Source organism: Centropristis striata, chromosome 8 (genome assembly GCF_030273125.1).
Source record: "Centropristis striata isolate RG_2023a ecotype Rhode Island chromosome 8, C.striata_1.0, whole genome shotgun sequence".
NCBI classification, from domain to species: Eukaryota; Metazoa; Chordata; class Actinopteri; order Perciformes; family Serranidae; genus Centropristis; species Centropristis striata.
Genome location: NC_081524.1, coordinates 20501211 through 20645389, shown reverse-complemented (window position 1 = coordinate 20645389; position 144179 = coordinate 20501211). Strand labels below are relative to the sequence as shown.

General features: G+C 37.7%; 5 protein-coding genes across 7 annotated transcripts; 1 reads left to right on the top strand and 4 right to left on the bottom strand.

Moving 5' to 3' along the window:
* Positions 1-57504: 57504 nt before the first annotated feature.
* Positions 57505-61114, bottom strand: arl4aa (ADP-ribosylation factor-like 4aa). Of its 3 annotated transcripts, none has more exons than XM_059338806.1 (2): positions 60978-61114; positions 57505-58963 (listed from the first exon to the last, which is right to left on the bottom strand). In XM_059338806.1, exon 2 carries the CDS (start codon positions 58859-58861, stop codon positions 58259-58261), a length of 603 nt encoding a protein of 200 aa, XP_059194789.1. In that variant the 5' UTR covers positions 58862-58963; positions 60978-61114; the 3' UTR covers positions 57505-58258. The 3 variants fall into 3 exon arrangements, with proteins under 3 accessions (XP_059194789.1, XP_059194790.1, XP_059194788.1); XM_059338807.1 differs by lacking the exon at positions 60978-61114 and adding an exon at positions 60249-60352; XM_059338805.1 differs by lacking the exon at positions 60978-61114 and adding an exon at positions 60152-60340.
* Positions 61115-63227: 2113 nt separating this feature from the next.
* Positions 63228-64761, bottom strand: si:dkey-30e9.6 (uncharacterized protein LOC564083 homolog). Its single transcript, XM_059338808.1, has 4 exons — positions 64553-64761; positions 64250-64334; positions 63837-63979; positions 63228-63547 (listed from the first exon to the last, which is right to left on the bottom strand). The coding sequence occupies exons 1-4, from the start codon at positions 64619-64621 to the stop codon at positions 63464-63466; spliced, it is 381 nt and encodes a 126-aa protein (XP_059194791.1). The 5' UTR covers positions 64622-64761; the 3' UTR covers positions 63228-63463.
* A 7790-nt stretch (positions 64762-72551) lies between these two features.
* On the top strand, positions 72552-106266 carry vwde (von Willebrand factor D and EGF domains). The gene is made up of 32 exons (XM_059339881.1): positions 72552-72567; positions 73058-73123; positions 77656-77846; positions 79704-79935; positions 81972-82046; positions 82881-83110; positions 83677-83766; positions 84000-84147; positions 84317-84531; positions 85509-85582; positions 85696-85969; positions 86675-86871; positions 87885-88702; positions 89633-89769; positions 90670-90834; positions 91736-91840; positions 93493-93607; positions 95084-95334; positions 96667-96886; positions 97323-97460; positions 97790-98002; positions 99211-99651; positions 100436-100531; positions 100753-100848; positions 100960-101055; positions 101503-101598; positions 101701-101796; positions 102813-102908; positions 103011-103106; positions 103728-103823; positions 103928-104025; positions 105555-106266. Exons 1-32 carry the CDS (start codon positions 72552-72554, stop codon positions 105567-105569), a joined length of 5292 nt encoding a protein of 1763 aa, XP_059195864.1. The 3' UTR covers positions 105570-106266.
* A 94-nt stretch (positions 106267-106360) lies between these two features.
* seraf (Schwann cell-specific EGF-like repeat autocrine factor) lies at positions 106361-112741 on the bottom strand. Its single transcript, XM_059338804.1, has 5 exons — positions 112115-112741; positions 111567-111662; positions 109347-109451; positions 107663-107758; positions 106361-107266 (listed from the first exon to the last, which is right to left on the bottom strand). The coding sequence occupies exons 1-5, from the start codon at positions 112323-112325 to the stop codon at positions 107154-107156; spliced, it is 621 nt and encodes a 206-aa protein (XP_059194787.1). The 5' UTR covers positions 112326-112741; the 3' UTR covers positions 106361-107153.
* A 5129-nt stretch (positions 112742-117870) lies between these two features.
* On the bottom strand, positions 117871-128147 carry tmem106ba (transmembrane protein 106Ba). The gene is made up of 8 exons (XM_059338270.1): positions 128054-128147; positions 125194-125398; positions 122878-122941; positions 122575-122734; positions 121922-122062; positions 121361-121410; positions 121225-121278; positions 117871-119631 (listed from the first exon to the last, which is right to left on the bottom strand). The coding sequence occupies exons 2-8, from the start codon at positions 125384-125386 to the stop codon at positions 119511-119513; spliced, it is 783 nt and encodes a 260-aa protein (XP_059194253.1). The 5' UTR covers positions 125387-125398; positions 128054-128147; the 3' UTR covers positions 117871-119510.
* Between the last annotated feature and the right edge of the window lie 16032 nt (positions 128148-144179).

Below are 144179 nucleotides of genomic sequence, written 5' to 3'. Positions count from 1 at the left end.
GTTCCCTCTTAAATGGTAGCTTTTTTTTTTTCAATTCAGTGGGAATGTAACTAAGTACATTTACTCAGGTACTGTACTTAAGTACAATGTTCAGGTACTTGTACTTTACGTGAGTATTTACATTTTATGTAACTTTATACTTCTACTCCACAACATTTTGAGTTAAATATTGTACTTTTTACTACATTTAACTGACAACTTTAGTTACTTTTAGGGCAAGATTTTATATGAAAAACATGATCAATTTAAATTAATGAGACATTTTTATTAATTAAACCCCATAACAGTATATTAAGTAGTTAAAATGAGCTCTACCTTTACAAAATTAAAACACTTCTTACATAAATAAATCAATATAAATAATAATCCAATAATATATTTGGAATATATAAAACAATCTGAGTGGGTCCATTCTGCATAATGAGTACTTTTACTTTTGATACTTTAAGTACATTTTGATGCTGATACAGTGTGGTATTAGTACTTTTACTGAAGTAAAGAATCTGAATACTTCTCCCACCACTGGTCCCATTAAACAAGCTCAATGAAGGTGAAGAGGTTACTGCCAAAACTCTTAAAGGTATACTATGCAATTGCAATGCGATTTTCCGGAGAGAAAAAAAAAGGATATGCTAATTTTAAAGTATTATTTATAAAATTATTTTCTTCTTTTTTAAAAAAAAGAAAATTTTATTGGCATTTTTACAAACAGTCTGGAGAATGTTTTACATCAACATATCTGTGGTTTGCAGATATACCAATATTATTAATATTATTAATAATTACATTTTTATTCTGTAAACTGGGCTGGCCCGGCTTGAACTTCTAGGAAATGCCAGACAGTCCAAAAGCACCAAAAGAAAACCCTGTCTTGGTGTTGATGGTTTTATTTTCGAGCAGTTTTTGTGTAAAAATGAAACTATAAGATGTTACCAGTTTAATCAGTAGCAAGAAATATTTCTTAATATTTCTCAATAGTTATAGTCAAGGCTCAAACTCATTTGAACACAGAATTTGTGATGCATTGATGCAAACAGTGCAGAAAATCACAGTTTTCTGGCTGTATATATATATATATATATATATATATATATATATATACACACACACACACTCCCACAGAACTTCAATGCACTTCAATGGTTCTTACAAAAATATACCGACTTGTATACACATAATAATCATAAACATGTAGCTACATACACATCCTCTCTACCAACTACAACTACTGAAGGACTAATCTATGGACAACCAAAGAGGAAATGAGTAAATATATCGTATCGATTTTTTGTCTGTTTTCTTGAGAAAGTCGTGTGCTGGTTTATCAAGATCACAAAATGTTCTTTATCTTAACATCAAAAGCTCAAATAGAAACGTTCTGAATTATTTTGTCAACTCTGATAATGTCAGAAAGTTTTGTCAGTACAGTGTAATCATCAACACTCAAGTTTCTCCTGAGTACTGCTCTGTTATTTTATTGTTATTAACATAATTCTTGTTTTATGTTCTAACTGAAGTTGTCCAGCCTTATAGTGTTAACAAAATGACTCTAAAAACTATATGACTTTCACTCTGATCGCTCTGATACACACGAAACAACAGACGAGCAGTTCCCAATATTTGACACAATCTTGAAAGGCGACTCTCTGCTGCTAAACATAACCTGTATGATCAGTGTCAACTTCGCTTTACTCTTCAGCCTCCAGCTAATCACATCCTATCAGCAGTACGCGTCTTAAGGAAAACAGACAAGCAATTAGGGACACGGATTATTTGTCATAAACACCATTCACTGCCATGCAAATGCAACATAATTGCCCAGCAGACCTTGAGTGACAAGTCATTAGATGATTGTTCACAACGGTTGATTACGATGTGACAGGCGTGTCTCGCTGGATACATAAAGTAAAGTGTTGACATCATTTCAGAAAGGCCTCTGCTCATCACATCCAAACCCCGCGCTGATAAACAGCAACTGTTGCTATAGCGTAAATATTTTTTGTTTGTTTTATTATTTGTGCAACATTTGATTGTGGATTCACAGTTGAGCTTGTAAGGATGTGTACAGTACAAATTTCAGATTTTTAGGCTTCATTTCGTTATTTACATCAGTGTTGGTGGATTTTAAGCCTTTCAATTGATAAACAGTTGCTAAATTTCAGTGCAATACTTAAAACATACAGACAAGGCACCCCAGAGGCTTTTATAGCTTAATAACTGGCATAAAGTACGAAGAAGTCAGTCACATGACCTCAATGCAACCAAACAATTAGCCTTAAGACTAGCCTAAAGGCAAAAATATATACCAAATATTGCAACTGACCTCATGCATTTGACGGGAAGATATCAAAAGTCTGCAGGATCACAGAAGCCACCGTCAAAACTTGACACCAGATTTAAAATATCTCAGCTTCAATTAACTCGTAGAGTTACTTATTGCGCCTTAAAATGTGTGCACGCTCTATAAAAAGCTTTACATTCACACCATTACCTGTAAACGTCCCAGTTAGCTGGGACAGACAGCGTCTGCATGCACGACACCAGGAACCAGAAACTGAAGCAGCTAAATGGTACTCAGCCATCATTTGTTTTGTAATTTACACCTGTGTTTTTCCTGCTGTGACAAGTGAAAGGCCTCGGTGCTTACTTCAGATTCATTGCTCACATCTTTTTGTGAACTGTTCGAGGTCCTGAACTGATCCGCTGGTGCAAAGAAACAACAACAAAGACGTCACACGCAGACAAGACGTACGTACACATGGAGGATGTTGAGGTCAGCGTTTCAGTCAAAGGTTGAGGTGCAGAGGAGGCCAGAAAATTAGTGAGAAGATATTGAGGATGGGGAGAAAGAGAGACACATTTTCAGTTCTGGGTTTTTGTGGAGCAATATGCTGCTGCTTCTGTAGGGGGATGTGCAGGGATAATGACAGAAATGGCTTCACTGAAACAGATTTCACTTAAAATTTCAGGATTTTGAGCTCAGAATTGTGACAAATGTCGATCTAGAGTGACATAAAAGTTGCATGGATTCCAATCTGAATTGCATTGCAAGAAATCTTGTTTAGAAAGACCTTTGAAAGTTGAAAAGAGTTTCTAGAGTGAAAACTTTTCCCTGCAACCTGAACATAACCAGAGTGTCGTCCATGAAAGAAGAAAGAACAATCCGTCACTGAAAGTAAGTTTAACTATAAATCCAGTGTCCTGAAGCACCTCACCCCAAATATATGCAGTATATATATATATATATATATGTATATATATATAGATGAGATATTAGTGCAATCATCAAGAAGATGTAGAGAGAGTTTTTTTACACCTACGAACCTTTATCAAAATTAAAATCTTAAAATAAATTCATAGAAATAAAATAAAATAATATAAAGTTTTAAAAAGTGTAAATCTAGCCAATGAAAAAGAAGATCTATCAAGTAAAGCAAAATAAAGCAAAGATGAATGCTTAAAAATAATACTGTGTAAACTTAATATATGCCGTAAAGATTTCTTATTCACATCAATCCATTTTGTGCACGTGACTTGATGCTGATTTAAAAAAACAGATGTTTTTGTTGATATTTTTCATTGATTATTTGAGGGATATCTGCTGTCAGTCAACACAGTTTGGTAATAAGTGTTTTCTGAAGGATTCCTCGGGGTCACCGTACACATCATCACATAATAAATCCCGCATTCTCCCTAAATCCGGCTGTGACCCCTGTGTCTGCATCTGTGGATAGGTGTGTGTTTATGTGCCTGCAGTTACGCGCCTGTTAGCATGTGTGTGTGTGTGTGTGTGTGTGTGTTTGTGTGTATGAGCACGTGCACTGCTGCCCTTCATAATCAGGGGTCTGAAAGAGCCCCCACTCTGCCAGTGAATTGCTCACAGCTGTGGGCCCCTTGTCGCGCTGGCAGCCTCGGCCCTGTCATCGTGCGTCCGCCTATCTGACCTGCTAATTTGGAGCATATGTAAGTGCTCTTAAAGTGGCGGGCCTTTTGACATGCCACAAACAGCAGCTGTGGCAGCTGCCCCGAAGGAAAGCTTTATTTAATTCAATTACATCTTTTGGAGATATGTAAACGAGGAGCTGAGGGGCTGGGAGGAGGAGGAGACGGAGGAGGGGAAAGGTGGGTGACGAGGGGAGGAGAGTGGAGGACAGGAGGGTGGTCGGTCCTCCCTACCTATCCTCATCACACCCCGTTCCCTTCTCTTGTCCCTGAAAGACCCTTCACCCGCCCCCTCGCCATCACCTCCTTTCCAACTTGAAACCCAAAAGTGTCGAGGCCCAGGTGGCTCGATAGGCAAATGATTGGGTGAGTAACTGTTGCAAAACCCCTCCTCTCCCTTCTCAGACCCCCTTCCCCCCCTTTACTGCTCACTGTCTCTCCAGCGGGGGGAGTCTAAGGGGGGATAATCAGGGTCAGGATCCTCTGCCACACTGATCAGTACGTCTCAACCCCCGGGCAGCCCTGCAATTAATGCGCCGTTGAAAGGGAGCGAAAATATTCACCATCTGGCAATTAGAGCTCATAGGCTCCCTCTTTCTGTCTCTCCTCCTCTTCTTTCCCTCTCTGGGCTTTAAATGTAATTGTGATCTTATTCTTGTTCCAGCTCCAGCGCCTCGCACTGGCCCAAGGCCCATTTGCCGCTCCGAGGGTCTATATAGGAATGAACGAAGGCAGGATCGCAATCCAGGGTAATTCAGAAACCCCTCTCAGTCCCAAAATGGAGACGTAATAACGACCCTTCTTGTCATTTTTCTCCCCCTCCTCGCTCCGCGGAGGATTCATCCCATCTCTTGCTCTTCCAGCCCCAGCTGCTGCTGGCCTGAAAAGGGGCTTGAAAGAGACTGGTGTCATCATGATCAAATTAACTCTTTCTCTCTGGATGGGAGCAAAGGTTGTCAATGGTACTGTCGTCTGTAGTTGGTTTTTTTAACACATCAATGATGTTATGATTAGTCATTTTGCTGCCGACAATGGCCGCCAAATGCGCGTGAATGCCCTTTCCCGTCAAAGAGGAGCGGAGGGCTGTTGAAAGACATTGATTTTGAGAGAAGTCAGACATCTTTCCCAGTTTTTTTTCTCTCTCCCTCCTCCTCTTCTCCACACACTCATTGTGAAATTCAAATCTGAGAATGACAAATAGAGTGATTACGCTCACCATTGATCTGGCTAGTTTTGAGTTGCAAATGTGCAACCTCGACATTTGGCTAGAGCGAATCAAGGTCTCAGGGACAATGGAGAAGCAAATTTGAGGAAGTAGTAGGTCGCGTATACCACACAGACAGACAGACAGACAGCAGAGAGAGAAGCTGCACAGAAAAGCTGCGTATCACAGCCAAGGCCAAGAGGGTTTCCCATTAATGGAGAAATGTAGTTATTTGAGACGTTAGGGTGTTCCAAATGTTCCATCAAAAGAGGAGAAAAATATTGCTTTTCATGTTCCTCATGTAAGGTCAGCGTTTGTCGACTTTCCCTTGATCCGCTGACCTCAATCTCTCTTGTTTTTAATTGCTGCAGCGCCATCCCTACAGCGAGCCGCCGCCACCACCGTGCTTTCCTGTAAAGCGATAATTACACATATTGAATTATTAACAGTCATTATCAAAGCTTGTGCTTAACTTGTTTTGTTGTAGCGTGAGGTTCCTGTGATCTCGGGCAGTCATTACTTATTAACAGACTGGATACTTTTCCCCCAGTTGCGGCGTGTCGACGCATGGCGTTAATGACGCGCTCATCCTGTTTGCCCCCACTCCGGCTCCAGCTAAACGGCAGAAATAATATTGGGGTTACGCTGAGGAAAAAAAGCATTGCAAAAATGACTATTTATTGGCTCAGATGGAATCATTATCATAAAGGGAGATTAATTAAACCAGTACTTTGAATCAACTGTTTACATAGCGGAGGACAGGTTTTTTAAATGGCAGTGTTTCTTCAGGGAGAAGCACGATTAACATTTGAACCCGGGCTGAGACCAACCGCTGCATTAACCTACATTATACCTACATGACGCCTTGTTCCTCCATGATGACATGTTTGAGACAGATTTACTTGTTCCTGAGTTAATACGGATCATTTTGGAAGACTTTTTTGTTGTTGTATAAATCAGTGAGCAGAAGTCATTAGATAAAATAGAAAATTAGGATTTGACTAGTGATATATATCCACATACTAAGTCTGCTGTAATATCTCAAATGTCACAGGTTGTAGCCAAGAGCATGAAAAGTAGGCAGAAAGTGAACAAAAAGGTTCGTTTAAAGGTCCCCTTTTGTGAAAAATGTGTTTTTTTCTGGCCTAAACATATGTTTCTTACTTATCCTTCAGCCAACCAGACCTGTGCATGTGGAAAGCTGAAGCCCCTGTTTTTTTACCCCTCCTTTTCGGTCTGCTGGCCCTCCTAATGGATAAATGGTTAAAATAGTTTGATAAAGGAGTAATATAGCTGGTTATAGGGGTGAAATAGTTAGATAAAGGTGATAGATAGATAGATAGATTGATTGATTTATTGATCCTAAATTGAGAAATTACTGTTATAGCAGCAACAAAAATAAAATACCAAGCACACCATACAAAATATTGAAAAGTATATAAGAATTCAAAACAACTATACAACAAACAGATGTACATACTAACATGCTATAAATTAATAAGTATGAATAATCTGTGCAGTTGTATGAGAGTCCAGTGTCACCTGTCAGACAGAGGTGACCTGTTATACTGACTTAAGGTGTAAAATATTTACTTAAGTATTGACAAAATGGCTAAAATAATTAGCCACAGTAAAAGTAATGGACAAAAGAAAAGAAAAAGCTGAAAGTAATGGATATGTAGTGGCGTGGTGTGGAAGCTCTGTTTCCTGTCGTTGCTACAGCTGCACTTGACCTCGACGGCAGTGTCGAGGTAGACAATAACCTTATAGTTTAAGGTTCCTTAAATGTACCCAAATCCAGGAATATGGAGAATAGTAAAGACATTCTTGTAATCTCGTTATTATCTGGTTGACGCCGGCGAGTCTGGTCAGTTAGATTCTAGCTCAGACCTGGCCCAAAGGTGGCCTGCTGGCTCTAGAAATCAATACAACCGCAGTGCTTTTATTTTGAAGGTGAATTACGTATGTGCATGCATTCCACAAAAATTACTGAGTTACCTTGTTATCTTGTCAACACTTTTTTTTTAATAAAGTTAATAAATTGCTGATTTGCTGCATAACATACTTTATAGTTTTTGTGGTTTTAATCTATGTTGTGTTTAAGATAAATGGAAAAGTGAAATAATGATTGGAGTTTTTACTGCTATATTTGACTTACTCCACATTAACATAGTCTCATCATGACATGTATTCTTACCAGTAGCAGCTCAAAACCATAACATTTACTGGATTTCATAAAGCGATTAAGTTAATTTTGAGCAGAATTTAGTTCAGAGTATCGTTCCGGCCTTCGACAACCTTTGCAGTATCTCATGTGGCCCCTTGGGGGAATTATTTGCCCACCCCTGGCCTATAGCTGGTTTCTGCAGTGTTGCAGGTTGCCAGAAATAGACATTATTAAAACTACAAAGAAAAGACTTAGCAGCCACTTGTATAAAGGACAATGTGAACTTTCAAAAGTTTTGTTTTTAATTACTAAGTAATATAAAAAATATGTTTCTGCATAGTGTCAGTAGTCTGTAAACTACCTAACACATAACAAACTCTCCATACAAACAACCAGTCACACTGTCCTTTGTATTATGTATCTGCAAAGTAATTACAGTTGTCAAATAAATGTAAGAAGCACATTGTTTCCCTCTGAACTGTTGTGAAGTAGAAGTATAAAGTAGTTTTCTCCACAGCAGTATGAATATTTGGAAAGTTTTCAGAGTGCAAATCTTATCATTTTTTCCTCCCACAAACGTTGATTTCTTTAATCCTGTTATGTTTCCTCTTTCCTCTTTCACTCTCTTTTCATTCACTCCATCATTTTCTAAATCTCTGGCCATTTTCATTGTCTGTCCTCAGATCACTTGTATAAAGGATAAAGTGATCTTTCAAGAAAATATATTTAGGTCCAGTGTTTTTAATTACTAAGTAGTATAAAAAATATGTTTTTGCATAGTGTCTGTAGTCTGTAAACTACCTAGCATGTAACAAACTCTCCATACAAACAACCAGTCACACTGTCCTTTAATTGGACATGAACACGTCTGCAGAATGTCACAATAACTCGCAGTGTGTCCTCGACCGTAATCATTTTAAAGGAAAACAAGACACAAAACAGACTTTCTCTCTGCTCTTATTTTGTCACATTTGACCGTCCCGAGGTTGAAAACAGACTTGTAAAAGGTTGCCGGGTAAAAATACATCTTCATAAACAGCTGCTTTAATTTGATTACACATAAACCAACTGAATGATTCATGTCGAGTTTGCGGCGTAGGCGAAAACAGGCGGCCGCAGAGCAGCTCTTAAAGCCTCGCCTAATTTAGGCTCTCAGGTGAGCGTTTGTGGACAGGTACTCCTGAAATGACCTTCAAAAACCAACCACCTGCCTCTAAATTCAGCCCCATCCAAATGGAATGAGAGTATGGAAATAGAAAGACAAACATTGAGGGCAGAAACCGTGACAGACAACTGTGCAGGGAGGGGTTAGAAAGTGGCACGCAGGTCGCAGAGATATCTCCTGGAAATAACCCAGGAGGCTGGAAAAAGCAGGTATTACATGTCAAAACAAGGTCTGAGAGGACAGAGTGTGGGACGAGGAGCTTTCATAAGCACTTAAACAAATCGCAGGCGGGTCGACCACACACACTGAAGGTGGGGAGGGACGCCGCAGCAGTCTGACACAGGGCTTTTTTGCACATGCAAATGTGGAGCTGGTGTCAAGCTGCAGAGAGCCAGAGGCAGGCTGAACCCTCACCTGCAGGACCTCCACCCAGACAAACCACATCCACTTCTTTTATTCTCCTTTCCGCTCTTTTGTTGCTCTGTGTTTGGTGAAATTAACGCCCTTCATCTGAAGCTGTAAACCAAACATCAGTGCAAAGGGAGAAATATTCACATCCTGTTTGTCAGCAAAGGAAACACAACACAGTATAAAATACTGAGTCATCAATTTAATTATAAACGTATACACACTACCGCTCAAAAGTTTGGGGTCCCTTAGAAATGTCCTTATTTTTGAAAGAAAAGCCCAATTTTATAAAAGGAAAATAACAGACATACAGTGTAGACTTGGTAATGTGGTAAATGACTATTAAAGCTGGAAACGGCTGATTTTCTTATGAAATACCTATTATATATTGTCTCCTGTGTTCCAGTGGCACATTGTGTTAATCCACGTTTATAGTGTTGAAAGGCTCATTGATCATTAACTCCCTGGAGTCCACGATAGCACTGGACTTCTTCAAGATGTCACAATATAAAAACAAAGCAGCATAGAACCCTGCTGCCAGCCTAACTATACAGTACTGACTTGAAACTCCATGCCAGTTTTTGTTTGATGATGATAGGCCAAGTAAAACTGGAGATAAGGTCAAACATATTCAGTAAAAAAAATATTGAACTAGATGTGTCCTTCATTTGACCTCTGTTATCTTTGAAACCTATGTGCACATTTAAAAATCTTCATTGACCACGATTTTGTTTTGAAAGTAAAAAAAAAAAAAAACTAATTTTCAAAATCTGATTTTGAATGTTGAATGTTGATCCAGTAAGTCAAAGTGAAAAAATAATTAATAGCTCATATAGGTGAGGTTGTGCTTGAAAAATGATTCAAGCGTGACATGGTAAACTATTTTTTAAAGTGGTATATAAAGGTGGAATGAAAAACAAAACAAACAAAAAAGACAAAATAGCCTGAAACACCAAAGTGTTAAATACCTTGTTCAAAGAAACATTAAAAAAAGGTCTAAAACCTTTCAAAAATGAATGAAAAATATAAAATAAAATACCTAAATATCTTACATAAATTAATTTATTGTCCTAAATGTCCTTAAAATATCTTATTATCTTTCTAATGTGAAAATAGATTCAAGTAACGTAAGTAAAGTAAGTAAAGACTTAAGTATCTAAACTTCTAAACTGTAAAAGTTATTAAAAGACCTCAAAACTTTAAAACACCTGAGCATTATGTTAGCACAGCTGAAAAGTGTTTTGTGCTGATAGAAGCAATAAAATGATCCTTCCTCAGGCTGGTGGAGTATCTAGAGGTAAAGTTGGAGATTTGTACAAGTTAAAATTATTATTTCTACCCTTGTCAATGTCTTTACTATGTTTTCGATTCTTTCTGTAACTCATTTCATGAATAAAACAGTTTGTTTTCATGGCCATTTTCTGGGTGACCCCAAACTTTTGAGTGCTAGTGTATGTATGTCTGTACATTTTACTGAGTTAATGTGGAAACTGCATTTTAATGTTATAGTGGAACATGGTAAGAATAAGAATTGTTTTAACTACTTTATCAGTTAAATTATTGTATATTCCTTTAGGCAGTTAATCTATAAAAAAAGAAGATAGTATAAAATAGCAGCAAAGTAAATTACACTACAAGTAAAAGTCCTGCAATCAAAATTTCAATTTGTAAAAAATATACAGATAAATGTCAGACACGTGTAAAAAGTAAATGTACTCATTATGCAGAATGTACTGCTGCGTAACTATTGTGTATGTATTGAAATGCATAAAACATTTTAATGTTGTAGTGGGATTAGATGACTGTCAAGTATTTAATCTGTAAAAATCCAGACTATTTTTTAGGATTATATTAAATATATATATATATATATATGTAACATACCATATGCTAAATAAATATATGTAGTGAAGTAAAAAGGACGATGTTACAAGTGAGAAGCCTATATTCTAAATTTCTATCAAGTGAAAGTATGTTAGTAATGTCAAAAAAGGTGTATTAATGTAAATATATTTTGCAGAATGTCTATACATTGTATGACTATTACTGTGTTCATGCAGTATTTTGTTGACAGTATAGGTGTAAATAAGTTTAACTACTTAATGCATCATCATCTTTTTTTAAGCTGCTGTTGTGATTTGTATGTAAAATGTATCTGCAAAAAAGCAATAAAAGAACATAATAAAGTATGTTGTTTTCTTTTGCAAGAACTGTATGGAAATCTAACTTCAATCAAAGTAACTAAAGTAAATTTACTTGTGATAGATTTTTCTTATTATGCAGAATGTGTACTTTCAGAGGGATGGATTTTTATATATAATAACTTTTTACTAATGCATTTCTGATGCATTATTGTAGGTGCGGCATCTCAACATAATGCTAAAATTTGGGTTTATAGACTGTTAAATAGTTCATCTACAGTGTGAAAATCCATAATATTGTTCAGCTGTTTGTTTTGTTTGTTTCTACTCCTTAAAGAATTGTCACTAGCACTTATTGATGCACTAATAGCTCTTTCTGCACTATATCTTGATTGTTTGCTTTTTTTTCTTCCTGTAAGTTGCTTTGGATAAAAGCGTCTGGTAAATGTAAATGTAAATGTATTATAATAATAATTAATAATATCTGCAAATTAATTACAGTTGTCAAATAAATGTAAGAAGCACATTGTTTCCCTCTGAACTGTTGTGAAGTAGAAGTATAAAGTAGTTTACTCCACAGCAGTATAAATTTTTCAAAGTTCAAAGAAACTTTCAAAGAAAGTTTTCAGAGTGCAAATCTTATCATTTTTTCTTCCCACTTTGGTTTCTTTAATCCTGTTTTGTTTCCTTCTCCTCTTTAATAACTCTCTCTCTTTTCATTCACTCCATCATTTTTTTTTAAATCTCTGGCTCTTTTCATTGTCTGTCCTCAGATCTCTCCTCCTCTTTTCTTTCCTCTGACCTTTGGTGCTCCTGATCTTTCCTCTCTTCCTCTGGACCTTCCCACTCTGTGATACGTGATCTTCTCTCCCTCCTCTCTCCCCTCCTCTCTCTCTCTCTCTCTCCCTGTCTGTCTTCCCTCTCTGCACTCTCCTTTCCCTACGTTGAACAAATGGGTAATAAGCGCCACTTTGTACCTCTCTCCTCTTTCAGATCCAGAGTGAAGAGTCTGATTAAATAATCATTGGAGTAGCGGTGTGCGTGCGGCTTTCCCCCTGCTCCTCACCTTGGGGACATATTGTCCCCTGTCACTGAAACCTCAGGGACAGAAGGCTCCGCCGTGGGGAGGCTCAGCAGGGGAGCAAGGGGCTGATGAAACGAAGATCGGGTAATGAAGGCATGGCCCATGGCTTCCGTGGCTCTGCCATATGTTTCACCAAATGCAAATTGCCCCCAATTCAAACAACTTTTTCATCTTGATATATGCAAATGTGTTTATAAATACTGGCTTATAAATATAGCATTACAGTTTTTAAAGGAGGGAGCTTTGAGTCATTTTCTCCCCTTGCTTTGCTGTTGTTATGTGCGGCGGCGGTGGCGGCGACGCAGCGTGACAGGCTTTAACGAACAGGCTCGGACCTGGCAGCGCCTAATGGCGTCCTGGGGGACAGGAAGTAAGGGGGTCAGAGGGAGGGGAGCGCCGGCTGGCCTCTGAACCAATGAGAGCGCTGCCCGTGAATGCCTCGCCCAATTAAAATTAACCCAGTTATCACACGAGCCAATAACAAATCAAAGAGGGCACGCTGACAAACGAGTGCAAGAGGTGAGGCGGCCACACGTTTGAACTTTTGACATTTTTGATTCATTTCACTTCAGAATTTTAGACGACACATGGAAAAGCATCCTTCTCCTGATTTAAGGAGACACACTACAGGTGGATAAGGTCATGTTTTTCACTTAAAGATATCACCATGAAACTTCACCAATTTGTTATTTATATTAAGAAAATGAAAAATTGCATTACAAGTTTTATGTTTAGATATGTGAATGAGGCAGGGACTCGTCAAATATGTGCTAATTAGCATATATTTACAGGACATAAATTTAGGTAATTATTTTATTTTGTTAATACCTTCAAAGATTCTTACGTTTTTTACAGATGGTAATTGGAAAACCTCCTTTTAACATTTCAAAAATCAGAAAATGCTGTCAAAAGCCATAATTAATCATATTTTTGTCATGTTTTTAGGAGCTAAAAGTTGTTTAGTTAAATCAGGTTAAAAATTATATATAGACACACCTCTTTGTAAAAACCTTCAGATTATAGTTAGAAATAATACTGGTGAGTTTGGTGTCTGTAAGTGGAGCTGAAGTTGATTTTTATGAGAAAAAAATAATTTTGAGAAAACGGACTTTAAAGGTTTTTATACATTCTTAATGGAAATTACTATTTGAAGACAAAATATTGAATCTAATTCACAGCAACAAAAATATAGAACATGAAAAACATAATATTGTGCAGCAGAATGGGAGCTTTCTAACGAAGGTTTAGACGACATTTACGGTACTACACGTTGCAATAGAAAGATAACTTTGAGTGAATTGAGGAGAAATCTACAAAATGTAGTAAAATATACACCTAAATGTTAGTTTTGGATGTTTTCTTTCCACTATTCTGAAAGAAGACATGTTAACGTCAAATTGACCAGTGCATGGAAAAATGATGTTTTTGCCTCCAGTGTCTCGCCTTCAAAGTTTCAAAGATTTCTGTCTTGCCAGAAAAAATACTCATCATGCAAAATGTCTTGTTGGAATTGAGTTTATCTACTTTTCTATAAAATAAGGTAGTTTATCAATAGAAATCCAAAGCATTTTTCAAGGTGATAATGTATTTTGTGTGTAATACATCCTATTTGCAAAATAAATAAAACCAAAATGGAATAAAAAGTTTCCCTCAGTTACAAATAAAAGTCTTGATTTTGCGTGTGCAAATGTTAAATAACCTATAAAAATAAGTGGATTATCAAATAAAAAGTTTATTGTGTTTACACATGGCACAGGTCCTGTGGGGCAACATCACCTAAACACCAAGAGCTGAGACGGAGTGTGTGTTTAAGTGTGTGTGTGTGTGCGTATGTGTGTATGTGTGTGTGTGTGTGTGTGTGTGTGTGTGTGTGTGTGTTGTGCTCAGAGCTATGAACCCAAAACATCAACATCAAAGAGGCAAAATGTTAAATAATGATAAAGCCTTGATTGCAGTCTAATTAACTTGATTGAGCTACCCGAGAGCTAAACTGCTTATATATTTCTATCCTGACCTGGAAAAACTTTGTGACGCAACAAACACGTTCAATCATGGAACAAAAATCTTTTTTTGTTTAATTTTGTAAAATATCGATTATTCATCTATATTGTTTCCCATCGTGTCGGGCCGGGTCACGCGCCTCCTGCACCTCGGCGAGGACAGCTGACGCCGTTAGCCGCTCCTGTCGGGGGTGCAGTCAGGTGTCAGTCGCCGCCGTGATGATCAGATTGTCACGGTCCCGCTGGTTCCCTTGGAGGCGGCACCTGAGTCGGAGCTCGTGCCAACATCTTCATCATCACCCGCGGCAACAGCAGCTGGCGGCTCTGGAACCGGACCGCGTGGCCAAGTGGGTCAGACCTCACTGAGGGCGTGGAGGCAGTCGACCGGAAGGCCTGTGTCACAACCCTGATGCATTATGGGAGAAAAAGCGTCCAATTAATGTCGAAAACCTTCACCTATTTAACATATCTAAACACCTGCATCCAACAATGTCACTGTCATTAATTAATCTAACATCAAGAACAAGTATTAGTCGCAGGAATTATCATATCTGAATTATTATAAGTGATCATTTGGGTTACAGTTTGTGATTTTGTGGATGTTTTTGCCACCTTTGCTCTCACACCTCACTTCAGGATGTCGGCTTACTAATAATTTCCACGTGTCATATTCCATAATTTTGCAAAGCAGAAAAATGAGGTGAAGTGTTTCCTCTAATTGGCAGGTTTTGTTTACCACACAAACTGAAGACTTGTTTTTTGCGCTATAAACAAAACTGTGACGAAACTTTCCCCAATATAATTTTAAATGCAGTCACTTTGAGACAAAACGGTCTCAGTGCAAGGTTAATTTAAAAGCTACTCTGAAGCTTTTGAATATATTACTAAATCCTCATATGGTTGATGTTGTATAAGATGTTGTAGAACTTTGTTTTTCTGTTTCCAATACCAATAATAAACTGTGAATCGCCGCAGTCATGATCATATTTGGACATTAATGCTTTTAATTGAGAACATGGAAGAAGATAAGTGTGCCTTAAGTTTTCCACAGACAGCTACTGTAAAAATGGCATCAATAAAACAGTCGAAATACAGACAGTTAAAGTCACACTATGCAGGAATTCTATCTTACTGTTTGTAAATATGACATACAAACCTGACTTCACTCCCCGGTTCAGAAAAAGTGAGAGCAAACCCCAGATTTATTGTCGTTTTGGAAAACAACTTCTCTGTCCCCCTTTGTGTGTTTCGCCCCACACTATAGCTATATTTTTCCAATGCTGTGTCGGCAATTTTCGCAGCTTTGTGCCCAAAGGGTGACGCACAGAAAAATCCCAAAGACGGCACAATGAAAAGAAAAGAGAGATTCCAGGCAGAGGGCAGCATATCTGCAGATTCAGACACCATCACACACTTCCTGTTGGTCATAAGCGACAACTGAGAAGGATTCCAATTGTATATGCATTGTTTATTTGGAAAATCTTGCATAGTATACCTTTAAATATTTGAATAACATCCCTGGGGCCTAGAAAATCTCTTTTAATATACATGAAATCATTGTTTAATTGATTATTAAACTACTTTTTAAACTGCCAGGCAGTGGTGAAAGAAGTTTTGGGAACCTTCACTTAAGTAAAAGTACTAATAGCACATTGTAAAAAAATACTCAAAGTAAGTATAAACAGAAACATGCAATTAAAGTGTTAAAAGTAGAAGTACATGAAATGTTTCCATGCAAGAATTGTATTTCTAAAGTAACTAGTAACTGAAGGTGTCAGGGAAAAATGTAGTGGATTACAATATTTCCCTGTGAAATGTAGTAGAAGATAGAGACAAGAAGAGAACAGTTAAATTTTGAGGTACTTTACTTCAGTAGGCTAATTTGCTTCCAAAATAAAGGAAGAATAAAGACGCAGAAAAAGTACTGGAAAATTGTACTTAAGGGCAGCATTTGAGTATATATTCTTAGTTACTTTGCACCAGGGTGAACAGGTAGTTCAGTCAGTAGTTGCTGACATCACTTCCTCTCTCTCACACACACTGTCCAGCTGATCTGAGGCCTGTGTGAGTCCTGTGTGACGGATGAGTTGTGCTGGTTACTGTAACCTCCAGGTTCACAGTCAGCTCATTAGCCCGAGTGCTCTGCTGCTAATTCAGGGGTGGTTACGAACTGGATGCTAATTAATCACAGACAGAGACGACCTGGCATGCAACCGCAGACAAAAGCAGTGGCGAACGCTGCTGCCATGTTGTAGGCGTTATAACACTTGAGTGTTGTTTGTGGGTGAACACGATGTGTACGCTGAGCAAAAACTGATAAGAAGTAAACAAAGACGGCAGCGGAGCGACTGTGTGATCACAGAGGAGACACTAGTTAATAAGGGTGTGATTGGAGCCTTTTGAATTAGGTTTGATGAGAAAGTAAAGTTGTGAAATAGATCCACAAATAAAGAGATATACACATATTGTCAGGTTCTCAGCTGCAACTTTGACTTATTTTAAAGACCCTGAAAACTTCCACTGACATGTAAAGTAATTAAAAAGTGCCATGAAGCGGCTGTGGAGGGTCAAATATGCATGCAGGTGAAAGTTATATGACACTTTATTTAAACACCTGCTCAGCTAAATGCACCAAGCTCCACATGTTTTATTATTCTTGATTAAATACACAAATAATATATGCAGAATAGGGATGTTTGTGTTGTGTTTTTTGTTTTAAAGAGCATATAGTTTTCCCTGTTGTTGAATGGTTACATTTCAACAAAACAGGGCTGGGCAATAATTTGATATGATAATTTATTGTCTTCTAATAATATTGAAATATCACGATACACATCTACACATCTAAATGCCATCTAACTCAATTTTTTTCTCCAGAAAATCTGATGTAAACTTTTCAGATTGCAGTTTTGTTTTAACATCACACTTTACATTATCATTCAGTTGAATTAAAACAATTTACAAACAAGCCAACCTCTAAGCTCCATTACCCAGAATGCAACAGTGCATACAGCTAAGGAGAGGCGTCTCTCTGCTCTGTTCTCAACTATTTAATTCTAAAAGCATTATATAAAAATAGTCTATATGAGATAACCACATTAAAGTAAAGTCTATTTATTTATTTATGAAATTACCAGAAAATATGATGTGGTATATATCGTTTTAGAGATATGGAATGAGCTATATGGGGATTAAATTATTGATCATATCGCCCAGCCGTACCACAGAACAAACTGCTTCCACTTAAACTGCATTGACTTACTTTTACTTCTATAGTATCTTTTGGGTTGTTTTTTTTAACAAAGCGTTTACCATAAAGCATTGACTCATTTTTTTCTTCTTTCAGTGCAGTGAAGTCCAATATTCACTCTTATATATATATATAGGTCTGCTTTTGTCTCCCGACAACAGCTACCTGCTGTAGTCTGGCCCATGCTACTTTAATCTATATGTAAGTACATATGACAGATATAACAACGTTCTAGTGAACTATTTTAAATGGTTAAATAGAAGTTGAGGATGTGACAGACAATGGGGAGCTGTGTGTGTTCATCAGAGTTGCAATGGCTCCCTCTGCAGGCTTTACTGTGAAGGAAGAAGCCTGTCTACTTCATCTTTACAGTAGATTACTGTTTATTTGTTACAACACCTACAGCAATTTTCTTTGTCATAAGCCAACACCTCTTTATGATATACTTCTAAATACCTCATCTAGTGGTGGAATGTCACTAAGTACATTTACTCAAGTACTGCACTTAAGTACAATTTTGAGGGACTTGTACTTTACTTGAGTAATTCTATTTATGTAACTAAATTCTTCTTCTTCACTACATTTTGAGACAAATGTTTAACTTTTTACCCTGCTACATTTAGCTGACAGCTTTAGTTACTTTTCAGGTCGAGATTTTACGTTAAAAAAAACATGATCAATTAAAAGTTATTATACATTTTTAACCTCGTAACAGTATATTGAGTAGTTCAAATGAGTCCTGTCTTTATAAAATTAAAATGCTGCTTGGATAAATGCAGCAATAATAATAATCTAATAATATATTTGGAATATATACATAACTATCTAATGTGGGGCCATTCTGCATAACAACTACTTTAACGTTTGATACTTTAAGTACATTTTGATGCTGATACTTTGGTACTTTTACTTTAGTAACTTGTGAATGCAGGCTTTTACTTGTAGTGGAGTAATTTCACAGTGTGGTATTAGTACTTTTACTGAAGTAAGAGATCTGAATACTTCTTCCACCACTATTGTATAGTTGTAATATCCATATGTAGGAATGTCTATGTACTTCTGGTTGAAAGCAAAACTGCATATCGTTATCTCAATATTTATTCTGACAATAAAGTTGGATCTAATCTAATCTTAAATCATTTCAAATCTGACTTGCAGGTTTGGTATGCATTTACTGAGCCTTTAATGCACTCCAAAATCATGCATTTAAACCTTAATTAAGTATTAAGTGTTAAGTGTCAGTATTTCACTGTTTGTATATGATGCTTTTGGATTCATATTGCTGCTGCATTAATGTGTATGTTGTATTTTACTGCTGTGGATGTTTAAGCTCATTTTAACTCGCTGAGTAGTGTAATCTACAACAATGCATCATATTCTTGAATTTGTACTATAACCTTTAGAGTTTTTATTCTGTGGCATGCTGTGATTTTATGTCTAACACTTTCTTGAAAATGTAGTTTGTTTTGTGTTTCTGCATGTCCAATGTACACGTTGGATTGAATCAGTGTCTTTTTCTTGAGTGTAGTTGAATATTTAGACAACTGAAGTAGTTTTGCTCTTTATTTTACAAAAATAACAAATGTGTTGATGGGAATGCCACTATACTCGTAATATTAACAGGAAATAGATAGTAGTTTAAATATGGTATTATATTCTATAGATAAAAGTAGATGATGGTACTGTATGTGGAGAGTTTGTATAGGTGTGTGTGTGTGTGTGTGTGTGTGTGTGTGTGTGTATTACTGTCCCCTGGGCCCTCATTAACACCACAGTATGTTGACTGAAATGAAGCACCAGCCAGCTGCATTGTTGAACACATGACACTAAGATGGATGTGTGGGGGAGGCAGGCAGGGCTGTGTGTATGTGTGTGTATGTGTGTGTGTGTGTGTGTGTGTGTGTGTGTGTGTGTGTGTGGGTGTGTGGGTGGGTGTGTATGTGTGTGTATGTGTGAGTGTGTGTGTGTGTGTGTGTGGGTGGGTGTGTATGTGTGTGTGTGTGTGTGTGTGTGTGTACGTGTGTGTGAGTGCATGTGTAATAAAATAACTTTAGAATGAAAATTGTGTGGCAATAAGCAAATATTTGTGACAGACTGATTAATCTGTTTTGTAAAATATTGTTTATACAGTATTCTGCTTCCAGAAGCTGCAGCAGAGATCAAGTTGACTCGGTCATCACACTTGTACACCAGAGGGCAGCAAATACCTGCATGTCAGTTTGAGTCAGTACTGCTACTGTAAAATCTTCTGTAACATGTCACTTTGCACACTATGCCACTTCTTCTACTGCTACTACTGCCAATAGTTCAACTCATGCAAGTGCAACTACTGTTATTACTGCTGCAGCTTTAATATGCAGTTGTGTTCCTCTTATTTGCTTTTGCTATATACTGCAGTGCAAAAAGAATAATCACAGCAATAATACTGATATTTTCCATCCTAGTTATTAATGTTGTTGCTAACTGTTCCTCCATCGGGTCATGCAAGAACCAAATGTTGCATGTCAGTGTTATGGTTATATTCGGCTGATTAGGACCATGAGAATCCTTAACTATTTGTTAGATTTATTTACCAGAAATGTGTTGTCTCTGAGCTTAAATTGACAGTCTAAAGTATTTCCAATGGGTCAGATACTCCAGATGACTGTGATTAGCGTGAAGAAATACAAACATGCCTGGAGCTGGAGAAAAGTCTGGGTGCAAACATTTTTGTTCTGCTATGACACATCTCTGTGGAGACACAATTCATTAATCTGTCATGTTACTAAAAAAACATCATTTACACTATTTATATTCAACATACAGTAATGGAAAAAATTATTAGACCACCCTTTTTCTTCAATTTCTTGCTCATTTTAATGCCTGGTACAACTAAAGGTACATTCGTTTAGACAAATATAATGATAACAACAAAAATAAATATCAGTATTATATATATATAATTTACCAAAATTATTATCAATTATCAATTGCCCTGGAAAATGGCAAGATATCAGCTCTTAAATCAAACTCTTATGAGCTATTTTTGTTATCATTTGTCAAAAAAAAAAATCATGACTGTAGTACAACATATTTCATTAGAAATAATGTCTACAAATATTACAGAATGTAATATTATGATGTTTTTTCAGCATTTCTCAGCAAATACCCTCCTAATTTTTAAGAACTTACACTGAAGCTCACACTGATCAGCACCTTACTTTATATGCATTCTCAAAATAAGAAAAAAAAATAGTCCATCTGCATAACTGACAAGGGTAACTGACTGACAGACTTCAGAAAGAGAAACTAAATGTGAGCTTTCTTTTCTTCTTTGCTCATATGGTGATCGACATAAACACCTCCTGTACACCATGGTCAGCTTTACGAACAAAAATCACAGACAGAAACAGAGGCAACAGAACGATTGCTTACATCACTTGTGATGCAGAAGTATATCGTGCAAAGGGAAACTCGCTTGGCCCACTTTTACAGGAAGGTCAGAGGTCGGGGGCGCTGGTGTAGGTGGTTTAAGATTCATTGTTTCGCTCAAGGACGTTTCAGAAAGACATAAACAAACCAATCAGTCAGTCCAGCTACAGTACAGACACGACTCTCACACCCTTCTGAAGGTGACACATGCAGTAAAGACTAATTCACAATCTGTCAAGAGAATAGCACACGTCTGCGTAAGTACAGCAGGAATGATTCAGTTTTTGGTGTCAAGCTTTAAATTGACAGTTCAGCCTTAAATCAAAAATGAATATTTTGGTAGAAATATTCAGATGTTTTATTTAATAAAAGTACAAATGCAACAATGTGATATTTCTGTGTTTCAGGTAAAGGTCATGCATTCATTGTCCTATATAAAAGTAAAATGCACCTAAAGTAAAAAATTACTTGCTCTGCAGAAAAATGTCTCCAGGGACTGATATATTATTCTATAGCACAATGTCGTTAATACTGATGCAACGATGTGTAAGCAGCATATTACTGCTGCGGCTGGTTGAGTCGAAGGCTGTGAGGTGATTAAAGTGGCTGGGAAGAAGGAAAAACAACACGTTTATTTTCATGTTTTTTGACTTTTCTTAAATCTTTGAATTATTTTTCACCTTCTGAACAGTTTTTCAAATATAACCATGTTTGAAGTTTAGAGGGGAAATCATCCTTTCTTTGTCGTTTCTTTATTTGTCTCAACTCGTCTGTAACATGTGGCGAGGGTTCAACAGGAGTTCTGAATAACTTGTTTATTCTACTTTTTAATGATGCATTGTGTTTTATAAGCTTATTATGATTATTTTTAAGTACAATCCTGGTCTTGCAGCTGCTAGCAGTGGTGGGAGAAGTACTCACTTATTTTACAAATTAAAAAGGAATATTAAAATCCCAATATATTTGTGACATGTTCAATAATATATCAGATCAGAGATCAGATTTTCCTTTATTGTCATTGCACAGAGTAACAAGTACTAGGATAACAAAATAAGCCATCAACCCGTCCAAAACGTATTCTTTAAACACACATGCAATATGACAGAGGTGGACAGGACAGGGAGACAGAGATGTAAGAAAAGAAATACAGCACAATGTGAGGAGAGGAAAGGAAGAAAAAACAATGAAAAAAAAATACATATATGTATATATATATATATGTATATATATTATATAATATATCTAATAGAACAATTGCTTCTCCTTCACAAAGCCATGAAACCAGAGAGGTTTAAGGTTAAAGGTATAAAGTTTAGAGCATCATTCACACAAAAAGAAGTGCCTCCATTAATTTAGGAAAGTCCTGGCATCCTGCAGTGTTAATGTGCCAACTTGAGGCGTGAATTTTCAACAGCAACTCATTTTTTTTTTTTTAATTATTCTGACAAAAGACGAAAATGCAGCACAAATTCCCAATCATTCCCAATCATTCCCAATCTCATATTGTTTACAAAAGTGAAACAAATATTACGTGTATCCTCCCCATGATTAGGATCTACTCCAAACATTAATGTCTTCTTTTTTTAAATACACAAACAAGCTTTATTTTCATTCATTGCTCTCACTTCTTAAACAGAAAATGTACTCATATTCTCAGTGTCACTTATATTCCCAATTTATACCTGATGACACGTGCAGAGGGGGCAGCTGCACCAGAGGCCCTTCATGACCAAAATGCCACTATGGAGTCTTGGGCTATTTTGTCCATTTTTGAATCCTTTTCATGTCTTTTTATGTCTTTGTAAGTTGTGTCTTCTGTGTTTTTTGTTTTTTTTGGTCATTCTGTCTTCTCATTTGTCTTTTTTTGGTCATTTTGTGTCTTTTTTGTCATTTTGTGCCTTTTTTGGTCATTTTGTTTCTTTTTTTTAGTCATTTTGTATCTTTTTTTGGTCATTTTGTGTCTTTTTTTTAGTCATTTTGTGTCTTTTTTGGTCATTTTGTGTCTTTTGTGTCTTTTTTAGTCCTTTAGTGCAACATAAATTGTGATTTTGAATATTTTTTTTTACTTTCAAAACACTATCATGCTCAATAAAGAATTTGAAATCTTGCAAATGTGAACAAATGTTGCAAATATAACATATAAGAGGGTTACATCCAGTTCTATCATTTTATACAAAATATATTTGAGCTTGTCTCCAGTTTTACTTGGTATATCATCATCAAACTGAAACTGGCCTCATGGAGTTTACAGCCAGAACTTTAGAGGTAAATTTACAGTAGGGCTCCACGCTGCTTTGTTTTCTAGTCTGGATGTGTTGAAGAAGTCATGCTTTTTGGCGATTTTGGAGACTCCAGAGGGTTAAGGTGCATTTTTTTCATTTATCTATTAAAATTTGATTTAATGTAATTAAATGCTTTGTATGTGCCCTTGGCCCTTATCAAGAAAAACATTTATTTTTACATTTTAATTTTAATTTAGCCTTTATGTTTACGTCACATGATGATTTGCGGCAGGTGAAAGGTCATCATGTGACGTTATCTTTGTCATGCTGACGTGCAGCTGTGATGCTGCAGACAAACAGCGGGACGTAATTGCGTTCCTGAGTGACTGTGACGCTGACCTGCAGGTAACTCGTCGCTGTGCTGGGGTTGATGTTATGGAGGTCACGTTATGTGCTCTGCTTGGTTCTTTTTACACTGAAGCTGTTGCAGTGGTGTTACAGTGAGCAGGGACAGAGTCTGCACAACTCTGAATCATCTCGTGGTTGTTCAGTCAGCTGTTGATCTGTGAGCTGAATGAGTCTGTGCAGGTTCTGCTGGCAGCTTCGAGCACTCTAGTCATCCTTGTTTTTGGTGAAGCTGTGCTGTGTAATGAGTGTTTAACTGTAATAAGACAATGTGTTTTCATACATGCATTGAAACTTTTTGATGTAACTTCTAAATCTGCTTTTTGTGTTGAATCTTTATAGAAACTACTTTTAATTAACTAAGTATTATGAGCAAAATGTACTTAAATAAAGTAAAAGTATTCCTTCCTTAAACAGAATGGCTCCTTTCCAACTATTTTGTTATCATAAAATATGACTCTGATTTTATCACCAAGCAACACATGTGAGAACATTTTTGGTTGTGGTTTAAGTAGAGTACTTGAGTAACTGTAATAAGTTACTTTCCACTTGAGTCATGATACAATATTATTGTGGTTTTAAGCATTTTGTGATATGGTGAGTATTGTGATAAAATATATTGTGATTTAACTGTTTAACTGCATTTTGTGTCCACAAAATTAAATTCAGTCAAGAATGAATTTGTCCAATGAAAGAAAATTCTCAGTCTATTCATCTCACTTCAGTCTTTTTATTTCTCTACAATGAGAGTCAAACCCACAGACTGACCAACAAAGTATTCAGAACTGCAGCATTTTATCAATGCAAGTTGCAACTGTTCAAAATTAATTGTGCAAACCCCTTCAGCAACTAGGAAAATGTGAAATTAAGTTACTTCAAATTTAAAATAAATGTGAAGACTTACTTATTCTAAGTTCCATAGACCTCCATGGACCTGCAGAGTTGGGAGTTAATTCTCTCTGGGTTTTATCACTATGACTGACACTTCTTACATGACATGTATTAAGTGAAAACCCCAATTTTTTTCCAGACAAATATGTTCTTTATTTGATAGTTTGATAATCCTCACAGGTACCAGCAGTTTACACTCAGTCCCACAGGCTTTATTCTACATAAATTATCCAGTCAGCGTCTCCCTACACACACACACACACACACACACACACACACACACACACATACATATACACACACACACAGAGAGTGTGCTCTGAGGACAGGAGCACTGAGACTCAGTGAAGCGTTGCAGGGAAGCAGCTTTTTGCTTTGGCACTCACCAAAACAAATGTCTTGACTATCAACATCCCCCCAGTGCACGATGCTGTTAACCCCCCGTGGATCAGGAGGCTTAGCTACTACTATCCATTTAACTCCACACACACACACACACACACACACACACACACACACATAGGGCAACGTTCAGTTTCTCTTCTTCTAACACATTATGAAGAATTCCCTCCAGACACTCATGTATTAAACAACTAGGGAGTTGAATGTATGCATGGGCTGTAATTGGCAGATTATAAATTCCTACACACTGTGGCACTGTTGACTTTGCCATCTTTGATCCCTGAGTGTATTCATTTCAAAGGCCTCTATTTGTAGCCTTTTGGTGAAAAACCACAGTTTAATGTGAGTCCTGCAGCCCCAATGTGGTGAAACACACACACATTATAATTGGGTCCTTTTACACAGTGATAAATTATGCATGAACTTAATGGTCGGGGTTTGTGGCCCCTGCTGATATGGAAACTGCAAGGGTTTGAAAAACTCTGTGGGGAATCAGCAGAAGAAATATAAAATATATATAGTTTAAGTCTGCATATGTGTTCATTAAAATCATCTGTGGTTTCTTTAATGCGTCCTCGTGATCGGGAGATTAAAAATAAGCAATGTGACATTTTCCTTCCTCACTTTTAGGTGTCGGCGTTAAATGTTGTTTCTGCACATGTGATTAGTTTTTACACATTAACTGCACTTAGCAAATGAAATCCTGCTGTTTTTTGATTAGAGCCGACAGAGTTTAAGTCGAATTCATTAAGATAAGAATAAGACTGTAGCTTCATCCAGTCAGACAGCAGTTACAGAACTGAAGTAAACAAGAAGTTGGTGTTTAAACCATTAAAGGAATCTTAATTGTCAGTAAGATTTGGAACAATCTTCCTCCCTGACATGCAGACGCATGCACACATTTTAAATGTGTCAGTAGCACAGGCAGGGTGGAGAAACAGCCAATATTTAATTGCTATTACTTGTGGTTGACAGGTTTTTCTACTTTACCAGCCATACTGGCAGGAAACCAATAATTATTTGGCCATCCCAGTTGTTAAAAACTATATTAGCTCATTAAAAAAAGCGAAGCTGCGTTTTGAAGTCCTAGTTAAGACTGCAGAGGGAAAAAGCTGCTGCCCTGCTGATCACAGGTCAAGTTAAAGGGTCTAAATGATGTTTCTTTTGGAAAAATATCTGAAAAAACCTACTTATAAGGACATTTGCAACACTAAGTGAGCTTACATTTTAAGTGTGTAAGTATGGGCGGCACCTGGAGTATGCAGCTTGTGGTAAGTGCAGAATAAACTGGGCCAAGTCCTGACGTGAATACAGTGCTGGGAAAGTTCCATGTTTGCTACAACTGGTTCACACAGTAGCTGTGGTAACCTGTTGTAAAAACATTTTGTTACTTTAAGACACATTGTGCTAGAGTTGGTATTTCCATCTGAGGGTGTTATCACACTGTTGAATAGTTGTTTAACAGCCATTATCAGCCCATAAGTTTGGGCAAGTAGCAGCCTACTCTACTTGTTATCAGCCAATGGTTCAATGGCTCATGGCTGCTCTGTGTTTTGTTACATTTCACTTTCAGTTTAGTCTGGGTTATGCACAGAAAAAGGACCACACTTTGGTTAGATTTAGGACCAAAAACTTCTTCTCTAAGGTCTTTTTTTGTCATTTATCTTTTATTTATTTTCTTGAGGAATCACTGAGGGCAACCCCTCATTTACAATGATGTCGAGAGTACAGAGAAAACACAAAACAGAATACAGAGAAAACACAAAACAGCACAGGCAAAACACATGAATAACATTAAAACAGTTGCAGTGAAATGCAGAGTTATTGGTTATCATAGTTTTAAACTGGCCCATAGTTATAATTGTGTCGAGTTTGACTGAATGTTGTCAGATGTTCCAGGTAGATGCAGCAGAAAAACTGAAAGCAGTTATTCAAATTCAGTATTTGGATAATTACTATGTGACCAGTTTAATAAAGTGCTGAGGTATGGTGGCATGTCACCTATCAATACTTTATAAATGAAGAGGAACCAGTGTATGTCTCGTCTCACAGATAAAGGTGCCATCACACCTTGTTGTATAGGAGTCAATGATGGGTGGAGTAACTTTCACCAGTGATGAATCGGAGAGCAGAGTGATAAACAGAGTCCAGTGAGGTGAGAGTGGAGGCAGAAGCATGTCTATAGATAACATCAGCATAATCCAGAACTGATAAAAAGACAGCCTGGGGGCGTCCCGGTGGCTCACACTGGTAGAGCGCTTACCATTAAGGCTTAGTCCTTGCTGCGGCGGAGTTGGGTTCGAATCCGGCCTGAGCTCCCTTTGCCGCATGTCTTCCCCTCTATCACCCCCTTTCAATCTATCACTTTCAATAAAGCAAAAAAAATGCCAAAAAAAAATAATAATAATAATCTTTGAAAAGAAAGCCTGAATGATCCGTTTCCTACAGAACAGAGGGAAGTTTGAGGTGAGTGCAACAAAGTTACTGGTCAGGAGCTATAAAAGATAGTTTAAATGCCAAAAGTAAAGTTGATATGAGGATGATGTAACTAATGGAAGTGGTTGGTTGGTTGGTCAGTTGGTCGGTTGGTTGGTCGGTTGGTCGGTTGCATAAAAACACTGAATTTATGATGTTACTTCAAATAACATGATTGCTGGTCTCCTGGGTAAAAGTCCTGGGCTTGTTTGACCCGTCCACACCCCTCCCACCTGGCCTTAGAGCCACTTTTCATGATTTATGCTACGTTCCCTCACTTCCCCCTTTTGCTTTCACACTCAGTAACATTGTTTAAACATAACTGACCGCCCAGACTTCCCGCTGGAACTTTCTTCTGCTGTAACTACACAGGTTAGAAAACAGTCATACTGGCTGTATTCTAATTGCTAAATCTCCGTCTGCATCTGTTGTACTTTCACCAAACTATTCTCAGTGGCTGAGAATGAAGCAGAGAAACAGAGGGCTGCAAGCTTGCTCGCCTAATTTCTGATCTCATAAACACAGAGAGACAGAGTGGGACAAGTAATATTTTAAATAGTAAAAAATAGAGAGAGAAAATCAATATGTGGCATCCAAAATTGACATTGTGGAGTGCTCTCAAAAATATATGGAGGGATGTATATTCTGCTGTTGTGTTTCTGTGAGAGTCATCATTGCAGCTTACATCAGGACAGTATAAACACTTTAAATCTCTGAGTTAGTTTGGTCAATTCCAAAGTCAATCCATGCATTATTAACGGGTGTGTGAGGTTTGGATTTTCCCTTCTGCCATGATATCCATAGTGAGAGTACCAAGCTGGCATCGTGGTGTTTGACAGAGTCTTGCATTGCCAGATCTCTCCCCATGGAGCTGTTCTCCTGCAAAATACATAGCAGAGTTTTGTTTTATTTAATGTAAAAGTCAAATAAATGCAGAGGAGTAAAAAAAACAACAACAATATTTCCCTCTAGAACTAAGTAGAAGTTTAACATAGAAATAAGTAAAGTGAAAGTATGTCAAGCAAGGAGGAACAAAAGCTTTATTGCAGTTATAATTCCTCCTCCAGTAGTAAATTTATAGACCTTTTATAGTAAGTCCCACCTGACTGTCCGGCTGCACCGTGCCAGACACATCGTGTTACCATACACACTCCCCACCTTTCTCTCTCTCTCTCTCGCTCTCTCTCCGTCTCTCTCTCTTTCTTTCATTCAGATAATGTGGCTGGATGTCGTTACAGATGAGCTTGTCACTGTTTCGGATTTACTGTTAAACCAATTACTCATGAGGTCATGGGAAGTCCTCACGTTTGACCGATCACTTGATAAGTTTATCAGGATCTTCTCAGCCAAGAACTCTGAGTCACTGTCAGAGATAATAAAGTTGCAGTTTACAGGAAAGTAAAATGAAAAGGGACAAAACCTGCAGCTTAGGATTGTTTGCTTGCATGATGAAATAAAAAAAATCTTCTAAAGGCTTATAAGTTCTATTTACCAACATGGAATATATTGAAAATGACTACAGAGCATTATAAAAGAGGGATGTATCAACAAAGTACTTAAAAAATAGATTACAGGCTGACATTGTTATTCACAGATAAATATTTTTTTGTTTTGTGCCGACACAGCTTTAACATCAGTCACCTTCAGCTTTAAGTTTTATGCACATAGTACATTCAGGATTGGCTGAATTTAGAGCGGTCGTGTTAGGATTGTGAGTTAGAAAAGGAGCTGTGCTGTGAAGTGTGACGCTCACATGATTTGGATTGACCACACACATACATTCACACACCAGTTTAAATTATCTTCACAGAAGTCTTTGACTGGAAACTTCAGTGGCCCCTCCATTTTTCTTACATCCGTGAAACAAGTGAAATTCACATCATCAACTGTACTTTGTTTTTAATGCAAATTTTGCAATAATGAATGAATAATATTCCCTACACATAAGCATGTTAACATTGTTATTGAAGGATTATGACTTTGACTCAGTTATTTAATGCCGATGTGGTCGGTAGTTCAGAATCAGAAACAGTTTATTGATCCGGAGGGAATTTATTTTTTTAATGTATTATTATTATTAATTTTAATTTCTTTTTTTTTTTTTTTTTTTACAGTTTCTCACTTAGTACAGTGCTGAAATATATATATGTATATATATATATATATATATATATATATATAATAGATATAGTGAAATTATAAGAATAATATGAAATAAAGATGTAAGAATGAAAATATATTCTAATAATATATTTCATAATATAAAAAACAACAAGTATATACAACAACAATATACGAATGATGTTACAAACACAAAATGGCCGAAAAACGATGCAAAATTCCCCAAAAAGACACAAAAATACCAAAATAATACACAAAAATATGTAAAATTACAACAGCAACAAAAAGACAACAAAAATGACCAAAAATTTGTGAGAATTATGTAATGTGTGTGTGTGTGTGTGTGTGTGTGTGTGTGTGTGTGTGTGTGTGTATATATATATATATATACATATATATATAAGTAAATAAATAAAAAAGAGCAAAAATATTGTCATTTGCTCTGTTTGTCGCAAAATATCTGTTACTTGTGTTCATATAGGTAATATTTGTATCAACATAAAATGTTCATATCCATAATTTCAATACTAAGAAAATATAAAATATATTATCCCAGCTTTCCCATCAACTTCCTGTTTATTAGCATCCACGGCAGATACAATAACATTAATTTATAATAGATTAATTTGTATTTTGACATGCACATTTTCTCAATTAATCACCAGCTAATGAAGGATTTATAGCTCTCAGTCATGGATTATGTGATTGTACCAACAAGTAGCACATTTAACTTCTAATGCAAACAATGAAATGTGTTTGAGTTTTATTTTATATATTTCTAAATTATTGTTGAACACAAAATACATATCCAATATGGTAACATTGTTCTGAGCCCAGACATTGCTGCTATCTTCTCACCACCCAGGCAGAAAAATACTTGCAGTTTTGGGTCAGATATTTTTATAAACCCCCCGGAAGACTTAACATCTTTATTTATTTTTATTTTCGGTATGAATTTGCAAATAGGCTTGTTTAGTAAGGTAAAAAGAAACAGAGAGAAAATAGCAACTGAACTAGTTTTCAAACTGACCCACAGCAGAACTACTGTTTGTATAAAAACACAGACCTTGCAGTCATTATGCTGCTGCAGGATTATGTGTAATGATGCACAATGACTGTTTTGGCAAGTGAGACAATAGCAGTGTTTAAACCGTATATTTAGAGGTGATGCTGGTTTCCTGATCCTTGATGTGTATTTGTGGGACACTGCTGAAACAACACAGCACCATTTAAAAAAAAAAAAAAAAAAAAACTTTGAGTGAACGCTGATCGCTGATCACAGAGGAACATATTTCTTCTTGCTTGCAGCTCAGTGTGTTGTGATAGGAAGTTTTTTTCTCAGGAAACTGTTATTTATGTAGGGGAAGGTTTGCTGACCATGCTCTTTCTTTTTCACCAACTCCAGAGGCATCATTAACACTGGGGAACAGTTGGCCACAACCTCAGGCTGCTTTATTTTGGTCACAAAGTCATTTCTAAAATCAGGTGCACTGGAGCTCAATTTAACACAGAAAAACAGGTCATTTTGTACACTTAAATAACTTTAACTTTCAATTTTATTTGTCCCTGAAGGGAAATTGTGCAGCAGAGTCCAACATCAATTTGTGATCCGCAGTCTAATGTCACCTAGCTTGTTGATGTGATAGCATTGTGAGAAAAACGCTGGGTACAGCAGGTTCACTTGACTCCTCTCTGCCGGCTGTTGTTCTCTGTGTGCTTCAATGAGCAAAATAATCTCTGCTGATATAAAAACTAAACAGTCCAGGGACTTCACCATTGCAACAAATACATTCTCAGTTTGTGTGTGTGTCTTAATTTTAGTTTTAGATGTAAACTAAAGCTGATAACCGTGTAGCTGCATCTCCTTTTTCATCATCTCTGCTTGCATAGTGGACGATAGTGACTCACTATCACCTCTCAAGGTAAAAGTGGTATTACAAGACAAGGGCCAGGGCGAGCTGGTTAGTATTTTTTGTAGATATCTCTGCAACACAATACATAGAGGTCTTTGAAATATGGTCAACACTTTCACTTCTTCACATTCTGCTGATTATGGTCATTTTCAGAATGTTTTAAATCAACAATCTGGACATATATTACAAATTGCACCTTTAACCATAACACTAACCATAATACTTGAACTAGTACTTTTTGTGCCTGTTCCCAACCAAACCTTAACCACTGTGATGCCATATCAGGACACGGTGAATCTGAACATGTTTTTTTAATGATTTGCCTTTCTATATGTAAAGGTTTTGGAGGGCAATGACAAAGTATACCAGAAAACACTCAAATGTGTTATACTGGAATAAATCATACAAACAGTGTATTTAGTTTTGTTTAAACATGTAGGATGAAGAGTTTTGTAATGGTTTATTTATGTCTTGAATGATGCAAGACAAATAAACTTGCCTTGCCACAAAGACTTAACATACTAGGAAAAGTTATAAACTTGATACTATTCTGCAAATACAAAGAAATGTTCCACCCTCTTATTTATTTGTCTAGGTCAGACCATGAATTGTTGGTCACATCTGTTTATTTACATTGATTCAAACAAAATCCATCATCATGAAATGAAAATAAAATGGCAATGTTGTCTCATTATGAGGCTTTTGAATTATACTACAAGGAGAAATGTCATCATGAGACAATTGTTAGGTTAAACAGACAAATCAAAAAAGAGAAATTTGATAACAGTCTTAACAGATATATATCCATTTATTCTCTGTTTACATCCATTGTTTCAGTGCCCTAAATTGCACTCCTGTCTATCCACTTGTGGTTGCGACGCTGAGGTCAAAAACAATGCACATACATAATGCATTTTCCTCTTTTAAATGAACTCTTTACTCGTGACAGGCCAGCAGACAAACTGAGCTCTAATGCTTGTTGTTGCTTGGCTTCTCAGCCTGTAATTCTGGGTTTTGAGTTACACTTTTAGACCCCGCAGAGTGAGCTCACTGCACCTGCTCCGCAGACCATCAACATGCTGTGGCGCAGGAAGTGCTTCAGAATGAGCCGGCTGGCTTTTGTTACTGTGTTTGCTCAGTGACATCATGGTCGGTTATCAAGTGAGTAATGGAGGTTTGTTTGCTGAGAGGGTGTACTGAGCACGTCAGCAGAAAGAAACAAGGTTTGGCTTTTATGAATTGTAGCTTTGTTGCTCTCACTTGGATCTATGGATGGCTGGTTGGTTGTCAACCACTTTAGTCCACACTGAAATATCTCAAAAACTGCTGGATATATTGCAGTAAAATACTGTACAGACATTTATGGTACCTGAAGGATAAAGATTATATCCATTTTTCCCCTCAGGATTAATTTAACTTCACCTTCACCCAGTTCGAATAGTGAATTTCTAAGAAATGGTGAATGTGAGACCTAAAATGGTGTATATGAGAGCTGAAAAAAGGTGTGTGAGAGTAAAAAAAAATAGTGAATGTGAGAGCTAAAAAATAGTGAATGTGAGAGCTAAAAAAAATAGTGAATGTGAGACTAAAAAAATATTGTATGTGAGAGCTAAAAAATTGGGAATGTGAGAGCTAAAATAGTAAATATGAGAGCTAAAAAAATAGTGAATGTGAGAGCTAAAAAATAGTGAATGTGAGAGTTAAATAGTAAATATGAGAGCTAAAAAAATTGTGAATTTGAGAGCTAAAAAATAGTGAATGTGAGAGCTAAAATAGTAAATATGAGAGCTAAAAAAATAGTGTATGTGAGAGCTAAAAAAATATTGAATATGAGAGCTAAAAACCAGTGAACGTGAGAGCTAAAAAATTGTGTAAGAGCTAAAAAACAGTGAACATGAGAGCTAAAAAATTGTGTAAGAGCTAAAAAAAATGGTGTACGTGAGAGCTAAAAAGAAGTGAATGTGAGAGCTAAAAAAATTGTGAATGTGAGAGCTAAAAAAATAGTAAATATGAGAGCTAAAAAACAGTGAACGTGAGAGCTAAAAAATTGTGTAAGAGCTAAAAAATAGTGTACATGAGAGGTGTGTTTTGTGTATGTGTAAAGTCAAATGTGAGAGGTAATGTGAATGTGCGAGTGACAGGAGTGGCGCCCACACCCACTTAGGAGACAGGAAGTGTATACCATTTCATAGCCTTAGTGAAGCCTGTAATGCACCATCTTCCTTTCACTAGTATCTTTGATTGAACATCAGCATGTTAGCATTGTCACTGTGAGCTGGTTATTATACTGACATTAGCTTTAAGCAACAGAGTGTCTAAGTACAGTCTCACAGAGCCTCTAGCACGACTGTAGAACTGGAAATATATAAAGATCAAATTATTCGAAGACTAATGTCGCCCTCTTCTTTTAAAGATAGCGCTCTATTCTTAGTGGGATACTTCACGCAGATAGTTTCTCATTACTCTTAACTGATATATTCAGTGGTTCCTAAATACCCATCAAATTGTCTGATTGAACAGGAAATGAATACAGTCCGAGCTGCCATATTGTGCTTGAATAATTCAGGCTTTCATTTGGGGAGACCACTAGCAATCAATCAGCAGGAGGGAAGGGACATCCCTATTAGGAAATGCAAATTCGGTGTGTCTCTGCATGTGTATGTTTCACGTATGGCATGTTTGCTAACAGGCCTCCTGAGAGGACCAACCCACAAAAACAGGGTAGCCTTAATTAAAATGTCTTCACATCCTTATCACAACGAGGAGAGCATTATATAATTGTGTGACCCACTGTGTTTCCTGGTCAGCGAGCATACCGAGGGAGAGGGAGATTTCCCCTCCACTCCCGCCTCATTAGGATGCAAGTGGGGCTGAGGTCTCCGATGGATGTGAGGGCCTTTTGTTTGTGTCTGAGTTGGAGTAGGAGCCATTTGTCCCGCTGTCTCAACAGGGACACGGGAGTTTAATAGCTGGAGGTTGACCTAGTTGCTTCGTCTCGCCTGCGTTTGTCTCCGAGAGCGACTGACAGTGGAAAGTGGGGGTAGAGGAGAGAAAAGAAGGGAGGAATTGGGGTATGCCCCCTCCCCTGCTGAGTGATGGGACAGCTGAGGGCAACTGTGTGGCAGCAAAACAAACCCACATTTTCTCACAGCTCCGGCTGCAGAAATAGAACGGCAGCATCCATGAAGGCATGCAGCAACTGATGCTAACAGGCGGGATGCTGCTGCAATCCTGCTCACTTCACAAGCAATTTAAAATAGTCCTACAAGAAGATGTGAACGTCATCATCATACTCGATAGTGGCATAAATAACAAAAAAAATACTTTCATTGGCAGCAAAGGCACCTAAACAATTTGCTAAAAACGTCATTAATCGCTGTGTCTGATCAAATCAGAACTTTGCAGCCATACTGAGCTTTTTAGTCATTCTTAGCTTGTTGTTTGAGTGTCACAGCACATTCCCTGCTCAGTACCAAATAGCAGAACAATTACTACTGGTGAACAAAGTGGAATAATACAGACTCCCTGACATCCAGTTTTAGATTTTGCAGAAAAAGGGGGAAAAAACATAATTCCTTGGGACTTCAGTGTTTCTGAAGGAAACCTTTGGAGAAAAAAGTTTATTTCATGTTAATTTCATGAATAACTTAACACTCAAACTTTGAGTGTGTGTGTGTGTGTGTGTGTGTGTGTGTGTGTGTGTGTGTGTGTGTGCAAGAATTCATGTTTTTCAGGACTTTATCTTACACAGACCAGACCAAGTTATAAGTCCAGTGAATATTGGTGCATTCATCATGTGGCCAGAAACATGAATACTACAAATTTTTCTGCTGTATGTTACCCATAACAGCTTCTTAAGTCTGTCATGTATGGCAGTTGTGTATCTGTCAGGCTGTGTTGGTTTCTGTGCCCTTGTAGCCATAAATTGATCAATGGAGCTTTAAGTAGAAGTAATATTCACGGCTCTCGGCCTCTGATACCAACGCACAAGCCACCCTGTGTCAGTTTCTGCTAGTCACATACAAAGTGACTTTTCAAAATAAACTTTCTTGTTCACAGGAAACTGTTTACTTAAGACAATAAAACAACTTGACTACAGTAGGGGTGAAAGATTAGGGTCAGACTTTAAAACAACTACTGGACACAGTTACACAGATTGACTACAAATAACAACACTGACTCTTGGCTTCACATGAGACACCAACACCAGTCTCCTGGGACAAAGTTGGGGGTCTGTTGGATCCATCCACCACCACTTGCGCCCCATCTTGGACGGAACTTTGCACTCTTTGTAATTTGTCTTTGTAATTACTCTATCACCGCATTGCGTGAGCATCGCGTATTTGGTCCGTCTTCCACACAACATCAACACCCGCCGGGAGTGTTTAAAAAGCGGCGCATCTTGCATGCGCCACAGTGTTTACCTTTCATACGATGGTGTTTACCTTTTGTCCAACAGTGACAGTGTTTACTTGCTGAATTGATTGTTTTCGTCAATATCTTCTACCATGGGTAAGTAGGCTTCGTAGTTAAATGTCTTTTGTGTTTTTAACTTGTGATTTAACTTGTTTTTTTAACATATTCTAATAATACCAAAAAAAAAAATACTAAACAGGTGTATGTTTTTTATTTCAAAATATAAACTTGCCACAAAAAATCCAAAGGACATGACCTTACTACCCTCCATTGTAGCTTTGGTTTTGCACAAGACTTTTTCTGAAAAACTGATATTTTGGATGGTTTTTTACAATAATCGTGACTTCACTCGTGTTGAATGTAGAAACGCAAACTAAATTTTATACAGGCCTGGTGGACAACAAAGTAGAAACTCCCAAAATGGAAATACTTACTTTGAAAGCGTCCTTTAGTACATGTACTTTAATTCCCAGCACTGATGAGATCTTTAAATGAGAAGATGTAAAAATCTAAAATACAGCATTTTGTTATTTATCTTTGTAGTGCCATCAGGAAGTGTTATGTTTATTACCCGGAGACATTTACAGCCTTCTCTACCTTTAAACTCTGTGTTTTACAACCTATTCCTCTCTTCTGTGCTTCTAGTAATGACTGAACTTCCTCCAGGGCTTCTATAAAGTTCATCTTATCATATTTCAGGTTATCATGTCAGTCCACAAGTTGTCCTCAGGGTGTTTTAGTAAAACGTGCTGTCAGCTCTTAAATTCAGATGTCAAATAAAGCTTCACTCTGAATTTAAAATAGCCTTATCAGCCCCAGCACTCATAGAAACACCAACACGCTACGAGACAAAGGGATTCAAAATAGAGGAGATATTTTGTCAGCATTCCCAGATTGGGTTTTAAAGACCAGGAATACAGAGAAAGCCCTAAAAATGTCACATTCTGTGTCATGCCACAACATGTTGCATGAAATTATCTTGGCAGTATTATTGAGTTAAGGTTTGGGGGGAAAAAAAATGCTGAAATGCAGATGTTGACAATAGCTGATGAAGGATTGTTCGCTGCAAGGTTTGCCTTCCCAGAACTGCTCCAGCCCACGTGTTTGTCCGTCAGAGAGTGTGCACGGCCTGCAGCAAAGACTTCCTGCAGGACCAGGATACACCTGCTCTACTGAACAGGTCCTCACCGAGCCAAACACGTGCGTCACAGCCGTTCCCTGTGGGGGGAGCCTATTGTGCTAAAAGCTGCTGAACTTGTAGAACACTATCCAGTTGTCAAGAAACAGTGTCATGGGCTGTTCTGTTATGTTGCAATGTTTGTTTTTCCTTCTTTGTGTGCATGAGGTACACACACTTGATACATGGATACTGAACTTATGTTTACCTTTCTTAATACACACACAAAATCTTTATTCTTATATTATATTATATATATAATATATTATATCCATTATATTATATAATATATTTTGCACAAACAAAAGTCTTTTTTCTTCGTTTTTTTGCATTTTCTTTCTTGCACTGATTTTATGCAAATCCCCTCTACATATGTGTGTGAACATGTATGAATATGGTGGTGACTGAATCCAAGCATTTGGCGTTGAAACAGCCCACGCAGCTTTACAGTGAATATTATTTTTAACAACATACATTTATGATGGCTGGCAGGCTTACTATAGAGAAAAATTAGACCCAATCTAAAGACATTGGCAGCCTCTGTAGGTGTGTCACTGGGTCAGATTTAGATGCAAAACTGGACGAGGGCCCTGATTTCAGTATTTCTCTACTGAAATAGATTTAACTGCCCTTTGGTTAACAGTCAGCCCAACATTATCTTCAAGTTAGTCAGGAGGTTGTTTTGCTTTGTTTTGCCCTAACCAGTCAGTATCAGATGATATATATATACATACATACAATCTTCAGTCAAAACAGAAGTTGCTGCAGTGAATGCTAGGAGCTAAAAAAAAATTTGGGACCATTTGCAGAATCTGTGACATCTTGTATACACTGAATTGTGTTTTCTTTTTACTTTGCACATGTGATTGGATTCATGGTGTATTTTGACTTTCGTAGAGCCGAGGAGGAGAGGCCAAGTGTTAATAATTCCTGCATAGAGTGCCTTTAAATTGCATTTAATTTTATTTCCCATGATATATATAATGACATTATTAATGGAATAGTTGTAATCTTATTATATTGGGGGGTATTTTATTACCAAATTTTAATGGTCTGATTCTAGTTGATTTATTGTGGAAAAAAAAGACAGTGTGCACACTGGTGTTGGAGAGGTGCTGACCAAGATAAAAGTGTGAAAAAAAATATTGCACATTTGTAACCACGATGCAAAAAAAACATTTTTAAAAAAATCATTAACCAATGTTTCAGCATGTAATCCTGGTTCGAACATGTAAAACACTTTATTTTAAAATAAAACCTTTCTTGCAATGTAAGAAGATGTCTTAATACTTATTACAAAACACTCTGATTAGTTCCTTCAGCAGGAGGAAACAGCTTTGGGCACAACAACAAACCTTTATTTTGAAACAACAGTACAGTAAATTAGCAATCGTACTGCAAAAACATATCTGTAATCTATCGCTGAAGAGGCAGGCTTCTTTCTTTCCTCTTTTAGTTCTAACTTCCTATTTCTGCGTCATTCACTTTCCTTCCATTCAGGTTTTTCCAATGTCAATATGCATGACATGTGCTGAAACACACAGCTGGAAGAAAGAAAAACGTCCCCTGAATTCCCCAGACTGAAGTTCCTGTAGCATGTTTGACAGGCGGGTGAAAAAGCTTTAGGACTGAAGCCAGTCATTACGTTAAAAAAAATAGATTTCAGAACAGTTCATATGATGGCTTCAGATGCTCAGGGTGATCAGCGCTGTGATTTTGGGGCGCGACTGAAACGCTCTGACTGCTCCTCTGGATGAACAAGGCATCATCTGTCTCCTCTGTGGCTTCAGAGGCAGGTGAAGGTGGACACTGGCTACTTTTGAAGTCTCTGCTTTCAGTCCTCGCTGTGTCTCTGAGCTCAGGGGCCCCGCTGCAGCATATCAAACGCAGCTCAAAGACAAAGCTACTTTGTGTTTTTTTTTCCTCATGGCTGCAAAGATAGATTGCTAATGAGGCTCCAGTCTCTCAGCTCAGATCTGGCTTTGGGACTCTTGTCTCGGGTTTCAGCTCACATTGCAAAAAAAAAAAAGAGAGAGACTTTATCAGTCTGCTCTCGTTTCTGCAACTCAAGTACGGCTCAAAGGGATTTTTAAACCTCTTTTTAGGTGGTTTATGGCTTCTCAGAATATATTTAAAGAGACGCTGCGTCAGTGCTGAATTTGATCTTTGATTTTTTTTTTCTGATTCGGCTGCTCAATATTAAAACCAAACATGTCTTTTACACATTTTAAGCTCAATGTTAACATTTTTTAACATTAATGTTGAAGGAATTTTAATGTATTTGTTAAAAGTCAAATTTGGGAGCCAAATTTTGATGAGCTGGCTTTAATTATCTATGGTGTTAGTGAAGGTGGCTGCTGGTGTTTTATTTTGTATTTTATTTCAGAAAACAAATGCATTGCTTTCAATTCGGATTACCATAAACTGTCATTATGATTGATCTAAATGTGGATTTGCAGATGTACATTTAAATGTTTGCTGGATGAATTTAAATGTGCAAACAAAAACAGGAAATCACCAGCGTAACCTGTTCACCTGCAAAGAAGGAAATGGTTTGAGTTAATCTTCGAGGAAATGTGTCTATAAACGCAGACAGAGGTGACAAACTGGTTTGTAGAGTTGTTTGAAGGTGAATTGTTTTAACAGTGAGGGAATGTTCCATGAGCTGAACATAATGATGTGAACACCTGAGCAGTAAAACATAATCAATATGACACCGCTGCAGTAATTCATTGTTCATTAATGTCTGTGGAAACAATCTGAACTAAAGTGAAACACAATAAGATATTCAAAGGTTCAAATGTCAAACTGGAAAACACAGAATGATGCTGAAATAAAAATCATGACTCCCAACAAATCTCCAGTTCCTATAAATGTAGCCTTGTCTCCTAAAAGTTGCTTTCCCAAATAATAAAACTGCATTCTCACGTACATTTTGTAAATAAAATATTTTCTCCTGGATTAAGTTTTTTTTTGATGTATCACAAATACGTTTCTGATAGAAGCTAGTGTAGAGAGGAAACCAAAAGTCAGTCTTATTTTAACTCAACTTGCATAATGTACTTCACATCGAACAAGTCCAAATCTTATAGGTTGTTTGTTCTTACCCTCAATTACAAACCAAAAGGGGGTTTCAAAAATGAGTGCCCTTACTGGTTGCAGTAGATCAACACCTCCTCATATGTATAGAACATATCAGTCACTGTTTTAAACATGTTAATGAAGTGAAGCATTTGCAGATATAGGCGACAAATCTATTTCCCTAAGATAAGTGCAAAAAAACAACATTGTTAAGTTTAGAAAATAAAGGCATGTTACTGCAGAAAGTGAGGTACTTATATATGTACCATAAAACGTGATGCATGGATGTGAAGTTGTGTTGCTTTAAATAACATTGTGTAGTTGTTGTTTTTACACAGAAGGTCCTGTTTGCCTTCATACCCTGAAACGTCACTTCCACCTTGCCCTCATTCATAACAACTGTGACCACTAGGGGGCATCGCTAACTACAAACAGATATAGGGGTTGTAATAAAGCTCAGGAAAAACAGCAAATGCGGTCGTATTTTGGAACAGTCTCCTCACATCACGTCTGAACTTAGTAGTTGCAATAATCACGATTTGGGTGAAAGGTTGTGTTTTCTGATATGTAACTTAAGTTATGTATGTTATCTATCTGTTAAAAAAAACAACGCAAAGAGACTAAGTGGGCTCTTTACTGTGACACGTTCCAAATAATACTTCCAGAGAATCCATTCATGCATCCATGGAGTCCAGATGGGTTTATTACATTCATACAAACAAAAAATGAATTGACAAGCAGTTGTTATATGAGAAAAATTAAAACAAACGTAACAGAAAATTTGAGGCAAACTTGATCAAAAACGAAACGTTCAAAAGTGCCATCATCAACAGAAAAATATCGGGGCCTCACTCACCCTCCTTGTTCTACCTCCCGTCATACAACTGAGCAGGTATGTAAGGTGAAACCACACCCCTGTCCCGTCACGGTGAGGGACATAAACCATAAATAGAAGTGTGCAGCCTAACAAAATAAAAAAATAAAAAATTTTTGGCTCCTACAGTGATCTTTTCCTAAACCTAACCAAGTAGTTCTGTTGCCCAAACCCGAAACGTTAACCAATAACAAGTTATAAACTAGGATCATAATAAATAGAAGATAAAGTTGATAAATAAGTCTGGACAAGTACAGGTTCTTGATACCTTAACCCTTAAAGCTGTAAACCTCAACCTCAAGTAATTTCCTCCCGTGTTTCATGAGTGGGTTACTAAAAGCAACTTTGAAAATGACTGGAAGTGGTGGCGTGACTGTGTGGGTCACTCAGATGTATGAAGGACAGAGCTAATTACATGAGATTACTCTGCTTTAAGTGGACTGTCAGTCTTTTCTAAGGAGATCAGTTGAATCTAAGAGGAAGACCCTTCAGCTAAGCCCCAGACTCACTGAGTGCTCACAGTTTCATGCTTAAGGGTCAGTGTGAAAGCAGGAATTTGAACGCTTTACGACAGTATTCTGGCAAAAAAAAGAAAAACTCCAATCGTATCCGAGTCATATTAATTTATGATATTAAATGAGAGGAAAGGAGCCATGTCATGCAGTATTTATCATGCTTTGTATACAGTACTCCTAAATGTTCATAGGTATTCTACATGTTCTCATTGTATTCACTTCAAGCAGGGAAATAAATCCAAAAAATTGGACATGCAAGGTTTAACTGAGAGTAACAGGAACAAAAGAGCACTGTGGGAGAGAAAGTGATAAGAGGCTTAACGTTGGCTCGGTGCAGGAGGGTGTACAGGGAACTTACTGCCATGTGAGAAAGAGCAGAAAAAAAAAAGGGGAGGAGGAGGTGGTGCAAGGAGTTCCTTCTGTACTCTAACCTGATAACAATCAGTTGTTCTAAATTGTTCCACAGAAAGCTTTCTAAATGTACAACTGCTATAGGTACTTGGTGTTTCATGCAGTGATAACTGAAAACATTGCTTGCATTAGCTTTAGTTGTACCTTTTTTTGCACCAGAGAGCTTTCTGCCTGGTTTTCTGTATGTCTACTTTATGTCATATGTTTAACGTAGGTAACTTGTTGGTGCTCGTTTTTAGATATTTGAGCTCAACATTTCTGTACGTGATAGTCCAGCCTTCCCTCCGTTTCACCCAGGCGGCGACCTCCAGGTCTGAGCAGTGAGGCAAACCAGGAAGTGCCTTAAACAGGGGGTGCTGATGAAGGTTGCAGAAGCATTTCGGTCCATTCAACTCAATACAAATGAGTAAACTTCTCGCTTAAATGATTACCTCAGACAAAAATTTTTTGGATAAAAAAAATCTCCTTCTAGACAATTTGATGTTAATAGTTCTAATAATGGCCCCATTTAGAAAAAAAATTGAAGATAAAGAATTGTATGATTTGGGGTGTGGCTACCTTTGACTGACAGGTCACTAACAAGGCGAGCCATCATCAGTAGAGAAGAAAAGCAATGCGTATCCACGGCAAAGTAACTTGACAGTTTATATGACACTTAATGACAGTTTATTTGAACGTTTTGTTCAGTAAAAATGTCTTGTCCAGCGTTTGGTTGGACTAACAGACACTCCAAGGAGTCGCTGTTCAGTTTTCTGAGGTAAGTTAACGTACATTTTGTTTTTGTTTTTTGCTAGCCAAAACTAACATCCCAGTTAATGCTCAGAGGCAGAGACATTTTTGGGCCAAAAACGGATGCAGCCATAGCTTGTGTTCTTCTAAAATGCTAACATTTATCCATGCAGTTCATCCCTGTGTCCAATACTATCAACCAACAAGGAGGCCCTCCGGAAGTGACATCATAGTTACAAATCAGTGCGTCCACCGCCAAAGTTATGTTTGATCACGCTAGTTTCTGTCAGATCCCATTCATCTCCCCTGGAATCACAGCTCGGACTCTATTTGTATTAGTGTGTAGTCTTGTCTTGAATCATCTGGCGTGTACGCTCTTTACATTAAAATATTAAAAACTGGTTAAATCTCTCATTGCATCTGTGTTTTCCCATATTCTCAAAATCAGTTGAGATTTGGAAATCCTCCGGTGTGAACCAAAGCTGGTTCTAAAAAGTCCTGTTCCTGAAGGCACCATATGTGCTGGGGGAGCCTGACTTTAATTTATTTTGATTTATGGCTCTGAGGGCAAAGAGACGTAACCCAGCCCACCCTGCACCCCCCTCCCCCTCCCCCTCCCCATCCCCCGGAGGTTTTACACCATGTCGGAGTTGGGAGTCTGGTTCTCATAGAAAACCTGCAACCTGATTGTTCCTCTGCACACACAGCCCTTGATACAACAGCAGGAGCAGTTGATAAGATTTCCAATGGACTCAATTGTTGACTTTTTGGTTTTCTTTTAAAGATAATCTGAGCCGCAGATTGTGACACCCTGCAGCTGACGAGACAAAGTGCCGCTTCTCCACCTTCAGAGGTTAGACAGGTTCCCCGAGGCATCCCAGAGTCTGTGATGCAGATAAGATGCATGCCTGCACGCAGACGGCAGTGAAGCCAGACTCCGTAAAATCCCAATCAATGCTCTCTTATCTGTAACTTCTGCTCTGCTGTCGGGCAGATGGTCCACAAGCGCACCACCCTTCAAAATATCTCCAATCAGAGTAGCCGGGCGGAAACCTTCAGCCTTATGAAGCTGCAGGCTCCTGCGGTGAAGGACCAGCTCTGATTGCCATGGAAATCAAGGCAGATTGGGAAGCTCTGACCGGCAAGTCGGGGGTGTTAATCGTTGAGGAACATCAATATAAACCCCCCGCCCCTTCCCATCCCTGCTAAAAAGGGCCCCAGTTTATTATCCAGCCTCGCTTTTCTTTGCAGTTAATGAACTCCTAGTTGAGACTCCTCATGTTGTGGCTGTTTAAATACCTCCGTCAGTGTTATTGCCAATATCAGGGGAGTCGTGCTGTTTATACCAAGAGGAGGTCAGCAGCGTCGAGCTTCATTACACGAGGAAAAGAGGAAAACAACTCACCAGTTGAGACACCAACGCCTCTCATTTAGAGTTGGAATAAAACAGTGCTATTTCAGTTTCACTGCAGATTAGATTACGCCGCAGTGTGATTCCAATCAGGACAATTAGATTTTGACGCAATGTGAAGTGAGTCATTGAGAGCAACTATATTTGGTGTTTGGAGAGAAATCTTATCAACTCAACAGTTAATTCCTGGAACTGCTTGTGAAGTTTTACACATCACTCAATTAAAACCGGTCGCATGACAGAAATTAGTTTATATTAATCATTTACACTCTCAAATTGGCAGGTGCAGCTGTTGTTTAGCTGACAAAATTACGTAATTTTGCCAATATATGACCATTTAGACGTGGATCAATACACGCCTGACACTTGCTGCTGTTTAATTCATGCATTTTTTCAACGTTATCAGCTCATTAAATGGCTGTTATCAGCCTCACATGTGTTAGAAGATGCCTGCTCCATTGACTACTTGTATATGTGCAGAAGGTTGTTATCGGCCCATTAGGTTGCAGTGTAGTTTCTGCGCCAAAACTACATGGTTAGATTCACCAAAAAACATTGAATGTAGCAGCAGAATAAATAACTTTGTACGTTTTTAAGTGTTACCAAATTTAGGTTCATTTTACTTTTGATAAAATAACATATAACCTCAAATTTCAGAACAAACTACGCAAATAATTTTAGATTAAAGGCCCAATTTCTCTGCAAATATTTCTCCACAAAAGCATTTAATATAAGCAAATTTACAAATGTTAGGAGTTGTGTGCCACCTTAAACTTTTACTCTTACTCTTTGGAAGTTTTGCACCAGATTTTGATAAGTGGAGTGCATTTTTTGTAAATTTTTAATTGTTTTTAAATCAACAATGAGAACTGAGTAGATCTTAAAAATACCACAATATACTTAAAACTAAATTTCATGCTAAGGAATTGAGACAAAGGAACCAAATTACACCGATAACGGTTCACTTAGATATTTCCAGCTCTTTCCTAACTGTATGAATCAACTAATGCAACATGCTTATACTTTCCCACATGTGGATATACAAACAAAACAAAGTGTTACACTTAAAGTTAAGTTAGGTTGTAGCTTGTGATGCTTTAACTAGCTGGGACATTTTTGTTTTATTTTAATAATGCAACCAGATTTTGTCAATCACCAGTTTTAAATTAGTTATTAAAGAGTATTCATTGACTCAGGCTTTTGTTATCTGCTTGCATAATGTTTGAATCCCACATATGACCTTGGCTGCATTTAATTTCTCTCCCCCTCCTATTTGTACACTATCTCATGAGGCGGACATGCAATTAAAATATCTAAAGAGGGAAGACATGTGTACGACCTCCGTGTGAACCCTTGCTTCTTTCTTTGGTTTGGGAATTCATTTCAGGGCTGACACTGCTAAGAGGCGTTTAGGTGAATCACAGACAGTATCTGATTTGAATTTCAATTATCACGCAGAGGGCAGAGCGTCTAGACAAACGACTGTCCTGTGTCTTTATTTGTTAAAAGACTTCTGACAAGTCTATCAACCTGCAGCAGATGCATTGAATAATTTAGGAGGCACAGACTATAGTGATTTAAACTTAAAATCTTGCACTGCTGTTTATTGAAGTATGTGAATACATGCAGACACATCTCCCCTTTAAATTCAACACAGATGCTCACACACTATTGCACGATAGATCTGATGAGGACCATATTTGTGGCTGTAAGAAAGGCTGCACTAACTTTTGAGCTTGCTGCAACTTTTCCGGAATATCGTTTGCTAAACAACCAATCAAATCATCCAACTCTCAATTCATCTGATTGGATAAAATAGAAAAAATCACTGCTAAGACTGAGCAGTTTTCTCCTCTGAGTATTTTTCAACTCAATAAAACATTTTTAAAAGAAAGAAGAGAATAAAGAGAGGCAGGAGGTGTTCTGCAGTGCAAAAAAATAGAAAAAAAAGCTTCACTCTATAAAACTATGATTAAAAGCCACCCCAAACTGGGGCACTAAGTGGTGCTCTGTATGATCGGGGCAGTTATTTATTGCTTTAAAGTACAAATTTTAGGTACAGGTACTACAGGTATCTACACTACCGCTCAAAAGTTTGGGGTCACTTAGAAATGTCCTTATTTTTTTAAAGAAATTTTTTTTCAAAATTAAAATAACAGACATACAGTCTCGACATTGTATATTTGTCCAAACAAATGTCCCTATAGTTGTAGCAGGCATTAAAATAAACAAGAAATTTCAGAAAGAAAGGGTGGTCTAATCATTTTTTCCATGACTGTATATTGTCAGCAACCATCACTCCTCCATTGGCACATTGTGTTAATCCACATGTATAGTGTTGAAAGGCTCATTGATCATTTAAACATTATGTTAGCACAGCTGAAAACTGTTTTATGCTGATTTGAGAAGCAATAAAATGATCCTTTCCTTTGAGTATCTAGAGGTAAAGTTGGAGATTTGTACAGGTTGAAATGATTATTTCTGCCATTGTCAATGTCTTTACTATATTTTTGAATCATTTTGTAACTCATTTCATGAATAAAACAGTTGGTTTTCATGGAAAACAAAACAGACATTTTCTGGGTGACTCCAAAGCACATTGTATGTTTTATGTACTTTAGACTTTCTTTTCCATTCCTTCTACCTTTGTATACTTTTATATTTTCTTCATAACACATGACAATCTTTTAAACATCTTTTTTCTCATCATGGCATTGCACCGTTTATTTACTAAAATGTTTGTCTGCTAATAGTACTTTATGCTTGTCTTTTCTGCAAATTGTGTAACTGTTTTGTGTAGTTTTTAATGTCAAGTTCAGGAAACCACATGATATAACTTGCTGGTTGCCCGAAGCTCTGAATCCAGACTCCTAAATCTTTAAACTATTTTGGGGCCTCTCATCTGTTGAATGATGAAACTCCACTGAGCCCACATGCCCGCCATGAATTTCCCCATCAGTCAGTGTGCGAACATAAAGCTTTGGAGACCGCAGCCTAAACCCGCCGTAATCCCTCATGCCCAAACAAGACCAAAGACAGATTTCACAGGCTTGTGCCTCACAATACCCAGTCTGGAGGGGACACGGCTCATTGTGGACCCGATTTGTGTCTGGACATGGGTGCGCTGTGGATGTTGAGTGGGTGTAACTGCGTGGCCCAAGGTTTAAGGTCAAAATGGTAGAGAGAATGAAAAAGTCATTTGCCCATCTTCTCGTGCACACACCCACGTGCACACAGATTTTTCCCGTTCTCATTCCAGCTGCCGGCAGTCACGCTCTCACAGACGCAGAGTGAGAGGTGAAAGAGCAATCATCACCTCATCAATGAGGCCTTCACACAGGCTGAGCCAAGGAATGTCCCTGCATGCACACTGTCACCCGTCCACAGCCAAAAAAACACTGTTGCAGCTTACAAATCTCACTTAATAGTTTTGTTTTAATAAAACATTTAGCTGTGCAGGTTGTCAAAGCAACAGTTCTGTTTTGGTTTTGCTGAAGGCCAGAGGTATCAGATTTTGGTACAGTGTGGCTAAAATGTGTACTCTTCTCATCACAATGGCCCTACAGACATTTTTTCACACATTTCAAGGAGATTATATTTTGTATAATGACGCCGCTTCGTCCTGTCTTTGATACATTCTGAGTGTTTGACAAATGTTAGAAGTTGTTTGCCACCTTAAACTATTATCTTTGGAAGTTTTGCACCAGATTTTGATAAATGGAGTACATTTTTTATACATTTTTAATTGTTTTTAAATCAATAATGAGAACTGGGTAGATCTTACAATATACTTAAAACTAAATTTCATGCTAATGAATTGACACAAAGGGACCAAATTACACCGATTAGGGTTCACTTAGATATTTCCAGCTCTTTCCTAACTGTATGAATCAACTAATGCAACATGCTTATACTTTCCCACTTGCAAATATACAAAGAAAACAAAGTGTTACACTTAAAGTTAAGTTAGGTTGCACTTGTGATGTTTGAAGTTGTTTAACTAGCTGAGACATTTTTGTTTTATTTTAATAATGCAAGCAAAAAAACACAATGCAGCATACAAGTCACACTTAATAGTTTTGTTTTAATAAAACATTTAGCTGTGCAGGTTGTCGAAGCAACAGCCCTGTTATGGTTTTGCTGAAGGCCAGAGGTATCAGATTTTGGTACAGTGTGGCTACAATGTGTACTCTTCTCATCACAATGGCCCTACAGACAGTGTTGCACATTTCAAGCAGATTATATTTTGTATAATGACGCCGCCTCGCCTTGTCTTTGATACATTTGCGTGTTTGACAAATGTTAGGAGTTGTTTGCCACCTTAAACTATTATCTTTAGAAGTTTTGCACCAGATTTTGATAAGTGGAGTGCATTTTTTGTATATTTTAATTGCTTTTAAATCAATAATGAGAACTGGGTAGATCTTAAAATACCACAATATACTTAAAACTAAATTTCATGCTAATGAATTGACACAAAGGGACCAAATTACACCAACTTGGGTTCACTTAGATATTTCCAGCTAACTGTATGAATCAACTAAAGCAACATGCTTATACTTTCCCACATGCGGATATACAAACAAAACAAAGTGTTACACTTAAAGTTAAGTTAGGTTGCAGCTTGTGATGCTTGAAGTTGTTAAACTAGCTGGGACATTTTTGTTTTATTTCAATAATGCAACCAAAAAACCACTGTTGCAGCATATGAGTCACACTTATTAGCAACAGCCCTGTTATGGTTTTGCTGAAGGCCAGAGGTATCAGTTTTTGGAACAGTGTGGCTACAATTTGTACTCTTCTCATCACAATGGCCCTACAGACAGTGTTGCACATTTCAAGCAGATTATATTTTGTATAATGACGCCAACTCGCCCTGTCTTTGATACAAACTTGCGTGTTTGGCATTGAACGTGTATCAGTGTGCTAGTGCCACACTATCTTTGAAGTTTAAAGTTTTAGTGCTGACTTTTGCCTCTCAAGTTCCAAAACTTGTGAACGTAAACAGGAACTAGGCATTCCAGATACAATATGAAGCATGGAAGAGCAACTGTATGACCTTTACAACCCAACAGTCTTTATAGATTTGATTTGATTTGATTTGTGATGACCCATTATATTCCCTTTTCATGGAAATCCTGGCCAAGACAGCAGCGTGAACTTTTTATATAAAGGAACAAGAAACATATTTAAAACAATACAGCACTTTCGGATGTTATCACCACATTAAATGGTTTGAGTGCCAAAATTACGTGTTTAAGTTTAGGGGAAATAAACTACATGGTTAGGTTTAGTAAATAAAGGATAACTGTTTGGATTAAATACAAGTACTTTTAGTACTTCTTACATTCTTCCAGTCAGCTGTAGGTTAATGTTTGAGCAGAGGAAATCACCTGTTAATATTTTGTCCTTAATTTAAAGACTAATAGAGCTGACCTGCAATTAGTCCTCTCTAGGCTATATCTATTTTGAGCCTGACATAAACAATTTTTGTGGATGACTTAGCGAGGATAGTAAACGTATGCAGATGAACGGTAATGCTTTATTTAAACCTCTTTCTCCAAAATGAATGCTGACTTGAAACAAGAGACAGAATACATCAGATACGGATACGGGTTACTATGACACTTAACAACACATGGGATGCAGGAGGTGAACGTCTGTCTCTGGTGTCAAAGATCTGTGCTTTGTACGCCCCACCACCATAACCACCAAACCACTCCAACCTCCTCCCTGTGACTTTTCTGCAGCATAAGGATATCATATTTCCTACCATGAATAAGTGGGAGTTTCAGAAGCTCTTTGACAATCTGACAAGCGCTTCATGTGAAGCATCCTGAAGGTGGTGGAAGAAGTACTCTGATGCAAGTAAAAGTAGAAATTTCAAAGTCTAAAAATATTCCATTACAAGTAAAAGTCCTGAATTTAAAATAATAAGTAAAAGTACAGAAGTGGTATAAGCAAAACACACTTTAAATTCCAATGTTAAAGTAGCTCATTATCAGTGGTGAAAGAAGTATGTTAATCCCTTTTTTAAGTAAAAGTATTAACCCCACACTGTGAAATTACTCCACTACAAGTAAAAGTCCTGCATTCAATACTCACTTAAGTAAAAGTACAAAAGTATCAGCATCAAATAGTACTTAAAGTATCAAAAGTAAAAGTACTCATTGTGCAGAATGCACCCGCTCAGATTGTTTCATATGTTCAAAATGTATTATTGTATTGTTATTTTTGATGCATTTATCTTAGCAGTGTTTTACTCTTGTCCAGGAAGGGTTCATTTAGATTATTAATAGACTGTTATGTGGTTTAATTTAAAAACATGCATAATTATTTTAAATTTATCAAGTTTTTATGTTAAATCTTGACCTTAAAAAACCCCAAAGCTAAATGTAGTGGAGTTAAAATTACAATATTTGCCTCTAAAATGTAGCGGAGTAGATGTATAAGGTTACATAAAATGGAAATACTCAATTAAAGTAGAAGTACCTCAAAATTGTACTTTTAGTAAGTACAGTTCTTGAGTAAATGTACTTAGTTACATTCCACCACGGCTCATAATGCAAAAAAAGCTAATTTAGTAGTAATTTTCCTGAGCATTTTAATGTCATGAGATGCCAATTTTAGACACTATAATCCAGAGTAGTTTAGCATTCGTAGTTATACATCATATCACATATTGTTTTTTTATATGAAACTAACTATACTTAACAGTGGTAGAGCTCCCTCTGAAATATAGTAGATTAAAAGGTGACACTTTTAATCCAAGAGGAAATTATGTTGCCTGCAAAACACAACCAAAGCAGATTAGTTAGTAGTATAAAAATTTATTTTGGAGGGAGACAGGGTTGTTTATTAAAATATAAAGTCTAATATTTATTCATTTTCTTTCAGGCCGGAATATGAAATGAGCCACACTAATAGAAAAGTGTCTTACAGGAGTCACAGCACTAGCAGCTGAGGGTGGATCAGTATGCAGGTGAGATAAAAACGTCTGTCTGTTTTGCCTGCGTTCGTGTTGCCACAGCTCACTCTCTGTCTCCATGGATCCTGAGGATTAATGAAACCAGCTTCTCTTCTCTGCACCAAAGAAAACAGGAGTGCACTTCTCTCGCTCCTCAAACAGCGTCTCCCTCCCCCTCCTCCCCCCTCTCCCCTTGCAGGTGGCCCCGTTCGCTACTTTGAGCGAGGCTGCAGGGCTACGGGAGGAATTCACATGTAAATAGGCCACTCGCTCTCAATAGACTGGGGGGAAGAAAAATGAATCCCGTCATGATAACCTTGCATAATAAGCAGGCTAGGAGGAGTATGCATATATTGCTATGTCCCCCTTTTTAAGTACACAATGGGATAAATCTCCAAACTCAGCAGAATAACAACCCTGGGGGAGGATTTATGGGAAAGTGAAGTTGTGCAGTTTGATTTAAACATTACGGTGTCATGGCCATGTAGAAAAATAGCTTCATGGTATGCATTTCTATAATTGATCTACTTTTTTTCCAACAGTATTACACAAAACATGCCTATAGGTTATGTACTTGTTTTCACATGCAAATGATACGTCAGATTTCAAGGAATTGTCTGTTTGTGTCTGAGCACACATGTGCAGGGTTCAAGGACAAAAAAGGTTTCTTCTATTTTAATAAATTTGCAATAATTTCTACATTTCTGTTTTTTCTGTCAAGATGGGGAGCTGAGTATACATTAATGAGATTGATGAGATTAATGAACTTAAATGATTTTAGCAAATGGTTGCAATGAAACGAAGAGTGAAAAATTTAAAGAGGTCTGAATACTTTCTGTACCCACTGTATATGTGCACTGCAAAAAAGGTGTGTCTAAAAACAAGATAAAAACACTAAATCTGAGGGAAATTATCTTGCTGCATGGACAGATTTAACTTGACAAGATTTATTGAATTAAGATTATTACATCTAATAAGCATGTTGAACACTTAAAATAAGAAATTAACTCTTAAAACAAGATAAATTATCTAACACTTCTAAATCTAAAGGGTTTTTTATCTTGAAGAAACAAATAATTTGCAGTGCACTCTGCTCAGGCCAGTTCATCACTCTAATTGATCTTGTTTTAAGAGTTAGTTTCTTATTTTAAGCGTTCAACTTGCTTATTTCTAGATTTAACAATCTTAATTCAATAAATCTTGTCAAGTTAAATTATCTGTCCATGCAGCAAGATAATCTAAGTCTTCCCTTTTATATTCATATGTATTTTAAACTTAACCCCAGCAAAAATGATGTAAATGTCACTTTAATGCATCAGATAGAGAGACACCATTTCTCCAAGATTAGCTTCTTGCTCTAAATGCTCGATTTTGTTTTTCATTGTGACCTTTTCTTAAAAGAAAAACATTTTTTTATGAACAACTCCTAGCTTTGACAAATTTGCAGCTAGGACTCATGGGATATGTTGTTGATTTGTTAAATTAATATCTATTGAGCTACTGTCCCTACAGACGAACACTAAACACCCAGAGCTTTAGAAAAAAACACCTTTTTATCTTTAAAGGAGAGCTAATTTGACCTATTAGCATACCTTATATACATGGTGACATTTCAACTGAAAAAAGTGTATGTGCATATATTGAAAACTTTTAGTCTTAGAGTAGTGAAGCACCTGTAGTTTACTTGGGTATCCAGGGTTCACAAAGTCAAATTCACATTAGTTTTTTCTTCATAGACATTATTATGTAATCGGCAGTTGGAGCACTTCAGAGGCTTGTATCAACATGAAACTCTCCTGCTTGAGTCACCAAAACATGTCAGAGAAATATGTGTCTTCTTTCATTAAACGTCAAAGGTACTGTTTAAGGTCTTGCCCTTAAAAACAACAACAGGACAGAAGTCAACTAAGGCTCCCAATAGACAGACAGAAACATCTCATCGAACTTAAAGTTCTCTGGCTGGCATTGTTATCTACATGTGGAAACTGAAGCTTACAGATTCAGGCCCAATATTAGTTGAGTTCTGTGACTGTAGAATCTAACTTTCAGGTAGAAAGGTCCTGCATCACCCAATTTAACAGCACTGAGCAAATGGCTATAGGAAAGTATGTAAGTAAGTAAAGTGTGGACATCTCAGTCATCGAAAATACGTTTGATTCTTTGACATTTCTGGCAAGTTTTGGTGACTCAAGCACAGGAATTTCATGTTGATACAAGCCTCCAACTGCCAATTACACAATACTGTCAATGCAAAAACAATTAATGGGACTTTGTGAACCATGCTTCGCCATTCTATAGACTTTTTAAATACATGCACATACACATTTTTTTCAGCCAAAATGACAGCATGTAGTATAAAGTATGTAAATAGCTCTCATTTAAAGGCAAAAACTAATACAAATTTAACAATACAACAACATATCCCATGAGCCCTTGCTACAACTGTGTGAAAGCTTGAGCTGCAGTTGTTGCTAAAAATGTCTTTTCATTAGTTTTCTTTAAGGAAAGGGTCATAATTAGAAATTATATTCAGCAATGAAAGCTAGAAGCTAATCTGGCAGAAATGGAGTATCTCTATAAAATGCATCCAAGCGACATTTATATAATCTTTGCTGGGATTAAAATACATGAGATGAAAGGGAATACTGAACATGAGTGCTCAAATGTGTGAGATGATGTGTAAATACTTTGTTTTGACCCTGGACCCTTGGTCCTAGCTACAAATAAAGACTTTAGAAAAGCTTGAGTTTTCCCCAAAAAAGTGGTGAGATGTTGCTGTTGGGTAGATTTGGTTTATCAAAGCAAAGCAGCACCGTACATAAAACAGCAGAAACATCAGATACTGCACCACCGTGTTTAACTATATAGGTCTAAATGTTACAGTTACAGCAGCAGAAACAAACTAGTCTGCTTATTTCACATATCGCTGTAATTCAAGTCAACCACCACACTGCAAAAAAGGTGTGTCTTAAAACAAGATAAAAACACTAAATCTGAGGGAAATGATCTTGCTGCATGGACAGATAATTTCACCTGACAAGATTTGTGAAATTAAGATTGTTAAATCTAGAAATAAACATGTTGAACACTTAAAATAAGAAATAAAGACCTCTGTAAAATAAATAAAGATAAATTAAAGCTGCAAGCAGCGATGAACTGGCCCGAGCAGAATGCATTGACAATTATTTGTTTCTTACCAAGACTAAAAAAACTTTAGATTTAGAAGTGTTAGATAACTTATCTTGTTTTAAGAGTTAATTTCTTATTTTAAAGGAACACTCCACCGTTTTTTCATATTAAAACATGTTATTCGGTCAAGTAAGACGAGTTGATACAAACCTCTTGCGTCTCAATGCGTGCACTCAATCGCCCTGGCGTGCGGCGTCACTTGGCTAGCACTTAGCTTAGCCCAGTTCATTCATTAGGATCCAAACAGATGGACAGTTAGAAGCGACCAAACTCCTCCACGTTTTCCCTATTTAAATACAGCTACACGAGTAGTTAAACGACCAAGTATGGCGACACAAAATAAAACGTGGCGCTTTTCTAAGCGGATAAAAAGGATAACTATAATGTATGGCGGAATAGCACTTGGGAGCACTTCGACTCGGCGCAGTAATATCATCACTCCTGAGGGGAGAAGATTTTTCAGGAGTGATAATATTACTGCGCCGAGTCGAGGTGCTCCCAACGTGGAGTTTGGTCGCTTCTAACTGTCCATCTGTTTGGATCCTAATGAATGAACGGGGCTAAGCTAAGTGCTAGCCAAGTGGCGCCGCACGCCAGGGCGATTGAGTGCACGCATTGAGACGCAAGAGGTCTGTATCAACTCGTCTCGACCGAATAACATGTTTTAATATGAAAAAACGGTGGAGTGCTCCTTTAAGCATTCAACATGCTTATTTCTAGATTTAACAATCTTAATTTAAGAAATGTTGTCAAGTTAAATTATCTGTCCATGCAGCAAGATCATTTCCCTCAGATTTAGTGTTTTTATCTTGTTTTTAGACACACCTTTTTTGCAGTGCAGTTATGTACGCGGAAGTGAATGTTGTTGTTGGCGCTAAGTGGCTGTGATTCGCTCATTTGTGTGTTGTTTTAAAACATTCAGAATTTTCTACAGATTTTAAACTGGCTTCCATGACACCAGAGGCTGAGGCTCATGGGTATTGTAGTATTTACAGCCATTTACAACATACTCAAACTGTCTGCCCAGGCCATGCCTTGTCTCACAATGTCAGAAACAAAAGTGAAAAATTATTACTGTATCTTCTTCTTAATTTGGGTTGCTCCAAGATTTCATGGGTTTTTCCTTGATCCATGCTCCACCCTTTCATGTTTCGCTTAAAAACAGGCCAGTATTTCTCTGTAATTCTGCTGAGAAACAGACAAACACAACAGAAAACATATAACTTCCTTGTTGGAGATAATTATCCCTGAGGCTCCTTCATAGCTTGTTTCTATACTGAGTGTTTAAAGGGTGTGTCTATGTCGAACTCTGAGGATATAATTAAAAAGAAAACTTTAACATGCAAATTTACAGTGCGGAGAGAATCCTTGTGGAGCCAGCAGCTCCTCCCAGCTCTATCATATGTTGTGGAAGTCATTGCTTCACGTGTTTTTATCAAACACGCTGTAGAACATTTTGTTCAGCATTCAGCTGTGTGCCGCCCAACCTGGATAATAACTGCCAAACTTGATCTTGCCTTAGGCGTATCTCCGGTACAGTAATAAAGTAATAATGGGAGGGAATTACTGCGTGGATGAGCTGCTCCAAACAAGACATGCTCAAGAGGAGACTGCAGTCTGCTTTTACTTCATGTTGGTTAGAGCGTTTCCGTGCCAAGCACACCATGTGAGGTTAATGGGTTAATGCATGGCCCCTGGACAAGAGATTTATTCACTGTAATCCACCTTTCACTTTACATGAACAAGGATAAAGGGATGGGACAGAGGGAGCTCTTTCTACATGCAAGAACAGTGGCTACATGACCCAGGAAAGTGATTTTGGCTGTTTTACTCTCTCCATATGGTGTTAAACATATTAAAGTGAGTCAGCAGGAGACAGGTAATAAGCTTTTTTGGATTACAGAGCCAATAATCAACAGTAATCCCCCTGGTGAGTGCTTCACCACATCAGAAGAAATGGCCTAGTGTAAACACAAGGCAGAGCAGGGCAGGAGATGTTAATTGACGCACTGAAAGCTGACGTGGCTTTCCGAGGAAAAAAAAAGGAAGTAGAATCAGGAAAAGTGTGAATATGCCTTTTGCCCTTTGGGTTTCCTTCCTTGGCAAACAAGTTGGAAAGAGGCACCTGGGCTTCCCAACACAAAAACATGATTCATCAACTTTTGACAAAAACGGGGCATTCTGGGAATCAACAATCTGGGTTCAATCCCAGCCAGAACCCTTGTGTCATTCCTCCTTTACTCCCTAGCCAAATTCATCATCCCCTCTGCTTTTAACTCTCTGATTTAGTCATAAAAGCCACAAAAACAGATTAAAACCCATTAGACAGTATTCCATTGGTTTCAGTTACATTCTGTTGTAGCTCTAAAGTCACGCAAATGTGTGAAAATGAGTGCTTAAGACATGTATTTTCTATTATTAAATCCAATAGACCTCCTGAGATACAGCACTGAAACCCCACATCAAGGTCACAATTATCACATTTAACTGGAACAGATATTTATATGGTGGGAGCGTTTGGCGATTCAGCCTGCGAGCTGTGCAAATCTACATCACAGAGTTATTTTAGAAAAGCCAGCTGCTGCACTGGCCTGTCAGGGTTTACAGTCATTAATTGTTTCAGAGGAATGAGGGAGCAAATGGCGTTAATGCACTGGGCTTCATATCCGCCCCGCTCGGTCCAAAAATACTCGGTAATGCCCCTGGCTTCAGCCTCCTGCCCCAGCCTGTTGTACTGGGTACGGCCTCCAGACTGCCCCGACAACATTTTCGAGTCCTGATGACGGCCTGTCAGTGCTGCATCAGTGAACATCTCAACCCTTTACACTGCAGCAGCCGATGGTGGGAAAGATTTTTAAGCTTTTTATTTACTGCTGAGGGCTTTGGATTGTTTTTTTTTCTTCTGGATAATATTAATATTAGGCTTCCCTGATGGGCACCAGCTTTGCCTTTCATGTGATACTGCACCAACAGATTGACTGTGTTTGTATGTCGTTAGCTCATTATGACATGCAAATACTGCAACTAAGTTAATGAGAAATGAAAGATATGATATAAGGCATGTCAGAGTTTACAGCAGTCCACGCCTGCACACAATCATTAAAATGGAACGTCAGGTTTTGGGTGTGTTCCTGTGTCAACACAATCATTACACAAGTTAAAATTAGATAAAACCGAGTACTTTTTCAAAGTGATAATTAGATTAGATAATTGAGTATGTTTTTTGTTTTTTTTCTAGAAACACTGTGCATCATTTCCACAAGTGACAGAACAACAAGCTCTCTACTGTCGGCTATACAGCAGCTCCACTGGAGGAACTGGTGCTTAAGAGTCTAGTTAAAAGGCACATTGACAGATGTTTTCACATATTGCTTGTTTTGTCCCTCTACAGACTCTGACAGGCTTCTCAAACCAGCTATCACCCAAAGGAATTGAAGGTTACAATCCTGAACATCTTTGAGTACCTGCTTTTTAAATACAAACCCTTAAATAACAAAGTGGACATAATAACACCCTCCATACTGCCGCCAACATTGCTCTAAATATGTTTTTATTAAGCAAAACATTATGCATAACCTGTCTAATGACAATGTGGCCAATGTGGACCAACTACAGTAGCATCTGTTGTATTTTGCCCAAACTTTCTGTAAAATCCAACACAATATGCTCTATTTAAAAAACTGTAAACTTCATATGAAGTAATACTCTAAAGTGCTTTAAAAAAAAGAAAATATATAAGACAGCAAGCAAATCGATAATAATGCAATAATGCATGATAATACTTTTCTTTCACATTGAAAGTCCAGTGTAAAAAAAAGAACAAGTTATATAAACATAAAACAGTAAAATAAAACTGATGTATATTTCATTGCCCCTCTGGTGTAACAATGTTCAATCATTTACCAAATAACCCTTCAACAAGTCAAAGCCTTTTCTTAAATTATTTTTGGTAAAATTGTTTGGAACAGCCATTCATGAAACATACAGCATCCTTAACTTCTAATCACCCTTCCAGACCCCAAACCCTCAGTGCTTTTTAATCCATATATACTTCTTATAACATATCCACACATGTCTGAAACTTTCTCATCTTCATACTGTATTCCTTTGAGTGTCACTTCCTCATCAACAGCATCATCACAAGACCAAGACGGGGACTCCTTAGTCTCAATTTTGGACTGATAAAACTCAGCATTTTGAATCTGGACCTGCAGTGGATGCCTGTGTCCACCCAGGACACGATCATTTGTTTCCTTCATATAACAGCAGGCAAGTCTCATTAAGAGTTTATCTCTTTTTCCTCTGCTGCCGCAAGACCTTTCTCCTTTTAAGGATCATGTCATGGAGTCTCTCCAGGCCCTCCCTGAGTCCATCGCCAATGATGGCGCAGGTTGGCTGCAGGTGCCAGGGAGTTGCAGGGCCCAGTTCTTTCAGTGCCAGCAACTTCTCAATCTCAGCAAGTCCCAAAGAGTGCCTCAAGTCCTGTTTGTTGGCTACCACCAGCAGGGGCACCCCCTGGTTCTCAGAGGTCTTGGCGATTTTATGGAGCTCCGTTTTGGCCTCCTCCATGCGCTCCGCATCCACAGAGTCCACCACGAATATGATGCCGTCCGTGCATCGTGTATACGACTTCCACAGGGGGCGTAGCTTCTCCTGGCCACCAACATCCCAGAAGTGGAACGTCACAGTCCTGTGGCCGCCAAGAGACACTTTCACCTTCTCAGCATTGAAACCTTTGGTGGGAACAGTGTTCACAAACTCATTGAACTGCAGTCTGTAGAGAACGGTGGTCTTCCCAGCGGAGTCAAGCCCAAGGATGGCGATGTGAAACGACTGGAAAAACGGCACATTTGAGAGGAAGCTAGGTTGTTCTGATAATCCATTCCCCATCTTTCCTCATGAGGAAGGATTGGTGATTTGGGAGATTTTATCCAGTTGTCCTGTAATAATCCTCAGAACTGGTGATATTCCAAAAAACACTGCAGCAGTTACCTGAAAACATACCGCAAATGTTAATGTGGGTGCAACACAGGCTTACAGAAGCAGAAGCACTTATTAAAACTAGACTATGTGACTTTGAATGAAGAGCCACAAGTGGCAATTACAGGATAATGCTACATTAAATTTCCCGTCATGCTCTTGAGTCTGTTGCTTTACAGACATTGTATGATTTGCGTGAGCAGAAACACAAGTAGAAAAGAGTCATAAACTCAACAAACTGTATTATGTAAGTTACATAACAACATCCATAGAAACTTTGCTAAGATAAGCCACCATAAGCTTCTGGATATACCAGACCAGTAAGTAAGGCTGAGGCTGCAAAAGTCTATTGTATTAAGCAAGGATGCATTGTTTTGCATCCAAATTATTATTTGTAAGAAGAAGATGTTATTATGTTATTCTTTAAAGGGTCCATAGTGTCTCTTCAAAGTGCCAATTGGCATTATTTCTTATAATTATAATGAATCAAGTCACTATGTGTAATTTGATAAGTCTATCACATGATCTGCAATGCCAAGTGAGATTACATCAGCATGCAAAAAAATAAATGTCATACTATTTTTGAATAAATATGCTGAAATAGAAAATTGTGGCATCTTTTACGACTGTTTTCTGCTATCAGAGGATTTTCACATGCAACAGTTATTGATGTGGATTATGACCAAAACACATGGGTGTATTCATTTTCTTATCACTCAGTCAAAGTCCACAGTAGTGCGTCACTTACTATAAAACATCCTTTATGACCAGGAAAAGACTTTTGAGCAATAAACGACATCTAGTCTGATATCTCAATGTCATTATTGACACATTCCCCAGCTGTAACTGAACAAAAGCATTATACAATGCAACATGATTTATCAGAACACATACAATGAGGAGCTTACAGCCACCTTAAGTCTAAAAATAATGTCTTTATAGCATCCACATTGTTAATGAATTAATTCCATACACTATGGTTTCACTGTAACATTCATACAAGGGCCTGTTTGCTAGTTTTGCTATGTTGTACTGTCAATTTAGTGTTAAATTACAGTTATCAAAAATAGAGTTTTGTTTCAAATTGCTCTTTGCATTATCTAGATACGAGACTGTAGTAAATTTACAGAGGACTGCCAAGTATTTACACGGCAGGTGAGCATATGCATTTTTATGTCTAGTCCAAAATTGGCTACCTACCAGTCTGAGCCATCTGTAGGGAAAACCTTAAACATATTCCTGTCTGAAGAGAAACGCGGTCCTCTCCAGCGTCTAAACAGCCTGAAATTTAACTCACGGTATATTTTGAGCTGGTATGCCGGCAACGACGACCGAAAAAATGCTCCCTCAGAAACGGAGACACCCTCCCTGTCTGTCCTCAGTGTCCCAGTGTGGAGCTACCGCTGATGACACTGCTGTCAGTCTGGATCAACGCCCACACCAACACAGCGGGTGCACCCGATTGGCGCATGGACTACGTTCTCTGTAAGATGATTGGCTAAGACTGCTGTCAATCACGCGTCTTGCCCGGGAACCAGGATCACCTGTTGCTCCGTGTGTCCGTCACACCATTTTTACTTTTGGCATAAATAACTCATCGTTATTGAGCCGCAAACAGGTTTCAGGTCAGCCGATATGTTTGAAGTGAGTTTTCTTTATAAAAACCACCGGAGAGGCACCATAGTTACATTTAATTTAAAAGTTGTGCATGTGTGCTTTAAATGGCCAGAAAATGCACCCTTTACGTTTTGTTGATTCTGATTAGACGTTGAAGTTGTTCTACGATATTATAGTTACCGTAGTTTTGACAGAAATTGTGACCCAAGAGCCCAAAATGCACTTCTCAATGCAAGCTAATCTACAAGCTGGGCTCCATTATCATTCACGGTATGTTATAGCTCGTATTAAACCATAAAAAGACATTTTGATAGCGTAAAACACCGCAGAATGCTAGTGGCTAAGCTAGTGTAGCAGCCACACCAAAATATGAACGTTAGTAGCCGTTAAAGGTGAAATTTGAACGTACCGTTGGTGCAGCTCGATAGTCGGTGTGTTTTCCCTTTTCTGCCCGTGTGTGTGTGTGTGTGTGTGGCATGGTGTAGAGAGAGAGAAAGGGTGTGTGTGTCTGCAGAAACAGCGCCGCCCCATTCATCCGAGTGTTTTTGTTTAAAATGATTGGTCAGAGAGGCAGGAAAAGACCACGCTCACTGCAGCCCATCACACGGAGGACAACAAACACTAACTGGCCCCCTAGCCAGTGGCTTACATGGGTCACTATGCTGCCCTACAAAGCCTCACTGCAGTAACTACATTTTTGGTTATAACTAAAAATGAACTCCTTGATGTCTGTTTTATTTCGTGACAAAGTTTAAGATTTCAATTTTGCTTTATTTCAGATTAATAATTATATAAAAACCACAAAACCCAACTCAAAACCAAGCAGTAATTGCACTTACCACAGTCTACTTAGGGTATATAGTAATTTAAACATAAAAATAATAGAAACTACAAGTTTATTTGAAAAGGAAAGTATTATCTACATAGTGATTAAGTGGGAAAAAGTGACATAAAATAATATTAAGACTAAAATATAACATTTCTTCATAATATTAAGTCTCAAATACGCACATCTTTGATTAGAGTTGTTAAACACTTTTAAATACATTTATAAAATCAAATTGAAAATGTTTATTCACTGAAAACAAAATATAAAAGCTGAAAGAAGACAATAACATTGTAGTAACTGCACTCTGTTTATGCATTACTATTAGAACCTTCTACAGCAAAACCAGAGTGCAGTAACTACATTTTTGGGTCAAAGGTCAAATAATTGTCATGTTTTTTTAGCATAAAAATGACATCAATACATGTAGAAATAAGTGTCATATCACTTACCTACCTATAACCCATTTGGCTGGCCGGTTAAAACACATTCAAAAACTTTAAAGCAGTTTTTCCCAGTTTCGTAGCGTAGTTCCTGCAGTTAGGCTTTGTAGGGCAGAATAGTTTATTTGATTGTGTTTATTTTCACATAGAGGCAGGGAATAGAACAAAAAAAAAAAAAACACAAGTCAGTGGTAGAAGAGGTACTCAATTCCTTTACTTAAGTAATAGCAGTAATTCCATAGAAATACTGTGTTAAAATTAAATATATTTATTCAAAATCTGACTTAAAAGTACAAAAGTATAAGGATCAAACTCATATTTAAAGTACAAAATGCTGAATGGCCCCAGAATAATGTATATTCTGATGTATAATCTCATCTTTATCCATAATAATACTTTTAATAATAATCATTTCTTTGTTGATTAGATTTTGTACTGGTGTAAATCACAAGTTTCATCATAATATAGGCTATATGAGATGATATCATATGTCCATTTAACACAGTTACATTTATATCAACTCACAAAAAGCAACTAAAGTATAATTTGACAATGTATTACTAGACAATTAAATAAAGATAATTCATTTTTAATTAAACAATAAATATAAAGTTGTGATTTACAAATGAGAAGGTGTATCTTAAAGGTAGTAGCAACAACGGTACTATCACTTTGTTTTTATGATACTGGACCTTTGATCATTGAATTGATCCATCAAACCAGATCAATCGAAGAGCATGTTTGATTTGTGTTTAAGTTGTTTTTCATAATTGGTCTTTTGACTTGTGTTTTCTCCTTTAGGCTTTCCCAACTGCCATCTAACTTTTGCAAAGTCCTGTGAATAACAACAAAACCAGTAAGTGTATCTTTAAGAGCCAGTGTGAGACAGACGAGGTTCAGTATTGCAAAAAATACCAGGGGATTAGAATTAGAAAAACATGTGGCAGTCAGAGGGTCATGTGGTTTAATGCAGTGACTGATATTCTTTTCACTTTAAATTTAGTCTGCAAGTTATGCACAGAGTCACAGATGACTCGTTGAACGCATATGTGCAGCTATTTCAGATATGCTTCCAACATGTGCATGCTCCGCGTGTCTATAATTTTTGGGGTATTAAATGAGCAGCTGTTAGTGGACCAGTGGGCTTCATAATGTGGCGTGATGACCTTCATGACACCACAGTAACTGCATGCCTTCTGCCATAGGCTTAAAGCTACAAGAATCTCTGAATGTGACAGTGCTATTCAGTCCTTTTTAGATTCACTTTTCTGCTCTTATCTTTGTTACAACTCAACATTAACAGTGGTGAAGATGTTCATATGTGTTGCATTTAAACCTATTTAAACCTTGTAGCCACCTGAAAATGGAAAAAAAAAACATAAATAAACTGTGACTTTTAATATTACATACATCCCAATTGTAGTAAATGGACTAAAAGATGCATTATTTCTGACATGAGTGCTTATAAAAGTCTTATAATCTATAATAAGTATCAAAACGAATCAAGTTTATTTTGCTTTACATCCCATTGTGTATAAGTATACTCCGTTCTTTCAAATTCTATGCTTTTGCACTAATAATAGAAAGTCAATTATGCATGTGTAAAAATGTATATACCAGTCATTATTATGTATTTTCCCATGATCTTGAGAGTTTTTCCTCCACACGATCCAAGAATGCACTGTAAGCTCCTCTTCTTCGTCGGTGTCTCTGTGAAAAATTAAGTGTCAGTATCAAAACAGGTGAAACTCCCAACTGTCTAAACTGTTGTAAATTATAAGTAAGTAATACATAATGTAAAATACAACAGGTAGCTTCAGTCTAGTACCTCTAAATTGTACTGAATTACACTCCTAGTGTAAATGTGAAAATACAGCACTGGATCTGCATGATTATAATTACATGATTTCAGTTATGAGTTTGGGCCCTGTAATGGGCTCGACATCATTTAACATGGAAGTGGTTATTTTTGGAACTATGATACCAAAACCCCACTGACAGTATAAGAAGCAGATTTTGGTGGCCAGGGCAGCTGAGGGAGTATGAGCTTCGCATCCCATCTGGGCTCTGCAGGTTTATACGTGTCCATTCTTTTCCTGGTCTCCCTTGAGCTAAAGTTGGACTCGGATCCAGTGGTTTGAACTGAAAAAAAAATAAAATAAAAATAAATATATATATATATATATATATATTTGTTTATTTGTTTATATTTGTTTATTTATTTAGTAATCTGTGCCTACTTGCACAGTGAGATTATTTTAAATATAAAAGATATTTGACTAAAAAAAAAATGTTCCACTCTAATACAAAACGCTTTTGCTATGTAGGGGAGCAAATACAAATCAAATTCTATGACAGTTTAAACCAAAATGAACTCAGAAAATGAACAAAAGACAAAGTTAATCCACTTACCAATGTCCAAGTTCTTTAATTTTAAATTCAGGTTACCAGGATCTCTGTCATATGTAGTAACTATGTCTGGAAGGTCCTCATTGAGCTGAAATCAGTGAGAAAATGCAAGAAATTAAACATTATTATTTTTGAATGTAATTTGTTTTGTATCGCCATCTGGTGGTAAAATCAAGCACTACAAACTACTGAGAAGTAGTTGTCCACCAACATTTATTAAGTATGGTCAGGCTTGCCTCTCTAACACACAACACACAAATGTATAGAATGAGGCTTAAAGTATATTTTATGTTTGTGGACACTTACCGGTCTGAAGTTATGTGATTTGGGGTTCTTGTACGGCCCAGAAAGGTACTTCCCAGTCTTGACAAACATCAGCTCGGATTCCAGAGCATCAGGAGGCTTGTACGATGTGATAAACTTTGGAGTGTCTTTCCTCTGGTACCTCTCTTGTAAAACATTTGGTAGAAATATTCCAACCCTCTTTGTTTCACTAAGCTGAGGTTCAGGTGGATTTGAATGTGTCTTTCTGTCTTTTTTCTGTGGCTCTGACAGAGATCTGTACAGTTTCAGAGAGAAATCTGGTGGCTTGATGCTCCACAAGTCGCTGTGGCTCTCCGGCTCCGGGAGTGTCAACCATTTGCTTCTTGCAAAAGAGAGATTCTGACTTGCAGAGAACTTAATTTTTTCTTCAAAGCAGACTGAGGACAGTGGATGCAACAAACTGTATGGAGCCATTTCGATTTGTTGAATTAGTTGTCTGCTTACCTTGAATGCCCTGGAGATATTTCCTGATCTGTGTAAGTTTAAATCCACGTAGTTTTAGGTTGTTGTACTGTTTGTTCGTATGTCAGAAACACAGTGTAGCCGCTGGAGAAAGTAGAGGTTGTTTACAGACATGACACATAAAGAGTGCTGCTTGGTAACAAGAGCCTTTAGTCTTCTGAACAATAAGAATTAAGTTAAGTGGGCTGAGCTCAGTAGGACATTTAACAAAATCAGGAACTTAGCAACAGTACAAACAAAGTGCCCTCTGACTAGAAGAAATGTTGGCATCTTAGCCACAGTAGAGGAGAGTCATCTTCAATTTTGGTATACCACCTTTCAACAAGGCAATTCATAGTGCTGTAGTCCTGGAACAATTATTAGACCACTGTTTTCTTCTATGTCTTGTTCATTTTAATGCCTGGTACAACTAAAGTTACATTTGTTTGGACAAATATAATGGTAACAACAAAAGAGTTTAATTTAAGAGCTGATATCTAGCCATTGTCCATGGTTTTCTTGATAATAACCAAAATCATTATCAAGAAAACCATAGAAAATGGCTAGATATCAGCTCTTAAATTAAACTCTTTAAAGTTAAGCTATTTTTGTTGTTATCATTATATTTGTCCAAATGTACCTTTAGTTGTACCAGGCATTAAAATGAGAGAAAACAAGGTTGGTCTAATATTTTTTCCATTACTGTACATAAACCATACAAGGCACAAAGAAAATATCTGAAAGAAGCATAGAACAATATAGAAACACACGTAAATGGGTTTTCAAAAGATTATAATTGAATAGGAGATCAAAAAACAAGAAAAGAAGCACATGTGCTGTATCAATGCATTGTGTTTTATTGTGCCATTATGCCAAAATTAAATCAGAGTAACTAATAACTTAACTCTCAAATGTACGTCTCTTTGGATAAAAGCATCTGCTAAATGACATTGTAAAATTGTAGAACTAATAACTATTGCTGAATAATTGCTATGAAGTATAAAGTACAATATAATATATAATATATAGTATAACGTAGCATAAAACGGACATGCTTAAGTACAGTACAAGTGCCTTAAAATTGTACTCAAAAAGTACAGTACTTGAATATATTTGGGTAGTTATTTTCCACCCCTCTGTAACAGAAACAACTATGTATATAATTTGTAATGTCAGGATAATTCCACAAGATGGCAGCACATCATTCTTAGCAGTCAGGAGAAAAGCTCATTCATTGATGATATAAAGTTCTACTTTATATTTCTAACAGAAGCAGGCTATTCAGTTGATGGTGAGAGCAGCCTGTCATGACTTTAAATTCATTTTAAAGAAATGTCTCAGATAAACTGTCCCTTACTCGTTGTACTGTAGTCTCTACTTGAGTCTCCAGCAGCACGCCAGGACTTGGCACGCAGAGATGATGCTTCTTCCAGATTCATAGAACAGAACGCTGTTTAATGTCTTTAATCGCTACATGTTGTAAGAAAGTTTTACTGACTAAACCTCCAAGAAAAGACAGTGAAACAGTCTGGAAAGCACATACATACATTACCATAACCTCCTCCAAATCCAAAAGACATATTTTTTTTCTCTTAACTGCAGTGCTATTTATCAGTCTAGATCTTTTTGGTGTGAGTCTGCCTTCTCTCGAATATATTGGATATAGGGTTGTCACGATACTAAGATTTTCAACTTGATACCGATACTCAGGAAAATATTCGATACTCGATACCATTTTCGATATCACAAGGATAAAAACAAAGACCCCAAAATTTAACAGAAACATTTTTATTAACAAGAAAAATGCAACATGTAAAAATTAACAGAACCACAGGTTAAATATTTATAATAAAAAACAGTTCTGCAAAAAGAAACTGCAACTATTATAACAAGCTTCAGGTCTGAGGTAGTGCAAAAAATAAATAAATAAAATAAACAATAACAATTAGAACAATATTTTTAGGTTGTATGCACAATATTAGGCAAGCTTGATAAAATTTTTTTAAATAACTTAACTTAAGTGTTCCTTCATTGGCTATGCTTTACACACAACAATAAACTATCGATACTTTTGAATATAAATATTGTATCCAGATACAACGTTTTAGTATCGATACTTTTTTGAGTATCAATACTTTTGACAACCCTAATTGGATATATATGACATTTTGTTTGTGGAGCTCAGAAAAACATTTGAAAATGCAACAGCAACGTCTCTCTTAGAAACATGAGCCGATTACTCATGATAATCAATAAATCTTGTTGTGAGCAGTTTAATGTAAGAACTAGCCTATAACCTACTAGAAAGATTTTTTGTTTTGGGGCTGAACTGTCCATACGAGAAATGACTGTAAAATTTCTCTGAGTTACTGTGTTCTGAGAGGTCAATATGTAGAAAAGCAGTTACATCATAGGTCATAGCTGTGATTTACAAGAGCCAGACAGTGAGCAGTGAGCTCCCCTTGTGTAAACACTGATCTGTAGGCAGCAGAGCTTTTCCAGACAGTTGTTGCAGCAGTCACTTTGTTTGTACCGACTCGGGCAGCTGACACAGGGGGCCAGAGGCAACAGGAAACCCGAGCTGAGACCAAACAGTGCCTGTGAAGGAGCTGACCTCGCCGCCCCTGTTAAACTAGGAGCTGCCGCCTTCAGAGGCTCCTCTCGACCTCTGGCCCCTCAGCTCTGTGTCTGAAACCACCTACTATTGTATCCAGTGACATTTACAGCCACTGTGCAGTCGGGCTCGGCTGAAACAATTACAAGAGGCTTTTGTCAGACGTGACAGTCCGAGATGCTGCTGTTGCCGCTGCCTTTCAGTAGCCTCAGAGACGTCTTTATGTCACTCTGACAACTTGATGGAGCCTAATTGCATTGTTGTTTGAACACTAAAAGAAAAAGTACCACAGATAAATCATGCTGTAACACACAGAGGGCTGTAAAAGTATGTCTGCGTAACTGCTGAAGGATATAGAAACAAGCTGAGGAAACTACACGTCTTCTTCCTTTGTCAGGACCTCCATCTGTTTTTACTGTTGATTGTCACTGATGCAAGAGCGGATCTTTGGTTCATGGCATTCCTGCCCGTCCCATCAGATCAAACGCTCTTCCTTCCCTTTTCTTCTTTGCTTCCATTCCGGCCCAGACAGAGCAGAAGGTACTGTAAATCAATGAAATGTGATAAATCATGAAACATCATAACTGTAGAACTGGTATATATCATCACTGTTTTACTTTCTGTGATGTTTAAGACTCAGATTAGATGGTAAATTCACCCATAACTTCCTTTATGACTGATAAAGTAAACAGTTGTGTTGATAGGGTTTGGGGATTTGGTTTGTTACTGGATCAAAGACTGTACAGACAGTGTCTGGGTGGGGTATGTGTTAGGAGGTTGGATGTCGGGGGTGATGCAGGAATAGCTCTGGTCACGACCCAGCTGCTCTGAGGTCACGTTTGTCCTCTACAGTAACAAAGCAGTTCCTTCTGCAGCATGGTGCAGTTACAAAGCAAACCCACACTCAGCAGTTGGAAAGGTACAATTACAACTGCAGGTGGAAAAGTACAATTAAGTACATTTATCAGTACAAACATGCTGCACAATTAGAGGTATTGTTGCTTTACTTTCATTTATCCATCACTAGATTGCAGAGCTGAGCAAGTAACTTTCTCTTATCCTTTCCATCGTTGCTTTATTTAATTTTCTATCCATTCTTTCCCTCTTTGCTTTGAGTCATTCTTCATTTTTTTCTTCTTCTCCTTCTTTTTTCTTCTTCTCCTTCTTTCAAAACATATTTCCTTGTATTTCCTCCATCAGCTGATCTGAAAGCTAAGATGTAAAATCAAGCCAAACTGGAGATTCAAGGTTTTACCCAAACAATAAAACATACTATATTCTTCTTCACAATGAGATGATTTACTTCTGATACTCAACTAAAAGTGGCAATTCCGCACCTAAGTCTGGGAGTTACATACTTATGTGGGAAAGTTGAACCCAAATCAGAGTGGTATTGGTTCAACTTTCTCCACATACCACCTGAATAATTTGCAGTAATCTTTACTGGCACTTCCAGCACCTTTTTCCACCACTGTTGGTGCCAAAATATTGTGCATGTGTTCGCCAAGACACAAGCTAAGGAATCATACAGGTTGTCGTCCAAATCCTCTCCACAGGGGCCCAACAAGGGCAGTAAGAAAGCCAATCACCCTAAAGAGCTTAGGACCTTAAAAACACTTTCCTCCTTTACTGAATAAACTCAGGTGCGCTGTAAATCATTCGGCTGATTTAGACTTGTGTGGAATAATTTATTTGAACTGATTTTTTTTTGTTTTTTTACATGCAGATGATGGAGCGAGGAACAACAGGGAGGAAAGCAGAAAGGTAAAACTGGGAAATAGTGTTCAACTTTTAGAACGTGGTTTTGGACCGGGGGTTTAGAGCTGATTTATCTGTGCTTGAATCATTTTCCTGTGCTTTTCTGCTCCTTATGTGCACTAAAAGTCTTTTAAGTTGTACAATCAGTTTTCCTGTCAGTGGTGGAGGTTAAAGTAATTATATACAGTTTGCATTTCCTACATCATTCAGCTGATATCACATTTCACAGGGGACACTGCAGTGCTGCCATTTCTCTCATGTCTGCATAACTGATTATAATGAAAGAAAATTGCACAAAATGAGCTCATGTGTGTAGATTAATGGATCAAACGAGGCAATTATCCTCATTTATTTACCACTTTTTATGGATTTAACTGGAAGGGAACAAACTCATGTACTGTTTATATGGTCACTTGACATAGTTGTTTTCCATCCGGGAGGCCGATTGAGATTTAATTAGAGGTTGTGTAAGAGGAGGCATGAGCAGACGGGAAGAAAGTGGGTTCGTACCTGATGGTTATTCCAGGCTCTGAGCAGGTTGATGGTCCAGGAGATTTATGAGGTAGGGGTTATATCCCTGCTCCGCCGTAGAGACCAACAGACGAGTGTCTCACCAAGACAGTCAGGCACCTCCATGTTGCACTGGGACAAGACAGTCTACGACCTGCACAGCTGTCAGCTTCCCATTGGTTCTCTGCAGACCTGCTGAAACAACTGTCCAAAGATTTTATCCCTCGTTAATCACAGAATATTGTCTTACTGACTTTATTGAAACTTTGCAGTTTACTTAAACAGTCCACTTTATTAAAAAAAAAAAAAACAGTCCTCCTGCTGATACTACTTCTAAAGTCTTCTGTCACCACAGCAGAGTCCATAATACAGTTAATTTCCCCATTCGAACAAGCAAATTCAGCTCAAACAGCTCTTAGATAGGACAGTTGTTGTAGAGCTGAAACAATAGTCAATCAAGAGAAAACTATTGTCAAGTATCTTAATACATTATTAATCATTTGAAGCAAATACCAAACATTTCCTTCTAAAATGTGAGTATTTCCTGCTTTTGTACACTGTATATATTGGGGTTTAGGACAAAAGTAGTTATTTGAAGACTTCATCTTGGGTTCTGGGTAACTTTAACAGCTATGTTTCATTATTTTCTTACACATGGACAAAAATTAATTCATGATTAAGAAAATATGCATTGCATTTTCTGCACCTGCAATCTGCTTTCTAATCAGCAGTAAGGTCATTTTAGGTGATAATTGCAAACCGTTTGAAATAAAATGTGGATTCCTGTTTAATAATTGACTGTATACTTAATTGACTGTATATTTGTAATAATTAGACTGCATGGAAGATGTGCGGCATCTTTTCTTGGTTTCTTAGTTTCTTATAACTGACCAAAGCAACACATTTTATTCCCTGCTGTTTCTACTCTTCATTTTACGTCCCTAAATGAACCAGCTGGTTCTGCAAAAAAAGAAAAGCTTTATGTCCACAATTTACATTCTTTTTAGCATAGAAATGAAGCCATCACTTCCTCCGTTTCTGATTTCTTCTCTAAAGAGATCAGTTTCAAGTCTCTGACAGAACAGTCAGCCTCAGCTCCTCAGCTCCTGCCAGTGAAACTCTATATCTGAGTAGCGCTGCTGCTGTTAAAGCGTGAGAATGGAAACGAGCAATTTGGAAAGGACCCGTCTGCGATATCTGGCTTATCCAAAATCCCACTCTTTGGCTGAGGCCATTTCCCTGAAAAATGTAGCATGTGGGCCATCTGTTTTAGTGGTTTGGAGTGTCGACTTATAAAATGTAAGTGGCTGGCCAGTAGTGAACTGCCTTGATTAGACCATTAGTCTGCTTTTTCCCCTTTAGAAATGGAGAAAACACTGTAACGACATGCAGATAGTTTTTACAGGCCTCAGTTAGTTCAGATAATTGATTTTTATGTGCAGGGAATATCAGAACTCACACAATTAATTCAGTTTTTTCATGAATTAAAAATTATGATGCATACTGAAGGGATAGGAGTTAATTAGTTACTTAGTTTGTTATACTGTAGATGTATTTTGACCTTTCACCTTTCCTATGATGATCCTCTTGATAGTCAAAATTGTTTAACTTAATCTGTCAAAATATGACCAGGACAGTTGGTATGCCAAAACAAGACATTTTAAATGCCTTTGGGAAAGTGAAATGGGTGTTTTTCACTAATTTTATAGACCATTTTATTAGTGTGTAAAGAATTGGCAGATTCATTAAAATCATCAGTTGTAGCCATGTTGTTTAAAGCAAAGTCTAATTACTGTTTGTTTTCCTATTACATAAACACATGTGAAAGCAATTAAATTCACTATTTTCCATTATATTCGTCTTGTCACTACATAGGTAGTTCACCAGAGGGATCAAATTAAGACTCAGTTGAAACAATTACTGTTACTTTGATAATCATTTATGTCCTTTTAATAGTCCATTTTATTATCCTAACCTGTAAAACCATTTGAATGTTATAATTATTCAACGTGATGGAAATTTTAAAATTTTGGGTAGATTAGTAGTAAAGTAGTGCATCATAGCAGCATAAAAAGGTATTAGTAATAAATAAGTGTACAAAATACCATATTTTCCTCAGAAATGTAATGGAGTCGAAAGTCGCATACCATAAAACTACTTAATTAAAGTACAAGTCTGTAGAAATTGAACTAACATTCCACCCTGTTCTGGTCAAATGGTTTGACCTTTAAGAATAAGCTGAATGAAGTGAATCTTCTGTGGTGCTGATCCTGGTGCAGCTCAGTGGCAGATGTGTGTGCAGGTTTTGGGTCATGGGAAGGTGTACCGCTGATGCCCCTCCTAACACACTGTGATGCTGCAGCCTGAAGCAGTCTATGGTCAGCCGCTGCAGTCCGGCGTCTCGGATCAGCCGACAGCCTCTCCACTCAGTCCGACCAGGAACGGCTCCAGCAGACCTCCTGAGGTCCTCCTGCTTCTCTTGTCTTGGGTCGGATAACGGAACCGACGGCTGCGCTGCTGTTGCTCCGAGCAGACGGAGAGGACTTTCGGTGAAAACGGAGCTAGTGCTCGCTGAGCCGCGCTGGACGCTGCAGGACAATGAGACTTGAAACAGTTTTTAAACTTCTCCCGTGCGTGGTGTTTTTACTTCCTAACGCAATGCACGCTCAAACAGGTAAGCCTGAGTTTGACTGTTTAAATGCGGTAAAGGAGTTGCGCACGCATTATTTAAAAAAACAAACAAACAAAAACAGCCAATGCTCAAACAAATTGTTAAGCTATCATCCTCCGAAAAATAACATTTTACAAACCAAAAATGTAAAATCAAATGTAACCGCTGTATATCAAAGAGCTCCAAGTCCTCAGATTCCTCTGGCAGTTTTTTGTCCTTCTGCCAAAAAGAAGCTGACACCTTCACATCCATCATGTAGCTGTCATCCAAGGCCACATATGTCCACGTCTCATGGTCACAGAGTAATGTATTGTGCTGTCATGATGGAAAACAGAGACGAAGCCGTCTTTTCACCCACATGGGTCGTTGGCTCTGACAGGCAGACAGGATGTAGACTCAAGAGTTCCTGTCCAGCTGATCAGGACTAAAGCCACCAGGTGCTGAGGATGAAGGATCTATTGGCAGCTTTGACAGCTCCTGTCGTCTCCTTCAGCGGCTCGTCTGCTGTCACCTTTGTGGCGGACTCAGTCAGCCTATCATCTTTCACTTGACCTCTCAGGTCAGGGGTTGAAAACTTCTCTCTCTCTTTCTCTCAACTTTTGTGGTCATATCCTTTATAGTCATGTTTTGGTTTCAGCTGTCACACACTATAAACCTTAAGCCTCTCTCTCGCCTTTGACCTCTACCTCTGTTCACTTCCTGATCTTGACTTTAAAATATCATCCTTGCCTAATTTGCCACCCCTTGTATCCATTAGCTGTGCCACGAGCATCATAGACTGAATTCTCTTTTCAAAGATCCAACGGGCTAGTGTGCTACTTTCTACAATTACCAACACTCAAAAAGCCTCTGTCTTTACTTCTTAAACCAGCAGATCAGACACAAATTGGCATTAAAGCACAATGTGTCAACTGTTAAAAGATGTGTGTTGAGAGGCTCAGTGATGCTGATGATGAGTCAAAGAGCCAATAAGAGTGCAAGACACCGTTTGAAAAGAAAACTTCAGACAAGGGTTTCCTGTAACAAGAGGAACTTTACTGAATGTGTTTGCAATAAAGACCAAATTGATTGTTGCACCTCGAGGGGACGGGCTAATTTGTGAATTTGTGCCAATGGCAACATCAACAAGCATAACTATGACACATTCTCTCGTCATTGTTTTATTGCTGGAGATCATAGGACAAGACTGATTCTTGTAGCTGCGTTTATTCTGCGTTTCACACGTGGAAAAGGCACATGTGGTCACAAGAAAACAGCACAGTGTCATGTTCAGAGGTTGCCTTGACATCTTCCTTGGCAGAAGTTTGGAAGAAGTTTTATTTTATTGGCTGCACTCAAACTGTGTGCTTAAGTCCTCCTTTAACCTTTAACCTGCTGACCTTTCCTTCCTCTGTGGCAGTTTTAGGACTTTCTTCCACTCCAGCAAAGTTTTAAAAACGATATCTTTCATTTAGATTCTTTTTTTGGGTGTAAATTACACTGAATTTTTCATTAAATTGATTCAAAGAATAGTTTATCATGCTTTAAAGACACATTCGATCTCAAACTGACAAATACATATTTTCTTAACATGCTTATCATAAGCAAAAGGAATGATGTTTCCAACAGTTCTTTACCACAAGCGGATGAATACCAAGTACTTCCTTTATGTTACAGCTCATGTGTAACCATATCTTAAACATCAGCAGTCACATCCTGCTGGGAAAACCCTTTAAAAGTAATGCTGTTAGTTTTGGCTGCAGCTCAGCTCAACTGCATTATTAGAGAGGTTTTTTTTTTTAGACTGATTTCCTCGTGCTGGTGTTTGAAGGATCTTGTCATCATGATCATTGTGAGATGACATAGCTGTCTATGACTTCTATTACCAAGTTCATAACTAACTAGGACTGCGCGCAGTACTGAACGGGCCCTCGCAGTACACGCGTGTTGGGGCATGCTGCCGTCGGGGTGTGTGCGTTACAGGGACCAGTCTATACCACCCCTATGAATTTCATTGCCTTAAGTCTTATGGTCTGGGCACAGTGGCACTTATTAAAATAAACTGCCGCCAGAGCGCCACCTAGGGGCCGATCAATAACACCTTCAAGGGTTATCCTCAGGAGGGCATTGACAATAAGTATACCAAGTTTGGTGTTAATCCGACCAACCGATGTAGAGATATAAAATACTTCAATTTAAAGAGCGCCACCTAGTGGTAATCGGCCAAAATTTTGCAGAGAGCCTCAGTGGCTCATGGGGAAGTAGTAACCCGAGTTTCATGTCATTCAGACACACCAATGTGGAGATATGCAACACTTTGTGTTTTGTGTTGATAATAGCGCCACCTGCAGGAAGTTGTTATTTAATAACTTGAATATTCTTTGGTAATCAAAATTCTTTTAATAACTTTTTGTTATGAGGGTCCATAGATGCTGTGTGCAAAGTTTGGTGCAAAACGATGAAATTGACTAGGAGGAGTTCGAAAAAGTAGGTTTACGACATTTCGCAAATTTGCGGAAAAAAAACTCTAGGCGAAAATGGGCGTGGCTTATATCACGAGATTCAGCACAACTCAGTAAACGCGTGGATATAAGTTTTTTGAATGTGCGATAAAGTATGTGGGAGTTATTAGCTTAAACGCGCTTTCCTTTATTATAGCGCCGCCTAGTGGTGGAAATTCAGGATGACAATAGATTATAAAATTTTTCGCCAGGTGTGACTTATATTTAAAGTTTCATGAGTTTTGAGGTATGTTCAGGCATTGAAAAATGCCATCATTTGGGAAGAATAATAAAAAAAAAAAAAAGAATAATCATTCGAAATACAATAGGGACCTCGCAGGTCGTTGCCTGCTCGGGCCCTAATTAATTACTTAACCCCAATAAGTAGATCTGGACTGAAGTGACGAGGTGTTGAGGATGAAGGATCTATTGGCAGCTTTGACAGCTCCTGTCGTCTCCTTTAGCGGCTCGTCTGCCTCTCACCTCTGTGGCAGACTCGGTCAGCCTATCACCTTTCTCTTGAGCTGTCAGGTCAGAGCCTGAAAACTTTGCTGCAGTGCACAGAAGCTGGCCGGTACTTCTTAGTTACAGCTTGGATCTTTTTCCTTCTCTCTGCTCTCACTTTGGTGGCCATATGCTTTTACGGTCATGTTCTTACTTACTTACTGTCTTCACTTCATGTCAAGTCAAGTCAAAGTTTATTTATAGAGCACATTTAAAAACAACCTCAGTTGACCAAAGTGCTGTACAGTTATTAAAATACAATACAAGTCATACACAAATATAGTAATAAATGAAGTCAATGAAAACAATAAAATAATACTAAAACAGTAAAATAGTAATAAAAACTCAATTTATAAACAGAGTTAGAGTTAAAAAGGAAATAAAATAATAAAATGTAAAAAGCCAAGGATTCTTGCCTAGCTGGGACTGAACGCCAAGGAGAATAAATAGGATTTTAATAATGTTTTAAAGTGCTCAACAGACTGTGCAGCTCTGACCTGGAGAGGTAGGCTGTTCCACAGAGAAGACTCTGTCGCTGCGAGTACAGAGTCTGGACCGCGGTAGGACCAGGAGCAGCTGGTTAGACCACCTAAGTGCTCTGGAAGTACTGTGGGGTTTTAAAAGCTCTGATAAATAAGACTGTGCCAGACCATTTAGGCACTTAAAATCAATTAATAAAACCTTAAACTGGATCCTAAAATTTACAGGTAGCCACTGCAAAGTTGCAAGTATGGGGGTCATGAGCTCGCGGCGCACTGCTGATTGGTCAAGACCAACAAACAAAGAATTACAATAGTCTAGGCGTAATGTTATGAACATATGGATGACTCACTCAAAAAAATTTGTGGGGAGATAAGCCTTTAATGTAGACAATGGTCGTTGCTGGAAGAAGCTAGTTTTGACTGTCGAGCTTATCTGTTTATTAAATTTGAAGTCAGGGTGAAACAGAGATTTAAGGCTACTAATGGAGCTGTCATAGCCATCTAAAAGATTTTGTTGCCCAAATAAAATAATCTCAGTTTTGTTTTTATTCATTGAGAGAAAGTTTGCATCCATCCATGACCGGGTATCTTTGAGGCAGTCTAATAAGACCTTCCTGATCTCCCTTTCCTAATGTCCCAATCCTGGCACAATAAGGTGTGCCATGAGCTTCATTTTTTCTTATAAAAGAACAGTTATGACTCTTGTTGTCCCTGTAAAAGAAGCCTACCTGTTGTCATCTATCCTCAGTAAAAGGACCCAGACTGACCTTTCCTGGGCTGCTCCAGGCTTTCTAACATATCAAACTTTGTGGAGATTTAGTGCTTTCTTTAAAACATTTACCTTCTATATGCATCTTTGAAGGGGAAGTTGTGCCAGAAATCCACACTCTGGCAAAGTTGCACAATATGATTTTTCTTTTAGGAATCAAGCAGACAAATTACCTGCTTCTCATAGCCAATACTGATGCGATTTCCAATTATTTCTAATTTTTGTGATTTAATAAGAAGTTCATAACCTGTAGTTTGTTCACACCTGAGGGTAAGGAAGGCTAAGATGTAGTGAGCAAAGATGAATGATTTAATATTCTATTAAGTCTAATATTCTATCTTCTACCAATACAAATGTAATTGACATCTATTTTTTGGTCTTATCAATGATTCTTCGTTGCTGTTATTATGAGGCATTTTCTTATAACTGTGAAATTACTTATACATTATAATATTTTCATGTCTACTGAATATTTGCTAGAGTTGTAATTGGTGGCTGTGTTATATTTCTGTTCACATCATATTTTTCTTTCCTGCACAACAAGTATTTTTTATCTGTGCAAACTTATTTAAGAGCCATTCAGTAAATATATCTGTCACCTAAATGATAAAATCATGCACTCTGTCATGTCAGTGCATTTCATGGTCTGTGAGCAAACCTCAACACTCAGCAGAATCTTTTTTCCCAGCTTTGAAATTCAATTTGAAATGTTTATCTTGTATCCAGACCAGCTGGACAGGGGATGTCCACAACTCAATATTTGTCCTACAGAAAGCCCTCCATATGTTTGATCATTGGTATTGACAGTCTTGGTGTTGATCCAGTGCTTATGTTGTCTCTCTGGCTTGACTTGCAGTGCTCCCTCCAGAGTGTGCACCAGGCGGCCACTCCATCCTCCAGGACCCCTACCGCAGCACCACCTTCAGCTCCAGCTGGCTGCAGCAGTCGGCCCTGCAGGACTTCATCTGTGACCACTCCCTCACTCCGGGCTGGTACCAGTTTCAGATCTATGACAAGCCGGCCAGCATGCCCACCCAGTGTGTGGAGGTAAATGACTACATGTGCTGTGCATCTCTGTCATAAAGTATATGAACTACCAGAAATATTCAGTAATAACTACATACAGGTGCATCTCAATAAAATAGAATATCATAGAAAAGTTTATTGATGTCAGTAATTCAATTCAAAAAGTGGAAATAGCACATTATATAGATCCATTACACACAGAATAAAACATTTAATGTCTTAATTTATTTAATTTCTTCTAATTATAATGAGTATGGCTTACATTTAATGAAGAACTAAAATTCAGTGTCTCAGAAAAATTTGAATATTACGAAAGACCAATTTTAAAAAGTATGTTTAATATGGAAATGTCTCTGAAAAATATGTAATCTATATGACTCAATACTTGGTTAGGGCTATTTGACTTCAACTACTGGAGATGGACTTTTCCATCATATTCTAATTTATTGAGATGCACCTGTAGTTGTGTGTGATTTATTGAATTTATTTATTTATTTATTTCTTATTGTGAAATAATACAATACAGTGACGTAGACAGACAGGGAGTGAATATTAAACAACGACAATAACGTTGTGTGTGTGTGTGTTTCAGTTATAGATCTAGCAGTTGAGTATTAACATATGTTAATAAAAATTATGTATCATTATTAGGCAGAGAAAGCGGTACTAGTAAAATGTAAATAGAATTTAAAAAAAAAAAGATATATATATTGAATATAGTTGATGTATTGCAGTTTGTTCTATATGAGATGAAGGGACAATATCGGGAACATTGAGTATACATTTTCCCTTTTTTTGGCCACCAGCCTAATGCTATGAGTTCCCCTGTCTATCCAGACCACTTCTAGGTGAGTGTGTGTGACTTATGAGGCGTGTGTTTTGTATCTGAAGAGAAGCACGGAACAGATAAAGAGACATGTCGCAGTGTCAGATCTGTGCAGGACACCGGAATTATGATTATAACGTTCACACAAGAGTCACTCTACAGAGAATATCTGAATTCATGGCACAATATCTGCCATTAGAAGCCTCAGTTACAAAATGTTCCCATTAGTCACCAAAGATTCCAAGTCAGTCAAGTCCGACTTGAGAATTCTTAACTGACTTTGACCTTAGTTGAAGGTCCTAAAATTCTCATGACCCCTGCATTAAGGGAGCTTTTATTATATCATGTCAATCACTTCTGTATTCTCTATTTTCAGGAGCATGTTGTGAGGAAGCGCTGACATATTCTAAATGTTAGATTTAGCTTTTTTAATTACAAACATCAATACATCAGTCTTTGAAATCTCTGGAGACTCCATCTGTGAGCCCATGTGGAGAAAATCTGAGGTGGTCTCTCTCCTCACCTGAGTCTTTGTGTCAGAAAATAAGAAGTGCATTTGTGCAAGCATAAATACTTATGCACTTGTGGACACACACAGTTATCAGTGTGTATGTGTGTGTGTTTGTGAGTACATATTTATGAAGGAGAGTGCAAGGAGAGCTGGAATGTGTCTCATTTCCTGCGGGCGTCCTGCTGTGAGGAGCCTGCAGGATCCATCTGAAGTGTCAGCCTCCCTCTGCCTTCCCATGGCACCGCTGCTCTCCCTGGGTGATAGATATCCACAGGAGTGGGCGGAGGGAGGAAGAGAGGATCGCTGTGAACATGTGTTACATAATAAGCCGATGTCTTTATGATGATAGCGGATAAATGGCTAGATTTATTAGGCCAAGGATTTCTTTAAAAGGGGGAATAAACTAAACTAAAACTTATTCCAAATAATTTTTATCAGGTGCAGAATAACAAATGTAAAAGCTTAATATGTCACGTTTCCCTTTATTACAGCAGAGTATCTATATATATATCCTCCCCTTTATGTCTTTCTAAACATCCAGGTGAACCACTGTGGGACTCAGGCTCCTGTGTGGCTGTCCCTGGGTGACGGTGAGTCCCTGCCGGGGCCCGGCGAGGTGAGGCAGCTGACGGCCTGCGCTGCCTGGCAGCTCTTCCAGGGCGTCAGCAAAGAATGCTGCATGTTCCGCATCCCGGTCACCGTCCGCAACTGTGGAGACTTCTATGTTTACCTGCTCCAGCCTACGCAGGGATGCATGGGCTACTGCGCTCAGGGTACGTCCGAAGTGAAAAATACATGTCAAACAAATCTAGAAATATGAGAAGCAGTTCAAATGTGCTTGTGTTTGAAACATTTTTTTAATCAACTTGTACAGTGTAGGGCACAACACGGTGGTGTAGTGGTTAGCACTCTTGCCTCACAGCCGGTTCGACTCTGGTTTGACTCTGGCCTGCTGCTCTTCTGTGTAGAGGTTAAAAAACAGGACAGGTCCAAAAACATGCACTTAGGTTTAATTGGTGACTCTAAATTGCCCATAGGTGTGAATGAGAGCGTGATTGTCTGTCTCTATGTGTCAGCCCTGCGGTGAAAAACATGTACTTAAATATGCGGTGAAGGATAATGAATGAAAAATGAATGCATACAGTGTATAAATCACTGTTTTTCCATTAGTTATTTAGTGCATTTATCTTGTGTGGACTTAACCTAGCTCCTAGTCTCTGGTAATGTATTTTTGCTTTAAGATTGTTAATTGTTTTGCTTAAAGGTTGCTTAGTGTTTTTCTGCTTAAGGTTGCTTAGTGTTTCTGCCTAAGTTTGTTTCTCTGCTTGCTGGGCTTTCTGCTTTATTTGCTTGGTTTAAGTTTAAAGTTAAGGTCAGTTTTCAGAGCCCCACTGCCTAGCTACTTTATCTGTTGATTGGCTATTTAGTGGCTTTTGTTTACAAGTATCTGGGAGTGGCCAGCCCCTTTAAAAACTGTGAAATTTAGCTGGAATCTTTAGTGCATTTATCTTGTGTGGACTTAACCTAGCTCCTAGTCTCTGGTAATGTATTTTTGCTTTAAGATTGTGAGAAAAACTTTCAAACCAGCAGCACCAGCTTGGCCCCTTGCACCATCTTTGTACCTCCTGCCCTGACCATGACAACGTACTCAATCCCAGTTCGAGTTTCAACTAGAAGATTCTTCAGACCTCGCACAACCTGTCGCACTTATCACAACCTTGTGCACCCCGCTCGCTCCAAGCACACTCAGTGCCTCGTCAAAAAAAAAAAAAAAAAAGTTCTTATTCTTTTCTCTTCTTTTCTTCTTTAACATATAGCACTCCTTAGCAATGACAGTTAGCTCTTAAAGTTATGTACTTACTGGATTTCCTATGGTCTATGTCTAGTACCATCAGGTTGAATGCACTTATTGTAAGTCGCTTTGGACAAAAGCGTCTGCTAAATGACATGTAATGTAATGTAATGTAATTTTTAAAAAAAGGTGTATGCCTAAAGATGGCTAAAAAAAGGGGGCGTCCTGGTGGGTCATCGGTAGAGCACATACCATAAAGGCTTAGTCCTTGAAGCAGCGGGCCTTGGTTCAAATCCAGCTCACAGCCCTTTCCTGCATGTCTGCGCCTCTTTCTTTCCCTTTCACTCTGTATCTCTAACACTATCAATTAAAGCGGCAAAAGGCCCAAAATACAAAAAGATGGCAGAAAAGTGACAGGGAACGAGAAGTAACATGTGGAACTATTTCTCCAAAGAAGGAAGGAAGTGCAGTTACAATGTAATACATTGTATGTACACTGTATAATAATGTTTCATTTTGTTAAATATCCCTGAAGAAAAGTTACTTGTTTAAGAAAGCAGCCTTCTGAGTACATTTGCATAGTCACATCAGTATAAAATTGGTGCACAATCAACATAGAAAAGGTTATTTTCAAATTATTTCAGCTGCCATATCGGTAATCTGCGAATTTTCCCTCCAAAATCGGTATCAGTATTGGCCTCACAGCTCCCATATTTGTCTGGACCTAATAGAGCGTGTGATTGTTGCTTGCAAACAACTTTGACAAGCTCACATGCGAATAAGAGGATGTATGACTATCATGTCAATATACCAAAATATTGATCTTGACGGCAACAGAGTAATACATGTGAGCCTTTTCCTTTCTGGAAAACACATGATACCAACACCTTTAAGCATCACTTACAAACTAAACTACTCTCTTGATAAAATCTTAGAACCCACAGAGCTCGTATAAGTTGTATATGTATGTTAATGTATAATAGAGTGACGTTATTTTTCTCCTATCTATCCTAACAGAGATGTCAGACACTTCACCCACAGCGTCGTGGAGCTGCGGCCCTGACGAGGTGAACGTCGATGGAACATGTAAAAGTGAGAATCCTGCTGCTGTGTTTATGGCTTACGCTTGTCTCCTCATGTTAGGTCAAACACCAAAACAATCAGGAGGTCAGGGAGTTGCCATGCGGTCAGGAATGCACCGTCTGCCCCCTCACCGCTCCTCTTAATGAGCTGAGCATGTGTCCCGGCGTCCGCTGGGCCCCGTCTCCATGGCGACGGCCCTCAGCCAGGTCGTGAATTACGCCGAGGCAGGTTTTAGGAAGCTGGCAGAGGTGTAAAGAAGGAGGGAGGAATAATTAGAGATAGATGAAATATCACTGAACATGTTCATTAACAAGCTCTCTTTTCTTCTTTTGAATTCAGAACAGGTCTTCCTGAATATTTGCTGGCCATGTACTTCTATACATGAAATATTCGTGCTTCTCCACTTAAACTACCTTTCTCTTCATAACCATTTTCTGCATTTATCAGTCAGGACAAAGTTATTTTAGAAGTCACGGTTGTATTACTTTCCCAGATTGGGGCTTGCTTTGTCATTAAATCCACCTGGAATGGAAACAAACACCAGTCTCCAGCTAAATATTGAGATATAGATGATGTGTTTATGGTTGTTTTTATAATAGTAGCACTAAACAAAAAAAGTCTAGTGATACGACATTCTGAATGCATAATAAAGAAATGTTCCTGTTAGCACACTGTAGAAAGCGTACAGTATATCAGGTAGGTAAGGGCCTTAACCTTTATTGGAAGCTATGACCCAAGCCTAAATCATGAGAAAAGAAGTGGAGTCAGCTTTTTGAGAGGGCTCAGAACACGTTAGACTCTTCTAATCTGATCCACCCACTCGTTCTGCTTCTCTCCTGTCAGCAAAGCAGCCTCCCACTCCATCTGTGCCGCTGATCGTCTCAGAGGTGACAGGAAAGTCCGTCTACCTGAAGTGCAGCTTCGGGAGCAGCTCGAACAGCTCCCTGGGTTACGTGGTGGCCTGGTCCCGCCTCTCACCTGAGGGCAGGAAGGAGGAGCTCAAACAGGAGACCACCATCCAGACCTCCGCCTTCATCGAGCTAGACGGCTTCAACCTCCGTCTGGGGGACAAGGTCAGTATCCAGATCAGTTTAAAAAATACTTCTGCATGTAGTTAAAAATGAGACTAAATTGGGGTTTCCACAGACAAAGTCAAGTCCATTTTCTCTTTGAAAAGACTCTCTTTTACCCCAATTATTACTGGAATGGGAATAATTAATTCCCATTCCAGTAATAATTGGAATATAAAACAGATGAACCACTAGGAAACATTCAGACATTTGTGGGAGGAAATGCTCCAAAAACTGCTCCTGAAGGCTAGCGCATGGTATAAATGTTTAGACAGAAAAGGGGACAAACAGATCAGAAGAGTTTAAGTCAATCAATCAATCAAAGTTTTTGTGACTGATGGGGCTGTTATTGAAACCTGTCAACATGTCATTTTGTTTTACTGTGTGTGTGACCTGGCCTTAACTATTAAACCTTTTTTATATCCAGGATTTTTCCCTTTTATTTGCTGCATGGTTCCTTCTGCTTCTGCTCTCCATCTCTCTCTGTGTCTTTCTCTCTTTTTAAAGTCGGCAAAATCATTTAAATTGAACAAACAAAACAAATCTCTCTCTCTCTCTTTCTCTTCCAGATTTACTGCTCCAGCTCCAGTTTCTTCTTGGACTCACCCGACATCCGCGGAGCTTCAGTGGAAAGTCAAGAGTTCTTTGCTGGGATTATGGTATATCACAGTAATCTGAAGTTTTATAACTACGTATGTGTGTGAGCAGTTTGTCTTCATGAACACTATGTGTGCCGTGTAACTATGGCTGTAAATTAGGATCAGAGATAGATCATTTATTAAACACTGAGAAGAGAAGATTCTTATCAATTTTATATCTGTGCGTATGGACATCTCTTTCTGTTAAACCTCTCCCTCTGAATGTCATGTGATGGTTTTATCTCTATGTGCAGCTGAGACCAGAGGTGAGCAGTGTGTCTGAGGACGGGAGGCTGTACGAGCTGGTGGTTGAGAGCACAGTTCCTGTCCCGTGTCTGGAAGAGTCCTCTTCCTCTACAGAGCAGTGCACTTTGTCTCTGCAGCTCAGCACAAGCAGTAAAGGTGAGGACGTACAGCAAGAGATTGATAATCACCTTAAAAAAAGGAGGAGGGCTGCGGATGGGATGTCACATTTAAAGTCAACTGGTGGTGTTAATCTTACTCCACATTTAAATTTACTGTCGTATCATCAATGCAAATAAACAACACCTCATTCCTCGTTGTGTTACAGATGACAGTTTATTGGGTGCAGATCTGTCTCTGTCCTCCTGTGCGGTGGATCTGTCCCGGGGCCCCTGTAGGGACGGGGTTTGTAGCCGAGCTCTGATCCACTTCAGCCCGGTCACTGACTTTGTCAAAGATGGCAACAGGACAACTCAGATCTCCGTTAAATCCATCGTCACAGAGAATTTTCTCTGGAACGGATACTCACCAGAACCAGTTGAGGTAAACAGATGAAATCATTACCCAGGGGAATTTTTCTTTTTATTTGTTTATATTTATTATTCATATTTAACCCTCTTTCTAATACTTTGTTTCTAGGGATTTTTGCTTGTTTCAAATTGCTTTAATGATTTGACCCTGTTGTTGTTGGGTTATTTTTATAGACTTTATTTATTGAGTTTTAACAGTTTACAAAATTACATTTTAATACATTTGACAAAGCATCTAACAGTCAAACTATAAAGGAATTCATCCCACCCCCATCCCCAAGGAAACATAAATAGTTAAAGAAAAGAAAAGACAGAACTAATAACAAACCAAAACGAAAAAACTGGGCAACGACATTTCATAATCATACACAACTAACCACCACATGGTTAAGATATTAACAATTAGGGACATATCACCTTCAGGTTTCCAGAGTTTCTTCAACTTCACAGTTCTCCAAGAATGCAGAAGAAAGGGATTCCAAATCTCTTTGATTTTGGCAGACTTCTTTTTCAATGTGTATTTTAACTTTTCAAGGACAAGACATGCTGATAGTTCTTTCAGCCAGCGACCAACAGAAGGGCTCTTGACATCTTTCAAACAAAGAGAAATCAACCGTCTAGCCTGTATTAAACATAAGTCAGTTAATTTCCTCTCTTTGATTTTTAACGTACAATCCTTTGGATACAAATTAAGAATACAAAGTATGGGACAGTCAGGTACTGGATTCAAGGTCATCTGAGAAATGTATTTTATAACTTCATTCCAGAACTTCCGTATCGCAGGACAATCCCACAGACAATGAAATAAGGTGCCCTTTTCGACAATGCATTTAAAACGGCTGTCAGGAATTTTTGGATTCATCTTATTCAGTATTTTTGGAGTAACAAGTTCTCATAATCCGATTATATTGAATCAGACCTTGTTGTTTTTCTTAAATATGCATACGAAAACACACTGTCATAAGGAGTTAAATTGTTCTGTCATTTCAGATAACAGTGAGCGATGTCCCCTCAGCCTACTGCTACTCCTTCACTGATCCCCACATTATCACATTTGATGGCAGGTACTTCAGTCTCTTATTCAGTTCATCAGGAAACATACTGTACATTGATGGTTAACTGTAATTAATTGCAATTTAACAGATTTAAATTATCGTATCTATTTCTTCATTTACAGGCACTATGAAAACTACCAAGTCGGCACTTTCATTCTCTATAAGAGCGTTTTGAGGCCGTTTGAGGTCCATGTTCGTCAGTGGGAGTGCGGCAGCGTGGTGCACGCCGCCTCATGTGTGTGCGGCTTCGTGGTGAGGGACGGCGGCGATGTCATCGCTTTTGACATGTGCAACGGAGAGATGGGTGAAACCAAACCTCATCTGTCTGTGAAGAACAGAGACTTGAGCAAGAGTGGCATTCGCATCACCGAGTCCTACCAAGGACGCAAAGTCACAGTGAGTGAGGACGAGTCATGCTCCACAAATCTGTCTGCAGAATACTGAAACAATATACCGTACAGCTGAATTCATTAAGTTGTAGTCTAAATGATATACACTCTGTATATATAGATTCTAGTTCATAAATCGCATCATTTAGAACAACAAACATGAATATATCATTCAATCAGTAGATTTGTTAAATTTGATGGGATTTTATTTCACATGGATATTTTTTTATATTATCACTTGACAATCAAATATCTTGAATTTTAGGGGCAGAATCTACAGTCATGGAAAAAATTATTAGATCATTGTTTTCTTCAATTTCTTGTTATTTTTACCTGAATTTAATGCCTGGTACAACTAAAGGTACATTTGTTTGGACAAATATATAGATTACAACAACAATAGCTCATAAGAGTTTAATTTAAGAGCTGATATCTAATGGTCTAATCATTTTTCTATGACTGTATTATCTTTAGATTAAATATAAATTAATAATGAATTTTTATCTTACATCAAGCACTGATATCCACTTAAAGCCCCACCAACTTACAGAGCACTTACAAAAATAGTTTTCAAACAGTTAGGAAACAGTAAAATTGCAAAAGGCCTCCAAGACAACCTTGGTAATAATTTGTGTCGAACCCATGTAAGTGTATTATGTAAAGCATGCTCTCTGTCTTCATGTGGTAGTTTGAAATCTTTGACTGTTCACAGATGACCTTCTCGTCAGGAGCGTTTGTTCGTGCAGACGTGTCTGACTGGGGAATGAGTCTGACGCTGAGAGCCCCCAGTTCAGACCGGAGCCTCACTGAGGGCCTGTGTGGGACCTACGACGGACAGTCAGACAATGACTTCCACACAGCAGGGGGCGCCACACTAGAGCATGTGCACGCGTTTATCTCTGAATGGAGGTCAGTGTTTTTTTCAGTGACATACAAATGTCAAAGGAGCAGTTCATATTGTTACATTGATCACACATATTCCTTGCAAATTTTTTTTTGCTAATTTTGCACTGCTAATCACAGTGTCAACAACAGGAGCCCAGATCTACGGTGGCCCTGAGAGCTTATCGCACTGCAACTTAAGAAAACACATGCAAATACACAAAACAAAAGCAAATTGAGAAAACATCTTCATTACTTGACAACACAAGCGCAACATTTAGAAAACACGCTGGAAAGACCACAACACAACAGAAGTGTTTTCAGAGGACACTTAAAAATGATGCACACTTCTGGACATGCTTGTGATATTATCAAGTTATTTCAAGATAATGATAATTTCAAGTTATAACTTTATAACATTATAACTTGAAATTCTCATTATCTTGAAATAACTTGATTTCACGTAATAACGTGAAATTATCATGTTATTTCATGATAATGATATTTTCATGTTATAACGTGACTATAGCATTAGCCCGCTAGCGTTATCCCACTAGCCCGTAACAATCACATTGCAGTTAAACAAATCAAATAAATGAATGATACATGTCTTAGTTGGTCTCTCTCAACGGCACCGAGTTGGTCTTGGTCTTGCTATCGGTCACCCACCACGCTAGCACCCTATGATCGGCCGCTAACGTTAGCATGCTATGATCGTTTATAACGTGAAATTATTATTATCTTGAAATAACGTGATAATATCACAAGCGTGTCCAGACATGTGCATCACTGTTAAGTGTCCTCTGGAAACGCTTCTGTTGTGTTTTGGTCTTTGCAGCGTGTTTCTTAAATGCTGCGCTTGTGTTGTCAAATTGATGAAGATATTTTCGCAATTTGCTTGTGTTTTGTATATTTGCATGTGTTTTCTTAAGTTGCAACGCTGTGAGCTCTCAGGGCCACCGTACAGATCAGGCCAAGCAAAGACCCTTCTGTTGAGCTCAGTTTCCTCTTCACTGACATCTCTTCCTTTCCTCTGTCAGGCTCCCTCCAGGCAACAGCCTGTTTGACACCGTGCCATCCCACCTGAGCACACTGAGCCTTCACAAGTACTGTAACTGTCAGGCAGAGCCCCGCCTCACATCTCCCAGAGCCCGATCTCAGCCAGTCACCTCCTCTGACACCACCTGCTCTCATCATGGCAACGTGCACCTCCCCAGTGTCATCCCTACTCTGGACGTCACAGCTGAGTACATCAGCTCGGTGGAACTACTCAGAAGTGAAGGAAACGACAGGCAGCCGGTGCCTCCAGGCCACTCCAGGGATGGAGCTTCAACCTCAGCCCACCAGCAGCGACGCAGAAGCAGGCGGCAGACCCACCGTTACATTTCTAACTCTCCACACCAAAGCCTCAGCCAGTCTGATCTGGAGAGCTTCACCTACTTTTTCCCAGAGGACCACGAAGCAGCCGTTCAGCCTGACTTGTCCTTAACGTGGCCCACACCTTCTGGCATGACCAAGCAGCAGGCCAGGACTCAGTGCCAGCAGGCCGTGGCAGACTCAAGCATAGCGTTAGGCTGCAGCCGCCTGTTAGAAGAGTCAATAATTAGCCGTGCTGTGGCTATGTGTGTTACCGACCTGCAGCTGAAGGATGAGCAGTCATGGCTGAATGCAACTCTACCGCTGCTGGAAAATGAGTGTGAGAGGAGGCTGATTGAGCAGAGGAGGAGAGAAGAAGAGTACCAGGATGTTCTGGCTGTCCTCAAGTGTCCCAGTCTGTGCAACGGGAACGGCCAGTGCTCAGAGTGGGGATGTGTCTGCTTCCCAGGATTTGGGTCATATGACTGCAGTGTGCTGTCTGGTAACATACTAAACATACACTGACACACATGCACTAGTTCTAGAGAGGTCTTTGATAAAGCCGATATATTGGCCAATATAAGCTTATACAAAATATTTGGATTTTGCATTTTAGATTATGATTTAATTCAATAGTTTGTCCACAGGTCAGCACTGACAAATTATTTTTATAACTGTAAAATGTCCCGAATTCTAAAAACAACAATAACAAAACATAAAAAAGCTACAGGTCATAGTAGGGCTGGGCGATATGGACCAAAAGTCAGATCCTAATATATTTAGGCTGCATATCGACAAACGATATATATCCCGATAATTTTATTTTAATTTTAAAGTGAGAGCAAATGTTCAGTCAAAGTCAAAGCCAAATATGACATGTCACAAGTAGTTTTATTGAAACCGTTTATTTAAGTGAACATAAATACTGTACAACAGGAGTACCTTTTTTTTAATCAAAGCTCCATAAAGTGCACATTTAAATAAAAAAATCTTAAATAAATAAATAGCCTATGAAATAAAATAGTCCAATCTTTTTCTGAAATAAATATATTTACATTATAAAAGAATAACAAACATTACAAAAGAACTAAATATGTCAAACCCTAGTAAGGGCAGCATTTATACATAAGGAAAGAAAAAATATTGAACTATATCGATATATGCGATATGATCTAATTCCATATTACATTTAAAAATATATCGATATACTTTTTATATGGGTATATCGCCCAGCCCTAGGTCATAGTGCATTAAAGCAAGAGCAAGTCAGAAGTACTTATAGTTATTAAATTGACCTAGCCTAATTGTCATACATTCAGCAGTTATATCTGTCTTTCTGACTTTTTGGAGATTGCAAGAAATATAGTTTGTGATTTTGGATAAATTCTCAGGTCTAACCGTCTGTGCACTTTTTGTTGTTGATGTTGTGAAGACCAGATCCCGGAGATCACTGAGCTGGAGAAAGAAGGTCTGTGTGACGTCCGACAGGGAGACTGCTCCACCATCCAGGTGTACGGTCAGGGCTTCAAGGACTCCTACGAGCTCAAGTGTGAGTTTGTTAAAGAAAAGGTACTTCTGCTTCTTTTTCTTTTTCCCTTGTTTACACAATGACTTTGCTGTGCATGCATCATTTTTCATGAAAATAAGTATTTTCATTGCTTGCTTTAGCAGGCTGAAGAAAATAAAAAGAAACAATCATGTCCTTTTCAATAACTCTTATCTAGCAAAGACAGGAAATTGCCTCCAGTTTCCTATAATGTAATGATGAGGCGAAATAGAAGTTACTTGGATGTAAATCCACTCTCATAGCTCACCGCAATTCTGTATCACAACGTAAATAATTAATAATAATGCTAACTTAAGTCTTATTCTTATTTGGTCATTTATCCACTGTACAAAACACAATACCATACATTCCTCTATATTTATTTATCTATATCCATCCTCCATACAGTTCTCTACATTTATTTATCTGATCTTTTTTCACTTATTTACTTTAATAGTGTATTGTTTTGTTTACTGTCGATTGTTTATTTTAAATGCATTTGTATTTGTATGCTACTGGAACTTCAGTTTCCTTGAGGGAGTCATCCCAAAGGTATCAATAAAGTCTAGTCTAAGTCTCTCTATGCAACCAATATAGATAAAGCACAGTACAGACTGATAAAAAAAATACATGCAATTATTGTTGTGGTAGTGATACAAAAAGGTGAAATCCAACCCTGAACTATAAGTCTAAATTTATTTACAGTGGGTTAACCTTTCTTATCTTTACAGCTGACAGTGATGTAAAGCTGTCAGGTTGTGATCGAGACAGGTAGATGCATGATTTTTACTCCTAAACCCAGCAGTTTTCATCTCTTTTTTTTACCTTCATTTATCCCTTTTCTCTATCCTTCCATGTTCCCTCTCTCTCTCTCTTTGGCGCTTCCCACCACTCATGGCTTCCTCCCTCTGTGTCTCATCAAGTTTGAGGATGGGGAGTGGCTTCTGGACGAGCCCCAGTTTGTCCTGGCCACTTTCTTAGATGTGACGGCTCTGGAGTGCCAGCTCCCCCTGGAGGACAGCCGGGCTCCTGCAGGCCTGGACCCGGAGACGGTGACAAACAGACCACTGGCTCGCTGGCAGATCAAAGTTAGTCACATCTCCGACCATTTCTGAAATGCACACTGCTGAAAGTGCTGTAAAAAGATAAATCCTGTCCAGTTGATACCCGTCTTCTTCTTTTAGGTTTCTTTCTTAGGCTTTTATTTATTTTTTCCATTGCCCTTAAGTTCTCATTTAAACTAGGGATTAGGGAGAATCTTATATTATTACTTTGCAATATTTTGTTAGTCTTAAAATCTCCCAATATAGGATTATACAGTCATGGAAAAAATATTAGACCACCCTTGTTTTCTTCAGTTTATTATTCATTTTAATGCCTAGTACAACTAATAGGACATTTGTTTGGACAAATATAATGATAACAACAAAAATAGCTCATAAGAGTTTAATTTAAGAGCTGATATCTAGACTTTTTTCATGGCTTGATTATAACCAAATCATTATCAAGAAAACCATGGACAATGGCTAAAAATCAGCTGTTATACCAGGCATTAAAATGAACAATAAACTGAAAAAAAATGGTGGTCTAATAATTTTTTCCATGACTGTACATTAAGTCAGCCTTGAAGTAATGAAAAGCAGACAGATATGAAGGAATGTTTGTTTTTATTTGCTGGCTGCAGTTGTGGAAAGGGTCCACAGGGAACAGCTGGAGGTTTTCTCCAACTTTGACGTAGTTCAGGAGGAAAGTGAACACAGCAGTGTGACATTGTGAACATTGATTGGTTCACTCAACTGCAAAGTGCATGAAACAAAGTGTGGGAATTCCTTTTACTGTACACATACTGTAGTACCTGCAGTTTATAGTGTTTCCATAGTCTCCCTCAAGACATTATACTTAGATTGTAATCATTTTTGCGACTACAGTTCAGTTTGTTTAATGCCTTTTCCCAGTGATCCACAGTAATCAAGCTTCTGCTGATGGCAGGTATCCAACGATGGCTACAGCTACAGTAACGCCAAGATACTGACTCTGTATGACGGAGCCTGTCAGATCTGCAGCCTCAACACTGAAGTCCTCTGCACCCTGAGGGTAAGGCAGATAAGTCCTGATAGTGATATTGCTTTGGCAATATATACATTGTTACGTCATGCCAATAAAGCCAATTGAATTGAATTGATATTAATGTGTTTCGCAGATCAAAAAGTAGAAGTATCTCCAAATCTAAATTTTTCTCTCAGCTTGTTTTCCTTTGTCCTTTACCTGTCACATATTTCCCTCTCAGCCTACAAAATTCAGAAAACTAGCGCCAGAAAACAGACTTGTGCCCAATGCATAACTTTTTTTTTTAAATTAGAGACTGTGGATGAAACATGTCTGCTGTTGCATAATCACTACACTGACCTTTATTTAATCAGCTGAAAATAAAAGGCTTTATATATTATATTATACAGCAGTTGTGATGTTGATAAGAATCAGCCACTCATCTAACCCTTAACCCTTTATTGGGCGATTAACTATATTCGGTAACTGCAGTGGATATCAAAATGGGTCACCATGTCTCTCTGTGAAGCCGTAGAACCACATGGATTTCTTCCAGCTAATCAGCAAAGATCAGGGGGGCAAGTAATATTTTGAGAAAAAAGTTGCAAATTTACTAGAATAAAGTGGAAAATCTACAAGAAAAAAAGTCACAAATTTAAGAGATTCAAAGTGGCAAATCTGCACTAAAAAAGTCACAGATATACGGGAAAAAAGTGGGGGAAAAGGAACTTTTTTCTTGCAGATTCACCACTTTAAATCTCATAAATCTGCACATTTTTTTCTCGTAGATTTGCCACTTTAATCACTTTTTTCTCAAAATATTACCCCCCTCCCCCGGGTCCGTATTTTTTTTTACACATTCGCAGTCCACATTCTGGTTTTGTGTAATATCCTCCAATATTGTCTTGGAACTTTGAAATTTGCAAGTATTTCAATGAGTGCCCTATTAAGGGTTAAAGGCATTAAGATATACATGATTTTACTAGAATGAGCTGAAGCTTCTTTTTTTGCATCGACGTTACTTCATTTATTTTTTTTCCTGTTTATTTTTTGCTCAGATTTTCATTTATTTGGCAAAACGTTTCAGCTCTGTGTCAAAGTGAAAGAGGCTAAACCAACATAACTGGCAGGTTTTTCTACATTTTGGAGAGTGTACGTCTCTGCCAACAATCTTACAAATTAACTGAACAGGCAAAAAATACAAATCAAAACATTCTACTTTGACTGCATTTGCCTCTGAAATCTTACACCTATTACTGCATTTTCCCCTTAAACTGTTTATTTATAACATGGTAAGTGTTCGTGTAGATTTTTATATATTTTGGTTATTTTGTATTACAAATTGTTTTTTTTAAATAATTTCTTTTAACAAAAGTTGTTATTAATTCCAGCCAAGTTTACTGTGAACACTTATCACGCAGTTGAAAATTATAGCAATACAACCACTGATCTGCTTTCAATTTAGTGTTGCTAAATGTGTGAGGTATCCTTAAGGAAACAATTTGATTCGAACAAGTTTATTGTATTTGTGTGTTTCAACAAAACTGTGCTTGTTCTCCTGCTGTCATGTCATGCTTTACATAAACTTTCAGCTCTGTGACGAAGGTCATAGTTGAGCAGCGTGTTTTAAATTCTAAAAGTTTGTTTCAAGAAGAAATAAACACAGAACGTAATTGCTATTTATTGTCTTTGCTTCCCAGGAGAAAACCTGCAACATTGACGGGCTCTGTTACAGTGAAGGGGAGTCTAATCCCAGCAGCCCCTGCCTGACATGTCGCCCCGACTCGTCCAAGCACTCATGGTCCATTGCACAGAGTGTGTACACATTAGAACAACATTTGTTTCTCATCTGGTTTGTCTCACAACTCCAGAAGTCTAGGCGATACTGTGCACGATATAAGATTGAAAAAGTTTTTAATGTGTCACGTCTGCAGTGGAGCTGAGGTTGGATAGCTATCACTGAGTTTTGTAGCCGGTAGTTGCTCAGGGCTGTTTTGATAATTTGTCAGCAGCTCTGTGCAGATTGGAGCCATTGAAGTTGCTTCAGTCCCCCGGCGCTGATATGAGGACAGCTCACCTCATTGTTACACTTTCTGACCAACTTTGCTTCTTCAACTTAAAGTAGGTCAAACGGTGCTCTGCTCCGTTCAGAAGAACCCACACAATAAGTAGCATTGACTTTACTGAAGTTAATAAATCACTGATCTGAATAATAACCATAGCAGGTTCAACCAAGATGGGCACTTAAGTGTGGAAATCCACAGATGAAAGATTAACGTAAAAAAACCATAACATTAACAGCCAGTTATAAATACTTAAGATCACTCAATATTAAATTTGTATCAGCAACCAGCGTGTTGTGCATGCCTGTCACTGTCACTCAGATACATTGCATGTACAGGTACATCTCAAAAAATAAGAATATTGTGAAAAAGTTCAATATTTTTTGTTAATTATTTCAGAAAGTTAAACTTTTATATTATATAGATACATTACACATAGAGTAAAATATTTCAAGCCTGTATTTCTTGTAATTTTGATGATTATGGCTTAGAGATAATGAAAACACAAAACTCAGTGTCTCAGAAAATAAGAATATTACATAAGATCAACAAAAAAAGGATATTTTAAACACAAATGTCAGGCTTCTGAAAAGTATGTTCATTTCTATACACCGTTCATGTCTCTCACCTTCCTCTTGACAACAGCCCATAGACTCCTATGGGGTTGAGGTCAGCCCAGTTATCTGGCCAGTCCAGCCCAATAACACCATGGTCACTGAACCAGCTTTTGGTACCTTTGGGCAGGTACCAAGTCCTGCTGGAAAATGAAAGCAGCATCTCCAAAGAGCTTGTGGAAGCATGAAAAGCTCTAAAATGTCCTGCTAGATGGCTGCTATGTTGACTTCAGAAAACACAGTGGACCAACACCAGCAGAGGACTGTGGACTCACATATTCAACTTTTTCACAATATTCTAATTTTCTGAGACACTGAGTTTTGTGTTTTCATTATCTCTAAGCCAGAATCATCAAAATTACAAGATAAATAGGCTTGAAATATTCACTCTATGCGTAATGAATCTACATCATATATTAGTTAAACTTTCTGAAATTACAAAAAATATTGAACTTTTTCATGACAATCTATTTTTTTGAGATGTATCTGTATTTGCACTTAAAGACTTCTCTAGTATCCACCTCTTAATGCTGTCTGTCACTCACAACATCATGACTCTTCTAGATGTTTTCTCTCACTCTCTAACTTATTCCCTCCTTTGTGTTTTCCATCAGAGAACGAGCCCCCGGTGCTCCAGTCGATGCCGTTTCGTCTCCGGTCCTTCCAGGGGGAGAATTTCATCTACCAGCTACAAGCTCGGGACCCCGAGGGCTCAGCGGTGCTCTTCACCCTGGAATCAGGTCCTGAAGGAGCCTCTCTGTCTCCTGCCGGCCTGCTGATGTGGAAGACTGAAAGTACAGACACACACACTTTCCAATTTACTGTGATGGACGACTGTAACGCTGAGACCAGAGCCTCCATACAGGTAATGCTGGATTTGTTTCTTTTGTATGGCATTTTGTGACATGAACAGTCCTTACTTGTTACACCATCTACAATGTATGTGTGGTAGTAGGCTATACCGTTATGGTTAGTTTGCAGTGGCTGGATAAGTTCAAGTGGCTTAGATAAATGGATCATGAATGAAGTATTTTTAATATATCATTCTATAAATGTTTTTGTAACTGAAGACCAGTTCATTTGGTACAGTCAAGACTAACCAGAATCTTCTGAGCAGCTTGACTGTAGCAGCAGGTGTTAATTACATTGGATATTTAGGGACAGGTGAGTGGCAGGAAAGTCAATTCTTGGTCCGTCCAAAAGAGGAACATGTGGTCAAGAGCCCACCACAGACTTTGGCTCTTCAAAAGATAATTCTTTGTTGCTTTCTTCCCACTAGAGGGCGCTAATGATAAGCCATTCTCTGCTCATAGCCACTCTGTGTCACACCTCCTTATTATACAATCAGTCCAAGCAGGATTTGTTTATGTGTGTTTGCAAACATAAAAACGTGACAAAAGTAAGAAAATCCAAACATGTCAGAATGCTTTCTAAATGTGCATTGATTTAATTAGGTTTTTTTTTTTTGGTTTGTGGATAGTTTTGTCCCACAATGCAATGCACACAAGGATAAGAGAGCTGCTCACAGCTGCAGAACATTCAGCTTCAGATGTAATTACAGATGGCGGTGTGACTTCTTAGAAAACACAAATTAAAGATTTAATGTCAGAGACTGTCTGCGTCTTCTTTTCTTTGCCAAATTAAATTGGCAGTTCTAAAATTGTAGTTTGATTGACATGCATTAATGTGCATTTACTGTTAGTAGTAACTCTTTAGCAGATTTGATCTTCTCTGTTCTGAAAATAGTAAATGATAAATGGGAGGTAAGATAACTTGATTTTTACATCTTGCTTGCTATTATTCTTTTTTTATTATTATTATTTGTACCTTGCTTAGCTCTGTGCACAAAACTAATCTGTGTGTGTGTATTTTCCACAATCTGTTTTATCAAAGAAGAAATATGTATGACTTTGTTCCAAGACCATGAACTTTTTGTCTGACAGGAAGACAGGAATTTAAAGTATCTTTTTAATCATTTTTTATATTTTTCTTCAGTATCATATTCTTCCAGAGTTTGAATTCAGTCACTGGGCAGCATGTGTCGCTGTCCACTCACTTTCTTTCTGTTTCTTACATGTGTAACTGTGTCAGTGAGAGGTCACAGTGGAAGAAAGAAAGTCTAAAGAACATTTAAAGACAGACAAATTAAATACATCATCTGCCAAAACATACAAACCTGTTTTCCCCTTTCCTTCAGGTGTCTGTGCGCTCCTGTGAATGTCTGAATGGAGCTTCCTGTGTGACCAACATCAACCTCCCCGCCGGCAGCGGGGAATACCGGTGTGTGTGTCGCGATGGATTTAAAGGTGAAAGGTGTGAGGTGGATATCGACGACTGTAAACCCAACCCCTGCAGACTGGGCCGCTGTATTGACGGCCCTAACTCCTTCTCCTGTATCTGCCCGCCTGGAATGACGGGTAGGGATCCACCTGCAGGAATGTTTCTTTCAAACCCCGACAGACTACAGAGTATATAGAGCAAAAGGCTTGGCAGTGTTTTGATTTAGTGGTGGATTTCCTATCTGCAGCGCTGCACTTTGAAGGGCTCATTAAGCAATCTATGATCCTTATTGACCTGATATCAATAAGAAACACACCATAGAAGGACATTTAAATACAACCAAAAACAGTCAATAATAGAAACAACCTAGAATAGAATAAGAGAAGTATAAAATACGCGAATAAATTTGACAGTGCAGTGTAAGAAAGGAATAATTATTTGGTTTAATAAAAGGCAGTGGCAAACAGAAATGTCTTTGGTCTTGATTTGAGAGTTGCAGCAGATCTGCAGTTTTGAGAAAAATGAAATGTAATGTTTCAACATTATATATCCTGGTGTTTGTTGTGCTTTCAGGCCGCACATGTAGAGAAGATTTAGATGAGTGCGTGTCTCAGCCGTGTTTCCCCGGAGTTGGCTGTAACAACACGCTGGGCTCCTTCATCTGCGGAGTCTGCCCACAAGGATTCAGTGGAGACGGGAAAATCTGCACACGTAAGTCTTCTAGGTCAGATTTAAGGTTGCAATATTTTCTGTTTTTGTCATTATTAACAAATCCAATAAAAAGACCAAAATCAACAATAGGTTAGTTCATCCATAAATCACTTCCTTACTCTGTCTGTTGCGCTCAGCCCCCAGGCCCATTAGTCCCTACTGATGCTTCCATCCTAAATATATATATATATATATATATATATAAATATATATATATATATATATATATATATATATAAATATATATATATATATATATATATATATATATATATATATATATATATAGTTTAAATTTGAAAGTAATTTTCATCCTTTTTGTCTACAAGGAAACCAAGACTCGCCGGTCAAAGCAGGGACCACACCAGCAAGAGTACCGCAGGTATCGTTGAGGCCCAAACCCTCGGGCCCGTCCCTGTGCTCCAGACGTCCCTGTCACCCGGGGGTTCAGTGTTTCGAGAGCACCCACGTCTCAGCGGGCTTCGTCTGTGGACCCTGTCCTCCCGGTCTCCAAGGAAATGGACGAACATGCTCAGTAACGGGTAAGAAGCTAATTTGTTCAATTCAAAACTGGTGAATGGACAATGGTGAGGACATTGTGGGCTTTCTAGTTGTTACTGTATATCCCCAATCACATGCACAATTTGAATATTTGTTTTGCATCATAAGGCGCGTTTCCATTAGTTACTTTTCCCTCTAGTGAGCCACTATGGGTGTGGCTTAGGAGAGGGGATCCACCCAAGATCCGCCCAACTTCACCGGTTAGCAGCTCAGGTAGCGCCGCTACTGAGCCGCTTCTAACTAGTCGACGTTGATTGGATACGGTTGAGGCAGATGCATGATTCATTTGCAGACTGGTGCAAACTGGACGCTGAGGGGTAACAGCTCCTGCTCTGCTGACTGCAGCTGGGAGAGACTGCTGCTGGAGGACTGGGCCGCTTGTGAGTGTTTTGGGATGGCGCCAGCTACTTGTTAAGAAGAGTTGGAACGAGTATCCAAAAGTCTCCAATAACATCAAAAAAAGTTGCTAGATTTGTCGCTAGTTGCTTTTTTGAAAAAGAGTCCCTAGAGGGCTCTGAATAGTCGCTAAATATAGCAACAAAGTTGCTAAGTTAGGTACACTGCTTGCCGCGTCGGTCTGTCACATTAGAACTCTGTTGGTTAGCTGCTACAAAAGTAGCTGTATGGGAACAGAGGCCAAGGGGAACTAATTAGTGACACTCAGCTGCTTTCCAAAAAGTACTCAGAAAGTACTTAGTGGAAACACACCTATATATATTTTTTCATCATTATATTTACCATGATTATATGATAATAGTTATTTCAAACAAAAACACCTAGTTTTACAATCAAAGTGACATTTTATTGAAGAATATGTCATTAACATAATTGCTTATAACATGAGAAATTACAAATTCCACATACTCCTACAAACATATAGTTTGATTAAAGACATTTAATTCTAATGAGCATAAACAATGGGACAATGGGACCAATAAGCAAAAACATACTAACAATAAAAATAGATTGACACTCGTACTGTGATGAAAGTTAAATGTATTTTCTTTGCCTTTCGAAGTAGTTTCATTATGTGTAAGTAAGATAAATGTTAACTAAAGTAAAGCTTTCATTTACTACTGTTGTTTTGTTTTGATTTTATTACGTTTCGTGAATAAGAGTTGCATGTTTTAATGTTGACAAACCAAGTTAGTTTTTTAAGTCATATCCTCTAACTTCCAGTATTTTACAGGTCAGGGGACAGTCGCCAGCGGAGCCGATGGTCACATTCATGTCATCAAATCAAATTCCAGCAAAGAAACGACTCCCACCTCCTCCTCTTCTTCCTCCTCTTCGTCGTCTCCCTCCTCACCCAGACGACCTCCTGACAGGAGGACGAGACCAGAAGCCACCATCTCCAGAGTTTCTTCTACTGACAGAAAGACGACAGCAACGCCGCAGAATCAAACTGCCACCAGAGTGTTGGCCCCCACCATCCACAGAGGTCAGCCCAGCTCAGTGGAGCCTAACCAAGACCTTCACACCGGGGTCAAATGGGGGTCAACACCTCACCTCGTGACCTGTGCCGACTCTCCCTGCTTCCCCGGGGTTCCCTGTGAGCCCTCCGTCACCGGCTCCTTCAGGTGTGGACGCTGCCCGTACGGCTACACCGGAGACGGAGTCACATGTAAAGGTAGTTAATGTCAATGTAGTCTTAAAACAGCTCCCTGTTTAGGAAGCGTATAGAGATATTGATTGACATTTGACACCAGGCAAACCACAGGTAATTTACTAATCGTAATGTGTTATTTTCTGTGAGCATGTTCATGTTTTTAAGGGAAATGAATTCCTACCGTTTGGCAAAAAGTCTCCAAATCCAACTGTTCATATCATTCCTTCTTTGTATTAAATTGCTCTTAAGATACCTGTTAGTGCGAGACAAAGTGTAAATGTGTCTGTAATGCAGTCACTTAAAAAATTATATGCAGATCCCTTGAGTTTTGTCTACAAAACATGATATGTAGATGAGGCTGGTTTAGTCAAGTTTTTCTTCCCAATTCACTGAATTTTAATGCCTGGTACAACTAAAGGTACATTTGTTTGGACAAATATGACGATAACAACAAAAATAGCTCATAAGAGTTTAATTTAAGAGCTGATATCTAGACATTTCCATGGTTTTCTTGAGAATTATTTTGGTTATTATGAAGAAAACCATGGGAAATGGCTAGATATCAGCTCTTAAATTAAACACTTATGAGTTAGTTTTGTTGTTATTATCATATTTGTCCAAACAAATAAACATTTAGTTGTACCAGGCATTTAAATTAACAAGAAATTGAAGAAAACAATGGTCTAATAATTTTTTCCATGAGTGTATTTTAGCTTGTTGTTTAAGTCTCAACCACTATCTGCATTGGAGTGGTGTGTCCTCCCGTATTGAATGGATTTCTTCCAGTAACCTTGTTTATTTTCAGCTGTGTGCAGGTATCAGTGTGGGAGGAACATGGAGTGCACTCAGCCCAACACCTGCACCTGCAAGGAAGGCTACACTGGCTACAACTGTCACATCGGTGAGAGGGAGGACATTTTAATAAAGCCGTTGTTTATTTTTGTGCTGGAAACAAGTTCATTAAATTGCATCACTCTTGAATGCACCTCTGCACTTCACAGTTTCAAGACAGTAAACCTCAGAGTACACTGCATGCTGCCATGGCCCATTACTGTTAAACCACCTCTAAAGGATTTGCCTCATTTATCTCTGTGAATTTGTTGACATTCTTTTCCCTCTCAGCCGTGTGTCGACCTGACTGCAAGAACCAGGGGAAGTGTGTGAAACCGAATGTGTGTGAGTGTTCTGCGGGCTACAGCGGGCCCACCTGTGAAGAAGGTAACCTGAGCTCTTACTCACACCTGTCCAACATGCTGACACACACACAAACACACACAGAATACTAATGAGGATCCTGGTGTTGTTTTACAATCCTGTGTGGATGTGTAGCAAGCTGCGAGCCGCCTTGTCAACACGGAAGCACCTGTCTGGCCAGAAACCTGTGTACCTGCCCCTACGGCTACGTGGGACCCAGATGTGAAATCAGTGAGATGTTACTGGCTGAAACATTTTATGATGTTTATAATTTGTATAAAAGTGGAAGTCTGTCTGTAAGTAGCAGGACAGTGTCCATTAGAATGGAAATTAAACGAAGAGCGTGAGGATAAAAAGCTGACTTAAGGTGTTTCCAGACCAAACAGGAATAATTTGCATTAAAAAATTGCATGCCAGTTTAAAAATGAAAGCCCATTTATCTCTATGAGCCTATACACACAATGTGAGAGGCTTTGTGTGAAAGATTGAAATTTGAAAGATTTTAATGAATATTCTGTATTTCTGTTTCATTTTGCATTCTGTCCCTGGTATGAGAACGCCTTAAGAAGAAATAGTTCAACTTTTTGGTTAGATGAGAAGATTTTCTGTTAATTAAACTTTGAGTTCCTGTAGTCAGCACATTTAGAAGTGTGAATAATAATAATTCATGTGTTTCAGTGGTGTGCAACAGGCACTGTGAAAATGGAGGCGAGTGCGTTTCTCCTGATGTCTGCAAATGTAAACCAGGCTGGTACGGACCAACATGTAACTCAGGTACAACGTAACACCTGGAAACGAGCGTGCATTCACACTGCAGCTTGAAATCCAAACGTTAAATCTGTGTGATGTTCACGTGTCTCCTCGTGTCCTCCGCAGCTCTCTGTAACCCCGTCTGTCTGAACGGAGGAACGTGCATTAAGCCCAACATCTGTGCCTGTCCCAGCGGCTTCTACGGCTCTCAGTGTCAAATAGGTAAAACTGTGATGGATATATATCACACTGACACGCTTTACTGCACTGCTGCTGTTCAGCCTGTTCACAGGGAGGCTGCAGAAAATTTTAATCCTGTTTCCATTTCAGCTACTAGGAGATGAAGGTGTTTGCTTACATGATGAGGCTCTAAATACAGTTACAATCAGGGTTGAAGAGATATATTATATCAGAGATATATTTATATAAATACATATATAATGAAGGTACACTGCTGCTGCATCAAAACAGATACTGCATTGAAGTTTTATCTTCTTTTTTTATTTTTTTTATAAAATCTCTAGTGAATTTATTTCCATTTAATAGCATCATGTATGTATTATTATTTATTCCTTTTTTTCTTTTTTAAGATTTTAAAGAAACAAAAACCCAAACCTAACCCTAGCCCAAAAAATACATAACCAAATTAAGATCCATTACATTATGAAAATGTTTTAAAAGAAAAACATATAAATATTTATATATATATTTTTTAAATATATAATACTACAGCTTGTAATCATGTTTCCTTTAACATTCATGAAATATGGGTCACAAAGCAAGTCTGGGTTACAATTAAGACTTTTATTGAGACTTAAGAGAAACTTCTGTTGCTTTTGGTATAACAATGCCAGATTTAGAGCTTTTAAATAATCTTATAAAAGATGTGAGAATTGTCTGCACTGCTGAGGGTTTATTTTCACTAATAATATGGTGATGGTCAGATACACAGACCTTGCTTGGAGCTTTCTTCATATTTGATACAGTAGTTTACCGTGTAGCAGAGGACAGCTGAGTGGAGGGATGTGACACTTTTCACTTTTTTTTTTCTTTTTTTACATTACTGAAACGTTTTTACTTTTCTGACTTTCAGATGTAAGACATATATGACATCAGATAAATGGCAATTATTTACAAGAGTTTGGAGGTTTAAATGTGTCAGTGTTTATTCCATTAGTCTATTAGCCATGTACACAATTTAACCTGATATCTTCACACTTTAATGTTGTGTTTTTCAGCTGTGTGCAGTCCTCCCTGTAAGAATGGAGGTCAGTGCATGAGGAACAATGTATGCTCCTGCCCTGAAGGCTACACAGGAAAAAGGTGTCAAAAGAGTGAGTAAAACCACTGAGTGCATATTTGAACTCAGTCTCATTTCAGGTGTTACTTTCCACAACTTAATATGTTAATCAGTTGTGTAAACAAATGTGCTGCAGGTGTTTGTGAGCCGATGTGCATGAACAAGGGAAAGTGTGTGGGACCCAACACGTGCTCCTGTGCATCAGGGTGGAGAGGGAAGAGGTGCAACATACGTGAGTGACTCCATCTTTTATGCTCCCAGAACAAACACATCAGATGTAATATAGAGAGCATGCAGTTGTGTCTGCATATAATTAATATACTTTGGAATCATGTATCTAATTTGCATTTGTTACAGTTTCTCAGTTAGTGAGGAAAAGCTTCACATTCTCCTCTCACAAATTGAAACATTGAGTACAGTTGCTGGAAGAAATTTACTAAAAACATTTTCATTTTCTTCCTTTTTTAAATACAGACATGTAACTCAATGAGATGCATTCATACGGTTGTTTTATTCAACCATGGCTAATTAATTTTCTGCCAATCGACTTTGAGTGGTAAAGCTTGAAGTGGGTTGTGCCCAGTGTGGGAGTAAAAGCCCACTCTGTAAATGCTTTTCAATATGCCTTTATATAAAAAGTAAACAGATTATAAGATATATTTTATGTTTTTTTTCCCAGAAGATCCTAAGCTTTCTAAACGATATGAGATGATATACTTTTTTTCAACACTACGCTATAATTGATTTGGTTTGGTCATGTCAGGATGCATTGTGAAAAATTTGTACAAAAACTATTTTCCAAGCCGTTGCAGGCTGCTGTGTTCATGCCTTCTTCTGTGCTTTCTCTCTGTAGCCGTCTGTCTGCAAAAGTGTAAAAATGGCGGCGAGTGTTTGGGACCAAACACCTGCCACTGTTCCTCCGGCTGGGAAGGTCTCCAGTGTCAAACACGTGAGATCATGCATGATTAAAGTTTTACTGTCTGGACAAACAGACAAATATTTTATCAATATATATATTTTTGAATGATATAATCACGAGTGTTCCCTCCTCAGCGGTGTGTACACAGCGGTGCCTGAATGGAGGGAGGTGTGTCCTCCCTGACTACTGCCACTGTCGGAAAGGCTACAAGGGCCTCACCTGCACAGTAAAGGTCAGCAGAGAAGTCACTCTCCACTTTTTCCTTTGTGTTGTTGGAAGCATTTGGGATAACTTTAGCACACAGCTCAGTAAAAACATATGCTGCTCTATGAGCCCAGCATGGGTCCTTCCGCTTGAACCCAGGCGGCAATCTCCGTGCCTGAGCATGGAGGCCAACCAGGAAGTGCATTAAGCCTGCAATTCACCGAAAGTTCCAGTAGGGGGTGCTAAGTTTGGCTGCAAAAAAAATCTGCCCATTCATTTCAGTGCAAAATTTGAAAACTTCTCACTTGATTTATTACCTCAGAAAAAATTTTCAGGACAACATTATGGTCTCAATCGCTAGTAAAAAATCATCTTCAAGACAATTTGATGTCAATAGTTCTAATAATGGCCCCATTAAGAAGAAAATAGAAGATAAAGAATCGTATGATTTGGGGCGTGGCTATAGGTCACTGACAAGGCGAGCCGTCACCAAGAGAGAAGCAGAGCAATGCGTATCCACGGCAACGTGTCAATAAAGTTGTATATAACGTTATATAGATAGAAAAGAGGACGTTTAGCGGTTTGGTCTCATAACTTTGACCCTTTCACACTGTATTTTCACTTAATGACAGTTTATTTGAACGTTTTGTTCAGTAAAAATGTCTTGTTCAGTGTTTGGTTGGACTAACAGACACTCCAAGGAGTCGCTGCTCAGTTTTCTGAGGTAAGAAAGATACATTTTGTTTTTGTTTTTTTTGCTAGCCAAAACTAACATCCCAGTTAATGCTCCAATTAATGCTATAGCAGTGACTTCTCTCAGTCAGGTTGAGGTGTAGAGAGGCGTGTAGTCAGTGTCGTCAGATCCCTCTCGTTCCTCCACAGTCCAATTATGGTCTGCTCCGCGTATCGGAAACAAGATGGTGACGCAAGATGGCGACGAGTATAACGCTGAACTCGAGGCTTCCAACGGGCCACAAACCAATGGGTGACGTCACGGTGACTACGTCCATTATTTATATACAGTCTATGCTTGAACCATATCCACTGGCTGCTTCTTTCGGCCGCCTCAGACACTGATCTAATTGTTTGTCGAAGAGCCTGTCCATGGATACCAAGGTTCTTCAGCAGTCTGATGGTAGAAGAGGCCTCAAAATACTTGTAATGACCTTCTTCCAAACCACCAGGCTTTTATCTTTCAGAGAAAAAGATGCTCAGCTCTGACTGTGACTCGAATGTAACAATCCTATACAAGATGCAACTAACTAGGATTTCCATGCTCCACAAATGCACTCATGATGCTGTAATCCAACTCCATTCCAAAAATGTTGGAACGTAGCGTAAATATAATAGGATTCAAGATTTGCTCATCATAACATAGTAACTTAATTAATGTTCAAGCTGATAAACTTTCATTTTTTTGGGAAAATATTCACTCTGAATTTTGAATTTAATTAATTATGCTTGTTTATTTAGGATTAGAAAGCAGTCACTAAATCAGATGTGTTTAAAAGGTAAAGTTGTAAAGTAATGAATTTATGTTTGATTTATGTTTTATAGGCGTCACAAGCATGATGGAAGAGAAAAGAGAAGTGGGATGAAAGAACGTACAAAATGCACAAGGCAAGGGAGCATCATAAATAGTTGTGTGTGTTTGTGTGTGAGTGTAGGAGTGTGTGTGTGTGTGTGGCTCTGTGAAGGCTAACGGGGGACTTGATGTATTGCACTTGTCTGTTGGTCCCTGTATATCACTACCTCAAGGCTCCCAGTAACACACATCTGTTGGATGCATCAGCAGAGACTTTATACAGATGTGTGAGTGTTACTGCAAAGTATTATGTAAAATAAGTAAACGATAAAATAATCTGCTTCAGTGACGTTTCATTCATAAGCTGTCGTTTTTTTGCCATCGAGCTTTTAGTTTTAGGTTTTTCACAATTTAGCCAAATTTATAACCTTTTACCAAACTGATGTGCACTGTTTGTTTCTCACTAAAGAGAAAATTAAATGCGAGTTTGCTTTATTAATTTTGCTTAATTTAGATGGTAAACATCAGTAACCTGATTTAGACTGAAGACATTGGTATAAATAAGTTGCCATTTAATAAAATTCTAATTTGTTTATATTTCTTTCATGCTTTCATTAATATATTGTTCAGTTGGGTGAAGTAATGACCCTGTTTGGAGTTATATATAGGGTTTGTTTTATAGAAAAGTTTACACCGTGGTACAAGTTACATGTGACAAAATAAAGAAAATGTACTGTGTCTAAACTTTTGTTCTGGTTTAATGAGCTTTGATAATTCATGCAGTTCACTCTGTTTTTTTATTCAATGACAAAAATTACAGTACAATATATAGCATGTTTATACAGTCAAATGAGAACATTAAACAGGTTCAAGGTTTCTTTAAAAAAGAATTACATATATACGGTAAAAAAATGTAAAAACTACAAATGTTTTTTTAAATTTAGTTGTATTAGATACTTATCCATAGCCAGAAGGGAAGCTGCTAACCTTGATATATTTCAGTGTACGCTATATTTAGAATATTTTTAACCATTTTCTGATGGGGAACTGAAGCTGTTATCTATGCTCTCTTCAAAGCCACCAGACTCCTTTGAAAAAAACTGTAATTTTACCATGCAGAATATGGGAATTTCTGGTCTACTGCTGCCTCGATTAGTTTGTTTGGTGTTTTAAAAGGTTAGTTCAGATTCGGTAAAATCAATAATAATCAATAACACCAAAAAAATCACACAAACCCACAAACAAGCTAAATAATCAAGTCATCGGTACACCAGCAACTCCCGTGTTCTGCAACATAAAACACTGTTTTTGTAAAGGGGAGTCTGGTGGCTTTGAAGAGAGCACAGCTGAATACAACAGCTTCAGTTCCACATCAGAAAATGGCTGTCTGAAGACAAGGTAAAGCGGTCAAAATATTCAAAATATACCGCACACTTACCCAAAATATATTTTGCTGCTGCCCCCGTCCACAGCCTGCTTCACCAAATTGGGGGCGTGCTGACCACCATTTAATGTAGGTAATACACTGACTGTGGATAAGAATTTTATACAACCTCACTTAAAAAAAATCCAAACTGTCCCTTTAAGTCCCTTATTAGGCCTCAGTGGTCTTTGACCCCGACTGGGTCACTCTAGTGGGACTTCTTCCTCTCCTCGCAGCGCGGGCCAGAGAAAGGGGGGCGACAGCGGCATTTGTCAGGAGAAATACACTTCCCTCCATTCAGGCAGGACTGAGTGCACACAGCTATAGCCAAGACAAAAGAAACGACAACAAAAAAAGTGTTGAGAGACAAGTAAATGACTGTGAAGAGCTTGTAAATCCCAAACACCAGAATGCCAGAAACAGAGGTGAAAAGTGTTTCCGTGTCTGGGTTTTGTCACATCTGGAAAAGCACTAATCTGAGGCTCCCTGAGCACACGCATACATCCGATTTATATCATTCTCGGCTGTTTGGCCGACTGTAACATTTGTCTTCTCTGTGACATGCAGACAGTTTGCGAGATCCTGGGAAAGCACAATCAGAACTGAACAGAACAAATCTCTAAATGAGGTGGAGAGAGGAAGACAAAAGAAATCATGCTTGTAAAGTGCACTGATGCGTGTGGAAGTGTTTGGTCTTTGGGACCAGTTTGAACTCACCAGTGTGGCAGGCCCCACCCAGCCATCCCTCAGGACAGCTGCAGATTCCTGGAGCTACACAGATTCCCCCGTTCCTACAGCCTTGGGGACAGATCGCTGCACCGGGAAACAAACCATAGAAAGAAATTCTCAGCATGCCAGAAAGCCAACCTGAGCTTTAGCTACTGAAAACAGATATCAACCTGATGCAAAAAAATGCATGAAATAACTAAATGTGGATAAGTTAAAGAAATAGTTTATATTTTTTGGAAATACTCTTATTTGCTTTTTTGTTGTTGTGATAACTTCCACCTCTGGGATAATAAAGTTAGAATTGAAGTTGTAATATGAAGCTGCAGCTGGCAGCCAATTAGCTTAGCTTAACATAAAGAGTGAAAACGGGGAAATCACTAGCCTGGCTCTGCCCAAAGGCAACAAAACCACCTGCCAACACCTCTGAAGCTCATTCATTTAACACGTTATATCTCGTCTGTGTAATCCGTAAAACAGAAGCATAAAAATGACATCTTGTGGTTTGACAAGGGCTTTCTGTGCCATACTATGTCTTTGCCAGGCTAGCTTTTTCTCAGCTTTTTTGTCAGCATGATCACATAAAAACTACTGGCCTGATTTCCATTAAGCTTGGTGGAAGAACCCTTTAAATGGAGCGGCTCCAAATTAGTTAAGTTAATTCAGTCAATTTGTTCATTTACTTACCTTAAAAAGGTGAGTTCACGATCATATCAACATGGTTCACCTGATCTGTTTCCTTTGCACTTTGTTATCATGCAAATACTGGAAACAGTTATCAACCTGTTGTTTAAATGCTCTGAGCATTAAAATACAAATACGACAAAAATAAGATCCAACTTCCCAATCTGGAAATGGGACCATCCGAGGTGCATGTGAACGCATCGTTGGCCTTGGTGGAGGTGTAGCACTGTGCCTAATACAAATTTATAATATAATACAAATAATACAAATTTCCCCTTAGGGACAATAAAGTTTATTCTGTGCTTAGCTAAGCTAACCAGCTGCTGGCTGTTGCTTCATATTAAGTGGCGTCAGTGGTATCATTCTTCAAATCAAAAAAGTGAATAAGCATATTCCCCAAAACTTTTTAAATCTCAGTAGTTGGAGATAGAGTTTAAAGGAACCAGACAGCTTAACATCACTAGCATGGACACTTTTAATTTAGAGGATAAGTAAGGTTCAATTTGCGTGAATCTAGACCACAGAAAACGGACCCGTATCTCTTATTGGGTGCACTTAAATAAAAAACTGTTGTCCTGCAAGTGCCTAAAAAGTATATTTTATCAATATAGCCCCAAATTATGAGGAAAAACTTGAATAGGGGAAAAAATATATATATATAATTTTGCTTTTCCAAAAGTTTATCTCAACCAATCAGATTCAGTGAAGTTTCAGCTGAGCCCAACTTGATCTACAATTTACTGCCAAGAACTTCTCAATCATCATTCACAAGGCGTATATTTAAATGTCATTCATAACCACTAAGTCAGATGAACTGCTGCGGTCGGAGACTGAATGCTTCCCATCCCGACAGCAACTTGGAACCGGAAAATCATTTTAGATGTTTAAGTGAGCTGCTGCTGATGAATAGCTGCAGCTGAGAGACCGGCTCCATTTGGTGACTTTGACCTTTTGGTGTTAATAGGGTAATTAGACACGGTCATAAACAGACCCTCCTGGCATCTTGATCCGGTCCAGCTCGAGGGGCAGATACACTTGGCCACTCTGTTGACAGCAATGCATTCCCCTCCGTTCCAGCATCCTGCATCACACGTCACTGCAGAACACAGACACAGACACAACTATCAGCAGGGATGAGATAGTTCTACCCGTCCTGTCCTCCAGGAGTGGTTTGCAGCACTGATTTTATAAATATATAACTTGGTTGTGATTCCTAAATTCCCAAAGGGCCGAAAAAAAACTCACATTTGATGTATTAATTTAACTGCTCAGTTATACTCCCCTACAAAGTCTAACTGCAGTAACTACATTTCTGGCTGAAATTGAGTTATAACTAAAAATGAACCCCTTGATGTCTGTTTTATCTTGTGACAAAGTTTTAGATTTCAATTTTGCTTTATTTCAGAGAAATAATGATATAAAAACCAAAAAATCCAACTCAAAACCAAGCAGTAATTGCAGTTACCAAGGTCTGCTTTGGATATATATACTTATTTCAACATAAAAATAATAGAAATTGTAAGTTTATTTGAAAGGGAAATTATTATCTAGATAGTGATAAAGTAAAAAAGTTAGTTAAAATTATATTAAGACTAAAATATAACATAACTTTATAATAATAAATCCAAAATACACAAATCTTTGAATAGAGCTTTTAAATACACTTCTAACAAAACCAATTTGAAATTTTTTATTTACTGAAAACAAAATATAAAAGCTGAAAGAAGACAACATCATTGTTGTTACTGCACTCTGTTTTGCATTACTATTAGAATCTTTTACAGTAACTACATTTTTGGGGTCAAATGTAAAAAAAATCATCATGATTTTTGAGCATAAATATTACATCAATACATGTAGAAATAAGTGTCATATCACTAACCTACCTATAACCCATTTGGCTGGCCAGTTAAAACACATTAAACAACTTCAAAGCAGTTTTTCTCAGTTTTGCCCTTTGTGTAGTTACTGCAGTTACTTTGTAGGACAGTATACTTCTTGTAAATATTATCACCCTACACCCTTACTTACTCACATACTTATTTTAACCCAAACATTACATTACATGTCATTTAGCAGACGCTTTTGTCCAAAGCGACTTACAATAAGTGCATTCAACCTGATGGTACTAGACATAGACCATAGGAATCAAGTAAGTACATAACTTTAAGAGCTAACTGTCATCGCTACAGGAGTGCTATATGTTAAAGAAGAAAAGAATAGAAAAGAAGAAGAGCAATTTTTTTTTTTTTTTTTTTTAATATATATATATGTGTTAGGTGACCATGGCTTAACCGAGGTATTGTTGGAAGAGATAGGTCTTCAGCCTGCGGCGGAAGATGTACAGGCTGTCTGAGGTCCTGATGTCGGTGGGGAGCTCGTTCCACCATTTGGGAGCCAAGACAGAGAAAAGTCTGGAAGTGGTTCTGAGGGAAGTTGACCCACGCAAACGCTTTCACCTTTTACTAAACATAACAAGTAGTTTTTGGTGCCTCAACCTACCCACACTTTACGTTAACTATGTTTAAAATGTAGTTTTGTTTCAAATCAGACTGTTTTAAACTGTGACTGTAATCCGGGAGAAAATATGTTTTCCTTGAAACTTAACTGAAAATGTAGTTTCATAAAGAAACGTAGTTCTTAGAGGACATCGTTGACTTGAAACTCCTAGTCACTTGTTGCATATTTATACCAGTGGTTTCTAGGTTTAATGTTTTTTCTCTTGAAAAAAGCAAGAATTAAAGAAAGTCTGGAAAAAAATATCCATAGTTAATGTGCATTTTTTCCTGGTTGTTGTCCTGTAATTTATCTTGCAACTCCTCATATTAATCCTGTGACCTCTTGTGGGGGTCCTGACCCCCAGGTTGGGAAACACTGTTCTAAACAGTGTTTCAAATAATTCCCTATGTTGATGGGAAGAGAACACATTTCACTTCATGTTTTGTCAAAAATCTCAACATATATAAAGATAAATGACAAAGAGTCCTCCACAGGTTGGTCAAATTGATAAAAGGACTTACAACCATTAACAACCATACAAGGACTTACAACCATAATACTGATCATCATTCTTCTTGGTTTAGGCACATAAAGGTTGAGCCACAGGAGAAATATTTACTGACTTTCCACACTGACTTAACAAGTAGATAGCACTGAGTGTTCCAAATCACACAACTCCTTCAGCAACTTCACTCCACATAAACCCTGTTACCTTTATGACAGTATCTTCCTCCAAACCCTGGAGGACATCTGCACTTTCCAGGGCGAAGACACGTTCCTCCATTTTTACATTTGGGATAACAGTTGGCTGCATTCACACAAGAACACACAAGGTTTTAACATTACTACAGTTCTGATCACCTTTATGTGGGACTGTTTCTTTGCAACTAACCTTTACATTACCTAAAATTAAGTAATGCAGGATTATGCTCTCTCCTAGTAATTTGTAAATAAGCACTTTATGCCTTAAAATCAAGATGCTATCCTGCTGAGTGCTGGTGTAAGTTACATTCAACCTGCTGTAATAAACCTGGGAACACATATAAAGCCTTATTTTCTTTTAATTTGTAGTTATTTGTCTTACCTCATGTAAAAGCATTTGCATGCATCTTTATACGCATTGTTATATAGAAAAAGGAATAGCTATAAAAAAGAACTACTGTAGCCAACTAATAGGTTAAACAAAGTAAATGTATACTTTTCTGATAGGATACTTTAAAAGCACTAAAATATAAAGAGATAAAAGGTTTGTAACATCACCATACTGGCAGCTTTCTCCTTCATAGCCTTTGGAGCAGAAGCATGTGTTATTGCGGATGCAGATTCCTCCATGTTCGCACGACGGTTCGCACTTCGCTTTGGGGTCAAAAACGAAGCCGACCGCGACCCCCCGGGGCGCGTCCGAACCGGCGGAGCAGAGAGCGACCAGGGACGCCAGGAGCACCGCTGAACCGAGACCCACAAAACCCATGTTTGGAGATAAGTCCCTCAACTAGGAGGAGGAGGAAGGAGCAGACAGACGGTGATGGAGGAGAAAGTGCCGAGACGTCCCCACGTCGCCCCCGCTGCTGCTCTCAGGGACCCCACAGCCAGGTCAGAGCCGGGGGGAGCGGCCGGAGGCGGGCCGGGGAGGGGCCCGGTGAGGCGGGGCCTGGTTTGGACATTTTCGTTTGTGTGGTGAGTTTTTCAAAGTGTCCACAGGAAGACAAACATTAGTTAGAAGTCAATTAAATTTACACTTATAGTCGGTACACCAAATAAAGAACTTTAAATCAGTTTTCTCGAAGCTTAAAGTACTAACGGTTACTTTAGCATTTCAACCAGCTAATGCTACGCTAGTTAGTTAACGGCTATTCCTCTTTAAATAGCGCTAGCAAAGTTTGCTAACTTATGCTACCTATACACCAGAAGACTTTGAAAAGATTTGGAAAAGACTCCTGGAAAACAGCTCACACCCGCTCACATCTAAAGACAGGTGTTTTTAGTCCCAGCCTAGTCTCACACTGAGATTTTACAAAGACTCTGAATCTGGCAGGGTAACTATTTACAAGACTACAACTAGATCCTTTTAGCATTTTTTGCTAAATGCCCCCTCACAAAGCTGAAAAAGGGTTTCTGTTTGTCTGACAAGAAAAGCTGACTATTTTACAGTAAAAATAGATATAAGGAAGAATAAAGGAAAGGAACATTTAGAAATTAATTTATGATATACATTTATGTCCTATTTAATTATAATGTGTTTAATTGAATAGTTATATTTATCAGCTCTATCAACTTTAATTTAGTTAATCATACATTAATCATCGATTATTTATTACTTATTTATGTATACATTTATTTATACATTTTAACTGGGTCTCCTTACTGTTCTCTTTACTAAGAAACAGTGCCCCCCAAAAATCTACATATATGACATCACTATATTTTTATTTAGGACTGAGCTTATTAGCATTATTGTGATGTTCCTTTTTCCTGTGGAAGTGGCTTTACTGGCCGGTCTGGAACCGGGGAGCTTTCCCCCGCTCATCTATTGGTTGTTGATTGTGTTAAGTCACTGAGACTTGAGATAATATCAAACATGTTTGATATGATCCAAACCCAAGACGAGGAAAAGACTGATATGAAACAGAGCAGATTACTACCTTAAACTTAACCATGGAGATGACAAGCACCGTGACTCCAGTAAAACTCCTAGATTTACTAAAGACTTTCAGTTTTTAGTCTGGGACTGTGGAAACCGTTTGGTGTAAGCCCAGCATTAGTCCAAATGATGCTGCAAAACCAAATTAATGTTGTCTAATGTGGGTTGAAAGGTAAATGTGTTTTTGTAATCTTAACGTTAGCTAATAGAGGGTCCTCGTCAATCTTACATGCTTCAAAACAAATCAGATTCAGCGTTATTGGCAAAGTATGTGAACACAAGCTAGCTACAAGGAGTTTGACTTTGCTTTTAAATTGCTCTAAATCTTATCAATCAAAAAAATAGATACATAAAGAAAAAAAAAGAATACTAGCTAAAAAGATCGAGGGCTGGTTAATATTGCCGATATCTTCTTTCCTGATGAGGCTTTTTTTTTAAAAAAAGGTAGTCTAAATGAAATAACCACACCAATAAAGCCTTTTATCTGTGTGAAAACATAACATTTCTAAAGCAAACAAAACTCACTGTTTTTTCACCTACCTTTAGTAATATCAAGCCTTACAGATAGTTTTGGTTTTATCTGTCCTGGTTTTTAGATATTAATCAGGTCTTAACAGAAAAATTTACATGGGGCAAGGAAAATGTCACATCAGCCTAGTAAATCTAGAAAGAATTAAGCAAATAATTGTATTTTCGGAGCTGATGATGGATGCGGCTAAGGAGTGAGCCATCTTGCGTACTTCTCATTTCTGCTGAGAGTTGCACATGTGTAGTACCAATCAGGCACTAAGTTACAAATGGTAGCAGGTAAAAACAAAGTTTATTAGCTGGGTGGTGTCAGAGGATGTGGGTGAAACTCTATCTGTTTTATTCACGTATACGTCACTGGAATGCCATAACGAGAGCCAACAGCATTTTTCATGCATGTTTGCATTGTTATTTGATAACCGCTAATACATAAAACAATTTGTATTGTGGCAAGTGAAAATAGACTTTGGGCAAGTAAATATAACAACAAAAACATATATATAATTAACTAATGAATCATTGCTTTCTTTGGAGCTGCTTATTCTAATAAAAAAAAGGTTATCCAGAGAAACAGGGCCACTGTTTTTGTAAAGACATGTTTTCAATGCAATTCTTCAATGCTGTTTGCTCCGTAAACTAAATTTCATTTTCTGTTATTACATTGTAAAGATGGCATGAATCTTAGAACTTAAACCAAAACCATCTACATGGCTGGATATAAAATATTTAGTTTTTTAAAGTTTTCATTGATGTTGTTCACTTCCAGTGATTGTGTAGGAAAACCACAGTCAGAAAAAAAAGTTCAGTGTGGAGCCAACTAGCTTATTATTTTCAGAAATAATACAGCTTGTTTTAAGATGTGAATTCATGCCGAACACATGTGGAAAAGCCATTTCCCTTTACCTGGTGAGGCTGTGCTTGGATCATATGAAGTATGGGGTGAGGGGCAGGTCTGCTGTAATGGCAATAACACAACCAGCAGCGGATGTGGCTGTCCTCTCTGCTGGGCCTCTGTACAGTCAAACCTATTGACTTTTGCTATTTTCCCATAACAAGCCACTAGTCTTAAATCTTAGTCTTATATGCTCTAAATCTCTGCATGTCAAAACGTACCATAATAGTTGATAAAAACATCTGTATGCTGGCTAAGAGTTTGAGACAACCAGACTGGCCGTCCTGTAACTTTAAAAACACAGATTAAGAGCCCAATAGCATTAAATTGACTCACACCTGCTGCTTATTCATTGAAAGTAGTGGTCGACCGATACGGGTTTTTAAGGCCGATGCCGATCCCGATTATTTTGACTTCAGTCTTAACCTATCCCCGATAAGTGCTGCTTTTTTTGGGGCCGATTCTTGAACCCAATATTGCCTTTTCTCCCTCCATTTACATGATAAAAATGACACAATGATAACAAATGCTACACAAGTCTCAATTTAAACAAAAAAAGAAACATTTATTAACAAAACAAATAAAACATAATAACAGTTGGATAGCAAACAATGTGTATGTTGTGTATGCCGATGCCGATACAAGTAAAAAACACAAATATCGGCCCGATATATCGGGCGGCCGATATATCGGTCGACCTCTAATTGAAAGACACTGTGGATAAGCAGCTACAGCTATTGCCTGAATTAGAAAAATAACAAAAGCAAAACAGACGAAAGCTTTAAAACTGTTAGGGATTCTCATTTTCCAGACAGCTTGACAGGCAAAAGTAATTAAATCACTTTATAAATGAATTAATATGTCAATATGCCAAATGTACCAACAAAAAATGTAGTCATTAATTAATTAATAAAGCTGAAAATGTATATTTCTGTTTCAATTTTTGCTTTAAAAAATATTAAATATTATATTTATTTTTTTTGATGAAGAAAATACATTAATAAATTTGGGGATAATGACTTAAGTACTAATCAAAATGAATTAATAATTAGTGTCAAACATAACAATAAAAGTAAAACAACACCAAAAATAAAGAAGAAACTCTCATTCAGTAGATTAGGTCTCTCCTACAGTACAGTATGCTTAGACAAAGGGAAAACTGATAGTGTGTGTGTATGTGTGTGTCCCAGTGAAGCTCTGGTCCAAACCACTGACCTGGATCTCAGAGAGGAAGTGAAGTGGTCTTTGAATGAGTGCAACAGATGTGAACATACTGTGATACATTGGAGACATGTTGTTCTTCTAGCTCCAGCACAGAGTAAAGTATGAGAGAAACACACTCACATAATATATATCCAGGAGTGTGTAGTCGAGGCGAAAAAAGAACAGAAAATTATTTTGGAAATGAAATGTTAAGATCTAAAGGGCATTGTTTTGGCATTAAAGTCAGACAAAACAGGTTTATTCAGTAGTTTTTTTGTTTCTTTCTGGAAACGCTCTGTGTTCTATGCAGTGGTGGAATGTAACTAAGTACATTCACTCAAATAATGTACCTAATTAAAATTTTGAGATGTTTGTACTTTACTTAAGTACTACTGTTTTATATAACTTTATACTTCTACTTCACTACATTTTGAGGCAAATATTGTACTTTTTACTCCTCTACATTTAGCTGACAGCTTTAGTTACTTTTCAGGTTGAGATTTAACATAGAAATCATGATAAAGTTATCAACATAAAACATGATAAAGTTAAAGTGATTACTTTTATATTTATTGAAGCACATAGCAGTATATTAGGTGGTTAAGATGAGCCCTACCTTGAGAAAATGTAAATGTTGCTTATATAAATGCATCAATAATAATATATTTAGTATACAACAATCTGAGTGGGACCATTCTGCCTGAAGAGTACAGTTACTTTTGATACTTTAAGTACATTTTGATGCTGATACTTTTGTACTTTTACTTAAGTAACTTTTGAACCCAGGACTTTTACTTGTAGTGGAGTAATTTCACAGTGTGGTATTAGTACTTTTAGGATCTGAATATTTTTTCCACCATATGGCCTCTTCTAACACATTTGTTAGTGGATAAGTGCTATTTAAACAGTTTTACGCCTCCTAGTGGAGGGCCAGTGGATGTTGTCAGTCATTCAGCTAGTCTGTCCATTCATTCCACAGAGCAGTTTATTTGGACAATGACTGTCCACCTTGTCATTGTTTTCCCCCTTACCTTTTTATTTTTATTTTTTACCACTGCCACATGCAGAATAATGCCACTCTCCTAGTAAGATTTAAGTTAATGAAAATTTAGAATTTTTGCTCAAAAAATATAAAATCTAATGATCACATTGTGTGAAATTTGCAAATCATATTTATGCTCCCAAAGGATTTTAATGGATTTATTTACACCATTTTTTTCTTGCTTATAATAATCAAGTAGGTCTCTTACAGTGCTCATTTTGGTTCTTTTCATACATAACATATGGAGAAAAAAATAAAGCTATGGTAATCTTACAGTCCTGATTTGCAGAGGTTTACTTTGGTACTAGGAAATAATAATTTATTCCATATTCCAGCCCTACAATTAACATGCAAATATCACATTTGTTCTTCACTGAATTAATAGTCATTAATACTAAACAATAATAGATATTTTAATAATGAATAATATTTTGATTGAAGTAATATTAAATAATCTAGAGTGACTAATGATGAATATCATCTCTGCTGTAACATTTTCATCACAGTAAAACCATTGTGCTATTAATGGAGTTAAGCGATACAGTTTTGCAGATTGATTTAAGGTTAATTCTCAATAAATTTCATAAATAGGACAGTGGTAATTAAATAATAGTGTAATAACAGTAACAGTGAGGTGAGCGATACTGTAGTTTAGCAGACCCCTTGGCACCACCCAGTGTGTAGAGAAAATTAGAAGCACACCAAAAAACTTTCAAAATAAGTCATGATTTTATTTTCAGCTTCATGCATGAAAAACATAAAACCACTGTGTAGAGGCAGTAACGGAGAGGTATTCACATCTACACGGCCTGTCATCAATTATGAAGAAGGGTTGGTTCTGGGTTACAGTTTTCTTATGATGACTGTGTAGAAATTGTAGTAATGGAAAGAAAAACATTGCAAAAATGGCATTTTTATTTTACGTTTACAAATGAGCTAAGATCAGACACTTTGATATGATTCATATTTTGGGCTCTTATGTGTCATCAGCATCTTCTGTCATCCAGTAATTACATCATGTACTTGAAAAAGCCAATCCAAAATAATATCACATAATATAAACGCGACAGAAGGAAGTCATAGTGATTTCAAAAACCAAGAATAGCAACAGCAGTCAACTCATAATACGAAATATGCAAAGTGGATTAAAATAGCAAACACATCATTGCGAATTACACCATAGCCCACAATCTCATTAAAAGGGAAGGAAGTGCTCCCACACCAGAAATGATTCTTAATATAACATGTTTTGAAGCAAGCCAGGAAGTACAAATTCAACATTTACATTAACGCATTGCTCTATTTTATACCCGACTGTAACGCTCCCACATTTGTTACGGAATTAAAAATATTTTCCCTTACAAAGTTATTATGTAACCTCTTCACAGTAGTCAAGTTTGCTTTTAAATCACTCAGGTGAATGACAGCTTAACATAAGAAAAACCTTAACTACTTTCACTCAAGCTAAAAATAAAGAACTCTGAGCCAAAATATAGCCCCCCTCAAAAAAAACGAATGACATAAGACAATACGTCATCTATATTGCACTACACAATATCAAGAATATTATTTGTATGAAACAAAGTAAAAAGAGAAAGGAAAGCGGGCTGACAGAGGTGGTTAGGAACAGCTCAGTGGTTTTCACTCTTGAACTTTAGTTGTATTTTTTCATTAAAAGTGGTATGGAGTAGTAGGGGGCAGTCTTACAACATTCGTATTAATACCTGTAGATAACGATAGGGTTAAAGTGCATTATATCTGAAACTACCGCTTCCAGTAATTTAATTATTGAGGAGTGACAGTGTAAACACGATGGGAATGTCTACCATTAACGTGAATGTTAAATTATTATATTTTGTTGGCACCAGGGTGAACAATGACAACAAACCTTGAGACATTTCCTTCAGAAATGCTGGCTCTGCCTGTTTGACAAGAACCAAACAGTGATAGCTGGTAGAAGGAAGGAAAGTGGTTGGGAATTAAAGAATGGATGAGCCACAGACTAGTTAAAGAAAAGTTATCTCTGTCCTAGGGCTAAACGAGTTGGAATAAAATCTAATTGCGATTATTTTTTGGCTGGTATTGCAATTGGGATATGATTCACAGTATTGGAGGGGATTATCATTTCATTACTATAATTTTTGTGATTTTTGAAGGGATCTTGATTCATAATTTGACACTAATTATGCACATCCTGTGATTTTGATACTGCAATTTTGATACATTTCCAATTCATTGTTCAGCCCTACCCTGTACAATACTCAGAGATTTCCTTCGTGGAAGTCATCCCAGTTCTCCCTGTGAGACCCTCAGTCACAGCAGTATCTGACGTCTGGCTTTCTTGCTTGCTTTATTGGTAGACCTGCACATGTCCATGCAAGGAGGTGGTGTTCCCTCCACAGTCCACATACTGGTACATCTCCTGGGAGACCTGCTCCGCGTGGCCGAAGTACGATGTGGTCACAGTCACCCTGGAAAACAGGCGCAGAGTCAACTACCGTGCATCAGATAATGAGGTAAGCCAAGGACAGACAGATGGTCCCTTCTACATCCTGCAACTGTGTGGAGAATGTGGATCAGAAACTACCCTTCTTTCACAGATTACGATTTGAGTTTCAGATGATTACAAACATTTCTCTGGGGCAAAATTTTTTGGTTGACTTGAATTTAAATGAGTAGATCTCAAGAACCACAGAGCAAAGTGAATTTTATTTGTAAAGCGCAATATCACACCTCACCAAACTGCCTCAAAGTGCTTTACAATCTAAAGCATGCAACACCCTCTGACCTTTGACCCCTGATTCAGATAAGGAAAAACCCTGGGGGAAATCATAATCTTGAAAGCTCTGCTGGCTTGTTAACTATGGAAGCCCATTTCTACCAATGTGATGAAAAAGAGAAACACTCCTGTTAGTCTTTATAATGAGAAACATTTTCAAAATAATAAGAAATGTTCTCAAAGTAATAAGTCAACATATTAAAATAATGAGGTAGTATCTTTTGAGAAAGTTTGTCATTATTTGAAGATACAACCCCAATCCCAAAAAAGCTAGATATATCATTGCTTTGAGATATTTACTCATTATTTTTGACATACTTAGCCATTGTTTTGAGATAGGTATGTCATAGTTATGGTAAAGTTTCTCATTTTTATCATACTAAATCGTTATTTTCAGTCGTTTCAAGTTTTTTCCCCCCTTTACTGGCAGAAATGGGCTACAGTAGAGGAGGGATTCCTAAAACATTAACAGCTTTTTATAATTATCGTGAGATTCAGAAGGTCAGCAGGCTTGTTATCTACATTATTTTGTTTGTTGTATGTGAGCATGTTGAGCTCAGCATGGGTAGTTTGAACTTGGAAGGTCATGTTTGCCAACTAGTTGCATGCCGCTTTAAGAGAATGTATTGCAGAGCAGGGGTCATTCAAAAGAAAAATAATTATTGACAATTCCTCCTGCTTTTGCATATCCAAATTTATGTTATAGTTGTGTTGCTTTCTGATTTCCTGGTAGAGCTAGCAGTTTGACTCATCCTCACAAGATTGTCTAGACACAGACAAAAGCACAGTTTTATGGGAAAATAAACACTATTGTTGAATGCATTAAACTGAAGCCTCACAAGTGGTCTTAAGAGACTTTGTGGTCCGGATATAAAACCACTGAAGTGCACGAGTTGGCGTTTCACTATTAGCGGCTTATTTCTTTTGTATCCATTTTCACTTGGGTTCTGTCTTATGTTACTTGGCTAGAAAGACGCTGTTATTTGGCTGTGACCACAGAGGATTAAGTCGGCTAATAAAGATTATTTCTGCCTGGGACAAATGTTTTCTCTGCTAAATATACAATCAGCTTGAATGTCAGTGCTGACGTGGAAATGAGCAAGGCACCCAAAGGTCCGTTATCTCCTGTTGGACTTTGTGGTTTCTGGGCAGCGCTTCAGTGTGTGTGGGTGAAACTGTGTGGTTGTGGAGGACAGAGTTGTTGAGTATATCACATAAAAGTAAAACATTAGAATGTGTGATTTTGAGATGAAATATGTTTTAAAACATTGCAAGCCGTACTTACTGCATCATGACCACTATGTTGTGGACTTTAATCGTCGGCAAGGTGCAGTAGTCACTGGAAGAAAAGAAGTGCTTTGTGATTTAAAATGATCCAAGTTTAAACAAGACGTTTGTATAACTTGTTGCAAGATACTTACAACATATAACTCATCTCATCAGCAATGGTGGTAGGGACTGTGTAGTCAATCTGCAATAAACATAATTTATAAAACACTCAGTGAGACAATAACAAAATGCACATTTATGCCTGTTACAACAAATACTTATATAATTTGTTACGGTTCTCTGTTTAATCAGTGGCCACTGGTCTAACAGTGAACACTGGTACCAAGATTTGTCATATGATAAGACTTACTTTGAAGCAATAAGGCTTTATTGCTGCTTAAAATATTTGTTTGAAGTGTGGAGTTTTGCAGAAACATTGTTATTATTTTTGAGCAATCACATGACAAGTCTGAGTTATAAGGTGTGTGTTGTGATTGTGGGTGTAACAATGAGCAGTTGTGTAGGCTGTGCATTATAATCTGTAACCTATAACAATGAACAGATAGACCATGAATTTGTAACTCTGTAGAGTCCTTTGAGGGTCGCTACCTTTATGTGTGTGTGTGTGTGTGTGTGTGTGTGTGTGTGTGTGTGTGTGTGTGTGTGTGTGTGTGTGTGTGTGTGTGTGTGTGTGTGTGTGTGTTTCTACCTACCTGCCGTTCATCCAGCGGCATGATCACAGAGCTGTTGTTAAACTTGGCCTTGCCGATCACCGTCTTGGAGAACTGCACTTGGGCTGTGATGTTGGTCACAGATACGGTGTAGTAGTTGTTATTGGTGATGTTCAGAGTGCTCTGGATGGAGGAAGACAAAAGGTGTTTGATTCTTCAAATAGATGCTTGATGAAAAAGCTCCCGTGTTGACTTTTTAACACTTTAAACCTGCATTTATTGAATTTCTGGCCATTTTGGGGGCTTTGGAACCAGATAACAGTTATTACTGGATTTTAAGTTGATATGGTGAACTTGTCAGCCTTAGTTAGCAAACAGCTGCCTATTTAACAGACATAGGGCAATGGATGCAAATCTCATATTCACTATCATTTTGGACCGTTTTTTCCCCAACAATTCTTAAGGAGAATATCCGTCTTTTTAGCTGCTAAATGCTCCAAAGTATTCACCAGCTAACTTTTACTTTCTGCATGTTATGGTTAAACACCAAATGGTAGTTTTGTTATTGCTGAAACAGCTTCCTGCTGCAGCTGTTCTGATGAGAGCAGTGAGTGTGAGCTAATATAGTACATTTACAGGCCAGAAAACCAACACAATTAGAGCTAAAAACTCATGTTATGGCTACACAATCTTACTGTGACGTTGAGATAGACAGTCCGTTTGTCCAGGTCATAGGAGACGTAGGCGGACTTTACTCCCACATAGGAGACATCAATGGAGCGAGGAAATAAGAAGAACACAGCCAAGCCAGACAGCAGCAGGCAAAGGGCCACTGATATCGTGACATACAGCTTTCTGCAGAGAAAGAAAAGAGAAGTGACACCCCGAAACCAGCTGAAGACTTCAAAGTCTATCGTGCTACTGTGTGATCATTGAGTTGCATCATGCAGACAGCTAACATGGTTCAGCTGTGAAAAGAACACTAAGTGCAGACTTACGTCCTGCTCGGCCTGAGCCTTTGGTCGCTGTATGGAATCAGAGCCACAAGCTGATTCTCTTGTCCTGTTGAATAATTCACAGAAAGGAAAGAAAAGCTGCGTCATTTTTCTGTTGGAATAAATAAGGAACATGTTGTAAGATTTGCACTGTGCAATACTATAATGCAACTCCTGAGAAGAATCTCAAAGTTGACTGTTTCCCATTTGAATTTAGCTGATGATGATTTGATTTAATCCAACGAAAAAAACAGCTGTTAGTTTCTTGACTATAGTTAGACGTGTATGCTACAGAGTGCAATGACATAACAATTTTAACCAGATTCCTGCTTTGTCACACTTTTGCAGCAGCAGAAAAGAAAGTAGCCCTCTGATCTATAATAAGTGTCCTGTTCTAGATTATACAAACAAGAATAAGAGCATCAATGTTTCAGAAAACGTCTTGACAAAACCCTGTAATATTCTGGTGCTGAGCTCATTAAAAATGGAAAGGGATTTCTAATTGTCAACTTTGTCTCTGAAGCTTGGAAAAGAAGCCAACATGACCTATTCATTTAGTCTCTCTCTTGATTTTTCCTGTACGTTTTTATAGTTAAGGCCTGAAGGTTTCTTGTGAGTGAGTCGGACATATGTCCTGATTTTCCGTCCTGTCCAGTCCTGTTACTGTGTTGATGTTGTTTTAATAGTGTATAGTCTTGGGGCGATGCAATCATTTTCTTCAAATTTACATGTAAAAACTGACCTATTGTTATTATAATTCCCATCCCACCCACTCCAAATGACTTTTATTTCTGTTCTGTCCCAGTCACGTGATGAATTGTGAAATTAACTCCCATCCCACGGAAATCCCACAGGAATCCAGAAAAGATGTCAGCCTCTAATAGATGTATTATCTTCTTCTATAACTAATTCGTTTTTAAATGTACAACTTAACCTGACTTCAAGTGGTGCTAGAAATGCATCATCACAGGCCCTAATATCCCTCAGTAGTTCCCCTTTTTGCCACAATAATTAGTAGAGGTTTGTAACCTTGTACAATAGAAACCTCACCACATCTGACATGCAAATAACTTTAAGGGCGTTTTCACACCTGAAAGTCCGAACCAAGGTCCGTGTTCTGTTACATTGTATACATTTGGTCCGGTTGGTTTTGGTTTCACACTGCAAAAGGAATAACGAACTTTACAAGACAATTCTACTGGACACGTCATCTCCCTGTGTACTTCCGCAGCTCGTTTTGTTTTGGTTACGCTGTGTTGTGAGGCCGGCCGGCATCTGACATCAGTGTTACTTCCTTAACGTGTTTACACAAAATGAATCCAGCGAGCCACCTTTTACTCCATTTGAGTCCTTCTCCCATGCGTTATGCATCCGTTGTGCACACAATTAAATGTTTGTCCTTGGTCTTGTGTTACCTTGCCGTTGATTAGTGATTGTGCTCACCTGCTGAGGCGCGCCGCGGAGCAACGCACACGCCGTCGCGCGCATGCAGCAGCACGGCCGCTGTCACACACACACACGCAGCTGCACCTCCAGGCAGATCGCCGCAACAAATACTTTTGCTGGTCTTTTGCTACCAGCAGCACCAGCTTAATGAGCAATACGTGAGAGTGTTTGGTATTCGCAAGATGAGCCTCCTCATCATGAAAAACTGTATCGCCGTCGACAGGAGAGGAGGAGAAAACGGCTCGCAATCCTGCGAGTTATGGCAAAGTAAAAAAAAAACTTCCTGTCATTGATACGAAGGTCCGAACTATAAAAAAAAGTTGTTCACACTGCAAAAGGTTCGGACCTTGGTTCGTTTGGTCCGGACCGAGACCACCTCTTTAGGTCGCCTTAGGTACCTTTCACACCTGGAATTTAGGTTCGGATCAAACTGAAAAGTCCTAATGTCCGGACCAAACGAGATAGGTGTGAAAGCGCCCTAAAACAGCAGAGAGTGACTTTCTGTATTCTTAGGTTTTGGTCCTTACATTTCTTACTCGTTTAGGTTAATAAGTTATTTCTGTGCTCTAGTCAGAGTTAAGCAACACTTGAATCATAATGTGATGACTGGGTGGTTGTTTGCTTATATTTTGCCAGCAAAGTCAGTCACATGTGATCAACCCTAACCCAACCCACACGATCATGATGAAGCAGATTAGCAGATGTTTTTTTATTGTTACTTATTATGTTATTAGTGTTTAATGTTATCAAGGAGTACTTTCATTTGAAACTATACTTTTGCAGGGTTTAAGGCTACTACTCTTCTAACAGTCTACTCATCAATATATTATATGGGTAGTTGAGTAATGAGTGTTTCTGTATTGAAAGTTTTACCTCGTGGTATTCTGCCAGTGCCCTGACATGTCGGGCAAGTGACGCTGTCCCGTCCAGTGAACTCCACGTAGGGGAACTGTGACACGTCCCCATTCTTTCCATCCTCCTCGCCGTCTCTGTACTCCCCGGAAGCCGTCAGCGCGTCCTGACTCTCGTCTTTAGGGTTGGCCAAGTGTGAATGGAACTTGCCCATGGCTGCAGCTATCTGTACGCAAACACAAAAGACGGCATGAGCAGGGAGGGACTGCCATGTAGGTACGGCAGGATGTGCTGACTAACCACATGCCACATAGCTGCCTGAATGTGAAGTTGGACCTGGACAGATTCCAGGAATCCCTTTCCAGGAGAACAGACTTCAACTGGTGCACTGTCCGTGAAGAAAATCTCTTGTAATTCTGTTGGGACTTTGGTGGTGCTGCTCAATAGAGACTAGACTTTGACCTTTGCCCAGTGTTTGTTTACATACATTCTCTATACAGTGCTATCAGTTTGTCCTAATACTTGTGTGGTGTCCTTCTAAAATAATCATGACATCACTATAGTTTTGCATTCTTTTATACAGTAACACTCAAATAATGTTTTATGTTCCTAAGAGCTGCTGCTCAATATGTTAGACAAATTGTGTTAATTAACTGATTCTAAAATTATCTTTTTTGGAGAATGACCTGTTGGTCTCTGGTATCACTACAACCTCCATCTTTATATAGTTAGGGTTTATTAAATGAGAACAGACCTTGTGTTTTTTTTCTCCTAAATGTAGCTGCTGTATGACATTTAAAAAAATTGAAAATCTTTTACTGCAGTACTTAGTATAGATTCTTTTTTTAGTGTGGTATTGCTGTATCCCTTTTTCACCACTGGTAGTACTGAATCATAAATGGTTCTAGTACAAAAGTTTTAGTACCCAATAATACTTAACATACAAAAAGTAAAAGTACTCATTACCCAGAATGGCCCAATTCAGAAAAACCCTCTTATTATTGATTCAGAATAATTAAGGCCTTAATGTTGCAGTTGTTTTTACTATTGCAGAGTAACTTGTGATCAATATATTGATATATTGACATCAATATATTATTATATTTTCCAAAAATAATACATCATTATTTAGTAAAAGTTGTTGTTATGCAGTATGGCCCCACTCAGATTGTGTGTGTATATATATTCAAAATATAGTCTATTTTTGGATTATTATTATTATTATTGTAAGTAGCATTTAATCTTGTCATGGCGGGGCTCATTTTAAATTTAAAAATCTTGACCTGAGAAGTAAGTGGTAAGTAACTCATGCTGTCAGCTAAAATTAATGGAGTAAAAAGTGCATTACTTGCCTCTAAAATGATGTGGGGTTCAAGTATAAACCAGTGGTGGAAGAAGTATTCAGATCATTTACTTAAGTAAAAGTACTAATACCACACACTGAAATTACTCCACTACAAGTAAAAGTCCTGCATTTAAACCCTTACTTAAATAAAAGTACAAAAGCATCAGCATCAAAATGTACTTAAAGTATCAAAGGTACTAGATTTGCAGAATAACCTCACTCAGATTGTTTTATACATTATAAATATATTATTGGATTATTATTAGGGCTGCAACTAACGATTGTTTTTATAATCAATTAATCTGTTGATTATTTAAACGATTAATCGATTAGTTGTTTGGTCAATAAAATGTTGAAAAATATCAATCAGTGTTTCCCAAACCACAAGATGACGTCCTCAAGTCTCTTGTTTTGTCCACAAACCAAAGAGATATTCAGTTTATTATCATAAAGGAACAAAGAAACCAGAAATATTCACATTGAAGAATATGGACTTATTGTCTTTTTAAAAACTGCTCTAACCAATTATTCGATTATCAACATAGTTGACGATTAATTTAATAATCGATTATTGTTCAGTTAATTGAATAATTGTTGCAGCTCTAGTTATTATTATTATTATTATTGATGCATTTATGTAAGCAGCGTTTTACTGTTGTTCAGGTAGGGCTAATTTTAACTACATAATATACTGTTATGAGGTTTAATGTCTAATCACTTTAAATAATCATGTTTTCATGTTAAATCTTAACCTAAAACGTAACTAATGATGACAGCTCAATGTAGTGGAGTAAAAGTACAGTATTTTATTTGTATTCAAATATAAAGTTACATAAAATGGAAACCTCAAAATTGTACTTAAGTATAGTACTTGAGTCAATGTCCATCACTGGTACAAAGTTATATAAACTGGAAATACTCAAGTAACATACAATAACCTCTGTAGAGTGCTTGCGTAAATGTACTTAGTTACATTCCACCGCTGGTACTCCAGTTAGTTACTCTCTAGCCCCGTTAGGCCACAGCTAGCTGGGCATCGCCACAACAATACGCAAAATATAGCGTGATCTCGGCACATTGGTCTGTTTTGCAGGCTAACGTTAGGCCACCGCCGCATTAGATGATAAGTGCTAGCATCACATTGTGTAAGAGGTGCAGATAATAATAAATACAGATGCACCGACAGAGCGCAGACTGTTGCTCAGAGACGAGGTCAGGATGTCTGATCCAACACAGGCCGCCATGCTCAACCGTTGAGCCTCAGCCAGGAACACAACGTACCGGCCGGAGAAAAACGCCCGTTATGCCTTCACTGTTACAACAAAAGCTATATTTCGTCATTTAAATATTGTTTAAACACAGCTAGCACAAAATTATTGCATGTCGTGGCGTATTTTTTAGACATTTAAATAACTAAACGTACGACTCAACGGTTTCTTTGTTGGACAATCCGCGCCGCATCGTTACGTCACCATAATCGTTACATATCCCCCTGGCACTAAACTACATGTTATTTTATTTAGCTAACCCCCTTACCTGTTTTTGTGTTTTACTTGTTTGACATTCGTTGTATCGTCGCGGTTTGTTGTGGTTCACTCCACACCAGTGCAGAATAAAGCCGACGGGCACGCCTCCCTGCTCTCCCCATTGGACAGGCTCATGATGGGGATACGGTTTCACCAGGCGGACCGTACCACAACAACACAGGTGGACGTTTACCCACTGTCAGTGCTGGAACAAGTCTTTACTGTCATAAATAATACTATCACCACACTATAAAACACTAGTTCACAAGCAAAAGCCCTGAAATCAAAACGTCACTTAATTAAAGGTATAAAAGTATTATCCTACTCACTTGTGCAGTACAATGTTCCCTGTCAGTGTTAGGCAGGGCAAGGCTAGTTTATTTATATAGCAACAACACAATTCAAAGTGCTTTACATGAAACAAGAAGAGCAACAAGAGAAAAATGCTTATATTATGACTGCATTCATATGTAGGCTATGTTTCAGAATCAGAAATACTTTATTGATCCTGGGGAATTGCTTTTGTTACAGCTGCTGCTGTATAAGAAATAGAAATGGAAAGTATGTAAATACTATATATAAAGCCTTTACTAGGGCTGGGCGATATGGACAAAAAGTCATATCCCGATATATTTAAGCTGAATATCGATATACGATATATATCCAGATATTTTTATTGAGAGCAATCAAAGTCAAAGCCAACTATGACATTTCACAAGTAGTTTTATTGAAACTTTATATGAGAAAAGAATAACAAACATTACAAAAGAACTAAATATGACAAACCTTAGTAAGGGCAGCATTTATATATAAAGCAGCTTGCCTTCCATATCACATTTAAAAATATATTGATATATCTTTTATATCAATATATCGCCCAGCCCTAGTCTTTACTCTAATAAAAAATACTAATACTACACTGTAAAAACACTATATTACAAGTAAAAGTCATTGCAAAAGTCTGTAAGTGTTATTGTACAGAAAAATGTTCTCCTGATGTTTGTTTTTATTAGGCATGGCAAGTTTATTGATATAGCAAGAAGATAGGGACAGGCTTATGTAGGGGGATATATCTTTTTCTATTGTGCGGACCTCGTTGTGCAGTAAAATATTTCCTGTCAGTGTTTTACTGTTATACATGATGTTTCTGGATTAGGCAAGACAAAGCAAGGATAGTTTATTTATATAGCAACAAGAAAATTCAAAGTGTTTACAGAAAACAATAAGACATAAGAGCATCAACCAGAAATGCTTAATGATTCATATTATGACTGCATTCATGTGTAAGCTATTTGCATTTTAGTGCTGTGGATAGTTTAAAGTGATGCGTATTATAACTACCACTACTTAATCCTTCAGTTTGACCTTTTAGTCACCAAATCTCGAGACACATGGTATACATACATAGAAGGTCAATTGTTAATTGAATTGGTTTAAAAAGTAAAATATTTTCCCCTGAGATGTAGTGAAGTAGAAGTATAAAGTTGCATGAAATAGAAATATTCAAGTAAAGTACATGCACCTGAAAATTGGTACTTAAGTATAGTATTGGGTAAATGTACTTATAAACTTTTCACCACTGATGATGGAAGAAGTATTCAGATTCTTTACTTTAATTTAAGGCAAGTTTATTTATACAGTAACAAGACAATTCAAAGTGTAAAATAATTAGAGCATCAAGAGAAAATGCATAATGATCAATGTAATGATAGAAAAACTTGAGTAAAGAACAAGCACCTCGAATGTACACTTAAGTATAGCATTTAATAAATGTACTTTTTTTATTTCATTACTGATGTATGTTCATTTAATCAGAATGTAAATATTGTAGTGAGTCTAACACTAATACTACCTAACAACTTTGGTAGTTGAATAAGCATAATATTTTAGCAGGTTTTTTTAAATATTTGTTATGTAAAAAATGTATTTGCAAAGTAACTAAAGTTTTTCAAATAAATTAAGTGATATAATAGTGAAATATTTGCCTCTGAAATGCAGTGAAGTTGAGGAATTAGATATCTCAAAGTATACAGTATGTGGATAACTGAGTTTCAGCTCTGTGAAATACCATTATCGCCATATGAGTCACGAAATGACACGAGTCATATGTGCCAAATTTAATGGACTTTATCACTGTAGATAAAACACACATAAAAGACTCTGTAAACACTGTAAACATGTCACAGGGCATTTAAGGTGACACAAATAACCATAAAATGCAATTAGGTCACTGTGAATGCACTATTATGTTTCAAAGGCCCACTGAGATAATGCACAATCATGTGCTTATAGGGAAGCCAGTCGACCTTAACTGAAATCATCATCATTAAAAAACATTTATCCTGTTTTTGCAAAAAGTAAATACTACATTCAAACAAACCAAGACTGAGAAATGGTGCCATTGAATTCAGACATTGTTGTACACATATTGTTTTTTTTTTTTATCAGCACCAGCGGCAAAATGCATCACTAATAATTCAAAAAAACCAAACAAACAGAAAATAGAGCTTTACTCCCGAGATAAGAAATCAAATTTAGATGTTGATCTCAATCCCATTAGCTCACAAATTAAATTTCAAAGCAACCAGAAACATAAACAAGACAAAACATTTGATATTCAGTGTACTATCAAAACAGTATGACATCCAAAATTAGACAGGCGTCACAGGCAGTGGCTGGAAACTCTGTCCCACAGAGAGCACACAGCGTCCTGGGTGCCACACTTCCTGGAAAATGTTGTCAGCTGACAAAAAAAGATGCCAGAGAAGTTTCTGCTGTGAGCAAGTTTTGCCACAATCGGCACCATTGTCGCACTTAATCAGCTAGAATTCATCACATTATTCCATTAGGCTTCTTAAAACAGCTGTATCCCAGTGGAGTCAGCATCTCAGAATAATAGAAAACAGATGGAGACACTCAGAGAATATTTGAGCATAGCTTTACTGTTGTGAGTCCATATATGTGAGGAGCAGTGTATTTTTCCCATGCACAAATCTATACAAGACTTTATTTAATGGTGCTAATTTAAAGGGTTTATTCATTATTTGAGGGAGTTGAACTATACACTGCAAAAAAGGTGTGTCTAAAAACAGATAAAATCACTAAATCTGAGGGAAATTATCTTGCTGCATGGACAGATAATTCCACTTGACAAGATAAAGATGAATTAAGATTATTAAATCTAGAAATAATCATGTTGAACACTTAAAATAAGAAATTAACTCTTAAAACAAGATAAATTAAAGCTTCAAGCAGCGATGAACTGGCCTGAGCAGAGTGCACTGCAAATTATTTGTTTCTTACCAAGATAAAAAAACTTTAGATTTAAAACTGTTAGATAATGTATCTTGTTTTAAGAATAATTTCTTATTTTAAGCGTTCAACATGCTTATTTCTAGATTTAACAATCTTAATTTAATAAATCTTGTCAAGTGAAATTATCTATCCATGCAGCAAGATCATTTCCCTCAGATTTAGTGATTTTATCTGTTTTTAGACACATCTTTTTTGCAGTGAGCACACTTTTAGAAAATAGGACATGACACTTATTATACAAATTTAAAAACACAACATGCAAAAACTTAACAAAGTTTTTTTTATGCTACCCTTGTTCAAAATACATTTAAAACTAATAACTCATGGAGCACAGACCTCCAACAAGGCCGTGCCTTATCCTGCAATGAAAACAAAAGTAAATGATTATTTGTTTATCCACCCTGTGATTTGGATTTACTCCAAAATGTGGGTTCCATGAAATGGGCCAAGTAGTTTTTCTTTAACCCTGCTGACAAACTAACTAATTAACTTACTAAATAAACTGAAAACATGACAATTACTTGAAATCTTTAACCACAAGTTCTTTAAACTGGAAAACTTTGTACATCTATTTCACAGACAGGGGCGTAGGAGGGACGAGTGGATCCAAAGTACTAAGAAGACTCCTGCACACCGCCTTAACTTGCAAGATGTTTATTTATTGCAACATTTTGAGTGCTAGACCTTCATCAGACGAAGTGTTGCAATAAAATGCATGTCTTGCAAGTAAGACAATGTAGAGGAGTCTTTTGATCCACCTTATATTCTTTTAAAATGAACCCAAATGAAAGTATGAAAGCCTTAAATGTAACTCCAGTAGGCATCAAAGAACAGACAACAGAATCCACTGTGTTTCTTCATTTAACTTCTTGAGTGATTCCCTGGCAGTGTGTGGATGTGCTTTCCATGAGCCAGATGATGGCAGTGTGCTGCCATGTTTGAATGCATGACTCAGCAGCACTCAGGCGGTGAATCCGTGAAAACAACTTAACGTCCATGAGCAAACATCAAATTATAGTGATAATAATAGATTTATTTTAATCCATTTAATCTCTGTGTGATTCCAGAGGAACCACTTTGAATAATGCACAGCTTGGCAAGGTGATGGAAAAGTACACTTTGAAAACAGCTAATAGAGATACTACTCTGTGTTGCATCTGCACAAAATATGCTGAAAACTGACCTGGGCTAAGTTAGTATTTGCAAAAATCAATTAGTGTTTGTTTTGAGCACCAGAGAGATCTGCGTTAATGATTTAGAACAATAGAGATTTTCAGTTTTTGTCCTGTGGTTGTTTAACTCGGTGACACTTCATTGATTCATTGCACTGTGCTGTGAGCAGAAACCATCTGGTAAAAATGTGCTAAAAATAAATAGCAAATGCAGTTTGACACAGGATGGCTTTAACAATGACCTACTTGGCATTGCCAACAAGTTTGTCATAACGCCAGTGCTAAATGACAGAAATCAGCATCAACAGTGGCTCTGAATATCCCCTTAAATAGGGATTTGCTACTTAAGAGAAAATATGTTTTTTAATAATGTGCATTCGCAGCATTTTTTTTTTATGTTTCATGAACCTTCTAGACTGTGAATTCCCCTGAGTTGCACCATAATTAAATTATGAATGTCCTGCATGAAATAACACTAACTTGGTGTTGAACCTGGAGGACCATAAAATGTATCCTCGAAAAGATTTAAAATGCAGATTTGCTGAGTTTGGGATCAGGATACTTCCTCTTCTCTTATTAACTGGGTTGGAAATTACCACCAGCTATGTATCAGTAGGTGGTGGCGGGTTTGTCAACTCACCAGCCGCTTTGGCAGGAAACCAGCCATTGTTCAGAGCTCCAGTTCCAGAGCATCTAAAGGAGGCCATCACAGCAGTTTGTTCCCTCTGATCTGAAGCATTGTGGGAAAAGTTGCCCTGCTCATTTTGTTACAAACTGCGTTCCAAGCATGTGTATCTCATGGCTTTCAGACGCCAGTATTTCTCACCTTAAAGCTATGAATGTTTTGATTGTTTCTTGCAGTTAGTTTGCATCACATTGTGACTCCTAACAAACTGCAGTTAGCTTGGGAGCAAGCTGAGGCATCACAGTGAGGAGATTTGATCTGCCAAATAATCTAACCCAAGGAGGAAATGTGCTGTCAAAATGCTTGTTATAAATGCGCGGTGCGGATAGTCTGTCTTCCCTAATCTCAGAATCCTCCCCTGTCACTGGGACTCTCAGCACCAATACAGTCCTTGTAGTACACAGAGAGGACTAATTCATTTCGAATCACCGTGAGGCATATGAAAACACCTCAGCACTAGTCTGAGGAGGCAGGTTAAAAGTGGCAGCTCTGGTCCGGTCTGCTGTGTGAGGAAGCTGCCTGTGTGTCCCCGATAAGAGGGAGTGAGTGGTGAGGACACGTCAGCCTACTTCAGGTGTCAGCACTTCAAACCAGAAGCAGGGCTTCAGAGGGAATGTGTAAAACTCCATATTGCAGAGGTGAAGTGGAGGATATTCGGAGTTTGTAGTATTTGATGTCTGGTGTCAACTTGTTCTTAACCTAAAAAAAAGAAAAAAAGAAAAAGGAAAATGAATCCTTGGAGTCAGAGCGGTGGCTCGATGGATTTCCACTGAAAGCTTTCTGCCACTGTTTTCTTTCTTCGTGGTGTGGCTCAGCAGAAGCATGCACTTTATTTTTAATTGACAAGCCTCTTGTGGTGTATTACAGCAATTTACTGCATTGCAGTGTAAAGCCACTTGAGTTATTAGGCATGATCAGAGGCTGTTCCATTTAATGGGTAATTACTGAGCATAATTTAGAGGTGTGTACATATCAGTCCCAGTCATAAGCTGTTGGAAGGCTGATAAACTGAGTGAAAATAAACAGCAATGACTGAGCTCTTCAACTCTTTTTCACTTAACAAGCCCTTAAGTCTATTACGTTTCACTTGTTCTTAATTACTAATAACTGGTCAATCTTTTCTGATAATACTAATAATCTTAAATAAAATAATAATCAATGTGTAGTGACAGTCTAAAGTCGTTCATCATGGGTGTTTTTCTGAGTTCAAACATACAGCCAGAGTTTAAGCATCCCAATAATTATCATAAAGTGGGATTACCCGACACAGAATCTTGCTGGTATGAAATGGATTCTCAGTGGGAAAGCCACGCACCCAATAGAGAGCACTTATAAAAAGCTGCAGCATGGAAAAATGGCATATTGAAGAAAATTTAACAGGGATTCATCATGGTCTGACCCAGCAGTGGAAGGATTTATTTTGCACAGGACTCACCACACATTTTGCGAAAGCAAGGATTAGAGAAAAGGATAAAAAAAAAAAGAAAAAATCGTCCGTGCGACAGTGCATAATGTTGGATTCTACTAAATATGTAGAACAAATTAAATCCTAAATTTGCAAATGAGGGAGGTTTGCTGCTAAGTAAATGAAATTAGCAGAAATCATGATAAGAGTAGCTTCAGTTTTTTGAGTTTTGAGGAATTTCACAGCTTCTTTTTTTTCCTATTACATTTCATGATGACATCAAATACAGGCACACGTCTGTGAAGAAATGGTTCCAGGGCTAATTTAACAAAATTGAAAGTACTTTTTTTTATGAGACTACATTCAAACAGATGTTTGCTGCCTTCAATTTGTTTCAGTGTGGCACAGTTTATGCTTTTGTTTTTTTAGCGATTGCGTATCATCAAAAGGAAGAAGTTCCTTTCTTTTGACATAAAAAATCAGTAATTACATGGTCGCTCAGATAACAAGAGCTTGAAGAACTCTGTTTCTTTTTTAAATAAGAGAAGCCATTCTTTCCTTATTTCCCTGAATATTTTCCTTCTTGGGAAAAACAAAACAAAACATGAAAAGACATTGTAGATGCAGCAGAAATGAATCAGAGGGATGCGATCCAGCCGGCTACTGTAGGCTTCCAGGCATTTAACCAACACTCATCACTGGCAGTAGTGTCACACTTTGGGGACCGGATGGAGCCCAGCAGGGAGTCTGTCAAATAATTCCAAGCAGATCTACCATGCTTGGGCAGTTTACAGTATCCTTTTAGTTGTTGTTGTCTCGTGTAGCTGACCCATGATTCAACTCTGGCCAGCTCAGCCAGCAGCATTCACATCTGTCCCTCTCTGGCAAGGATCACACAAAAACATTCTCCTTACACCCACTGCTGGGTTTGGCTTCAGCTGCACATTTGTGGTCGGCCTTTTAGCGCCACATTTTGACATGTAGATCATAAGCAAGAGGCAGATAACTTCTTGGACCATGCATGTATGATAAAGACTGGCTGCCCACTTTCACTGTCTTAAGACTTTTTAAAAATCAAAAAGTGAATCTTGAAATGGTTGGATGCCTGCCAGAGTGGCTGGTTGATGCACATACCACATTCTCTTAAAATTTGCCAGGATTTTTTTTTTCTCTGGAGGCTGATGGTTATTTTCCACCCCACTTATAAAGCATGTCATCTTTGAGCACCGTGCAGCATTTCTGATTAACTCCTGCTGGAATCCAATCTGATGCTCTATTTTAAACACTCTGGCAAGAAATAAAATATCAGAGGATTTGACAAAAGATCATAGAGATAAAGAAGGCGTAGATAGATGGAGTATTCAAGTATATTTTCATGTCTGCAAGATAAGTATTTAGTCTGGATGTACGGCCATAATGTGATATAAGAAATAGTGTACAGAGTTATTTTATATAGTGGATAAGCACTTAGAAGTTAGTGGATGGTGCAGCGGCCAACATTTGACACAATTTTCTGCCTTTAGACAGTTTTTCAGAACACTTGGAAGCTTTCCGATCACTTTCCTGTCTTCTTAAATTCTCAGAGGTTTGCAGACTGGTGGTCTAATTGGGTTCCCAGACAGGTCAAGGTCAATTACCTAGGCAATCAATCTGGCTGTGGAGTTTCAGGAGCTACACTTACCGCTGGAAGAGTTATACAGGAAACTTTTAACTCCAATGCTTCTATTAACCTAGACATTTTGGAGAAACTCATAATGAGCACACAAAGTTTGTGCCGTGTGAGAAAACTAGCTGAATATATGGCATCCAAGAAAGTTATTTGCTTGCTAAAATGATGCCAGTAGAGGAAATAAGGATGCCATGTACTGTCATTAGCCCAAATGTTGGCAAAGTAGAGAAGCAGATGCCTTAGCAAAACACTCAGTCAACAACTATTGTACAATAGATAAACTTAGAGAAAAAGAAACTTGTGTTTTCTGCTGCCTGTCATTAGTCTATACAGCTAAATAATAACTCAAACATTAACTATTTGTTTGCAGTGTAAATATATTTAATAAACAAATCATGATGTTGTTGACAGTTCATACAGTCCCTATTAATGCTCAATAAAAGGCTCTTTATTCTGTTTGAGAGGCTTTTCTGGTGTTAGCATAGAAAATGGGATGTGGCAGTCTGCAGTTACGCTAATCTCCTTGATCACCTTTTACTTTAACAAATTGCAGCTCAATCAGGGAACAGGAGAGGACAGGACAGGGACAGAACAGGACAGGACAGGATTGATGCAGAGCCGACAGGGTGATGGTCGCTCATATTTGGCAAAGCTTGATCCAAAGAGGTTCTTGGTTGCTAGGACATTCACAATGTGTATGACAGATGCTGTAGAGGTCAAAGGAGGCCCCAGTTGTCCTTCCCTCCAAGATATAGTTCATTTACAATATAGCCTTGTTCTTGTCATCTGTTGTAACCTGGTTTTTAGCTGTTACCAGCAGCTCTATAGCTTGAGTGTTTACCCTATAGCAGGCTGAAATCTGCTAAAGAGGTCAAGTGTTTGTTTGCCTGTGTGTATGTGAATGCATGGATGCATGGATGCTTGCGGGTATGTTGTCGCAGCTATTGTGTTTTTTAACCTCATGTATAGAAGAAACCCTAACATATGGGGCTATAATATAGAATACAAAGCAAGAGTGTTTCTGGAAAAAAACAATTATCTTTGGATCTACTCTATGGAATCGGGGTTAACCAGGTTCCCAAAGTGATTTGTAGAATATTGCATGTAAAGTTCAAAATTAGAAAGTATTTTTATGGCAGCAGTTAGTTGGGATGAAAACTAAGATCAATACTGCCGCCATGGGTACTGTGAGATAAAAAAATATTTTGACTGTTTAACTAAAACTGCAAGTGACATCTGTTTAAATAAGTCTGTTTGTACTTTTGATGTTAGATTTCTGTCTGGTATTTCATTCACTCCTCTTGATCTCTTCATGTAGCATGCAGTCAGGGATCATTTCAAACCCTATTCTTTTTGCAAGAACAAGCTTGAAAAGATTGGAGGGTATGGGCTTAACAGAGCCATTTTTAAGGGAAAAGATCATATTCTTCAACCTGGCTCTTAATCTTGTGGTGACTATGGGTCATGCTTACTTTATCTAGATAACCTAATAACTCAGAAGCATATCACATGAGCTGCAACTCCAGCCTACACGTCATACCGCTGTCTTCACTTGTTTTCTGCCCTATCTAATAAAGACAAAATGCCAAATAAACAATCTTTAAGAAAAAAAAATAATAGTAAAATAAACTTTGTACTTGCAATCTCTGTTATAAAGATTAAGAAAATCAAATTCTGGCAAGACAACATTTACCAGGACAAGCAGCTCTGGCCTCCTTAAAGCTTTCCAAACTCAATTTAACAGAAATTATCCTGCTTGTCTCTGAGTCAGACAGAGAGTAAACAAATCATTCATCCCCTTTCTGAGTTTTTCTCAGAAAAATTCAAATCTCAGCCACTGTTGTTGAAAAGAAAATAGCTGAGTAGATGGGTATGTGCACTGACAGTTAAATGTTAGTTGGTCATTAGATGTGATAAACAAGATGGTGGCTTGCTAACCCCCAAAGTGAAACCGAAAGGGTGTTTTTCTTCTTTTCAGGGTAACTTAGAGCTGTGCCCAACACAGATAAGAACACAGTAAGGTAACACATTTGGAAAGACATTCTGAATTTGAGCTAAAAATGGTTATTTCAGTGTAATCAAGACTTTGTGAGTCCCTGTCCATTGGGAGAAGTTGGTTCTGTTGTGTTTATTTATAGCCTCAGAGACCTAGACAGGAGAGAGGACACTCAAGGTGAAATACTTTTTGAGTCTTGGTCAATATTCAAACTTTTTGAATTGTATTTTAATGTACTTCTATTGTTTTATGTAAAGCACTTACTTGAATTCTCCTGTTGCTCCCTGGATTTAATTGTTTTTAATTACATGGCATCTACTTCTGGGGGAAGGGAAAGCTTTATGAGGCCACAACAGAGGCAATGAGTGCAAAGTTAGCATCACTCATTGTCAGAATCATCACATTCATGAGGAGAAAACCCAGTTTGAAAATAGCAGAATTGACCTTTAACAAGATTTCGAGCCAGTTAATAAAATACGTTCTAAACAGGTTATCTAGCGTCAAAAATGAGTGAAACCAGATTGGTCAAACCAGCTGATTGATTTAAACCAATTCCCTGATACAGGCCACAGAATGTATTGTACCACTGGCTTCTTGCTTGTGCCTTGTCCTCCATTAATCAGAGGTTAAAAAAAGAGTGCATGTGGGTTGGGGGTAATTATTGACCAACATCCCCATCAACCCCCCACAGATGTATCGGGGTCATTATGTGCTTTGAGCCGAGAAAAATATCCTCTATTAAAATTATGAAAATGTCCTAAATTGCAGTGATGAGGTTGTTTTTTTTCCACCAAGGCAAAGCTTAATTTAAGTGTCACACATGCACAAAACTTGTAACCTTGTGTGTGAGCGCGGGGACTAAGGGCTGTCTCCACTCTCATTTTTGTTTAAGTCGAAGCTAAGAAGCATGGCAACGGCACACTGAGGAGTTAATGAGCTTTACATACAAACACAGACACGCATGCACGCTGAGACACACAGACTGAAGCCGAGGAACATGCACGCACAGGAAAAGTATATACTCTCAATAAAACACCCGCCCACGCACACACATGCACATTCTTGCCTGTCAAATCATATTAACATCAGGTCAGGCTGCTTTTTTTGAGCTTGTTGCTATGGCAGCAGTGGGAGAAAAATGGCCGTCTATGTATGGGCCGTTCCCGCAGACGTCTCCAACAACAACAGGGCTGCAGCAGTAAGATTGGTGTAACTACTGGAGATTGCTCCCCTCTGCCGTGCTTAATGTAATATAAGAGTGTGACTCAAAAATGCACGACAAGCTGAAGTGCTGTTGATACGAAATGAGTGCGATTTGTCACCGTAAAAAGGGTCAAAACCTCTCAGGCCTACACATCTATCCATTAACAGTTTTGTGAAAGCTCTAGATTAAAGTTTAGTCTTTTATTATTTCTCAATGGGATTATCACAGTGATGTCTTTATGATGTTGAATTGTCTCAAGGGTGAAGTTGAAGTAAATGAATCATATCCCAATTCCCTTTCCTTTAGCTGATTGCGTTGTTAATAAGAAATGTGCTAATTAAAGCAACTTATTTAAATAGTTTGAATTAAAATCTGATGCCTCTATAACATGTTTATATCTATGATCTGGCAGGAATAATTTAACAGTAGTAGTATGCATGCTAATTTGCTATTTTAACATATTTATACATATCTCTATTAACTTCAAATGTATTTCTATTTTTAATTTTTTTTAATTTTGTCTCTTCTTGCACAGATTTCTAGTTACGTCTAATTTATTTCTATATTTCCAATTTCCATATTTCTATTTTTATTTCTATTTGTCATTATCTCTATTTACTTCATTTTTTATATATATATATATATATTTATATATATATATATATTTATTTATATTTGTACATATCTCTATTTACTTCAAATATATTTCTGTATTTCAATATTTCTATTTTAATTTCTATTTGTACATATCTCTAGTTACTTCAAATATATTTCTGTATTTCAATATTTCAATTTTTATTTCTATTTTTTACAGATCTATATTTACTTTAAATGTATTTCAATATTTCTTTTTTTATTTCTATTTGTAATTATCTCTATTTACTCCAAATTTTTTTCTATATTTCTATATTTCTATTTTTATTTCTATTTGTACACATCTCTATTTACTTCAAATGTATTTCTATATTTCTGTCTTATTTCTTTTTGCACACATTTCTATTTGCTTCAAATATATTTCTATATTTCCATATTTCTTTTTTATTTCTATTTGTAACTATCTGTATTTGCATAATTTACCCCCCTGTAATTCAATTTTTGTATTTTATTTCTATTTGTACACATCTCTATTTACTTAAAATGTATTTCTATATTTCTGTTTTATTTCTTTTTGCACAAATTTCTATTTGCTTCAAATATATTTCTATATTTCCATATTTCTATTTTAGTTTCTATTTGAAAATATCTGTGTTTACCTCAAAGGTATTTCTATTTTTCATTATTTCTATTTTATTTCATTTTGTACATATCTCTATTTACTTAAGACTTGTTGCATTTGTATTTTATGTTGTTGTTGTTGTTTATTAAGTATAATGTGTTTTTGTATCTTTATTTTATTAACATACTTACTTATTTCTATTTCTAACAAAAGCAATTTCCCTTCGGGGATCAATTCAGTGATTCTGGTTCTGAATTTCTTCACTTTTGGTCCCAGTCAAATCCAAATAGTTGTTGTGTGTTAACTTTCTAATGCCACACGTATAGTCTTGTATCTAAATATACCCTCAGGGATCCTTGAGTCGAATTGCATTTGCTTCATTTGGCATATGTCTGAATTTGGATTATCTATATGGGTCAAATTTTGCCAATAATTTTATAAACAAAGTCATGATGCCAGTTTCGTTGAGAGCTGCATCGTGCCAAGACTTTTTGTCCTACCCTGGAAGCACATGTTGTTTACAGCAAGGGGAGTTTTATCAGAGTCAGAAATGGAAATCCATTTTAATCAAGTACAATTAACACATATTGTGCACTTCCTGTGGGCAGGATCCCGCAGATAGTGTTAAATCCCAGGTAGCTGTGCTGTGCTGTACTTCTGCCAATTTTCAGCACTCCTCCTCCACGGTTGTCACCCTGTATTTTATGTTATTCACAATAGGTGTGATCCTGACTGCGATGCAGGAGCTTTGCTATCAGCAGCCAGGAAGGTGCTGTGTATGCTTGCATGACGCGGAGGCACAGATCGACATGTGGCATGTGGGTCAAGTTTTTTTATTTCCTGTATTTGCAGTGGCTTGGCAGAGTGGCCAGTAAAAAAAGCAGCCTTATCTGACCTCATTCCGCTTCAGCCCCTTTTTGGTTGCTTCTGATAATGACACTGACCCATATTTGCTGTGACTATTCACGGATGGTTTTGTTTAGGACACAAACAAGTTTGTTTGTTTCCAAAATGAAATGTTTTATCTAAATGTGTCCAGAGGAAACTAAATGAGATTGGGGGAAAAACAGCGCCCATGCATACAAACAGGTTTGAGGGAAAATGTGATGAGAATGTTGCAATTATCCGCCAATTTCTAATGAATGATTATGTTTTAGTCTTTAAACTTATGACACAAATATTATAAAACATTTTGTCTTTAAGTAACTCCTTACTCACAAATTAATTGATTTAATTTTAGTCAACATAGGCCTTAAAAATGGTAACTGTGAGATTACTTTAGGATACAGTTTTTCTCAGTTGCTTTGGTGCATTTCTCACATCAATATTAACATTTGCACAACAGTTAGTTCAACCTCCACAACATTTAGTCATTTGTGCTCATCATAGTAGCAGTTTCTTATTCCTTTGAATTTACAAATGCTTTTGGACAGTCATCAAGTGCTTTCATACAACTCTCTGCTGTTTTATAACATTATCATTGATTATGTCATGTCAGTCAAAATTAACTATACATTCCATATAAAACTAATAGTCCTCATTTCATTGCTTGAGTCATAACATACAAAAATGTTGAACTAGTTGTCAAAATCTGTCAAGCTAATTTTATACATTTTATACATAAAGAAATCTTTCTTTTTTTTACTGAAAATGTCTCCTAAATTGAACAATTTCTCTCAGGTGAAGCTCAGCTTTCACTGATGAGAAGGGTTGTGTGAAGCATTAGTTGATACCAATGATAAGCCACTTCTCTACAATCACTCAGAGCTGAATCCCATAAACCCATAACAATATATATGAACCAAGCAGGACATAGTGTGGACCATTTCTACAACACTGTCACACTGGACTGTCACAGCTCTACCCAAAGGGACTTTATGTTTGTTGTAAATAAGGCTGTTTTTTTCTTTTGCACAATGCTGTAAACAATATGCAGTAAAAATGTGAAACATACATATTCAGTGTGTTGTACTCAGTTACCTCACTAAATACAGTAATGTGTAACTTTACTGTAGTTTTCAAATAGCTGTGTAAATAGTATATAGTGCTGTTTTGAGCATTTTCAGGTAGCATCACCAAGATCTGATTTTTCTGCAATGAAAGCATTTCCAGAGTAAACTGTCATAATGAAAACATGACAGAGACATTTGACTATCTTGTTCATAAACATGGTGTCAGGACTTTTCATCTTGATGTCACTGACACTTTCATTGACATGAATACTTGCTTTGAGGAATGAGCTATCCATTTTGAGCAAGTGACACGCTTTTACAGGTTATCAACTAGGTTTTGCAGTTTGTACTAATTGTTTTGAGAAATGTATTAACTGTTGTGCAAATGTAAATAGTGATGTGAGAAATGCACCAAAGCAACTGAGAAAAACTGTATATGAACTAAATCATGGGTAAAAACGAAAGATTATTGTTGTCACACCTAATCCCCCAGTACCTATATTTAATTTTTGTGAAAGTATTTGTGGGATTTGTAGATGTATTTGTGGATGTATTTTATTTTATTTATCTATTTATTTTAAGCCTCCTGTGGACAGGTGTTGTTTACCGTTTCACTAAGCAGAGTGCATCTGCTCCCTGTGCATAAATGTATGCCACAGTTCTGATGCTACAGTACTGTAATGTCAATATAAATTATAAATAAATTAAATAAACAACAAATATGATTACAGGTTGCCTACAAAAAACATATTCAACCATTTTTTTGATTTATGAACCTTTTACCTCATTTACATAATTTTATTTAGCTGTATATTGATTTTATAAGCACTTTTTCCACATGATTACCTACAAAAACAACATCATAATAGCAGAAACGTTAGCTTGATATGCTCAAGCTTGTTCTTCTAGAACAGCTTGTTAGGCTAACGAACTTGAAAACACGGAAATTGATGTCAAGCTTTTGCAAATCATTTGACTAGTGAAATGGGAAAAACTTAACAGCTTGCAGGCTGTAATTTCGAGTGCAGGTAACTGTTGAAATTGATTAGATGTGCTTTGTGATTGTCAGAGACAGCAGCGTGCTTGATGGCACTTGATGTGGGTTTATTTTACACCCACTTGAAGCAATTTTGGAAGTGTCGCTAAATCTTGCTTGCAAATCAAACGTACTATATTGACACACGGGTTAAAAATCTTTAAAGTAATCAAATTAATTGCAAGAACATATCGCACCAACGTTTCATTAATTTTCCCTTAATTCTCTATTTCTAACACTGAGGTGTGTATCATGCAGTGAAAAACAACATGGAGCCATCAGATAAAACTGGGCTTAATCTTTCTTCTTTACATCGTATGCGTCATACAACGCCCCCCTCACACTTACATGCATGTCAACACACATCACATTTACACAGTGTAACTAACACATCTCATGTGTCTAATCAGTAACACTGAAGTTTCCTCTGCTTAATTGTTTTCTCTTGATTGCCACATGTTTTTTCCCTTTTTTGTTTATTTTTTC

Excerpts from the sequence above, each read along its gene's own strand:
- arl4aa (XM_059338806.1), bottom strand. The coding sequence starts at position 58,861 with ATGGGGAATGGATTATCAGAACAACCTAGCTTCCTCTCAAATGTGCCG.
- si:dkey-30e9.6 (XM_059338808.1), bottom strand. The coding sequence starts at position 64,621 with ATGTTTGTCAAGACTGGGAAGTACCTTTCTGGGCCGTACAAGAACCCC. Across the intron at positions 63,980-64,249 it reads ATTAAAGAACTTGGACATTG|TTCAAACCACTGGATCCGAG; the intron begins GTAAGTGGATTA and ends TTTTTTTTTCAG. Across the intron at positions 63,548-63,836 it reads CAAAATCTGCTTCTTATACT|AGACACCGACGAAGAAGAGG; the intron begins GTCAGTGGGGTT and ends AATTTTTCACAG.
- vwde (XM_059339881.1), top strand. Across the intron at positions 79,936-81,971 it reads CATGGGCTACTGCGCTCAGG|AGATGTCAGACACTTCACCC; the intron begins GTACGTCCGAAG and ends CTATCCTAACAG. Across the intron at positions 100,532-100,752 it reads TGGCTACAACTGTCACATCG|CCGTGTGTCGACCTGACTGC; the intron begins GTGAGAGGGAGG and ends TTTCCCTCTCAG.
- seraf (XM_059338804.1), bottom strand. The coding sequence starts at position 112,325 with ATGGGTTTTGTGGGTCTCGGTTCAGCGGTGCTCCTGGCGTCCCTGGTC. Across the intron at positions 107,759-109,346 it reads CGGATCAAGATGCCAGGAGG|CGATCTGTCCCCAAGGCTGT; the intron begins GTCTGTTTATGA and ends TTCCCGGTGCAG. Across the intron at positions 107,267-107,662 it reads GGGTGGGGCCTGCCACACTG|CTGTGTGCACTCAGTCCTGC; the intron begins GTGAGTTCAAAC and ends TCTTGGCTATAG.
- tmem106ba (XM_059338270.1), bottom strand. The coding sequence starts at position 125,386 with ATGGGCAAGTTCCATTCACACTTGGCCAACCCTAAAGACGAGAGTCAG. Across the intron at positions 122,735-122,877 it reads AGGCTCAGGCCGAGCAGGAC|AAAGCTGTATGTCACGATAT; the intron begins GTAAGTCTGCAC and ends CTTTCTCTGCAG. Across the intron at positions 121,279-121,360 it reads GATGAGATGAGTTATATGTT|TGACTACTGCACCTTGCCGA; the intron begins GTAAGTATCTTG and ends CTTTTCTTCCAG.